Below are 144179 nucleotides of genomic sequence, written 5' to 3' on the forward strand. Positions count from 1 at the left end.
AGAGAAAATCTGGAGATTTTTTTACCCTCCACCATAAATATGAATATTTAGTTGTCTATCACAAATTACAAATTCTGCTTTATGGAAGGGGATCCAGTAACAGGGCATACTGAATTGGCTTAATTTTAAAACAGTTTTACCAGTAAAACATCAAAACCTAATAGGACTTTGAAAAGATACACGCACCCCAATGTTCACAGCAGCACTATTTACGATAGCCAAGACATGAAAACAACCTGAATGCCCACTGACAGATGAATGGATAAAGAAGATGTGGTACATATATACAATGGAATACTACTCAGTCATAAAAAAATGAAATAATGTCATTTGCAGCAACATGGATGACTTAGAAGAAATTATCATACTAAGTGAAGTAAGTCAGACAGTGAAAGACAAATATTATATGATATCGCTTATATGTGGAATGTACAAAAATGATGCAAATGAGCTTATTTACAAAACAGAAACAGACTCACATAGAAAACAAACTTATCATTAGCAAAGGGGAAGGGGAGAGGAATAAATTAGGAGTTTGGAATTAACAGATACACACTACTGTATATAAAATAGATAACTAATAAAGACCTATTGTATAGCACAGGGAACTATACTCAATATCTTGTAATAACCTATAATAGAAGAAAATGTAAAAAAATATATACATATATGTATAACTGTTATCACTTTGCTGTACACCTGAAACTAACAAACATTGTAAATTAACTATATTTCAATAAAAATTTCTGAAAAGGAAAAGAAACAAACAAACAAAAAATGAGAGGACTTTAAAGACTTAACTAAAAGCAAGGCCCTAATATTTTTTGGGAACTCTATAACCTTTGACTCATTAAGTCAAAATAAGTCATTTTGATCAATCTCCTATATGCGAATGTTAGCATTAGAATCTCCCACCATGAAACATGGCTATATTTCACTCTATTTCTATGTTATAAAAAAGTCACAGGGAAATATTAACCCTGTTGTACAGCTCCACTGGCCTCTCTTTGTGGCATGGAATGTTTTCTGGACCTTCAATCTGTTCTTAAATTTTATATCTGTATTCTAGCGCAGTGTTGGAAGTCTGCATTGAACATACACCAAACCACCCTATTACCATTCCCTGTGATATGCCACACTACCTGTGCATGCATATGTGCCGTTATCCAAGCCAAATTAGTTTGACATAAATAGACTCAGAAGAACTCTAGAGATCTACCTTCCATGCTAATACCTACTGCTGGCTTCACAGTATCTGCCAGAGATTATATATGGAGACATAGAAACTGTGACTTTGCTTTTTAATGCTTCAATGTTTATATAGATGTCTATTTTCTTACTTAAAAAAACAACAGGTAGTTCTACTACTGCCTCATAAAAATATTAAAACACTTATAGTCTTATTTTTATTATTGTGAACTCAGAACAAGATTTTTCTAATTCCAACACCTTAAATCCTTGGTTTATTCCCTTAAGAAATCTTCAGTTCTAATAGCTTCCTTTATGGGGCATTGGTAGTTAGGGTAGAGCTAATAATGGTCTTCTTTATTTTTTATTTTAGGTAAATAAAAGAAAACAAAACAAAAGGAAAATCCTCCTGTGTCTGAAGCTGGACATGAGCATGAGGAAAATAATCTCTTCCAGCTTCCCTTGCAGCTGTGTGGGTAGTGTCTGGATGGTAAGAGGGATGGGAGAGGGATGCCAGAAGCTCCAGGGATGCCACTGAATGGATGAGTGTACCATGTATGGGCCAACTCCTTCCTGGCAGGAAAAAAGGAAGCTGGGGAGCATGAAGGTCCAATCAAAGCTCAGGGGAAGGCAGAGCCACAATACAGAAGGAGCCTGGGTTCCAGCACCATGCATCTCCCGCATCAGTGTGGAAACCTTGTTAATGAATAAAAGTCCTCTTATCTTATTCAACTTATTGCGCTCCTGGTGGTTATTCAATCAGCAAAACCTGTTCCTAAATCAGTGCTTCTCAAAATTTCCCCTCCCCCTCATCTTGGCACATTATAGCCAAGAATGCTATTTCTCCAAATGTATGAGCTTGTTGATATCCAGAAGCTCATGAGCTGGAGGCAATGGCCATTCCATACCCTGACTTGTCATTACACAGGCGAAAACGATAAATAACCAATAACAAGGAGGACAAACAATCCCTAATATGCAACAAACAGTGCTTCGGAAGCTGTGTTCCATTAACAGGATAGCTATTAGAAATTCTACACCGAATAACTGTGTACACTTAACTAGCTAATCACAAGATAGGGAAAATAATCAGGATCCAACTAAGAATAAATTTTGTTGTGGAATAATAGTAAAACATTGAGTGATTTTGACCAAGAGACTGTGATGTGATAAAAGAAAATTTAGGGATATAAAAGTAACAATAGTGTGTGGAAATATTAGAGGTGAGAAGGAGGTCTGCTGTGGTAGAACAGATAAGATCTTACTGTCTAGATCTGAGTAAATATAAGAACAAAAAGACAGATTTGAAAGACATGATAAAAAATTCTGATTAGTAGATTGTAGAAAAATATTAACAAGTTTAAATTTTTCTAATTTTATTCATGAATTAGTAGGAACATGAAAATAAACAAGGGGAGTAGCTTTTTTTAGATGGTGACTTCATTTATGAGCACAATTTTGAGGTGATTTCAGAATTTTAGGTTAGCCTTACCTACAATGTAAATGGAAAAAAAGAAGTGCTCATAGAAAAGATGAATAGCAAGATGTGTATTTGCAGAGAACAGAGAGTGAAAAACACTGGGGTGCACTGAACATTAGGACCGTCACTTATTTTTTTTTTCCTTACACTCCACTGTTACAATTAACAGAAGCTTCAGAGAGAAAGCTGTACTTGAGCTAGTCCACTGAGAATTAGATAGATGATAGATGACAGATAGATAGATAATAGCTAGCTAGCTAGATATATAGATAGGTAGATGATAGATAATAGCTAGCTAGCTAGATATATAGATAGGTAGCTAGCTAGCTAGCTAGCTAGCTAGATAAACAGATAGCTAGATGGATGGATAGAAGGATGGATGGATGGATGAATAGATATATAATAGCTAGATAGCTATCTAGCTAGCTAGCTAGAAGGATGGATGGACAGATAATAGCTAGCTAGCTAGATAATAGACAGATAGATAGATAGTAGCTAGCTAGATACATAAATAGATGAGATACATGATAGATAGATTGATGACATAGAAAAGTGATAAGCAGATAAAATACAGGACACTCCATCTGCAGTGTTATTTGTCCATGTACATATTCACAGGAAAGTATGAAAGAAAATCCAATGCAACATTAGCGATGGCTAAACTCTATGTCCTGTGTTATTTGTGAACTTTTTGCTTATGTTATACGTTCCTACGTCTCTCAAGTTTTCTGCACTGAGCACTTATTATTTGGGGCTGACAAATCGATAAAATATTTTTAAAGGAACTTTTCTTCCAACCTTCTTTCCTCTTTCTAACAATGAAATTCAGCCTTATACAGCCTTGAGTTCTAAGTTGCTTCTGATGACAACAAGTGGATTATAATTCTTTGGTAAAAAGTGGCGACCGTCTATGCCAGCTACATTGATTTCCTATGTGGGAAACATCCAAGTGACAATGCTCATTGGTTTTCTAGTCAAGCATTTCCAAATATCATTAACCAACTAACGTTATTTAAAGATTTATCATATTAAGTATAACATTTCATTGGTGCCAGGTTAATATTATTTTTTCAAGGCAGAATCTCCAGGGGGTCTTTTTAAAGAATTATCCATCTTAGTGTATTGTTCATGAGATCACATTTTTTAAGAAGCTTCTTTTTTTCTAAATGTATAACTTCCTTTTACTACTTCCAATCAACCAAAAGTATACATTAAAAGATATATTTTTTTCTGGAGCAGGTCATATTTCTGATGCCCTTAACTGAAGCAACCTGCAATAGTCAAGAACACTCTCACCAGGGCAGCTTGGATTTGAAGGGATGTTTATGCTATTTTGCTGTTTATAGAAGAAAGAATTTTCTCTTAGCACAATTGGCAAACGAACATTTTCTTGTGTAAATTGTCTGACCTTTCCTTAACACCTGGGATTTAGTTCTATGAATCTGAAAAGCCTAGAAGAACAACTGAAGAAACATGAATAACTAATAAGAACCTGCTGTATAAAAAAATAAATAAAATAATATTCAAAAATTCAAAAAAAAGTGCTATAAGTGTTGAGTCCTAAAAATAATATGGTTGAAAAATAATATATTAATTACTATACCACTGCTAAATTACATATTTGCTTTGACTTTGTAATAAACCTGAAACCTAACACTCCAAAAAAAAAAAAATCAAATCAGAAAGTCCTACTTTGCGTTCTTTTCACATATTTTCCAATATATATTATTTTATAAATCTATGTAAAACATATATATAATTTATATATATTTACACAATTTGTACAAGTACATATACAAATGTATATATATACATTCAGTTGTAAAATGGTATAAAGACATATGTAATTTATATGTACATACAAATTATATACTATATACAGTATTTACACAAATTGTATACGTATCTCAATTTAAATATATTTAGTATACAATATAAATTGAGTATCAAGTGCATTGATTCATTATTAAGAGTTCAAAAATTCTTTTAAAATTTTTATTGGAGTATAGTTAATTTACAATATTGTCTTAGATTCAGGTGTACTCAGAATGTTTTTAATATGTATTTTTTACTGTACTCTAGGGGAGCAAAAATCGCCACCCCCAAATGTCTCCTTGGCATGCGGATTATTGTGAACTGAAAATAATCAAGGCCCCCCAAAAATCAGGAAGAACGTGTGACCTTCCCCTAACTGCCTGAGGAATGTAGACAGAGGAGCTGCCCCAGGAAGGGAGCCGTCACCCTAGATAACAATACTGTGAACTGGGTGTGTGGGTGGGGAGGAACCCAGCAAAGTCTGCCTGTTACAATCCCTCTCTGTGTCCCCGTCTCTGCAGGCCCAGCAAACACTTGTTTACAAACACTTGCTTCTCCGTCTCCATGGAAACTGCCTTCCTCCCCTTTGAGGTCCCAAATCACTATCCCAACAGGCTCTTTTGTCTTTAGCTCAGGATGGTATTTAAGGGGAGGGGTTCAGTCATTTTGGTGAGTTACTCAGTTTTCCCGGGTCTCTCCCATGTGTACGTGTGATTAAACGTTGTGTGGTTTTCTCCTGTTCATCTGTCTCATGTCCATTTCATTCTTAGACCAGCCAGAAGAGCCTGGAAAGGTAGAGGGAAATTTCTTCTACCCTGACAGTACCTAGTAATAACTTTAGGACATCCCTGCAACAAACTAAGCAACAGGGTTCTTAGAATGTTTTTAGATAAAGTGAGGATATATCACACAAAAATGAAGGAAGAAATGTGGAAATCCATTCATGCCAGAATAGAATATTGAAAAGTTTACTAACGTTAAAACGTAAAGCTATCAAAGCGAACGCAGCTTATTTTATGTCTAAAATGATAAAGTTTAAATGGTGACCTTGATCACATTCCGGTTTGCCAGGGGGACAGACAGGCATTAAGCTCAAAAGAGTTCAAAGCATAAGGTGATAATCCTCAGTCAAGGTGTCTTAGGCTAAGCATCACAACATTCCTAAGAATGAGATCTAATGGAGGGTGAAATTGTTTCCTGAGGGGAGTGGGCTAAGAAAGCCAAATAAGGCCATTTAAAACAATTGGAACAAGCCCTGGAGAGAATGAGGGGTTAATGACCACTTACAGAGACGGGGCAGTTCTGTTCTCTAAATGCCTTGATTAACAAACAAGTCCCAAGCTTTGGGCTATGAAACTCTGCAGGAAAGGCAGCACACATGCAGTGCAGAGGAGAGATGCCTGGTAACTTCCTTTAACTCATTACTGACCGGGGATTTTTGCAGAAACTAATGGTTTTTATTTTGGATGGCCAAAAAGTAATTCTGTTATTTCACTAACGCTTTGAGTGTTATTACATTCAATAGTTACACCTCACACACCTGTGAAGTCCTCTAATTTTCGTGAAATGTTGTCTTTAGTCCACTCTTCTGTAGAAGCAAAGGAGCATTCTCCAGAACCGCGAGCTGCATTTTCACTTTCCGTATCAGAATCAATCACTAAGGTTTTTTGTGGGGGTTTTTTTGTCTTTTTTTTTTTTGGTCTAATATTCACATCGTCTGAATCAGAACTATATTCTGAAGCACTATCATATTCTGAGACACTAGTATATAAGGCACTCGGACCATCAGAGAAAGTACCTATCTAAAATTCACCGAAAGATTCTTCTTCACTCAGAATTTCGCGAGGCGTCAGTTTTGAAAATTGTACGTTTATGATAGACACAAGGTTGGAACAACAACCTAACGGAGCAAAATGTGAATGATAACGACAATCATACGTTGTATAATGAACCCTTGATCAATGTGAAGCTCTAGCAACTTCGCACGGTGATGTTACTTGTATCCCTCTCTGAAAACGTATTGATACGTAACTTTCAGGTAACAAAGGACATGTTAATATGTCTCCGGTCAATAATGAGATGGAAACATTTGAGATGGAAAGACAAGATACAAAGATCCATTTTCTTCTTTTCCCCAGCTTTACTGAGGTATAAAGGACAAATAAAAATTGTGTATATTTTACAGGGCACAAGTGGATGTTTTCATAGACGTATACGCGTGAAATGACCACCACAGTCAAGCTAATTAAAGCATCCAACTCCTCATGTGGAAAGGAAATTCCACACGTCCACTTTCTCATCCACAATGGCTGGTGAGATTTACTGGCTGTAACTAGCACTCTTGAGTATTTTAATATCTGGATTTCTGCCATGCATGGGTTTTTATCATCTTAGCCACAAAATGGAATCTTCTCATGTTCCCATCCATCCAGCTGGGCTATGGGAACGACTACTTCTCTACTGTCAAGACTTTCATTACATCGTACATGATGTTTCTTAGACTTCTGTATCTTTTAGCTTTCTGAATATTCATTTTAATGAAAAATGGAGATCTCTCTGTATATAACCTAGTATACATCTACAGTATAAAGTTGTAAAGTCGTACTCATTACTATAATATTTATCAAATACTTGTTAGGTTTGCCATGCCTAAGTAATTTATCTATATTGTTATGTATCTCTCATTACACACCTTTGAGAACAGCAACTGGTTTCTCTACATCCTGACAGAAGAAAAGAGGTGATGGAGTAATCTATCCACATCACGCAAAATCATCAGAACTGGGGGTGCAACGTTCACAGGCAGAGAATAGCTGGAGATGATATTCTGAATTTAGTACCATCAGTTAGTTGGTAGAAATTCCTGTTGAGAATTGCACCATCTGTACTGTAGATACAGTCTGGAAACCAAGGCATAGTGACTGACAGTGATTCTTGGAAAGAGACCCTGATAACTTAAATATTTCAGGTGTGACAATCTGTACCATTCGATGAGAGGACTATCTTTCCAGCAGTTCAAGTGGGAAAAACCTTACTACAAGCTATTTTGCTAAAGAAGAAATTCTACTCCACTCTGTCAACGCGTAATTTGAAAAAAAAAAAAAATACCGGAGAGCAGTCTTGGTTTAAAATTTAGTCCTTGTCATTTTCTAACGAGTACATCTCTGGTTTTGGATCATTTAATTTGTGATGCCCTGGTTCATTTCAGTTATAACCTACAACACACTAATAATGATATTTGCCGTTTCCATTTCTTGACTTTATGATAATTATTTATTATTTATGATAACAAAGCATGCATTGAGTTGCTTGCTTTATTCCCACATCATTTTCTTCTAATAAGTATCTTATGATGGCGGTTCTAAAATGTCTTATTTTACAGGTAAAGTAAACAAAGGCTTGAGCCAAAAGATTTCATAGAAAGAGCCTGGATTTAAACCTATTTGAGATACACTATTTCCTCTGAATTCAGTTCTACATAATTTATACAGCCTCTTCTCAGATATAAAGCAAGGAGGTGACTGATGTTGAAACACAGAAGCAAATGCAACGCATGGGTGAGAGGAAACTGTAACTAATGGAATCTAAAGAACTACAGAGTTCAGTGAAAGAAGTAATAAGTTAACTAGGTTCAATGAAGAAAGTAATAAACATATAGAGATACACTATAATAATAAAATAGAGCTATACACACATAATTAGGAAGTAAAGACAGTGCTGGTCATTTATTAAAATAAATGTCATGGCCCAGTGTTTAGTTGGATGGTGTAAAATTCTAATGATTAATCCATCAGCGAGCCTAAGAAATTATTTCACTGAGCTAATTTCACTTATATTTGTAAAAAGTGACCATGGAAGAATGGCTACTTCTGAATTTTCAATCACTCCTACGAATTTTTATGTGCCTGTTTATTATTAATGCACTTACTGTGTATGTATATCACCATTGAAATAAAAATGCATACCCCGGGGGCTTCCCTGGTGGCGCAGTGGTTGAGAATCTGCCTGCCAGTGCAGGGGACACGGGTTCGAGCCCCGGTCTGGGAAGATCCCACATGCCGCGGAGCAACTGGGCCCATGAGCCACAACTACTGAGCCTGCGCATCTGGAGCCTGTGCTCCGCAACAAGAGAGGCCGCGATAGTGAGAGGCCCGCGCACCGCGATGAAGAGTGGCCCCCGCTCGCCGCAACTAGAGAAAGCCCTCGCACAGAAACGAAGACCCAACACAGCCAAAAATAAATAAATAAAAAGAAAGAAAGAGAGAAAGAAAGAATTACAGGGGTCTACATCTTTAAAAAAAAAAAAGCATACCCCACAAATTATCTAAAATTACATTAGATACCTTCACACTGACAACACCCCAAATTAATGCCTATTTCTTCCTCCCTGGGATAAGCTATCGTTGTCTAACTTTCCCAGAAATATCTTCTAGGAATCAGTTGTCTCTTTAGGAATTCTTCATTGATTAAAAAAAAAAAAAAATTGTTCCTTCTTTACTTTTCCCCTCTTAAACAAAAAAGGATACTTTATTATTATAAAGACAAATGGCTCAATTCTCAAAGCAATAAATGAATTCAGAAAATACACTTGAGTTAATTATTCTAAGTTAGAGCACTTTTTTCTTTTTTCTTTTCAAGATGAAGTAGAAAAAATTATTTCAACAGAAAAAGAGAGACATGTCACCATGTCAGCCTCTGGCTAAAGTTTTAAGAACTGAACATTTTTATATCTTTAATCCAGATAAGAAAGTAAAAAGAGAATAATCTAAATATCAAAGGATTTAGGCTGACAATCATGAGTTTGAATATTTCTAGTAATAATCAGCAGACATCAGAATGCATAATTGGCTCTTACCCTATTAAGTGTTATCAGCAGTATATATTTTGACAGCAGTTAGACCCTGTTCCCCTGCCCTACACTGTGGGACAAGCAAGTTAGATATTATACAAATTCACAATACAATTATCTATGTGTCCTTGGTTTTTATCTAAAAAATACTACTTTAAACTTTGTACTTCTTTACTGGAATATTGATAGCCCTGTAACTGGCACTTTCATTGTCGCTCTGTTTTTCTGCATTGTATATTATTAAGTTAATGTGATTCCTATTTATCTTTGTTTATTGTTCAGAAGGTATGTCAGATCACAAAATTCAAACAATTTGTCCTTTTAATTATCTAAAAAGAACTCAATTTAAATAGACATTTCCATTTATCATCCCCAACTTAAATGGGAAATGCATTATTTTCATGAATTTAAGTATCTTCACAGTATATACTGAAACAATCCTAGCCAAAGCAGTATCTGATTTCTGACTCCAAAAAGTAAACAGCATTATTTACTGGACCTGGATAATAACAGTATCACTAACATTTCATGATATGTTAAATTCGATCCATTTAATTTTGACGGGAAATTAACATAGGCTTTTCAACACAGTTTCAGTTATAAAGTTCTCATTTTTTTTCTGTTTCAATTTAATGATTGTTTTTAAGATACAGAACCTGTCATTAGAAATATGTGCAGTCGACAGCCTAAAATAATGTCGGAATTTCAATTAAGATAAAGCCATCGCACTCAAGAACAGGGAATTATCACACATTAGTTTACTGAAAGCTATGAGTCAAGTTAAAGGGATATGAACCGGACTGCAGTAGGTTAGAAAACATTTACGATGCAAGATAACACATCCTTTAAAAGGGAACATTTTTACTTAACGTACTTGTTGGCTTATTTTCTGACCTCTCCCGCTGAAATACAATCTCCAAGAATGAAGGGAACTCGTAGTATTTATTTCTGTGATCCCCGTTGCTAAGAGAGTGGGTGATATACTCTAGGCTCCATAAACAATTCTAAGGTGAATGACTAAATTGTTAAAATTACTATGCAATTTACAAAACAGAAATTCCAGTAAGGAATTAACCACCCGGAAAATGAGGGACCTTTTGTTAGGGCATGGTACAGAGAGCAGCATTTTCAAAAAGCCTACCCTAAGACAGAAGTGATTTAACAGATGCCCAAATTTAACTATGGCTGAAGCAGAATGAAGAGGGTCACAGGGGATATTTTGGTGGTGAGAAGAGAGAAAGTGTAGGAGGTTAAAGGAAGAGCCGGAACTCTTAAATATTTCAGGTTGCACGTTCCCTACTTGACAAGGGAAAATGTGAACATAAAGAGAAGAAGACGCCTAAGATTCAGGCTCTGAGAAGACATTCAGAGCCTCCCTCCTGGGCAGGCAGGATGGTAAGAATCCAGAGTAGATTCCACATTTTCAGAGGAAACCAAACCAATTAGGATGAGGAGTGAAAGAACCATGCACTGGACAGAAGAGAAGAGAAATTAGCTACCGTATCTGCCCAGGGTGTGCTGTGGGCATATCTTCTGGTGGACCCTACAAGCATTGTGTTGAATGTATACCTCGTGGAATTTCTGAGTCTGGAGATGTTTGTTGAGCATCAGTAAAGATGGCCCAACAGCTCCAAAATGGTAGCACTGCTTTCTTAGCCCTCCTTATTTTAAAATCTATTTGTCTGGTTTGTTTTGTACTGGCTTTTACTAATATTTGATAATTCTACTTTTCTTTCTTTTAACTTCTACTTTTTAATTTTTAAATTTTTTTCCAGTTTTACTGATATAATTGATATGTAATACTGCACAAATTTAAGGTGTACAACAGCATGATTTGATACATGTATATATTGCAAAAGGATCACCAAAAGTTTAGTTAAATCACCTCACATAGTTACAAATTATTTTTCTTGTGAGGAGACTATTTAAGATCCACGCTGTTAGCAACTTTCAAATAAGCAAGACAGTATTATTAACTATAGTCACCATGCTGTAACATTAGATCCCCAGGACTTATAACTGGAAGGTTGTGACTTTTGACCCCCTTCACTCATTCTGACTACCCCTCACCCACTACCTTTGCCAACTGCCAATCTGTTGTCTGTTTCTATAAGCTTATTTTTTTTTTAGATTCCACATATAAGAGAGATCATACAGTATTTGTCTTTCTCTTTCTTATTTCACTAAGCATAATACCTTCCAAGTCCATCCCCGTTGCTGCAAATGGCAAAATTTCATTCTTTTTTTATGGCTGCGTAATATTCCATTGTATACATGTACCACATCTTCTTTATCCATTCATCTGTCGTTGGACATTTAGGTGGCTTCCGTGACCTGGCTATTGTAAATAGTGCTGTAATGAACATTGGGGTACATGGGTCTTTTTGAATTACAGTTTTCTCAGGGTATAAGCCCAGGAGTGGGATTGCTGGGTCATACAGTAGTTCTAGTTTCAATTTTTTGAGAAACTTCCATATTGTTCTCCATAGTGGCTGCACCAATTTACATTCCCACCAACAGTGCAAGAGGGTTCCCCTTTCTCCACACCCTCTCCAGCATTTATTGTTTGTAGATTTTTTGATGATGGCCATTCTGACAGGTGTGAGGTGATATCCCATTGTGTTTTTGATTTGCATTTCTTACCATTTTTCTCTAATTCCTACGCTGCTGTTTGGTTTATCATCCACACTTGATATCTTCTGCCTTTCACAAAGTAAATTTCTAAACAAATAACCATTGGTGACTTTTTTTTTCGCCTCTGAAATTAACAGAATGAAAAGAAAACAGTAAAAGAGAGCTCCAACAGTGGTGTGAAATGGTAACTCTGATTGACATAAAGCCCACCCTCCTCGGCATTCAAGGCTCCAGGGCAAAGCTGTCCTGACTGTGAAATCTTGTGACTCTTTGTCTGGTGGTTTTGTTTTGATTTATTGTTCTTGTTTTTTTTTTTTTTTTCCCCCCCTGGCCAGGGGGGTATGGGTTAGCCACAAGGTGGGCAAGTAAGAAGTATCCAAGCCAGTCAATGCCTGGAAACAGCTGTCCATCACTGACAGACTGGAAGTTGGTAACACACACTTCACCTCCTGGCTCCCGGGCTGGGGTCATTCTGAGCCTCACCTACACTGGATACAAGATTTCCACAGAGAGAGGAATTCTCCATTTCCCCCAAGTGGTAAAGGAGGTGAAAAACTGGTCATTATTGGCTTCACTGGTCCCCCAAATGGTGTTTTCTGGGGTGATCAAAGTACCTGTAAAATTGATGCCTGGACTCAGAATAGTTTTCTGGGACAAGCAAAATAAGACCTTTTCAAAAGACGGTTGCTTTTTTTATATTTGTATTGGCAAAAACGAATACCTCGCTTTCATTTAAGCATGCTTTGTAGGAATAATATATCCCACAATATATAGGATTTTATTTTATGGAATATATAAAACTATATATATGACTTATTCATATAAGCAGCAAAAATACTGTTTTACATTCTTTATGATTCATCAACATTTTAGTTGCTAAAATGGGAAATATTGGTTTCTACCTTTGGGGAGACAGTCAGTAAAATAATCCTACTTTTGAAACAGAAATACATGAACAAGTAGATACTTGCAATGTCAGCACACAAATATTCATGAGGAAATAAGTTATCCGATCATGGGAGGGTGGCAGTGTTTTCTCAGGGCTACAAACAACTTCTTACAGGATCTTCCTTAAAATATTTTTAGTTTTGTCCCTAGCCTGGGTAGAGTGGCGCCTGGTTGGTGGTGCTTGTCTCATATCAGCCAGGGACAAAGTAACTCCTTGTTTATCCCAGCTTGGCTTTTGGTTTGTGCCCATGTCTGGTTCATGCCCTGGAAACATGGATAAAAAAAATATATATATATATTTTTAGTTTTGTATTAAGAGGGCAGAGTGCTGGGAAAAAAATAACATGCGTGGCCTGGTTGTTTGCATTTGTCAAGTCCTGATATAGGCAGATAGATAGATGTAGATCTTTTTTTACATTGGTAAATGCATACATATGATATTGTCACTAAAACATCAAAATAGAATAGTTTAGCAGCAAATGTTTGGGAAATGTTATTTACAGATGCCACGTCAGCCTCTTCGGAACGACCAAGGTTTCCCTAGACTACAGAACAAAAGCACAGGCACTTGGCTTTAATGAGGAAGGTGCAAATCAGAGACCAGCTTTTGATGTAAAGCAAAATTTGAATATTAAACAGAAGATGATATTTTCCAAAATGGTAAGGTCTAGTGTGGACATATTCTGCATTTCAGAAAACCATTTTAATTTCTCTGCATTAAAAAAATATATAATGCAAAAATCAGGTAAATGTTAAAGTCAGATGTGATAGAGGGATTAATTAGATCATGAAATAATCTTCTGGGAATGTATTTAGGAAAGCAAGCTTCCCCAGGACATTTAGAATAAGACTAAAATGTTCCAAAATACATCTTACGTGAGCACACTTACACTCATGTAGAAGTTCTGTGTCAATCGTGCCAGTTTTGCTGTCCATTTAAACTACTAGTTGTTTTGTTTTGTTTTGTTTTCACACCTAAAGCCGTTTCTTTTTAATCGAAGTATAGTTGCTACACAATATTATATAAGTTACAGGTGTACAATACAGTGATTCAATGTTTTTTACAAGTTATACTGCATTTATAGTTGTTATAAAATATTGGCTATATTCCCCGTGTTGTACAATATATCCTTGTAGCTTATTTTATACATAATAGTTTGTACCTCTAATCCCCTACCCCTGTCTTGCCCCTCCCCGCTTCCCACTGGTAACCACTAGTTTGTTTTCTGTATCTGTGAGTTGGCTTCTTTTTTGTTACATTCACTAGTTTTGTTGTATTTTTTAGATTCCACATATAAGTGATATACAGTATATAACTTTCTCTGTCTGCCTTATTTTATTTAGCATAATGCCCTCCAAATCCATCCATGTTGCTGTAAATGGCAAAATTTTGTTCTTTTTTACGGCTTAGTAGTATCCCATTGTGTATATACCAGATCCTCTTAAAGCAATCACCTGTTGATGGGCACTTAGGTTGCTTCCATGTCCTGGCTATTGTAAACAGTGCTGCTATGAACATAGGGGTGCATGTCTCTTTTCTAATTAGTGTTAAATACTAGTTTAATTGTTCTGTCACAAATGTATGGCCATTTATTTACTTAGCTAAGATGCTTCGATTGCTTTGATTTGTTTGGTTTCCAAAAACTTCCCTTTATAATGATGCTAAACAATGCTTTTTGTCACAATTTTTCATTAGTAGCTTACTGCTGCTTGACAGTATAAGAACAGATACATACAGTCATGGAGTGCATTTTTCAGCAGTTTCCTTTAAATAAGACACAACACAAATTAATATTTCAATTACATTTCAGAGTGCTTATTACTCCATTGATATTATTTAATGTATTGCTGTGTTTAGTAACCGTGTTTCCTGAGGCAAAGTGATTTCCATGCATGAGGATGGTGTTTTCATTTAGCGGTCACTAAGAAGTTACCCAGCTTAAGAAATAAGTAAGTAAAATAAATAAATAAAAAAAGAAATTAACCACCTTAGGCAGCAAGTTTTTATCTAATAATCCTTGGGATAAATTAATACATTCATGGGAGCCAATGTCATCCTTTTTACTTTAAAAATTATTCGAAATTTAGATTTCCCTTTACTCAACCCGCAGTTCTCAAAATATGGTCTCTGGGCCAACAATGTCAGCATCACCTGGATGCTCGTTTGAAATGCAAATTGTTGGGCACCGCCTCAGACCAACTGGCGTTGTTAACTGAGTAGACCATAGAACAGGTCCACCTACTTCAATGAAATTCAGAAAGACTGGGAAGGTTTTAGATCATACACTGTATCTCTGACGTTATCCTAGGGCTTTGCTGCTGCAGGTTAAGTTGCACTGATTTGAAGTTTGTCTTGTTAGACATGTAAACACAGGTAATAATCATCAGGATCCTGACACAGCAGAGCAGATCACCCTGCAGCTGTGCCCACGAGCAACCAGCAGTGCATATCACGGGCTTTTATCTTTTGGATAGATTTATATCCCAGGTGATACAAGCATCAGGAATGTTCTGGGAATCAACTCAATAGCAATGCAAAGGACGATGTGGGAAGAGAGGTAATTATTTCAGAATGGCAATGCTTTTCAGTTTTGAGAAGCAGTTGCTTTGCTGTTCTTCTCTCAGAAGCGCCCATGCATAACCCATAACCGTGGTGCTGCAGGGCTTCCCACGTGAAGAGTACCTCTTCCTTAAATCTGCATGGCCAAGTGGAGTATCTGCTGTTACTAGTGGGCTCTGTCCAGCTGGCAGCCTTCAGCAGGGCTGCTACGGGAAGGCAAGCAGGGTTCAAGGAAATCCGACGCACGCTGGTAACAGATATTAAATTCCCATGCCTATACCTAGTGGAATGGGGTATTTTAACTCTCAATACCCTTAGTTGATTGTGTTGTTCTTTTGTCAATATCTGGATTCCAGATATTGATGTCACTATGGTCTGAATGTTTGTGTCCCCTGAAAATTCATGTGTTGAAACCCAACCCCAAGGAGATAGTACTGGGAGATGGGGTTTTTGGGAGGTGATGAGGTCACAAGGGTGGAGCCCCCATGAATGGAGTTAGTGCCCTTAAAATAGAGATCCCAGAGAGCTCCCTCACCCCTTCCACATGTAAGGATACAGCAAGAACCAGAAAGCGAGCCCTCAACAGACGCTCAATCTGCTGGTGCCTTGACCTTGGATGTCCAGCCTCCAGGACAGTGAGAGATAAATGTCCATTGTTTAAGGTGCCCAGTCTGTGGGACCTTGTTATGGCAGCTCCGACAGACTAAGACAGTAAGATCCTCAGCAACTCTGAACTCTGAGGAATTTGTCCCAATGTCCCCCACCATGGGGGATGCCCTTTGCCCTCTGGCTCACCTTTCTGTATCAGGGTGAAACCACAGTGACATTCCAAACCCTGAACACGTCAACGGTTCCAGTGTCTACGCACACCAAGTTGGGGGTTGGAACAAAACAGAGCTCTGCTTCTCATTCCTCTTTTGCTTGTATTCTATGCATACGTGGTGATGGTCTTTCACTCAAAAGGCAAACACCACTGGGTGTGCCCTGTCCTTACAGGTTAGTATAAACAAGAATACCCACTTCAGGGATTCCTGTCGTGTATTTCCCATAATCGCTGAGCAGGGCTGCATCTCTCTGTGGTCCCTCACCCGTTTCTCACATCCGAATACATCTCCTTGGCCGTCGAGAGAGCTGGTTTTGCTGCTTTGGATTTCAGGCATATTTTACAAACCTTTTACTTTATTTGCACAGAAAACCAGTCTTCTCAAAAGGGTGTAGCTGAGGATTTGCGAGTGAATTTCTTACACAAGACATTGGTGTATTTTACATGTTATCATCCCAAATATTATTCTGGCCATTTTTATATGAGGTGAGAAAAGACACAGGAAAAGCTGCATATGTTTAAAAAAGTAACGTATACGTTTCTTCAATATATGTCTAATAAGTGAAATTGTATATGGCAGATATTTACATTAATAAATTAGCTGTCAATATTTAAATATCAAAAGTACATCAATAAATTTTGAAGTAAATCATCCCACCTGCTGACCAGAATTACCTTTTCACTGAAATCACACTGTGGTTTTTGTTAAAGCACTGATTCTCCACAGACCCCCTTAATGTCATATGTTTAATTTTTTTTACAGTGCATACTTACGTATACTTCATGTTTTTATTTGTATGCATGAAATGTCATACGAAACATATTCATTTTTACATACGGATTCACAGACACTTCCAGTGTTTCATGAAAATTCCAAATGATCCTTATGTTTATAATATTTCAGAAAACTATGTTAATGGAAAAACTCTTGCATAAATTATCTTGCTTTTCGTGAAATCTTTATGAAAATAATTCCAAATGAAACTGGAGCTCAAAGATATATTGCAGACCTGATGTTATCATCATGCATTCACCCTGATTTCCAAGCATCCTTTTGTAAATGGGTTCCAACCAAAATGTTATTATTTTAAGCATGTTCACTGTTCTCGCTGCATCTGAGTTTGAGACCCAGAAAATTACATGCCTTTTACTAGGGATTTGGAGATTTGAAAATGATTACATCGGAACCAAAAGTACACAGGGGGAATATTACCAAAATCACTACCAATCAAAATACAATAACTGAGACAAGACATCAGTGGGTTGAAAACTGCTGCCTTTTTCTTCTTCTTTCTTCTGATTCACTCTTTCCAACAGGAACACCTACCCAAATGCACATCTCCTCTTCTGATGCTTTCAAGCTGTCCAGAATCTAAGCTGAAACCTAGGGCTCCTGTGGGACCAGCCTGTGTCAGGAAACCCTATTCCTGGAAAATTGCCTTCCAGTTCTGAACACAGAGGAGGTCCAGTCACCATGCAAGCTTCTGGCTTCCCAAGGAGCAAGAGGGGCCAGATGTGAAGTGCAGAGGGGAACCCTGGGCAATGGCAGACGGGGACAGGACCCACCTGGGCAGGTGGGTATGCCCTCCTTTCTCCTTCCTGGAGACTTGATGGGACATGGATTTGGGGGTGGCTGGAAATAGCTGTCTAGAGATGGCCATGTCCTAATCCCTAGAACCACATGCATGTGTTCCCATACATGACAGATGGATTAAGGATTCTGAGGTGGGGAGATTATCTCAGATTCTACAGGAGGGTCCAATGGAACCCCAAGGGATTTATAAGGGAAAGAGGGGGGCAGAGACTGGAGGGACACATCTGCTGCCTGGAAGAGGGCACCAAGCCAAGGAATCTGGGCAGCCTGCCGAAGAAGGAATATCAAACTGAGACAGATGTCCCTCTAGGATCTTACGGAGGGATGCAGCCCTTCTGACACCTTCACTCTGGCCTGGTGACATTCATCGTGGAGTCTGACCTCCAGAACCTGCATTGTCTTAAGCAACTAAGTTTGGGGTGATCTGTTACAGCAGCCACGGGAAACTCACACGGGGCCCATCTACAGGTGTTGAATAAAGGAACCCGCATGAGTCAGTTTGTCAACTGAGGCCTTCAGACGAATGTCTGCTCTCCTGGAACCCGCAGTCTTATCCGGGAGGGTGGGCAGCCCCTGACCATGCGTCTCCACCACGTTGTGTAACCTGGGAGTCATCAGACAGCCTCCAGGTACAGCTGCTGGAGTGACCGTCAGTCTTGGTTTAAGAAGTCGTGCTGATTTTGTGCTCGTTGTTGTTTTGGTTGGAGGGTGATTTGCCTTCATCTTTATAGGCATTTTAGTGGGGAATTGGAGACACGTGTCAGCAAACGGTAAGAAGGCTTTCCTCTCAGGGAGGAAGAGATCTAAGGTAGGCAGACTCCCTACCAAGAGCGATGCTAAGTACCTGTATCTTGATGGTTAGAGGTCTTCTCTGGGGCTTCACGGCCCTCTGGGTGTGTGCTGTCCACGCGGTCACTGGTTACAGCTGAAAGAGGGCACGGATGCACGTTTTCTCCTCAGTTTTATAGGGTCAACACATCTGCAGAGCCATGTGCTATGTCGCCTCAAGGCTCTTTGTGAAGCACCGACCAAAAAGGCAACGTGCAGCTTTGCATTTCCTGGGTGCCCTTCTTCCCAGGCCTTGTGTGCTTCTTGCTGACCATCACCCCTAGGGCTTGCCCCTAAAATGTGTCAGCACTTTGATCCTTGTCTTGGGCTCTTCATGCTTGAAATCTTGAACTAAAACAAGGATGAGGAAAGACCCAGTACAGCCCTATGTACTGCAAACAGTTGAGCGATATAAAGATAGAAGAATACAGATAAGACTGTTTTGCTGATGTGCTCAGGAAAGTCCATTAGACCTGTTTTGGGACCATTGTGTCTGTGATGAAGTGACTGAAAGTGCCGTGGGACTCTGGGACAAATGTGGAAGAACTCCGGTGACAGGAGAATGCTTATGTGAACACAGAAGACGCGTAGAAGGTAAAGTTGGAGAGAAGATTGGGAAGCGGGTCATATAAAACCTTGGAGGCTGTGCTGAGGACTTAGATTATATTCGACCTGCAGTATTATATCCTGAGATATTCTACCTATATAACAGAACGCGCACGAATGACCTATTCTCATTTATATTTTTATAACGTACTCTGGCTTTTATGAGAGCAGTGGACAAGGAGAGACACTGTATTAGTTTGCTAGGGCTGTCGTAACAGAGGACCACAGAATGGGCGGCTTCAGCACAGAAGTGTATTTCCTCACGGTCCTGGAGCCTGGACGTCTAGGAGTCAGGAGCCAGCAGGGTTGGCTGCTGCTGAGATTTCTCTTCCTGGCTCGTAGACGGCTGTCTTCTTGCTGTGTCCTCCCGTGGAGGAAAGAGAGAGAGAGAGAGAGCTCTGGTATGCCCCCCTCCCCTTATAAGGACAGGAGTTCTACAGGATCAAGGCTCTGCCCTGATGACCTCATTTCACCATCATTACTTCCCTAAAAGCCCCATCTCCAAATACAGTCTCATTGGGGGTTAGGGCTTCAACGTATGCACTTGACGGGGACACAGTGGAGTCTGTAACACACAACTGGAAACAGGGAGACCCATCTAGGGGCATCACTGAGAGAGCATGGTGGAGGTGGAGACAGTGAGAATCAGACTTGAGGCATCTGATAACCACAGAGCCAATGGGATTTGCTGGCAGATCAAAAGTGAAGGGCAAGAGAAATAAAGATGAGGACTCCATGATTTGGGGTGTAGGTACTCAATTTCTAGAAAATGAGCATTAAATGTGTATGCTTCCTGCAAGTTTATCTTAGACGGATTTCACTGATTTAGCGTGATGGCTTCCTGATCTCAGGGGCAACAGACTCGATAACAGAATGTCTGTTATCTCTGTTCACCACTGCTCTGGGTTACTGGTTATTGCTTTTAAGGAGGCTCTTCCTGCTCATATTTCTTCCATTCCTATCCTAAAATTCCCATTCTTAATCTTTCCATTTCCCCTTGCTAATGTCAATCAGGAACTATGAGGTTATGAGTCCTGGTGAAACCAAGTCCCCCAGTACTGAGTTCCCCTGCCGAGTTTAAGATTAACCTCTCCATCCAAAACTTTATTGCCTTTCTTGTCCCGTCCATTTCCCCTAAGGTGTGAGGAATATCAAAGAAAAGAGGGGACTGAAAATGAGCAGGACTCTTTGGGGAATCTCCCGGGTGCAATATCTCCTCTGTGTCCTCAGTTTCTTGTTTGTAGAAAAAGGCTTTCATGTCCTAGACCTACCCCACGTTCCAAAGAGCAGACTCAAGCAGTTAACGCTTACAATTATAGAGTCACACCTCTCCTAGTTCCTCCTGAAAGGATAGAGATAACAATCTGACCCATATCTCTGAGTTGTTCTGCAGAAACCAAGACCACCGCCCGGGTGGAGGATGGTGACCACATGCTGACCACAAGCACTAGATCCCAGGCTGGTTGGAACCAGAAGGCTGATGATTGAGATTCCCCGAAACATCACCCTGTTGCCTCACCACCAACCAATCAGAAGAAGGTCCAGGAGCTGATCAGGCATCCTAGGACCCTCTCCCCAACACTGTCTTTAAAAACCCTTCCCTGAAAGCCATCTGGGAGCTCAGGTCCTTTGAGCATGAGCTGCCCGTTCTCCTTGCTTGGCAATTGCAATAAACGCTGTACTTTCTTTCGCCACTTCCCGGGGTCAGTAGATTGGCTTTACTGCACATCTGGACCCCAGTGGACCCAAGTATGGTTCGGTAACACTGGCACCCCAATGTTTTTCTATTTAAGATTCAGGGCTGTCGTTTGATGAAATAATCTATGTGTTCAGAATTTAGGAAGTAGTTAAAGTTGTTGCTATGCCCTAATTATTGTACAGCCCTTTGGACCTTGTTTAATCTGTCATGAGCTATTGAAAAACAGAATTATGTCATGGTTTGTCTCTATCCAATGAATACACCAAAAATGAAAAGGCAGACACAGGTAGAATTAGAACATAAGCAGAATAGGAATTTTTGTCGTGGATGCCCTAGAAGAGTCAGCATTTCCATTAATGCTGGGATAGTCTACCTATATAACAGAACATAAGGGTTTATGTCCATGTATAACTTTACTTGGAAGTGATCATAGTGGTGTATGATTTTAGAACCAAAAGGGGATTGTTGGAACATATCCCAACCTCAACAAGAGCCAAGAAAACTAAAGACTGAAGATGTGAACTGCTTGCTCATGGTCACGGGGGCAGCATGAGATCAAGGATGCATGTCTCGGGCTCTTTGCTTTTCCTATACTATGCTGTTCCTGTCTTTTACCTACCATGGGATAAACTTCTTAGTGAGCAAATAATGCTGCTTCCCCCAAATTACTCCTTTCTGTTTCTTCTCAGAACGAGCACTTTTTCCTCCATCCATAAATACGCTTCTCGTGTATGGAGACCTGAGTTTTCTCAATTCTAAAATAATAACACCATCGCCTACAATAGTATAATCTCCTTTTGGTTAATAAAGCATAATAAATCATGCAAGCATATTAAACTGCTGGAGTGAAGTATTACGATTTCCATTATTTCTAGGAATTGAGTCCATACTGATTGCATACGCGAGTACAGTTATGAAATGTGGACAGATGCAGTACAGCTGTTCTCTGCCGGAATCGTCCCATTCTGTTTATCCTTTAAAACCTAATTTACACAGCACCTTAGAGGCTAAATTACTCAGTGGAATATGTTAAATGGGATTAACTATAAATTAGGTAGTCCTCCAGAATTGGGGGACATTAGATGTGCACAGTGCAATGCTAATAAAATGGTATCTTAACCCTTTTCTCTGACTGTCAACTTATATTAAATTTGATATTGCACATAACCATTATTGGATTAGATGCTGTATTTTGAAATTAGTTCTGTTATTGTGGTAAATTTGTGTTACCTCTAATTGCAAATGAGTGATTCAAAGTTTCATATTGATTAGACAATTAAAAATAATTAACGATGGATATTTAGAGCATTATAGAGCTTATTTGTATTATGGAAAGCAAATGCTTCTTCTAGGCTAATATTTTACTTTATCAAACTGTTATTAAATTCGGTACTCGTGACCATTTTAATAACGGTTATGAAGTGATGGTAAGAATTTATGAAAGTTGTTAAAACGGAGGGTTTGTATTCCCAAGCGGAACACCCGCAGCTGGACACCTAGTGAGCTGCTTCCGTTCATACGCCGAAATGCACGCGTTTGTTATCTATACCGTGGACCATGATTGTTGGTCATTAACCAGTAATCATTGGTTGAATCATTTTTGCATCATTAACCACTGTTATGAGATGAAGTACCGTATGTTGTACCCGCCAGGTGTACTAGCAGGATACAAATACAACACCAAAAGGACATGCTGAGAACAACTTTTTCGTAATTACTTAGAAACAGACAGAATTACACCCTGAAAGACGACCTGGGTCTTATTCACGACTCTCATGAGACACTTACTGTATACATATGAGCCTCACATTCTTCATCCAAGAGGATGCAAGCTGGTTTGTGGATGTATAGGTTTCAAATATTTTCACATAGACCATGTCATTTGATTCCCACGCACACACATGCACACAGTAGATTACCAATATGACCTATTTTAAAAAACAGACTAACTCACTGAAAATATAAATATGCATACATAACCATTAAATTGAGATAAACTCTCTTTTCACAAGTAGTATTTAATTTTCACTTTAGAAAATATAGATATAGATAGATGTAGTAGAAGATGTGCGTGATTCACATAAAAGAAAGGTATAGGTATAAAGGCTATATACACTTATCTCTCAAGTAAAGCTTTTGCTTTTATATATAGAATGTATAAACGAGATCCTACTGTAGAGCACAGAGAACTATATTCAATACCCTGTGATAAAGCATAATGGAAAATAATAGTAAAAAAGAATATGTGTGTATGTCTATATATATAAATAAAACTGAGTCACTTTATGTACAGCAGAAATTAACACAACATTGTAAGTCAACTCTACTTCAATAAAAAAGTCTATGACAAAGTTTTCTCTGCATGAACTAATTTGTGCACAGAGAAAGTTAAGAGCAAAGTCGCTATCGAAATCTTGTTGTATATGATAAATTTTCTTTTTACCATGCCAATTTCTTTATCTAACTTTCAGACTGGAGGTTTCACTTGAATTTTCTCTGCACTGCCTGAGCCAGTTTTTTGTTCGTGCCTTTTACTCTACAAAAATTATGTCAGCCTCAGAGGTTTGGTGATTGTTCAAAACTTTGCACCCAGCTTTTAAAATATTCACTTTACTTAAACAGCTGGGCCTAAACCTTGAAAAGAAACCTGTGAAGAAATTAAGCTTTGACATAACACTTTTCTTTATCCATTCACCTCTCAATGGACCTTTGGGGTTGCTTCCAGCTCTTGGATATTGTAAATAACGGTGCAATGAACAGAGGTGTGCAAATACATCTTCAAGATCTTGCTTGAATTCTTTTGCATATATACCCGTAAGTGGGATTGCTGGGTCATATGATAACACAATTTTTAATTTTTCGAGGAAATTCCATACTGTTTTCCATAGCAACTGCACCATTTTACATTCGCACCAACAGTGCACAAGTATTCCAGTTTTGCATCCTTGCCAACACTTGCTATTTTCTGTTTGTTTTGTTTTTGTTTTTGTTGTGTTTATAGTAGGCATCCTGATTGGTGTCACATGATATCTCATTGTGTGATATCTCATTAGAGATTTACATTTCTCTAATCATTAGTGATAGTAAACATCTTTTCTCATGCTTATTGGTCACTGTCTCTTGGGGTGAAATGTCTATTTAAGCCCTTTTGCCTGTTTTTAATCAATTTATTTGTTTTATTGTTGAGCTGTAGAAGTTCCTTATATATTCTTTTTTAAATTTTTAAAAATTTTATTTTTTTTAAATTTAAAAAATATTCTTACAAAATACATTCTTAATAATAACCCCTTATCAGATATATGATTTGCAATGATTCTCCCATTTCACAGGTGGCTTTTTCATTCTTGATGGTTCCTTGTGATGTGCTAATGTTTTGTTGTAGTCCCACCTGTCTATTTTTCCTTTTGTTGCCTTTGGTTTTGGTATCCTATCCAAGAAATTATGTGGCCTTAAAAAGGAAGGAAACCCTGTCAGCTGCTAAAACAAGAATGAACTTCGAGGACATCATGCTAAACAAAATAAGCCAGGCACAAAAGGACACACACTGTAGGACTCCACTCACATGAAGTATCTAAATAGTTAAAATCATAGACACAGAAAATAGAAAAGTGTACACCAAGGGCTGGGAGGATGGAGCATGCATGGGAAGTTGGTATTTAATGGCTACAGAGGTTCAGTGTTGCAAGATGAGAAAGTCCCAGAGATCTGTTGAGTAACAATATGACTATACTTAACACAATGAACTGTACACTTAAAAATGGCTAGGATGGTATATTTATCGGTTATTTTTTAACCATAATACAAAAAGAAGAAATTAAGCTTTAGAAAAAAATTAAAAAGAAAGCACACAAAGAAAACTTTGGAAATAGAGTGTGCTCCCTTTTTGCATTCCTGCTGGATGCAGAGATCTTAAAATCACAGGGGTTTAATCATCACACACATAAAATACAAAGGATACAGATCATCGTAATGGGACCATTTTGAAGGGCATTCCTATGAAATATGATATCGAGGCACTTTTAAGGCAGTTACACTACCCTATTATGGTTTATTAAGATTGCCAAAGCAATAGTTAGACCATCAGAGAATAAAGTGTTCAATGAAATCACTTTATGAATAGCCTAGCTCCATCTATTAGAGAAAAACGTGAAGAACTGAGTGGCTTATACAGCAGTTAAAATAGTCCCATTGTTCTATTAAAGAGCAATCATTTGATATTAAGTTGGCTATTAACAGATATTAATTTGTGCTTTTACATTACCAGTGACTGAGATAATTCATTCTTCATTAAAATAATTCACTCTCATAAAGAACATTAATTGATGTACAGATTTTATTGTCCCACTTTTTTAAAAATTGAAGTATAGTTGATTAACAATGCTGTGTTAGTTTCAGGTCTACAGCAAAGTGATTCAGTGATCATATATATATATATATATATATATATATATATAGTATATATGCAAATATATAATATATATATAGTCTTTTTCAGATTCTTTTCCCTTGTAGGTTATTATAAAATATTGAGTAGAGTTCCCTGTGCTATACAGTAGGTCCTTGCTGTTCATCTATTTTGTATGTAATAGTGTATATCTCTTAATCTCAAACTCCTAATTTATCCCTCCCCCCCTTCCCCTTTGGTAACCGTTAAGTTTGTTTTCTATGTCTGTGGGTCTATTTCTGTTTTGTAAATAAGTTCGTTTGTATCATTTTTTTAGATTCCATATATAAGCTATATCATATGGTATTTGTCGTTCTCTTTCTGACTTACTTCACTTAGTATGATAATCTCTAGGTCCATCCATGTGCTGCAAATGGCATTATTTTATTCTTTTTTATGGCTAATATTCCACTGTATATATGTACCACATCTTCCTCACCCATTCATCTGTCGATGGACATTTAGGTTGCTTCCATGTATTGGCTATTGTGAATAGTGCGGCTACGAACATTAGGGTGCATGGATCTTTTCAAAGTCGAGTTTTCTCTCCATATGTGCCCAGGAGTGGAATATGACGTCCCACTTCTTTTAAAATCTTTTAAATGCCTTCAATGTTAAGGCTACTATTCTATGACAAACTTATTCTGTAATAGAGATAGAAATAAGCAAACATACATATGCACAAATGTGTGTTGGGTGAGTGTGTGTGCTAAAGGTGTGAGTTATATAATTAGACACCTTTCTGCAGTGACTTATTGTATTTTATACTCTTTAAATAATCACCATGGTGTATGTTATAAGAATTTACAAAACACAGAGACATATTTATTGAATCTTCAAACACCTGTGACACATTAACCCACACTATGCTCTTTATCAAATGCCAACATTCCACATTTGAGTAGTGGATATAGAATCAGGAGAAGTGAAGTCAGGAAGAACAGTGAAAAATAAAATAAAACACATATGTGTTTGCTCTTATTTGGTGCTAGGTTAAGACATATCTTTGAAGATTACAGGAGCTGGTGACCCCAAAATTAACAGTAGGTACATGAAGAGGCAGCTCAGTACTGACTAAATTTCGTAATTGTAGGCAATCATTTGATGTGATGCTAATCGCTCATATTTTTAAAGTACAGATTTTTGTGCAGTTCCTAAAACAAAGGTGATGTTTGAGATTTCTTTGTCCACTTTAAAATTTTAAAGCACAATTCTGCAGTTGGTTATATCCATTTAACCAAGAGGGAGTTTGATCCAGATAAATTAATTGACTTGGTTTACGAAAATCACCAATGAGTGGTATAGACAGAATTTCAGCCACGCCATTTTTGCTAAATGCTATCCAAAATCCAGAAATCAAGTAAGTTTGTTATAGCTCATAAAGTGTCCTTGATGGCTGAAGACAATCCCCCCTGAACTGCCCTAAGGAAAGAATGAAATGACTCAAGGTGGTAGAGTGTTGAACTTAATTTTTTACATAAGGAAAATAAGCATAACAGAAATTGAAGAGTTCTTGAATACTCTAGACTCTTCAAAAAACACTGGGATAGATTAGCAATGAATTTAATGAACCAAATCCTGTTTATTCTTTCTTTTTTTAAATATACTACTTGCTATGAATGGGATCCATCGACAGACCTTGAAATGTCAATATAAAAATTACAGGTGGAAAATAGGACTTAACAGTTTTCTTCAACACCTTCGAATTTCTGATGAATGATAAATTTTAAGGCTGCCTGAGAACATCTTTAAGTTCACATTTGTAATGCCTGTAGAAGACATGGCTAACTAGGGTTTCAGAAGATGATTTCTAAAAAGTGTCCCCAGTAAATGTCTGAGGTCCCAGCCACAGGGAGCATTCTGAAAGCCTAAGGTGGTCTTCAGTCAAGGATGAGGGCTGTGGGTTGCCAACAGCATCAGATTGGATATTTTCCCTTTTTCAGGACACACAGGTTCACTCCATTATTAGTTCCATAGAGACATCCAGTAAAATGAGAGCCATATGAAGGATTAAGGACATATACCTTTATTACTCAAATTCTCTGCAACTTCCTCCTGGGATATAAAGTAATCCTGATATTCAAATTAATTCATAACATTGCTGAATATAAAAACTGAATGTCGACATTCCACTTGGAATCTCCCTTTATTAAATGCATATTGTACATCAGGCTCTTGATTGAATATTTCTACACAATTGATCTAAATTGATTTCCACAGCCATTTCTGGAGCAAGTGCTATGATCTCTGATATGCTGACGGGAAGACTAAAAGACCAAAAGATCCCAGAACTTATCCCATTATACACGCCTAGAAGGTTTTAAGGCTGGTTTTCAATACAGGTTTAACGAATTCCATGGTAGAGTGTTCTCTTTTCATGATGCCGTATTCAAACCAAGTTTTAGCCGTAACATTTTGAACAGCATAAGTTCCTTAATCATTTCCAAATTCCCACCTACGCTTGTCATGTTCGTTCTCATTTCTGCTGTTGTTGGTTTGCTGCATTTGGATTCCTCTCTTCGGATAAAAACCCTACCAGGAACCATGATGCATTCCGTTTCAGACTTTGTCAATATTAACTGTCATCTTTACAGTCACACTGAAGATTGCATGGCGTTCTTCCCAGCAGTTGCCAAAGAAGGCATTCTTTCATACCCTGTAAATGGTCTCCAAGGTTGTTTCTCCAATAGAAATAGAGAATGTGCTCTTCTTCCACCAAAGACACTGAAGAGTGCATTAAAAATATTCACATATTTTGTAAAAATTCAGGCTCGAAGATTTGAATATTATGATAGTCTTGGAAATAATCAAATTGCCAAAGGCATTGGCACATTGAATGTTGCAAGGTGACTTGGCCCTCTTTGATAAAAACAACAACAAAAAAACCCACAAAAACTTTTTATCAGTCAGCCCTCTCAGAGGCAGATGTCTCTATGTAGAGTCATAAGGAAAGCAAAGCACTTGAAGTATTTGTGTCCACTGTCTGGTCTGATTCCTTACTCTGGAACTATGCATTATTTCTTTGATCTGTAGATAAATACCAGCAGCCTCTGTACTGTTGAAAGTAATTTTTATTTTAGCTTTATTCATTTATTTCTCAAGCAGTGATTATGTAGAATCTCTGGCATATTCACCGTCAGCAATAAATCTGGTATTCTGAGTTTGGTGGATACAAGGCATTCTTTGGTATTTCACACACAAGGGGAACCCTTTTTAGTGCATCTTGAAAACACCAAAACGGTAGTCTTAGGTCAGAAATTGCAGTCTTTCAATACAAATAACAATCACCAAAAAACCTGTGGAATCCACCTATCAAAAATGTAATCTGAACGTGGATTAATATCTCTGCTGAGAAGTGACGGCTTTCCTATTAGCTCTATGGATAGTGACATAATCGATTAGAATAAATTTGGTTTCTTTACAGATTGATTTAGGAGAAGACTATGCTCGTTTTCTATTTTGCATGTTTCAAGATATAATTATAAAGTTCTCTGTATGATTTTAGGAAGGAAAATTACAAACCTCAAATATTTCATTCTATCTTTAAGAACATGAATCTGTGGGTCTTTGAATTTATATTCAACTGCTTCCCCAAAGGATATGTGAGTTACACTGAAACTCAGAGTTCAGCATGTTTCCTGCACAGTTTATTCACAGCCTAACCAACGAATGATCAATGCTGGATGAACTTTACATATAAAATATGCATTTGCAGAAAATAAAGGTATAACCAAAACCCCTGTCTTTCTCCTAATTCACTCCCGAGGCTGCCCATGGATTCTGAGGCAAAATCTGAGCCACAAAGAAACCAAGAATTTAAACAAAGGATGTACTGAATCCAGTCTGCACCCCATGGTTTAATGAAGCAAAGGAAGATGAAGCTGTGTACCAGAAAGTTCTGGTTGGCAGAAGAGACCAACTGCTTTCCACTGAGACAGAGTAAAAAGAACACACAGATTGATGCAGTAAAAAGAACACAAAGATTGATGCTTTAAAGACATGATTCAAAATGTTTAGGGGGTTGTGTTTAGTGAATGTTATTTTTAAACACAATACTGTAAATAAAAAGTATCCCTAGAATAAGTGAATAGGAAAATGGACGTCACAGCAAACTAAAAAATTCTGGGGGATTGAATGCAAGGATTATCCTATACCACAAGAAAAAATATATATAATTAACAACAACAGCATTTAAGGAGTTTCAGCCCAAAAGTTATTTTCTGAGCTTTAAATTGTACTTGCAGAAGGGAGCAGTCTTATTATCATGGGACAGAACATAATGGGAGAACTTACAAATTGGCAAAGTGTGTGTGTGGGGGGGGGGGAGGTATGGAACAAATAGTAACTGAATCAGACCAACAAAATAGAAGAGGAGAATTTCTGGTTAAATATGGCAGATTATATTCACAACCAAAAGTCCAAAAAAGCTAAAAGTACAGTGAAGGAATCAGTAAAGGCATTAAACCACATGGGCAAAGGATATTGTCTATAACATCAGATAAAATATGACAAATAATTTCCAAACATGCTATGAGTTAAGATATCATGCCTTTCCCAGAAATGAAAGAGAGTCTGTCCAGAAAAAAAAGAAGTTTTAAATTCTCAGCATAGTAAATAAACTCATACCAATATATCATGATTCATTGTGAGGCCAAAGACAAGATTATTAAAGCTAGCAGGGGGAAAAAATGGTTGACATAAAAGGATTGTACAGCCCAACATCACTGTGCCTTGAACGAACATCACAGAAAGTCAGAAAGAAAAGAGTTCACATTTCTGAGGACTTTCATGCCAAACTTGAAATTTTTACCTGCCTTGAATGATACTAAATACAATAGCTGATTAGGGTGTGGTTAATTTAAGAATCTAGTAAATATACCTTCATGTTGAAACAGTAATTATAGTATTAGGAATCAATCTAAGATCAATACTCTTTTTTTTTTTTAATTTTTTATTTATTATTTATTTATTATGTTTATTTTTGGCTGTGTTGGGTCTTCATTTCTGTGCGAGGGCTTTCTCTAGTTGCGGCGAGCAGGTGTCACTCTTCATCGCGGTGCGCGGGCCTCTCACTATCGCGGCCTCTCTTGTTGCGGAGCACAGGCTCCAGACACGCAGGCTCAGTAGTTGTGGCTCACGGGCCCAGCCGCTCCGCGGCACGTGGGATCTTCCCAGACCAGGGCTCGAACCCATGTCCCCTGCATTGGCAGGCAGACTCTCAACCACTGCGCCACCAGGGAAGCCCGATCAATACTCTTTATCATCTCAAAAGAAAGGATCTTGGCACAAAGATTTAAAGTTGGTTACACTTCCTGAAAAGGGTTCCCATACTCAATAGAAAAAAAAAAAAAAGCTGAATTTAAAAGTACATCCAAATAACAGGTTCTCGAGTCATTGGTTCTTTTCCGTGGTCATTTCTTGCAAAAAGATTAGCTAAATTACTAATTACCATATCAGTAATTTATTATTAATATATTAAGAAGACATGATTCAAGTGCTTTTTAGATTTGATGCTATGCATTTATTACCCAGCACGTAATATGATTTGAATTAATTTAATTGTGGAAATTGTTTCCATAATATATCTCTAGTACAACAACCTCTAAAGAATGTCTGAGAGAGAAACAAATGGTTGTGGGAACTCATGGTAATAATATTTTTATATGCATGTACAAACAGCTGGAAGAATGAGTTTATGAGCCAATTCACAGTAGGGTTCCAGTTTATAAATTCACGTAATATCTATATATTTGGGTTGAACAAAGAAACACGAATCTTCCTTGCACCATCACGCTCAATTAAATGCAGATTACATCTTGTTTGTGGTTACGAAGAAGTCAAAAATACTTCCTCCAGTAAAATAAATGTGGCAAATGTCACGTAAAGCAAACTCATCAACATTCCTCACTTGGAGATTTCTTAAAAAGAACAACTACCATCTCAAAGTTCATTTAGAACACTGGTGTTCTAGGTAACTTACGCAAAGTCTTTTCTATTTTCTTGCCTCCACTGAAGTACAATGCTTTAGCTTTTTCTAAGATATGGTTCTGTTATTACATTATTTTTTCCCAATGTCGAATATTAAAATTTTCAAACACACAGGCAAGTTGGAAGAACAGTACAGTGAAGGCACATTTAACATCTGCAGAGATGGACATTTTTCTTTAGTAGATTTATGACATCGCTACTGATGAATTCACACTTCTTTCCGTTCTTATATATTTCTAAATATGTATTTAGAAACATATCAATGATTTTAAAAATAATTACATTATCAATATTTGTTTATGGGTACACAATTCTGAGTGTACCTGTCTATGGGTCAGGTACAAAGGTGTACACCTGTATAATTAAACGCAGGTGTATACCTATATAATTAAACTTCTGTCAAGATGCAGGATTCACCCTCACTCAGTTTCTTCACGGAATTCCCAATCAATTCACATCCCTACCCAGATGGACAATAGCATTCTGATTTTTTAAACCACAGGATTATTTTGCTTTTTCTCAAAGTTCATATAAATGGTAAAATAGAGTTTGGTTTTTGGTGTGTTGCTTCTTCCTTTCAGTATCTTTTTTTTTTTTTTTTTTTTAAGATTCATCCATGTGATTTTGTGTATCGGTAGTCCATATCTTTTTATTACTATTTAGTAGTCCATCGTATAAATATACCACCTTTTTTTTTTTTTTTCACTCATCTCCCTATCTGTGAACACCTGGAATATTGGGCTATTATGAATAAACCTGCTATGAGCATTCTTGGACAAATATTTGGTGGATATATTTTCATCTTTTCTTATGCAAATATTTAGGAGTAGGGGTGATTGGTCTTAGGGTATATATGTTTACAGAATTATAGGAAACCTCTAATTTCTATCATTAAAATGTGAAAATTACTTTGTAATTTAATGTGTTTGTTACTTTATTATTGTACATAGAATTCTTTCAAGTTATATGTTGCACAATTTCTTGTTACTTTTTAAATTTTTAATTATTTTTTATTTTTTAATAGAATTTTTATCTTGTTACTTTTTTAATATCCACAATCCTCTTTGTCTTTTACTAGGAAATTCATTGTGACAGCTTGCTGGTTACTTCACAACTTGGATATATTTTAATTAACTTTCTGTTTTGTTTACACGCTTTCATCCAGTTTTATTTCATGAGACATAATTTTATACACAAGCCAGTTAATGCTTTATACATCAGGGGACATATCACGTTCATTTTGTTATTGAAAAAGGATATTAAGCTTTCTAATTTACTACAGACAGCCCCACTTGCATTTTGTTCTGTGATATCCTTTATGGAATTACCTCAGTCTTGACAACGCTTTAATATAACGATATTTGAAAGTATTCATCCTAGAGCTCCTGCACCGATTCTCCCACATTGAAGGTTAAGCTTCTCCAAGACACAATTCTGGAATATTCTCAGCCCGCGGACCAGGACTTTTATAAAGTGTGTGTGTGTCTAAGACAGAAAGAGCCAGATTCCCATTTGAGGGAGTGGTGATGGCTTTCTGAAGTTAGAAAGTTTCTCTTACACATCCTTATGTTTCCAAGGCTTTGCACAGTGCCTGGCTGGTTTGATAATTATCTCTCAAAACCATATGCTAGTGTGACATACCTACGCCTTCAAATCAGTGTCTTCTTTTTTTTAAAATTTTTTAATTTATTATTTATTTATTATTTTTATTTTTGGCTGTGTTGGGTCTTCATTTCTGTGCGAGGGCTTTCCCCAGCTGCGGGGGGTGGGGGCCACTCCTCATCGCGGTGCGCGGGCCTCTCACCATCGCGGCCTCTCTCGTTGCGGAGCACAGGCTCCAGACGCCCAGGCTCAGCAGTTGTGGCTCACGGGCCCAGTCGCTCCGCGGCATGCGGGATCTTCCCAGACCAGGGCTCGAACCCGCGTCCCCTGCATCGGCAGGCAGACTCTCAACCACTGCGCCACCAGGGAAGCCCAAATCAGTGTCTTTTTGAAAGACCAGGTGAAGGTAGCATCACCGTCATTCTTCATCATCGTTCAAGAAGCGTGGAGAAGCTTACTCTCCCCTCGTCGCCCTCCCCTACCCCCTCTGTCCTCTTGTCCTCTTCCGGGTGGAGGACAGTATTTAGCACGCGATTCTGCAGCTCTTCCTGTCATTTCACGGAAGCCTGGAGATTTGACCCTTCGACAACATTCTCTGCATCCTTAAAGACAGGAGTTGTTGGGTTTCACGCAGGATGAATCCAGGATAAAGGAGCATCCGGCTGAGGACCATGGCGCAAGGACCTCTTGATGAGATCAAGTCCTGGGAGGCTGTCTGGATGGGCTGACCCTGCAACTGCAGGCGATCACTCGACACCGGAGAAGACGTCATGTCCGTGCTGACACAGAACAGCTGGTTCCTTCCCCGAACTGAGGCTGTCTTTCCCAGCTCAGCACGGCCCGTTATGTAGACACGTGTCCCGGACGTGGAATGAGGCGACACTGGGAGCTGTGCTCCCACACGCGCTGTGCTGATCCTCTGCATGGTACCGGCCGCTTGCCCTTTAACTCACCAGACACTTGGCGTGTCAGTGCTTGGCCGTCATAGGACCCAAGCAGACCGCTGTTCCGCTCAAGTGGGTCTGACACCACGGCAGCAAGCTCGAAAACAATTAATCAATACTACAGATTTTATAATGTGCGGGAGCTATGGATAAGAAAAACGTACAGAATACATGAAAGGCATTGAGGTCTTATCAGCGTGGGTCCCAGGTCATTAAGGTACCAAAAGATTATTTTTTTAAATGGAAGTATAAAATGGTTCATTTTTCCTGTGCTTACTTTTAGGTATATGGATTTTAAAAAGCAATGATAAATGGCAAAGCCCGCCACCTCCAGAAGGATGTGCAGCTACAGAAACGGTCTACGATTCAATGACCAAGCTGCGGACGTCTGCCCTCTGTGGCCCTCTGGTTCTGAGGCTGGCAGAGCCGTTGAATATCCTGCACATCCCTGGAACCAGGGACCCTTCCCCTAGAAGATGCACAAATGGACACAGTGTCCACAGATCAAGTTGCACGCGGACACCCGTCTCTCCTGCTCTCAACTGCCAAGACTCAGAACTTTTCGGCTTCCTTACAACAGAGCCAGATACAAGACACTTTGGCAAAAAAAGGAAACACTTGCTGAAAACTTCGTGGGGCGATGGAATTGAGACTGCAGATTGCACTTCCCCATGTGATTCTTTCTAAAGCACGCCTGATGTCCTCGTTTATATCCAAAGGAACTTTCTGTTTCCATATTTCCTCCTCTTTCTCCTCAACACTACCCTGGCTCAGCTCCCCTTACTGACTCTGAGTTTTTTTGCTAAAGCAGTCAGTTCCCACCTGTGCTGTAAGCAAGTTATAAACATATCTGTTTAAATCAGTATAGATGTCTTTTTTGGTGGATATTTTATTACACATACTCAAACTATCACCTACAAATACATCGCCTGTACATTTCGGGTTTTACAGACCTGAAAGGAAATGCTGGACCAGCTATTTAGGAACCTTTGGGGAAATTTACGATATCAGTTCTGGTTAAATGACTAAAGATGCAGTGATGCTGTTTCTATGCCATCTCATGCCGAGGTGTGCAAACAGCAGACGTACGCACTCCCTCGAGTTTCACTAAGAGTTTGGAGACTTCCCCATGTTTGCTTCTATATTCCAGGGAAAGAGAAAATTTGAATAAAAATACTTAATGGTGAGGAGCCAAAGGGTCCATGGCGATGTCTTTTATTCTCTCAAGGTTTCAAGTTAAAGATGAGAGTGATGGAGAATTTTAGAAACAGCATAGTTTCAGGAGGCCATGAGGTATGTAGTCAGAATACACATCATCGGCTTTTCTGTAGCAACTAAACAAAGAGTATGTGCATATTTATCAATATGGTAAATAGTATTAATATATGTATTCCTTACTTCTCATTGTATTTCATGGAAAATGATGTTAAATATCACGTGATACTGAGTTTAATTTTTCCATTGTGATAGTTAAAGGAACAAAAATATTTTTCCTCCAAGGTCTCCCTTTATAACCCATTACTTAGAAGGTAGTTCCCACCTCTTACCCTTCCCCCCCCAAAAAAAAAATTCCCATCTCTACAATCTGGCTTGATCTTGCTGAACTTGAGTTATACTTGGAAATCGAAATACTGCCAAATGTTTTCTCTTTAATAACATGGTTTTCAAGGGGTTTGTTGTAGAATTGAAGGTAAAACGGAAACTCTGGAAAGACATATGAGTCTAACTCATGCTACCTTTATGAAACCGTTTGACACTCAGCAATTGAAGTTCAGAATTGGGGCTCTTGGTGGATAATCGGAGAGGACTGAAAGGCTGGAGGATGGATTGGGCTTTTTATACTTGTTAGGAAGGTTTATGTTCAAATTCTGTTCTTTAGGTAATACACGCTGAAAGTGGGTATGATGTGTGGGAACATGTGGGAACACATGAGATGGAGGCGGAATTACTGCCAAAATCATAAAAATCAACAAAGACGGCTGTTAAACTGTATTTAGTGATTAAAATGGAGAACATTATGAGAGCACAATGCAGAATGTACATTTCAGCCAGTGGCGTATCTACTGCAAATGGTTTGACAGAAATGTCTGCCTTGTTTCATCTGGTCTGCATTAGATCACCTCCACGTACACAAACCAGGGTTATGGGCTTGAACTATATCCCCCCAAAAGTCATGCATTTAAGCCCTAAGCCCCAGGACCTCAAATGTGGCTAGATTTGGACATGGGGTCTTTAAAGAGGGGATGAAGGTCAAATGAGGTCATTAGGCTGGGTCTTGATCCCACAGGACGGGTGTCCTTGCAAGAAGACGAGGTAAGGACACAGACACACACAGAGGGATGACCCTGGGAGGACACAGGGAGAAGACGGCCGTCTACACACCCAGGAGAGAGGCCTCAGGAAGAACCAGCCCTGCCCACACCTGGATCTCAGATTCCAGCCTCCAGGACTGGGGGAGACAAGTGTTTGTTGTTTAAGTGCCCCCCAGTCTGGGGCACTTTGTTATAGCATCTGGGTAAACTCATGCAGCCGGTTTCTAACTTCCATTATTATTTTATTACCAAGCTTTGACAGACATTGGTCTACCGTTGATGGCTGCCTATGAAATCAGTTTAGTGAAATGTACTGAAGGAAAACACACAAAGACAACAGAGCCACGTTCACAAAAACTCTGAGGAACACACATTGCCCACCCTCCCATGTCTGCTTAGTTCTGTGGATTTATTTCAAGCATTCAGCTGACCCACACTTTCTTTCTTTGGATTTAATTAACTTAGCACAAGCAGTGATCAACAGATAAACCATGAGACGGTAGCTCAGGGACGGGTGCGTGTTTGTGTTATGTGTGCAAAAGTCACATGGACAATTTTTACTTCTTCAGGGCACACCTAGGAGATTTCCGTGGCTGTACACCAGATTTCTTCCTACAGTCAAACCACACAGAACGTGTGAACCTGGCCGAGTGCTGAGTCAGAGAGACGAGGCCGTTGTTGTTTATTGGGTTGGCCAAGATGTTCGTTTGGGTTTTCCATAACATCTTATGCCATAATAATAACTAGGAATAAAATTTTCAGTAGGGAATGCATGACCCAGCCCTCACCCCGTGGAACATTTTGGCCAACCCAAATTTAACGCTCACAACTCAGATTATAAGAACGTTAAATTCTTTTCCATGATTTAAATCCTGAAACTCCACATTTCAAAAACTGTTTCTATTCTTAGTGGAGAAAACTTAATATTAATAAAAGATTATCAGAAACTCTAGGTTATAAAAAACAGCCTTTGAACCCTTCCAAATGGGTGAATAACCGGACTTTTTTTTTTTTTTTTTAATGACACGCTCCACGTCTAAATACATGCCATTTCACAATTCTTAGCTTCAGGAAAAGGCTGAGAAAATGATTTTTCATAAAGAATGTCTAAGGACATGCAGACTGACCTCCTCTGCCCTACAGCATCACCACTGCAGTAGCAAACTCACAAGCTTCCCACCTTGTTGTGTTTTTAGTGATAACTTGAAAGTTGTACTGAAAAACGATGTGACGGAATACAGACATATTGTATTTTTTTGTCCTATTTACTCATTTAGTCTTTTTTTTTTTTTCCTTTTCTCTCTTCATCTTCCCAAATTTATTGTAAATGCTCCCCTTCTATCATGAGCGAAACGTGGAAATAACGGTGTGAGTGGAAGAAACCAATTGGCCGACTAGGAGAACGTTTCCTCTGTGTCCATATGTTGAACTAGTTGATGTATTCATGTAGCTGAGTAAGTTAATATGTGTTGCCTTTGCCATAACAATATCTAGGGGTAACATTTTCAGTAGGGAATGCATGACCAGCCCTCTCCCTGTAGCAGCTCTGTGTTAATCCAAGCGTGGTCTGCAGTTCAGCAGATGAATGAACCTGGGGAAGTTTAGAAGTTAAACTGCATGGACTCCACCCTGGACCTTTTGAATCCGAAGCTTTTGCAAGAATCTGTGTGTTAACAAGCTTTCCATAGCATTCTTATCTACGCTAAAGCCTGACACCCACTATTCTAGTGGGTTATATACAAAATGGAGAGGGTATATACAAAGCAAGAATGACCATCATCAAAAAGTCTACAAACAATAAATGCTGGAGAGGGTGTGGAGAAAGGGAACCCTCCTGCACTGTTGGTGGGAATGTAAGTTGGTGCAGCCACTGTGGAGAACAGTATGGAGGTTCCTCAAAAAACTAAAAATAGAGCTACCATATAATCCAGCAATCCCACTACTGGGCATATACTGGGTTGGCGAAAAGGTTCATTCGGGTTTTTCCGTAACATCTCATAGAAAAACCCGAATGAACCTTTTGGCCAACCCATTATCTGCAGAAAACTGTAATTCAAAAAGCTACATGCACCCCAAAGTTCATAGCAGCACTATTTACAGTAGCCAAGACATGGAAGCAATCTAAGTGTCCATCAACAGATGAATGGATAAAGAAGATATGGTACATATATATAATGGAATATTAGCCATAAAAAAGAATGAAATAATGCCATTTGCAGCACATGGATGGACCTAGAGATTATCATACTAAGTGAAGTAAGTCAGAAAGAGAAAGACAAATACCATATGATAACACTTATATGTGGAATCTAAAAAAAAAAATGAAAGAAACGAACTTATTTATAAAATAGAAACAGACTCACAGACATAGAAAACAAATTTATGGTTATCAAAGGGGAAGGGGGCGTGGATAAATTAGGAATTTGGGAGTAACATATACATACTACTATATATAAAATAACCAACAAGGACCCTGTATAGCACAGGGAACTCTACTCAATATTTTGTAATAACCTATATGGGGAAAGAATATGAAAAAACTAGATACATATGTATGTATAAAGGAGTTACTTTGCTGTACCCCTGAAACTAACACAACATTATAAATCAATAATACTTCAATTTAAAAAAAGTTTTAAAAAAACCCATAATGCCTGGCATGTGGCAGATGCTCAATAAATATTTTACTAATATCCAAAAAAATATATTGTAGATAAGAGAAGGAAAATCTTAAACAGACTTGGCAAGGCTCTCCCCAGAAAGGTCCATCAAATTTGAGACCAAACACATTGGTTAGATATTAACCAGGTGAGGGAGGGAAAGTATCTTAAGAAGATTGACAATTTGGAGTTAAAGTCTGCTGGTTTAGCCACACCATCCTACAAACACTATACATTTTCACTTAAGCTGTATTTGATAAGTTAGTTCAAATTGCTCACCCTCTACTGTAATAAAATATAGACAGTGCATATAGCATAGGACGTCACTATAGAGACGGTACGAAAGTGCTCAAGTGCGTACTCTTCCTAGTGAAAGTTGAAAGCTAAGATAGAAAAGTCACAGGGATATCGCCTGGCTTCCTGCCTCACTGTAGGTATAAACGTAACTAAACAGCTTCAACTGTTTGATAAAAATCATATGACGGAAACAGTGGGGAGATGAAACAGAACCGCTTACACGTTCAGAAAGAACACTCAGGGTTAAAACCCGTGAACACCAGGCGTACTCACAAGTCCCCGGGCAACCATGGAGCATTAATTTGTGCAGGAAGATGGCAGGACATCTTTGAATGTACTCACTAGTGTGTCTGAAAGGGTAGCAAGTTTGGAAAACAGAGGGAGAAACACTAACTGGAAAAATTCAAAACAGGAAAGAAATTAATGCCCCTATTGAATAACTGCAACGTTTGGATGTAGAAAGGATAGCTGAATTCAAATATTAAAACAGTTGTAACCAGGAGACCTTTACTGAAAATTTCTCATGTAGAAAACATGACTCCAAGCTTACTATCAATATTTGGAGGGATAATCTAGCTAAATGTATAAATGTATTTATCGGTGTGCATATTTAAGTCTTTGTCAATAAACTGTAACGTTTTAAGGACTGTGGCATGTCCTTGGAGTAATGCCATGCATTTTCTTTCCACGTACTTTAGTATATGAATGGGTGGCTATATGGATGTATCCTTAAAAGCCATGAGGCTGAGCTTCCACAATGGCTTATGTGATCATCAGCAATCATTAGGTAAACATCCACTCAGCTGGGGAGAACATGACCGTCTGACACACAGATAAATTAAGGGATCTTAAGAAATCCATGCGTACGTTCTAAATAGAGACTTTCCTATTTGAGATAAGAATTTAAGATTTATGTTTATAAAGATTTTTATTCAAAAGTCCATGGGTGATTTGACCCTTGGCCAAGTTCTGCCAAAAAAGAAGCCTGACATCTACTTTATGGTAACATTCCTTATTACTGGCTTGGCCGAAAAGTTCACTCTGGTTTTTCCGTAACATCTTATGGAAAAACCCGAACGAACTGTTCGGCCAACCCGATACCTAGGCATTCAACCAGTGGAGGCTCCTTGCCAATACAATGACACTATCGAGTGAGTTGCTAAAAATGAAAACAGAAAATAAAAATAAAATAAAAACAGCCACCTGTGTTGAAAGGATGATCTAGTAAACAACATCGGTGAACTATTTCTCACGTGAATATGTTAATGTCAGAATTAAGCTGAAGGACTGACTCAGCTCTGCACGAGGATTGTTTCATTCACTTGCAGATTTCTGTAACTGACAGGCACCGGAAGCAACCTGGTGTGTGCAGATAAAAAAATGTTAAGTCTGGGGGCTTCCCTGGTGGCGCAGTGGTTGAGAGTCTGCCTGCCAATGCAGGGGACACGGGTTCGAGCCCTGGTCTGGGAAGATCCCACATGCCGCGGAGCAACTGGGCCCGTGAGCCACAACTACTGAGCCTGCGCGTCTGGAGCCTGTGCTCCGCAACAAGAGAGGCCGCGACGGTGAGAGGCCCGCGCACCGCAATGAAGAGTGGCCCCCACTTGCCGCAAGTGGAGAAAGCCCTCGCACAGAAACGAAGACCCAACACAGCCAAAAATAAATAAATTAATTAATTAATTTTTAAAAAAATGTTAAGTCTGGGATATTACTTTCACGCTCAGCTGTTTTTAGTTCCTGAAATAAATACTATCTAATGGGATCTATTAGGTTTATTCCCCTTCTGGATGAAGCGTAGCTGCATTGTACTGAAAGCAACCATTGAGATCATTTTATTTTCTAGGAAAATGAGGCATTTAAAAGAAAAAGGACTTGCCCAAGGTCATCGAGTTAGCCTCGCTGGAGTCCAAATATTCTGTATGCTACTCTAAACATGAGGCTTCTTTAAATAAAAGACTTTAAGACTTTTTTCCCCTTTTCAGGCATGATTGTAAAAATCAAGGACAACTTATTTATCATTCTCAGAATTAGCTGGAAAACAATAAAAGAATGTTTACTTTCAAGGCTCCATTCTTGCTGGCCTATTTAGGGGAAAAAAACCTATTTCTTATATTTATGTGCTATAAACATTTTTTTTAAAATGATACACGTGCTGAAAAGAATTGGCAGATGGTTGTGTTTTGTTATGGGACACTGCTAAACTTCATTCAGTGAAACGATGATAGGAACCCGATGCATAATAAAGATTATTTAAGTGTACAACTTAAAAAAAAAAAGAACATTTTTAAAAAATGAAATCTACAGGGTAGAGTTTATGTTAGGATGAGGTAGCTTCAGCAAGTCCAAGAGAAGAGAATAATTATGTAAAATCCCAAATGATTGAGCATTACGAGAATCAATTCCTAACACACTGCTTAGTATTTGCAATGCACTGGATAGTGTAATAGGTGAGGCAAATGCATGTTTTAACCTTAAAATCCTACAGTCTTATTGATTAAAACAAGATTGTGCAGAGGTTGAGAAAATAGAAAAAAAAATCCCGTGCTTTGGGATTTTTAGAGTTCTTGCAATGACTAAGACGATATTATTGTTGTTAATTATAATGATACTCACTTACAAATATAGTTGGTTCTCAATAAATATTTGCTAAATACTTGAATGGATCAATGAATGAATGAACTCCTGGTGGATGTGTTCAATTCCCAACTGTGCATCTCATCCTTCTAAGGAAATCGGGTAAAAGGACATTTTTGCCGAGCCACACGTTGAAAACATTATAAGAATTAAACATCCTGAGAACATGTTATCATTAATTACATGAAGTGCTCATGTCTTTTTCAACACCAGAAACTAGAAAAAAGTATTACAGGAAAATGTATAATTCCAAGCAAGGCAGAGTAAGAACATAGTTAAGTGTAAAAGTAACCCAGTGGCTAAAGAAGTGGAAATTCAATTCCAATTTTGGCTTCCATTTGTAATTTCTTTATAATTGTCTTAAATTTGAATTTTACTATATTCATATATATCTCTAGAAATTTATATATATATAATAAAATAAAAATATAATACAAATTTATAACATATAAATACATAACATAAATAAAAATATTATATGTATGTATATGTGTGTATATATATATTCCTCTCTCCTCCCTTAGGAAATAGTTGCAGGTTTTGGGGGGTTTTTTTTGAGATATAGTTGACATACAAATATACAAATGTATGTACAAATGAGATAAATTTGATGTACACTGTGTAAGTCTAAGCTGTGTAACATATTGCTCTGATACACTTATATTGCAAGATGATCTCCATTATAGTGATAGCTAATACCTCTATCATGTTACATAATTACCATTTCTTCCAGTGTTGGGAACAATTATATTCTTTTGACTTTTAATGCAGTTCACCTTGGTTAGAAATGAAACATTGACTGAAGACCTATTTCTGAGAATAACTGATGTAGTCCAATCGTGTGATCCCTGAATAGCAGATAATGCAACAAAGTTGAACTCTGAGCATCTCGATACATTATATCTAATTCACTGCTGCACACTAAACTTTATATGTGATCTCATCAACTGAAAATCATCTTTCAAAGCAGAAGTCTTGATTCTTTTCCTCACCTTTCCACAAAGTGTCCTTTTCGCTAGGTTTTCCTGCTTTAGTGAAAACTGTATCGTCCAGTTGATTGATAACAAGTAACTGAGTCTGTCCTACATTACTCATATATCACCACATCTGGGATGTGTCAATCATTCTAATTTCCATAGAGCTGCCAGAAAGCATGTTTTAAAATATAAATCTTAGCAGATACCCCCCTATTTCAAACGCAGAATGTCTTCTCATTACACTTTAAAACTCCAATGCCCTTATCTGGCCTTATTAACCCAGAAATGGGGGTGATGGTGTACTTCTCGCTTCTCGGATCCTCTCCCTTATCACATGTGGTCTGCTCTCCTGGATTTTCATTCCTTGAAGTTACCGTGGGCCCTAGCTCAAAGCCTCCCCAACCCCATTTTTCACATCTGTTTTCTCTGCCTGTTATACTCCTTACTAGGACTTTGCATGGCTGGCCCCAAGTCTTCCTCTGGGCTCAGCTCAGGTGTCTCATTCTCAGACCCTGCAACCTCGCTGACCATCTTACGCATTCTGTGAGCCGTCTCCTCAATGACACTTATCACACATGCCTGCTTTATTTCTTCGCAGCACTGTCTGTAGTTTCTCTGGTCTGCTCATGGTTTGTTAGCCTTCCATCCCCCGCAACCGGAATGTAAAATTCATAAGGTGGTTTCTAGTCTTGGGTTTACCTTCACTTCCATATCACCACCCTCTAAACTGACTTAGCACACACCAACCAATATAGGTAGGTGCTTGTTTGGGGCTGAATGGTATCTCCTCCCAAATTCGTATGTTGAAATCTTAACCTCCAGGACCTCAGAGTGTGACTGTGCTTGCAGATGGGGTCTTTAAAGAGGGAATGAAGGTAAAATGAGGTCATTAGGGTAGGTCCCAATCCCATAGGACTGGTGTCCTTATAAGAAGAGAAGATTAGGACACAGACACACACAGAGGGATGAGCCTGGGAGGACACAGCTGTCTACAGGCCCAGGAGAGAGGCCTCAGGAAGAACTAGCCCTGCCCACACTTGATCTCAGACTTCCAAGCCTCCAGGACTGGGAGAAATAAATTTGTTTTTTCAGCCACCCAGTCTGTGGTATTTTGTTATGGTGGCCAGAGCAAACTCATACAGTACGCCCCAAATATTGAACCACGTTCATCAAATATTCTTTCTATGTAAAGAAAATAGAACTTTATTTCTGGGAATGACGGCACTGTTTTCAAAGTTGGCCCCTTGTTTTGTTTAATTTTGCCACACCATTATCCCATATGACATCATTTTAATCTGGAAATAATTTAAATGAACATTTGCAAGAAAACAGCTCTTGGGAAATTGTCTGTGACCCCAGAATGTCACAGTCGAGAATGCTGACTCAGTGTATGACAGGGCCACCTGCGCCGAAGAACCAGTTGCCTTAATAAACGCACGTACCATCTGACTTAGAGAAGAGGTCTACTTTGCTGATTTTAATAGATTCTAACATCAAAAAGCACTTCTGTGTTAAGCTCTAATAAGATGGAAGCTTGCACAGAAAAAACTGTGTCTGTGAGTCACACTAACTCCCAGCGTTTGATCACTGCTGATGGAACACTCGACTGTTCTGAGAGAGAAGTCGGTGACAAAAGAGCTCATTTTTTAATCAGCTTGTGCTGCAGAGAGGAGTGATCACTAACGTCGGGACTGACAACTCAGGGGCAGCTCCGTGGGAAGTGAAGCAGGTCAGTGAGGTTTCCCAAGCTGACGAACTCAACTTGCAGGAGAATTCTCTGAGTGGTGTATTTGAAAGATAAGTTTTTATACAATCTACATTTGAGGATTAGTCTATCGTATGTGACTGTAATTTAAATGTAACTCACGGAATATGGTTTGGTAGGCAAAGCAATGGAAATGCATCCAAAGATGTGGAATTAATTAATTAATGGAATTAATTAATTAATGGAATTAATTAATGGATGTGGAATAATTAATGGATGTGGAATTAATTAATGGAATTAATTACATTCGCCCCTTTATATCTGGATGATATAGGGTGAATCATTTCACTTCTCTATTAATTTAGTTTTCCATAAGTGTTGAATGGGACAAAATTGGACTAATTTTAAGGTTGCTTACTGTTCTGCAGTTTTATGACTTTAAGTTCCCTACTGGCCCATCTCAATAGACAGATGTACCTGTCTCACAGGTGAAAAAACTAGAACTGAAGGGACATTTCAAATTATCATGCCAATGGAAACAAATTAAATGTCCATTGACAGATGAATGGATAAAGATGTGGTACATATATACAATGGAATATTACTCAGTCATAAAAAAAGAATGAAATAATGTCATTTGCAGCACCATGCGTGCAACTAGAGATTATCATACTAAGTAAAATAAGTCAGACAGAGAAAAACAAATATCATATGATATCACTCATAAATAAAATACAACAGAAATGAACATGTCTATGAAATAGAAACAGCCTCACAGACACGGAGAACAGACCTGTGGTTGTGCAAAGGGAAAGGGTTGGGGGAGGGGTATATTGGGAGTTTGGAACTAGCAGATGCAAACTGTTATACAGAGAATGGATAAACAACAAGGTCCTACTATATAGCACAGGGAACTATATTCAATATCCTGTGAGAAACCATAATGGAAAAGAATATGAAAAAGAATGTGTGTGTGTGTGTGTGTGTGTGTGTGTGTGTGTGTGTATCTGAATCACTTTGCTGGATAGCAGAAATTAACACCACACTGTAAATCAACTATACTTCAATAAAATAAATAAATAAAAAATCACGTCAAGTTGCATAGCAGAATTGTGGAGTTCAGTAAGATTTGCCCCTCTTTTATAAGCGAACTCTTTCATTCAGTTCTCATTTGGCTGATGATGTGTAGTACATGATGATATGGTGATAAGAATGGTTATGATGATGATGATGGTAGTGTTGGTGGTGGTGAGGGTGGTTTAATGACTATATAGCTGTCAGTCATTTCGTTAGGTCCGTAGTTTTCCAACTTGAGAACATGCAAGAATTGCCCAAACTTTTAAAGAAGCAAATCATGGGCTTTCCTTCTACAGATTATGAATCTGCAGATCTGTGAAGCCCAGAAGTCTCTCAGTCATTATGGTGGATATAGTACACAGCACTTACATAGAGAAACACTCCAGAGACTGTACCCTAATATCTTTTAACGACTGATATTTAATGGAAAACACAAACTATAGCATCTCCAGGGATGTCCACAGACTTTTACACTGACTACTTTTTATTTGAAGGGACGCACTGGTTTTCGACTGAACTGAACATAATTCACATCTACTGTTTCTCACATAGAAGACATCCTTCCTCACTACTTGCTAAATATCAAATCTCAATACTTAGGAGTCTGTTCTCTCCAAATGTCCTCTCTTCATGCTGTCCACATTGAGCTCAGAGGGATACTTTTGAATTATGATGGTTTCACTGACTAGCGGATAAAACCCACCAGAATTATTGGACCTAGAACACGGTACGGAGGATGGATCTTTGGGAAATCCAGTCTCAAACATAAAGCGTTATTTCTTCAGATGCTTATGATCCAGCCTCCAGAATCCAGAACTTAATGATAATGGCTTCAACTCACAGGTCAGGAAAGAGAAAGACAGTGTAGGATGATGTCAGAGGTACTTATTGGTTAGTTTTGAGAGCAGCGTCCATCCTTGGGTCATTGGATAGAACTCAATCACGTGCCGTCCCGAACTGTAAGACAGGATGACAGACGTGATTGCTCCGTGTGTCTAGAAGATAGAAAGAATGGGTGTGGTGCTTCTCCACCAAAGCTGGAGAGACATTGATGTGAAATGTGCATTACAAGCTTTCTAAGTGGCCCAACATGACTGGAGCCTAACACACGTGTAGACACAGAGGATGAAAAGACTACGAAACACGTGATAGGGAAAAATCACAGAGCCCCTTGTATGTAACAGCAAGGAGTTTGACTTGTATTCTACAAGCAGAGTAGAATCAGGGAATTATACGAGTCTTGACATCATGTCTGATTTTCCAGAGATGATCCTCAAAACCTTTTCACTAAAGTGCTGGGAAACTCTTAAGTGTGCAGGAGTGGATTTCCTGAAGAGACTTGTAATATGGTACAGCCTGGACCCTGCATACATTTCTATAAGCCTTTTAGGAATTGGTAGCTCTCCTAACAAGTGAAAGAAAATCCCAAGGTATAACCTTGGATAACCAAAGCAATTGGATAACCATGTTCAATGCAGCCTTATTCACAACAGCCAAGATGTGGAAACAACCTAAGTGTCCACCGAGAGATGAAGAGAAAAGGAAAATTTGCTAGATCCATACAATGGAGTACCATTCAGCCTTTAAAAGCAAGGCAGTTCTGCAATATGGGACATGCATGAACCTCGAGGACATCATGCCAAGAGAAATAAAATGAGTCACAGAAACACAAACACTGCACGATCCCACTTATATGTGGCATCTAAGACAGTCAAATCCACGGGCTCAGACTGGACTGAGCTGCCTGGGGCTGGGAGGAGGTGGAAATGGGGGGTTTGGAATCAGTGGGCACAGAGTTTCAGGTAAGCAAGGTGAGTTCCAGCTCTGCTGTCCCACAGCATACCTTGAGTCAACAATACAGTCCACTTAAATTTTTGTTAAGAGGACAGAGCTCATGTGAAGTGTTCTTACCCCAATAGAATAGGAGTTTTTAAAAAAGAAAGAAAATCCCAAGAACCCCAAACAATGTGAAATCAGAACAACAACCAATGAAAAGCAAATCCGATGAGTTGAAACCGAAATGTAGGCTGTGGGCAAGGTCAGATTTTTTGGTTTGTTTGTTTGTTTGTTTGTTTGGTGTGTGTGTGTGTGTGTGTGTGTGTGTGTGTGTGTGTGTGAGATTAAATACGAACACTGTGGAAGGAACCTGGAGATTCAGGCCGGGGCCCATCAAACAAGAGCAGGACCCGGGAGCCCTATAGCAGGCAGCATTCTTGGCAGGAGCTAAACTGGTTCTAGGTCAATATTTATCTTGGCTTCCGGCAGAAGCCAAAGCAAATATCTCTGGAAGAAAGCAATTCCCACTGAGGGCACAGATGCTGCAATTATGTTGAATCAAAGATGAGATCATAAAATAAATAACCAAAATCCAAGAGGAGAAGCCTCTTTGAGTGACAAAAGCAGAGGATTTGGGAATGCAAAGCCATACTATAATTGGGATTATCATACAAAGAATATAAAAACCAGGTCTGGAATGTTTAAAAGCATTCAGAGGATAATGAAAAATCTGAGAGTGTATCACTTTTGAAAGCAATCAGTTAATGTGAAAAAGAACAATACTGACATTTTAGAAAATCTTTGAATTTAAAACTCCAAAAGATGGATAACAATCAATTTATCTATAGCTTAAGGGAACTACTATGAAAATCGGAAAGTACTGAAAAATGCAGTTCAGGGATATAAAATGAGAAAAATAAATAGGACGTAGGGAATGTCAAGATCTGACACACATCTAATCAGTCACAACAGAAGAGAATACGCAAATTAGGAAATAGGCAATACTCAAAGATTTAAAAGCTAAGGATTTTCCAGAACTGGAGAAAAACATGAACCCACAAAAATGGAAAGGAAACCCCAAAAGAGCAGTAGATAGACTCATCAAAGTGAGACAAAACAGCAAAAGGGAAGATCTAAAAAGACCAGGAACAAAGACATATTTAAGTTAGACTCACGGCACCTTACAAAAGCAACAATTCCTCCCGATTCTATCTTTGCCTTTGGGCCATTTAGAGCTATTGCCCTGCATCGCACAGAGGTTTCAGAGGATCCATAATCATGAATCCTAAAAAAATAACTTGTAAAGATTTTGTTTGGTTTTTGCTTGTTTTGTTTTACAGGGAGAGCGCCAGTTGTGAGACAGTCTTGATTTTGCAGGACTGATGATTTTCACTACTTGCTTTTTTCTTTGTTTTTGTTTCTTTTCTCTCAGCAACAAATCTCCAAGGTGTATCTCTCTCTCTCCCCTAATTCCTTCCCCCAAGGGCCCCCGCCTACTAAATCAAAGTCAGTATCTCTAATTACTTTTGTTTTGCTGTAAACATGCAATTGAACAAAAAATAGATAACTTTGGCATCAGAGAACCATAACAAAAGAAGTATAAAGTACCTTGACTATTTCTATGAGTATTGATACACTTTTTTAATGGAGAAAATTCTCACATGTAAAGTAGGACATTCATTTAATTGGTTAATGAAATGATTTGGGATGAGAGATAATTCTCTGGGTCTGTGATGTTTCATGCTATTTGGAGGGATTTTTATCTTATGATTTTTTTCTGGGGGTGCCACTAATTGTCAAGGAGAATTTACTCTTAGGGACCCTGACCACACCTTTGAGAAGCAGGGAATGTATCGGAGTTCCTGACAGCAGCCTCGGTGGAGTCAGAAGACACGATTCCGAGATGTAGGAGCCCATTTGTGTGCAAGAGGCATAGGTGTTAGATGAGGATACAGGTAATGAGAGATGGGAGGTTACGAAAGAGGAACTAGGAAGTGCAGTCGGCAATGCTGAGCTGGGTCCCCAGTGTTCCCCCAGGGTCCCCAGTGTTCCCCCAGGGTCCCCTGTGTCCCCCCAGGGTCCCCTCATCCCAATCCTTTGTTTCTAATTCCCAAGGGATGTCCAGCAAAACAGGTGTCATTGACAGCCATTCCCAGGTCCATTTCTAGCCCAGATTTGACAACAGTGAGGCTCTGTCCCAGCTGTGCTTTCAGTCTTAGAACTGGGCAGAAAAGTAAAATCTAAACAAATGAACAGTTCTATTCAAAGTATAAACATGTATTAGGAGGTTGGGATTGACATAGACACACGACTATATATAAAATAGACAACTAACAAGGACCTACTGTAGTGCACAGGGAACTCTACTCAATATACTGTGATAACCTATAAGGGAAAAGAATCCAAAAAAGTTATATATATATAACTGAATCACTGTGCTGTATACCTGAAATTAACATGACATTGAAAATTAACCATACTTCAATAAAATATATATATATTATTTAAATGACACACCACACAGTTTTAAAATATTTAGTGGTGAAGAATGAAATAAATGATGTTGAGGGATAAAGAAAAAAATCCTTGATACAGAATTAAAGCTATTTGATATTATGCTTACTTCTATTATTTTGTCTATTACATAATTTCCTGCAGATAAACAGAAATGATACATTCTGCATTGCCTTCTGTTTCTGTTTTTACTTACTTAATCACTAGCTTTCTAAAGAGAACACACCATATTTCAAGATATAAATATGGGTGGAAAATAAGAAATGCAAACTGTCACCCTGACATCAAATATTTTATTGCACTGGCACTTAAAAAAAAAAACTACAGTGAATTTCCACATTATATATGCTTTAAAGTGAAACAAAACATTTATCTTGGTGCCAGTAATGCTCTGGAACCCAGATCCCAGAGCCACGTCTAAACCAGGGTATCTGTGTTCCATGAAAGTTCAAATTATATTCAGTGGTTACATTTTAAATAAGAACAGTAATAAGAAAGACATTGTTAAATTGTTTCTGAAAATTTAGGAGAAACATGGGTAGCAGATAGTGCAAATATAATAAAATAATATAATATCAGGTATACTTTAAATATTTGCTACACAGTCCAAGCTTTCTGTTGGTTTTGCACTAGACGGTAATGCTTTTTCCTTTAGATAAGCTGTGGTGATTCTTTCAAATTAGTAACCTGCCTCTTCTGCTGCTCGGTATTAAAAATAGGTCAGTAATGACCCTCCTTTACAGATAATTCTTTATAATTGAAAATAGAAGCTCTCCTTATTCCAGGCTTTCCATGTTCATCTGAACATAGAAACATGCTCATTTCCATGTTCAGGTGCTTTAAAAAGTGGCTGTAAAGAGACACTGTTCTACATGCAGTCAGTTAGGCTTCATTAGAATCGCGCACGTCACAGAACGTCTGCGGATGCCTTTATTCATCTAATTATAATATTACGTGGAAGAAAGGTGTGTGTGTGTGCACGTGCAAATATGTAATGATATCCTTTATTTGAAGGATGCTGTTCTTTTTTTAATTGAAGTATAGTTGATTTACAATGTTGTGTTAATTTCTGCTCTACAGCAAAGTGATTCAGTTATATACATATATACATTGTTTTTTTGCATTCTTTTCCATATGGTTTATCACAGGATATTGAATATAATTCCTTGTGCTATACAGTAGGTCCTTGTTGATTATTTTACATATATTAGTGTGTATATTTTAATCCCAAACTCCCAGCCCATCCCTCCCCCACCCCCCTCCCCGATGGCAACCACAGGTCTGTTCTCTATGTCTGTCTCTTTCTGTTTTGTAGATAAGTTCATTTGTGTCATATTTTAGATTCCACATATAAATGATATCATATGATATTTGTCTTTCTCTGACTTCACTTAGTATGATAACCTCTAGGTCCATCCATGTTTCTGCAAATGGCATTATTTTATTCTTTTTCATGGTTGAGTAGTGAAAAATGCTATTCTTTAGTTTTTTTGGTTGCCTTGGGTCTTCGTTGCTGCGTGCAGGCTTTCTCTAGTTGCAGTGAGCGGGGGCTACTCTTTGTTGCGGTGCGCAGGCTTCTTATTGCGGTGGCTTCTCTTGTTGCAGAGCACAGGCTCTAGGCACATGGGCTTCAGTAGTTGTGGCTCGTGGGTTCTAGAGCACAGGTTCAGTCGTTGTGGCTCGGGGGTTCTAGAGCACAGGCTCAGTCGTTGTGGCTCGTGGGTTCTAGAGCGCAGGCTCAGTAGTTGTGGTGCATGGGCTCAGTAGTTGTGGCTCGCAGGCTCTAGAGCGCAGGCTCAGTAGTTGTGGCTCATGGGTTCTAGAGCGCAGGCTCAGTAGTTGTGGCGCATGGGCTCAGTAGTTGTGGTTTGCAGGCTCTAGAGCGCAGGCTCAGTAGTTGTGGCACATGGGCTTAGCTGCTCTGCGGCATGTGGGATCTTCCTGGACCAGGGTTCAAACCCATACCCCCTGCATTGGCAGGTGGATTCTTAAGCACTGTGCCACCAGGGAAGCCCAAGAATACTATTATTATACATGGATTGTACTGCCCTGCAGAGTGACCACAATAGGAACAGATATTGCTGGGGTGCAGGCAGGCCACCCCAAAATGTGCCTCCCTGGCATACTGATTATTTTGAATTAAAGTTACTTAAGAAACAGCCAATGCAGGAGGGACACTCTGACCCTCCTCTCTGTCTCCCTGAAGCAGGAAATACATCCCCCCTGTGAAAGATTCCCTCCCTGCATCTGGACATCGAAGGACATCCTTATGGCCAGAGATAGGGAATTTGGGCTGAGAAGCCTATTATTTCTTTAACTAACTACCTCAAGTCCGAACTCTGATTAGATTCTTCATTAACTAAACACTGGTGTTCCTTTGTCCTGTTAATTCCTCACAAATGTATTGTTTCTTTGTCTAAAAAATATAAAAGCTGCCTGCTTTGGCCACTTCTTAGGTCCCATTTCTAGGAGACCTCTGTGCACACAAATTAAAATGTGTTTCTTTTTCTCCTGTTCATCTGTCTTGTGTTAATTTTATTGTTAGTCCAGCCACAAGGACTCAAGAGGGGTACAAGGGGAAATCTCCCCCTCTCCTACAATATTATAAGAGATTAAAGATAATAGACAACCATTTTCCTCAAGTTGTCTGTAAACACGTCTCATCACATGATATTGACAGTCAGAGTCATTTATTCAGCACAACAAATATGTATAAAAGCGCTCTGTTCTGAAACAGCAAATATTTGCCTAAGAAATACTAATACTTAATGGTCATACACATAAACTATTTAATTTCATCTATGCTCCTGAACACATGGTTTAGGACTTTATTATACTTAATGGAATGTGACTTTTTTTTTTTTTTTTTTAAATATTTATTTATTTATTTATTTATGGCTGTGTTGGGTCTTCGTTTCTGTGCGAGGGCTTTCTCTAGTTGTGGCAAGCGGGGGCCACTCTTCATCGCGGTGCGCGGGCCTCTCACTATCGCGGGCTCTCTCGTTGCGGAGCACAGGCTCCAGACGCGCAGGCTCAGTAATTGTGGCTCACGGGCCCAGCTGCTCCGCGGCATGTGGGATCCTCCCAGACCAGGGCTCGAACCCGTGTCCCCTGCATTGGCAGGCGGACTCCCAACCACTGCGCCACCAGGGAAGCCCGGAATGTGACTTTTTTTTCTAACTGAAATTAAGTTCATAAAAAGAAAATCATTGTTTCATTTCATTTCAATTCTATTCTATTTGGCATTACTGTGCTGTAGTCAAGTATTGAGTTTTTAAAAGCGAAAGGATATAAAAATCGTCTTTAGGGCTTCCCTGGTGGCGCAGTGGTTGAGAATCTGCCTGCCAATGCAGGGGACACGGGTTCAAGCCCTGGTCTGGGAAGATCCCACATGCCACGGAGCAACTGGGCCCGTGAGCCACAACTACTGAGCCTGCGCGTCTGGAGCCTGTGCTCCGCAACAAGAGAGGCCGCGATAGTGAGAGGCCCACGCACCGCGATGAGGAGTGGCCCCCACTCGCCGCAACTAGAGAAAGCCCTCGCACAGAAACGAAGATCCAACACAGCCATAAATAAATAAATAAATAATTAAAATTAAAAAAAAAAAAAGTCGGGTTTCCCTGGTGGCACAGTGGTTGAGAATCTGCCTGCTAATGCAGGGGACACAGGTTCGTGTCCTGGTCTGGGAAGATCCCGCATGCCGCGAAGCAACTGGGCCCGTGAGCCACAATTGCTGAGCCTGCGCGTCTGGAGCCTGTGCTCCGCAACAAGAGAGGCCACGATAGTGAGAGGCCCGCGCACCGCGATGAAGAGTGGCCCCCGCTCGCTGCAACTGGAGAAAGCCCTCGCACAGAAACGAAGACCCAACACAGCCAAAAAATAAATAAAATAAATAAATAATAAAGGTGCTAATAATTAAAAAATTTAAAAAATTAAAAAAAAAAGGTCATACTGGTTTAAAAAAAATCGTCTTTAGGCAAAAGCAACTGAGAAAAATAAATAAAAGGTCTTCTCATAGATATTAGCAATTTTATCACATAAATGCATTAGGCGCTTTGTTTTATTGGTCACAGAAAAGCAAGTGTTCATGCTCTACACACACACACCCACACACACATACACACACAGTCATACATGAAGATATCGGTTTCACTTACAAATGTAAACATCTTGTTCTTTCTGTGTCTGAAGGCTCATGTCTCACAACGTAATCCACACCTCATTTCCTGTTCATGAACCGGGCTGTTACAGACCCCTGAGGACGGCTGCCATGGCAGAAGCCCTGGGTTGTATCTGTGTCCCGGGGTCTCCCAGACAGCCCTGAAGCCGCTCAGGTTCACCCTCTGGGCTTCAGCTGTGACCGCCCCTCTGTCATCGCCGACTGTGACAGCTCATGGCTTTGTGACATGTGACCTTTGGGCTGCTGGTCATTTTACCCTAATCAGGAGTTCCCACCTGGGCTGACACAAGCCTCACTTAACTGTGATCATGGATTCTGCTGGGGGAGGAATTTGGAAAAGATGCAGTCAGGTGGCTTGTCTCTGCAATGGCTACACAAACAGGTCAAGGATTGAACAGCAGAGGCTGGAGAGTCTACGTACAAGATGTGAGTCTATGTACTCAGATGCCCGGCCCCTGGACTGGGGTAGCTCAACCAGCACTTAGTCAAGGCGGTTGACCAGAACACCAAGATGTGCTTTACCATGTACCTCGGGCTTCTCACGGAATGGAGGCTGGCTACCAAAGATGCAGCATCCCATAAACGTGTGGTCCTCACAGCCAGGCGGAAGCTGCAGGGTCTTACATGGCTACACAGCATTACTTCTGCCCTACATGATGGACCCAGGAAGACACAGCCATCCCTGAGTCAAGGGGAGGGGACCTGGAATCCTCATATTTGATACGGTGGATGGCAAAGAATTTGTGGGCACTTTTTAAAGCTGCCACACACAACTACACCCACTGGATTGCCCCTCCATGGTTAGCTATCACAGTAAATCAAAGTACAGGTCAGCACTGCTGGAAAAAAAAAAAGATTTCCAAATTTCACAGCACTTCTCAAGGATCTTGAGGAAATCAAGAAAGAACTGTGAAAATCCATGGGAATTCTGGAGCACAGGTATTATCGATTACTCTAGGATGGCCAACCTCAGGTTTGCTGTTATTCAGTCCCTTGGAATCATAAGTGGTTCAGCAATTATACACAAGAAAGCAGATAACAGACCGCGAACTGTGGTAGGTTTTGTCTTTAAGAGGAAATAAAATGAGAATAACCATTGGTCATTCAACACAAGTGCTTATTGTTAACCTTGAAGATGCATACTTCTTAAAGGAACATTTAGGGACAATTCTAAAGATGGGACATTCTGAAATACCTATATTTCCAGGACTACACAGTGCTAAATGAGATTCTTAAGATTCTTCCCTTTCAGAACACGCTACATAGATTGTAGTACCTCTACGTAGGTTCTTTATTTAAAATTTATTTCATTTAAGTATAGTTTATTTACAATGTTGTGTTCATGTCTGCTGTACAGCAAAGTGATTCAGTTATACATACATAGATTCTTTTTCATATTCTTTTCCGCTATGGTTTATCATAGAATACTGAATATAATTCCCTGTGCTGTACAGTAGGACTTTGTTATCCATCCTATATATAATAGTTTGCATTTACTAATCCCAAACTCCCAATCCATCCCTCCCCCAACCCCCCTCCCCCTTGGCAACCACAAGTCTGTTTCTGTTTCATAGGTAAGGTTCATTAGATTCCACACATAAGTGATATCATACGGTATTTGTCTTTCTCTTTCTGACTTACTACACTTACTATGATAATCTCTAGGTCCATCCATGTTGCTGCAAATGGCATTATTTCATTCTTTTTTATGGCTGAGTAGTATTCCACTGTACATATGTACCACATCTTCTTTATCCATCCCTCTGTTGATGGACACTTAGGTTGTTTCTATGTCTTAGCTATTATGAGTAGTGCTGCTATGAACACTGGGGTGCATGTATCTTTTTGGATTAGAGTTTTGTCTTTATATATGCCCAGGAGTCCATCCCACATTTTAAATAGGTTGGGTTTTCAATACTTCTTGTACTTTATTCTATGACCCATGGACAAAGCAGAACTATTTTTCTTAAATTGCCAAACAGTCAAGGACTTCCAAGGTAATTGCTTTCATTGACTTTTAACTTAATTCTGTTTGATCAAAGAATATACTTGATAGAACTTCAGTCTTTGAAAATGTGTTATGATTTATTTTATGGCCTGGAGTATGGCCGATCCTTATGGGTGTTTCATGCACACTTGAGGAGAGGATGTGTTCTACACTTGGCGGGGGAATGCATGTTCTGCAGAGCTCAGTTATTTCAAAGTGTTTGAGGAGACAGCTCACAACACCTTTACTCTTACCGATATTCTACCTGTTACACCATTTACTGAGAGGGCAGGGTCGAACTCTGAATCCGTAATTGTGGATTTAACTATTTTCAACTTTAGATCTCTCAAGATGGTGCTCCCTCTATTTTGAATCTCTGTTATTTGTGTACACACATCTGTAATATGTTTATATTTTCCTGATGATTTAACCCCTTATTGTTAGGAAATGTCCTTTTTTTAAAATTTTATTTATTTTATTTGGTTGCATCAGGTCTTAGTTGCGGCCCCTGGGCTCCTTAGTTGCAGCATGGGAACTCTTAGTTGTGGCATGCATATGAGGGATCTAGTTTCGTGACCAGGGATCAAACCCAGACCCCCTGCATTGGCAGCGTGGAGTCTTATCCACTGCACCACAAGGGAAGTCCCAGACTCACTTATTTAAAGTTGAAGTAAGTGATCATGGTCGTGTAATATTGAGGATGGCTGTGGACACTTATTTCTCAGCATCTTCCTCATGATAGATCCAAAGTGACAAGAGTTACTTCTGAATGAGTTTCAGAAAAAAATGGGCAGGATGAAGGTTTAAAAGATAAGAATGGGTACACTGTGACACGACCCTTCTCGGTGACACACAACATCATTGCTAAGATTCCTGACAAACCTACAGGAGCAGGGTCCTTGTGGGAACCAGCCAAGGAGAAGTTTTCTGTATGGAGACGGCCCCGTGACACAGCAGTAGTCTTGTGTGTGGGCACCAGGAAGGTGGAGAGAAGCCTGGGGATAGAGCTGGGGACCTTTCAGAAACCACAGCTTGAGAGTGGACACATTACATGCCCTCCTTCTGCAGATGTCTACTGGGCATTTTTATAAACATTGGTATAAAGTACTGAGGAAGCTTAGAAGACCCTTCCTTCTCCTGGGGAGCTTCCCGTTCGTCTGGGAAAAGCAGGCGAACAAGTAAATAAATGTCTGTTAGGCCAGATGTCGATGAGTGTCGTGCGCAAAATAAAACAGAGAGAACGGCTGAGACAGACTACAGGTTTAAGGAGGACGCCTTAAAACACTCGAAGGAAGATTGCTCCACACAGCAAGAAGGGCAAGGGCAGACACCCTGGGACGACCACGCTTCTGCCACTGGGCGATGAAGTGTGTGTCCCGGGTGCAGGGCTACTGAGCCTGTGAGGTCATGGAGGGTCTGGGGACCGGGTCAGCTGTGACCTGACAAGATGTACATGGACTTTGGGGGAGACGATTTCCCTGGGAAGACTCTGGAATTTTCTAAGTGGTGGCTAACCTCACAATATTTGTACCTCTTCAGTGGTCACGATGCTTGCTTTGTCTGTAATAATTGTGCACAGCAAACGAGTTGAAACAGAAGTGCTTTGAAAACAATTCAACAGTCTAGAAAAGATCGGGGTTCGAGCCTTTGCATTTTAGCCTGTGCCAAAGCTGTTCATTAATACTTTATGGAGAAGGCAGGGGAGAAATAATTTAGTCTATTTTGCACAAATTACTGAAACCTCTGAAATATTTATTTTAAAAATAACAGGTGATTTTTTTTTCTTTCTCCCCTGAAGAAAAATAAACAACCCTGTTCAGCCAACCGCTCCCTCCTTGGAGACAACTGTCTTGGCCATTTACCATCTCTTACTGAAAGTATATTATAAATAGAAAGCCAACATGACATTTTTTTTTTTTAACATCTTTACTGGAGTATAATTGCTTTACAATGGTGTGTTAGTTTCTGCTGTATAGCAAATCGAATCAGCTATACATATACATATATCCCCATATATCCTCCCTCTTGTGTCTCCCTCCCACCCTCCCTATCCCACCCCTCTAGGTGGACACAGAGCACCGAGCTGATCTCCCTGTGCTATGCGGCTGCTTCCCACTAGCTATCTATTTTACATTTGGTAGTGTATATATGTCAGTGCCACTCTCTCACTTCGTCCCAGCTCACCCTTCCCCCTCCCTGTGTCCTCAAGTCCATTCTCTACGTCTGCATCTTTATTCCTGTCCTGTCCCTAGGTTCTTCAGAACCATTTTTTTTTTTAGATTCCATATATATGTGTTAAAGATATGGTATTTGTCTTATTCTTTCTGACTTACATCACTCTGTATGACAGACTCTAGGTCCATCCAGCTCACTACAAATAACTCAGTTTCGTTTCTTTTTACGGCTGAGTAATATTCCATTGTATATATGTACCACATCTTCTTTATCCATTCATCTGTCGATGGACTCTTAGGTTGCTTCCATGTCCTGGCTATTGTAAATAGTGCTGCAATGAACATTGTGGTACATGACTCTTTTTGAATTATGGTTTTCTCAGGGTATATGCCCAGTAGTGGGATTGCTGGGTCATATGGTAGTTCTATTTTTAGTTTTTTAAGGAACCTCCACACTGTTCTCCATAGTGGCTGTACCAATTTACATTCCCACCAACAGTGCAAGAGGATTCCCTTTTCTCCACACCCTCTCCAGCATTTATTGTTTGTAGATTTTTTGATGATGGCCATTTTAACTGGTGTGAGGTGATACCTCATTGTAGTTTTGATTTGCATTTCTCTAATGATTAGTGATGTTGAGCATCCTTTCATGTGTTTGTTGGCATATATCTTCTTTGGAAAAATGTCTGCTTAGGTCTTCTGCCCATTTTTGGATTGGGTTGTTTGTTTTTTTGATATTGAGCTGCATGAGCTGCTTGTAAATTTTGGAGGTTAATCCTTTGTCAGTTGCTTCATTTGCAAATATTTTCTCCCATTCTGAGGGTTGTCTTTTCCTCTTGTTTATGGTTTCCTTTGCTGTGCAAAAGCTTTTGAGTTTCATTAGGTCCCATTTGTTAATTTTTGTTTTTTCTTTCCATTTCTCTAGGAGGGGGGTCAAAAAGGGTCTTGCTGTGATTTATGTCATAGAGTGTTCTGCCTATGTTTTCCTCTAAGAGTTTGATAGTGTCTGGCCTTACATTTAGGTCTTTAATCCATTTTGACTCAACTTACCCCTGGAACTTATTTACCTTTTACATATAGATCCCTAGTCCATAAATGATAAGAACCGCTATTATACAAAGAAACAGAACATAGTTCCTGCTTCCTGGTATTCAGTATTTAAAATATTCATGATTTGGATAAGTCTACTGGAATTTCTATATAATACCCTTCTCTTTAACAGCAGTACATGGAAATGCATTTAAAGTTAGACCTTTTAATTCTGTTCCATTTTATAATCATAATCATAAACCCCTGGAAGTGAAGTAAAAATAACATCTTTTGTTGAACAACATTTTACAGGGAACGGTTTATAGGAAATTTTCATACATACGTGGAGTTTCATTTTTTAAAAAAGATGTATATAGAACAATCAAGGATATATTATTCAGTGAAGACAGTCATTAAAAATGCAACTCCACATACAAAGAAAGTGGAAAATAGTAGAAAATTGTGCAGTTTTGACTTCTCAAGGAAAGAGGATTTGAGAGGCTATTTGAATTACAATAAAAAGAGGGTTTTAATTTTTTATTTTTAAGGAATCAACAGTAAACCCAAACAAGCATTTGGTGTGTTTATAAAGAAGTCTTAAATGGTGGAGGGAGATGTACTGAATGAAGTTCAGAAAGCCAACTCCTTTGAATAGAACATCTTGTCTTGGGAGTATGACTTCAAACAGCTGCCTCTTACTGTGAATTCTCTGGTACTGGCATTTTAGGGAGGCTACTTCATTGAAGATGTTTCAATGAAGATGTTTCCTATAGATTATTGATATAATCTATAGGTTGCAGGGAAAACTTGAGAAATTATGAAGACTTCGCTTCGCTGCCTTCCCTCTACTGAGTGTGACCCCAAAGATGTGGACATGATTGCCCAGAAGAAGGGCTGTTATTTTCTTTTTCTTTTTTTTAATTTATTTATTTTTGGCTGTGTTGGGTCTTCGTTTCTGTTCAAGGGCTTTCTCTAGTTGCGGCGAGCGGGGGCCACTCTTCATCGCGGTGCGCGGGCCTCTCACTATCGCGGCCTCTCTTGTTGTGGAGCACAGGCTCCAGACGCGCAGGCTCAGTAGTTGTGGCTCACGGGCCTAGTCGCTCTGCGGCATGTGGGATCTTCCCAGACCAGGGCTCGAACCCATGTCCCCTGCATTGGCAGGCAGATTCTCAACCACTGCGCCACCAGGGAAGCCCAGGGCTGTTATTTTCATGTATAGACACAGGGATGGAAATGGTGGAAGAATTTCCTGATTGTGTGGAACTTTAATACTAAGACCTACTGAGCCACCGCAAAACACACGTGATCCTAATGCCCAAGACAAAACTAGCAGTTCTACAGGTTTTTTAATTTCTTTTTTCTCCTCATCAAATAGACTCAGCTCTAGTCTTCCCTTCAAAGATGGTTTCAATCCACGCTTTTACATCCTGCTGTTTATGGAAGTTACTGAGTCAGCAGGCATGTGCCCAAAGAAGAAAAAACGTTACTCTAATGGGAAGCAGGGCAAGGAAATAGACCTCAATAGGCATTTAATGGATAAATGGAACATTTCACATTGAAGTGGGAAATTATGCACTCGATAGGTTCACAGGAGAAAAATCCTCGTGTAGGTTTGAAGCCAACAATCTCATCTCAGCCAACGCATTAATAGAGTCATTTGTTACATGTACAACTGGTCAACCCTTAAACCACCCTTCCTTCCCTACAACGTGTTCTCCTGATGCCAGCTGCGTTTAGTTGATTTCCACTCAACCTCAGCTTAAATACCACCACCCATTATTCACTCATTACTCACCCTTGATGATCTTACAGTACCCCTTTATAGCACTCTGCACAGTTTTCACTGTGGCAATCTACACTGTGGATTGCTGTGAAGATGGCAAGTTCTCAGTCACCGTATTCTTCACTACATCCCTAAATGCTGCCCAAAGATGCAAGATCTGGATGAGAGTTGTTGACTATGGAAGTGACAGTCCAACAAACACCTCACCTAGCCTATCAGGCCTTTTTTCAAACTCACAGCAATACAGGAAAATCAGGGTCTTGCAATGTGATTTACTATCCTGGAACTCTTGCACAGAACTGGTGAAAATTAGATGTGTTTCCTTTAAACTTCCAAAAATCTGTCCTTCCTCACATTTACAGAGAGACGTGGGATGTGTAATTTCTCTGGTGTTTTTGTTTTGCTTTGCTCAATCATAAAATGTGAATAGGTGAGACCCTCAAAGGATGGATTAGTGTGAGCTTTCATACCAGTAAGGATACATTTAAAATTTTCACTAAGTTTCTCTATGCATGCAAAAATACTCTGCTTTGTTCAACTTAAATTTTATATATACTTACAATCAACATGTTTATGTTTAATATTAAAGTATATATTATATAAAAGTATATATAATATATAATATATATTAAATATTTTTATATATTTATATAGAGATGTTTATTATGTATAACATATATTCATTATATATATCTCATATTTGTTCTGTTTCTCTGGAGAACCCTAATACAAGCTTCATGAGCAATTATTAAATTTTAAGGATGCTTTTTAGATTTGCAAACAATATTATGGGGTTTGAGAAATATATATTTGCTACATTGGATTGTTTCACTCTCTTCTGAATCATTTATTTGTTATACTATTGATACTTATTTATTCTGATATTCCTCCTCCATTAAAAAAGTGACTTTAGCACCTATTCCTCTCCAAATATGCCACACTTCTCTCTTCTTCTCTTGCAAAATTCTTCAAGAGGGTTGTCTAGACAAGAGTACACCTATCTCTCCTTTTCACATCTCTCTGGAACGCACCTCGAAGCCGAGGGCAGGGTGGGGCTTACGGACGTCACACGGACATGAGCTGAAATGATGACTGACCCGGATGCACCCACATTTCAACCACCTCCACACCGGGAAGTACGACGGATCACGTCAACTTCTTACCTTATGACATGTTCTGCGGAGGCATGCCACATGCCACCTCTGAGAAGAAACTTGCAATGTCATTGTGGGGTTCAGTGCAAACTCCTGTTTTTCCCTTTGCCCCGAGAATGGGCATTTCCCACAGAAAGAGCCATTGCTCCTCTGGGGTCCTGGAATGAGGAAACATGGAGCAGGGCCTTCCACGAGCTGCCGCGTGCATGGCCGGGAGGCTGAAATAAACACTGACCCGTGTCGACAACCACCGACGCCGGGTGCTGGGGACACCAGCCAAGCGGGCTGACGAAGACGTCTGGTATGTTCTCACACATCAGATGTCCACACACAGACTCCACCACGTGCCCCGAAACGACCCAAGGTTCATCTTCTGAGTCTTAGAAGCCTGCACACGGACGTCTACATCTCTGGCTGTTCCTCCTCTCTCCCAATTATACTCAGTCTGCAAGCACGTGACGGAGGTTCTATTTCAAAGTGTTTGCAGAAACCAAACATGAGTCATTACTAATACCAGGACCACTAGGAACAAAGACCACCCTCTCATCCATTGCCCTGTTTTCCAACAAGATCCCTGAGTGGTGTCACCCGGCCGGGCCGCTGTTAAGAAGTGAAATATACAATCTGATTAAAGTTAACGTCAGAGCACCGTGTTTCTCCACTCAAAACTCACCGGGGCTTTCTGTTTTGCTAAGGGTTACAAACCACATTTCAAAACTGCTTCTGTGTCTCCACAATTCTCCCGTCTGCATGTGACTTGTGAGGTACAGAGGGAAGCCCTGAGAATTTATGACCAACTGTTATTTAAACAGCTTACAAATTACCTCAATATTTATGGTAATTTTATTTATGCCTTACCCCAAAGTAACACCTGTGTTTGGTCAAGTTCATCTGTAATGTAAGGATAATACGGGCCCTTATTTCAGAGGGTGGCTAGAAGAATCCCAAGAGATATGCCGAAAACATTTAGACCAAAGCTTAATATATATCCTCCCAATAAGTTCAAAATATTTTCAAATTTCCAATTACTTTTTCTTGGATCCACCATTTTTTTAAAAAAATTCTTTCTAAATTCCAAATATATACGCGCTTTCCAGTTCTCTTTTTACTTATGCTGTACTAAATTCAATGCTAAATGCATAATAATCTGTATGATTTTACTGTTGTGTCATTTGTGAGACTTCCTCGAAGTTTCAGCAAAGAGAAAATTTTGGTTTGCTTTTTTAAAGTTCAAGCATTCTTCCATTGTTCTGTGAAATGTTTTAGACAGAATAATTAGTTCAACTTGATGAATCTTGTTTTCCAAATGTTTTATATCTTTTGTGATAGTTTATTGAAATGTTCTCTCGGTCCTGAAAGAAGTGTGTTGAACTCTCCCACTCTAATTTTGCAATCGTAGTTCTGTCAATGTCTGCTCCGGTGATTTCAGGATTTAGTGTTCCTCATATGCTCTTTTAGGATTGTTATACCTTCCTGGTGTGTCTCATCTTTTACTCTTGTCCACTGTTCCTTTTTTCCCCCCTTTCTTGCATTTTTTGCTAATTCTGTCTGATATTACTATAGCCATAACAGCTTACTTAAACTTCGTGTTTGTTGGGGTTTTATTAATTTTATCCTGAATGTGCACACACGGTGTCTTGGTTCAGAGGTGGATTTCCTGTGAAGAATCTCACAGGAAATAATAAGTGCATTCCTGGGGTTTGCCCCATTCCTTACCCAGTGGGGATGCAATGAGAAACAAGTCAATTGCCCAAAGTAAGGAGCCTAACGGCCTAGGGGGCAGGAAAAATGAGTTTTCTTTGTGTGGACAGGTCAAGGGGAAAGCTGTCCTCTGAAGGAGTCTTCTCCTTCCTCCAGCCCTTTGGAATGTAAATGAAACCTCCCCAGGAGCCTGAGACACCTGTCTTTTCTATCCCCTACCAATGGCCATAAGGTCATGGGATCATTCCTCCTTGAAGTGTAAATACCCCAAGTGAACACCAGTCTTCTAGGGACCTTGGGGCTTAACCTAAAGATAAGTCTGAGTTCTAACCAGTTACCTTTGGGGGAGATAAGAGAAGTTTTATTATCCTGTTGGATCAGAACAATTATTTCCTTCATTAGAGAAACAAATGGCTACACACCTAACCCTTATGGCATATGAAAATGTTTCCAGGAGAAGTGAAAGGTAACATTTCCTAATTTTATATCATATATACTTCCGTGTCCCATTGACTAAAGCTTTTTTTGTTTTCTTTTGTTTTGTTTACAGAAACACTGAAAAAGCCAGAAAAGTTTTCTTTCTCCAAAATGTTTTTTTTTAGGATTTTCATGGTATATTCCTTTCCAGTGTGTTTGCATCTTTATATCTAAGAAGTATATCTGGTAAAGAACATACATTGTATATTTTTCACAGTCTGATTCTCTTTGTAAGTTATATGGAGATGATAGTAAATTTTAAATAAGTTTACTACTGTACATGTATGTGCAAACATAGATGACAGATAAATTTAGGTAAATTATATACTATAACATTTAATAGATCTATCTACCTAGCTAGCTATTTGTCTATCTACATACAATTTCATTCTATCAATTTCAAGTTCTGTGTATTTCACCAAAATTAACAATTAAAAGAAAAAAAAGGTATTAGACTTAGTAGTCACTCTTTGGGGAATCTTTTCACTCAAGCGACTGTATGACTTGCTGTCTTCCACTCATCAGATCTCTGCCCAGGTGCCCTGTGTTATGTTTCCATATGACCCTCATCAATCTCCTACACTGTGGGTTTATTTGTCTGTTTCCTGTCTCCCCTCCCGGAACAGAAGCTCTGTGGATCCGTACCTGTGTGGGCCGCTGTTTTCTCTGCTGCAAGCCTAGAACAATGGCCTTCCCCCAGCCTGGGCTCAACAGAGACCTGCTGAATACACACCCGACCCTCGGTATTGGCACCTGCGAAAATACCCACTTTCTGGACAGCATGCATGGGGGTAAGTGCCTACTCTGCTCTCTGCTGTACTTTTTGAAATCGGAGCGTAGTTAATTTACAATGTTGCGTGAGCTTCGGGTGTAGAGCAAAGTGATTCAGTTATATATATACATATACATATATACTCTTCACACATACATTTTTAAAAATTTTCATCGCAGTATAGTTGCTTTACAATGTTGTGTTAGTTTCTGCTGTACAGCAAAGTGAATCAGCTCTACGTATATATATCCCATCTTTTTTGGATTCCCTTCCCATTTAGATCGCCACAGAGCACTGAGTAGAGCTCCCTGTGCTATACAGCAGATTCTCATACATACATATTCTCTGTCAGATTCTTTTCCATTATAGGTTATTCCAAGACACTGAACATCTGCTATACTTTTTAGTAGTTATTTTTTAAAAATCTGAGACACCCATTCATTCCACAGATACTGAATTTGTCTCCTAACACAGTCACCAGATGGCTACAATTTAGGAAGGTTCATTAAGTGCTGTCCTTGAGTGCAGGTAACCTGCTAGGCAGGATTTGAGAGGAAGCTCTCATACGTTTCCAGCGCAACTTATTTGTGCTGAGAGTGGCTTTTTCCTCAAACGGGGGACTAGCTAATATGGAAATGTAACTCAGAGACGGGGAGGGGGGAAGAAATTCCACAGTTCACGGACAGTAAACATGGTGACAAACAACGGAGCTTGGTACCATGTCCCCACAAGAACGCCATGCCCGCCATCTGGCAAAATAAATACACACAGCGAGACGAAAATAAAGAACGAAGAGACACTATGCACGTAGAAAGCAGTGCACGGATAACGGGGGAGACAGTGGTGCTTGCCCTTCCAGCAGGAAGCTGTCCCTCTGCCATCTGTACAAACAACGGGACTGTCCCCTCTAGTTGGGTCAATGCCTATTTTCCTGATTGAAACGGGCCACACGCGTATCTTGAAGTTAGCACAGACACTGGAGGTGTGACTGAGGTTTGCAGTTTCTTTTTCCCCGTCTGCACGGATGGATCTGTGGGATTTCGGATGGCTCGAGGGGCGCGCAGGAGGCTTGGGGAGGAGAGATTTCTGGAGAGAAAACTGCGTGGCAAGATGAAGACCCTTGCTCCTGCAGTCCCCATTTGGAGACCTGAGCCCGGCCCTTTCTGAGCCTGAAAACTTCTCCCTAACAATACTAAAGTTGAGACTAAGACATAATAACAGCAATAATAATAAAAACTATTATTAGAATATGAAGCAACGAGTAGGGGCTGCTTTGGCTACACCAGCAAATGCCTGAGATCCCCTGGAATGATACAGGGCACTGTGGAATCCACGTAATCAATGATCGGGGGCATGTTTCTAGGACGTGCATTCTCAGTGGTGGCGACACTGCCCCCAAAAGGGGCCCAGAAGGGATTCCTTGTGGGTCAGAAAGAACCACGTTCTTGTATCTGCAAAGCCCAGACACAAATAGTGTATGTAACCAGACAGACAGGTATTTCTGCTATTAAGATTGCATGGAGGTGGGGCTGGCTGAAAAAGAAAGATCTCAAAAAGCTCCTTGGAAAGAGGGGGTGTGATGGGTGCTTTATGGATGTGGATGCGGATGTGCATGTGAGTGTGTCAGTGAGTGTGTGAGTGTGTGTGTGTGTGAGTGTGTGTGTGTGTGTGTGTGTGTGTGTCCCTTTTGGGGTTTTATATACGTGTATCCAAATCTATCTGACCCAAAGCCTAGCCATCTCCTCTGACTCAGAATTACTCCGTTACCTGGGTCCATATACACTTCTACTGAACCTGTCTTCCATGGCCTCTGTGTATTTATATTGTCTTTTAAAAGGGTCCTCATCCATTTCTACTCTGCTTGTAAAAGAGAAGGTGAACCAGCCAATTAACAGCTGGACTGGAGTTCTTGCATTGGATAACAGAGTGTAAGCTATTTCAGGAATATCTCCATTTCTTCCTTTACCACTGATTTGGGTAGTCACACAAGTTTATAAATCCTGCTTTGTTCAGTAAAGTTAGATAATTTGTGCTGATGTGCAAAAGAGAAGGGAAACTCCTGAGGGATGATGTCAAACAAAATTAAAAGAGATGCACTAAAATTTCTACAGAGAATTTTGCTTTTACCTTTCAGGAGAATGGAAAACCCTTTACGTCGCATCCAATAACCCAGAGAAGACCAGTGAGAATGGACCATTCAAGGTTTATATGCGTAATATTCATCTTGATGATGAAAATGACAGAATAGCCTTCAACTTTTTTGTCAAGTAGCAAAAATAACGTAGAAGGAAACCACATATAAATCCTGAAGCCTGAGGGAGGGTCTGGCTTCCATGTTTGCAGGGAACTATCGGGATTATACGTCGAACAGCATGACTCCCTGAGTTATAGGGCTGACAAGGGTCTCTGGAGCTGTGGGATCAGGTCTGCTCTAAGCCTTCAAGGAATGTCCTGGAGCCTTTGCTTTGAGGGAGGAGTCCCAGAAGCTCCACTGGCATCAACTCCTGAAAGGAAAGAGGGACACAACAGCAGGAAGAGGACCCTGCCCTCGACCCCGGCAGCCCCACCCGGGGGCTTGAACCCTTCACGTGGAATCGGCAAGCGATGGTTCCCACTGTGCCGCAGAAGCTGTGAGCAGGGGGAGGGCACACAGTGCGCTCTGCCCGGAAAGGGCTCACACACAGCGGTGTTCACTCGCGACTACATTCATTAAAGCTGTCACAGCCCCAAGCACTACCCGTGGAATGTTGACTATACTGCAGGTGGTTTACTAAGAACTCGAATAAGAGAAGATGAAGAAACATGTTTTTCACCTTCACTGGTGAAAAGAGAGTGAGGGATACAGGTTCATATGCTAATAACAATATTGTACGTGAAATTCTACAATAATGGTATGGATGAGGCGGCAAGAGGGCATCAAAAAACTGGAGAGGGTGGGGGCACAGGGAGTCTGAAAAAGTACATGAGGAATGTGGTGCGTATAGGATGCTTTGAAGGGGGATTGGGATTTCTAAACAAAGACCTAGGAAAAGGGAGAAATACTGCCATCCTCAGAGACACCCATTTATTTAAAAAACCAGGAAATAACAAATAGCATCAGGGAGCTGGGGTAGTATGTGTGGAGGTCACTGTACAAGTGGAGATTCAGAAAAGAAATATTAGACTTCATTCTGAAGACTCTTATATGCCCAACGACTATCAGTTTCAACTTTGCCACAACAGGGTATCTATTGAATTATGCAGAAGCAGACAAATTCCACTTGTGATTATACTTCTCCTATGAACTCATGAAATATAGAAGAAACAAGGTTTGGATTCTCAAATTTAATTCTGAAGTTTCAGCTTCACCATATAGATCAATGGCAATGCCTTAAACTAAAAAAGAATATTTTAGGAATTGTAGATCTTGGTGTCTGTCCATCTGTCTCTCTCTCTCTCACATTTAAATTTTACGTTTAATTAGTAATAAATGTAAACACATAATTTGATTACTTCACCCTCAAAAGAACAGTTATTCCCATGGTAACATTTAAGTTTAAGCAGAAGAATCTAAATATAAAGAAATGAAGCAGGAGGAATTATTACAATCAAAGAAATATAGGATATCCCAAAACATCAAAGAGTGCTATGAGATCTCTTGTCAATAGGATTAAAATATATATTTACGTTGTAGGTGTAAGTTACGTTAATCTTTACTTTTATGCTGTTTAAATCCAGATATGATGGCATTCAGAAATACAGCTTAATATCTCATAAAACGGCAGTAAAAAGAAAGAGGGAAAGTGCAAAGAAGAAGTCTAGGAGGAAACAGAAGATTTGAAGGAAATATTTCTATCAGTATAAACACCAGGGCAAATTTACTGTCAAAAATAATGTTGAGAATAAAGGGCTAGATCCACCAGAGGGCAGAGAGCAGAAGCAAGAAAAACAACAATCCTGCAGCCTGTGGGATGAAAACCACATTCACAGAAAGAAAGACAAAATGAAAAGGCAGAGCACCATGTACCAGATCAAGGAACAAGATAAAACCCCAGAAAAACAACTAAATGAAGTGGAGATAGGCAACCTTCCAAAAAAAGAATTCAGAATAATGATAGTGAAGATGACCTGGGACCCTGGAAAAAGAATGGAAGCAAAGATCGAGAAGATGCAAGAAATATTTAACAAAGACCTAGAAGAATTAAAGAACAAACAAACAGAGATGAACAATACAATAACTGAAATGAAAAATACACTAGAAGGAATCAATAGCAGACTAACTGAGGCAGAAGAACGGATAAGTGACCTGCAAGACAGAATGGTGGAAATCACTGCCACAGAACAGAATAAAGAACAAGAATGAAAAGAAATGAAGACAGCCTAAGAAACCTCTGTGACAAAAGTACACACACCAACATTCGCATTATAGGGGTCCCAGAAGGAGAAGCGAGAGAGAAAAGACCCGAGAAAATATTTGAAGAGATTATAGTCGAAAACTTCCCTAACATGGGAAATGAAATAGCCACCCAAGTCCAGGAAGCACAGAGAGTCCCAGGCAGGATAAATCCAAGGAGAAACATGCCAAGACACATAGTAATCAAATTGACAAAAATTAAAGCCAAAGAAAAATTATTAAAAGCAACAAGGGGGCTTCCCTGGTGGCGCAGTGGTTGAGAATCTGCCTGCTAATGCAGGGGACACGGGTTCGAGCCCTGGTCTGGGAAGATCCCACATGCCACGGAGCGGCTGGGCCCGTGAGCCACAGCTACTGAGCCTGCGCGTCTGGAGCCTGTGCCCCGCAACGGGAGGGGCCGCGATAGTGAAAGGCCCGCGCACCGCGATGAAGAGCGGTCCCCGCACCGCGATGAAGAGTGGCCCCCACTTGCCGTAACCAGAGAAAGCCCTCGCACGAACTGAAGACCCAACACAGCCAAAAATAAATAAATAAATAAATAAAGTAGCTATAAAAAAAAAATTAAAAAAAAAAAAAAAAAAGCAACAAGGGAATAATGACAAACAACATACAAGGGAACTCCCATAAGGTTAACAGCTGATTTCTCAGCAAAAACTCTACAAGCCAGAAGGGAGTGCAACGATGTATTTAAAGTGATGAAACGGAAGAACCTATAACCAAGATTACTCTACCTGGCAAGGATCTCATTTGGATTAGACAGAGAAGTCAAAAGCTTTACAGACAAGCAAAAGCTAAGAGAATTCAGCACCACCAGACCAGCTTTACAACAAATGCTAAAGGAACTTCTCTAAGTGGGAAACACAAGAGAAGAAAAGGACTGACAAAAACAAACCCAAAACAATTAAGAAAATGGTAATAGCAACACACATATTGATAATTACCTTAAATGTGAATGGATTAAATGCTCCAAACAAAAGACACAGGCTCACTGAATGGATACAAAACAAGACCCATATATGTACTGTCTATAAGAGACCCACTTCAGATCTAGGGACACATACGGACTGAAAGTGAGGGGATGGAAAAAAGATATTCCATGCAAATGGAAACCAAATGAGAGCTGGAGTAGCAATACTCATATCAGATAAAATAGACTTTAAAATAAAGAACGTTGCAAGAGACAAGGAAGAACACTACATAATGATCAAGGGATCAATCCAAGAAAAAGCTATAGCAATTTTAAATATATATGCACCCAACACAGGAGCACCGCAATACATAAGGCAAATGCTAACAGCTATAAAAGAGGAAATCGACAGTAACACAATAACAGTCGGGGACTTTAACACCTCACTTACACAAATGGACAGATCATCCAGACAGAAAATTAATAAGGAAACACAAGCTTTAAATGACACAATAGACCAGATAGATTTAATTGATATTTATAGGACATGCCATCCAAAAACAGCAGATTACACTTTCTTCTCAAGTGCACACGGAACATTCTCCAGGATAGATCACATCTTGGGTCACAAATCAAGACTCGGTAAACTTAAGAAAATTGAAATCATATCAAGTATCTTTTCTGACCACAACACTATGAAACTAGATATCAATTACAGGAAAAAAACTGTAAAAAATACAAACACATGGAAGCTAAACAATATGCTACTAAATAACCAAAAGGTCACTGAAAAAATCAAAGAGGAAATCAAAAAATACCTAGAGACAAATGACAATGAAAACACGAAGATCCAAAACCTAGGGGATGCAGCAAAAGCAGTTCTAAGTGGGAAGTTTATAGCAATACAATCCTACCTCAAGAAACAAGAAAAATCTCAAATAAATAATCTAACCTCACACCTAAAGGAACTACAGAAGGAAGAACAAATAAAACCCAAAGTTAGCAGAAGGAAAGAAATCATAAGGATCAGAGTAGAAGTAAATGAAATAGAAATAAAGAAAACAATAGCAAAGATCAATAAAACGAAAAGCTGGTTCTTTGAGAAGATAAACAAAATTGATAAACCTTTAGCCAGACTCATCAAGAAAAAGAGAGAGGACTCAAATCAATAAAATTAGAAATGAAAAAGGAGGTTACAGTGGACACCGGAGAAATACAAAGCATCGTAAGAGACTACTACAAGCAACTCTATGCCAATAAAATGGACCACCTGGAAGAAATGGACAAATTCTTGTGAGGTACAGAGGTCCCTGATTGAGAACCAATATCCTACAAGCAGTTTTAGAAAACCTTCCCAGATCTGGTCAAACCAAAGCTCCTGGGTAGGAACAGAGACATCTACATAAGAAACCAGTACCCTACAGGATACTTAACACAGGGCAAGCTTTGGGAAGTGTTTTAGGAAGACTTTGTCGCTGAAAAGTATGGTTTGAGATGAGAACGAATGACATCTCCTGGGGCGTTTGTTAGAAATGCAGGGTTCCAGGCTCAATACTAAACATGCTCCATCAGAACCAGCAGCATCAAGAAATTTCTTTGGGGGGAGGGGTCACTGAGCATGTTCCCGTTTGAAAGGCACTGTGTAGAGAATGTCACCAGGATCAGATCTCAGAAAGTGGGCTTGTGGTTAATTATATCAGGTTAGATTCTAAGTACGTTGGAACCTTGGTCAGGAATCCTTGAGGGAACCAGGTGTTTTTAGGGGCCAGGTTCAAAAGCTTCCTTGCATTATTTAGATAGGAGTTGTGAAACCTAAGACGTGAAAACAATGATAACAGAGAAAACAGGAAAACAAGACAGAAATTTATAAACTGGAAAAAAGAGGCTTCACAGTTACAGAAACCCAGACAAATTTGAGAAGGAAACCCAATGTTCATTGCAGTACTAGTTACAATAGCCACGACATGGAAGCAACCTAAATGCCCATTGACAGAGGAATGGATAAAGATGTGGTACAGGGGACTTCCCTGGTGGTACAGTGGTTAAGAAACTGCCTACCAATGCAGAGGACATGGGTTCGAGCCCTGGTCCGGGAAGATCCCACATGCCACGGAGCAACTAAGCCCGTGCACCACAACTACTGAGCCTGCGCTCTAGAGCCCGCGTGCCACAACTACTGAGCCCATGAGCCACAAATACTGAGCCCACGTGCCTCAACTACTGAAGCCCATGTGCCTAGAGCCCATGCTCCACAACAAGAGAAGCCACCTCAATGAGAAGCCTGTGCACCACAACAAAGAGTAGCCCCCGCTCGCCGCAACTAGAGAAAGCCCACGCGCAGCAACGAAGACCCAACACAGCCAAAAAAATAATAATAAATTAAATTAAAAAAAGAAGATGTGGTACATATATACAATGGAATACTACTCAGCTATAAAAAAGAATGAAATAATGTCATTTGCAACAACATGGATGGACCTAGAGATTATCATACTAAGTGAAGTAAGTCAGAGAAAAACAAGTATTATATGATACCACTTATATGTTGAATCTAAAAAATAATGCACATGAACTTATCTATGAAACAGAAACAGACTCACAGACATAGAGAACAGACCTGTGGTTCCCAAAGTGGGGGGGGGGGCGGGGGGGAGGGAAGGAAGGATGGGAGGTTGGGATTAGCATATGTAAGCTTTTATACATAGAATGGATAAACAACAAGGTCCTAGTATATAGCACAGGGAACTATATTTAATATCCTGTGATAAACCATCATGGAAAAGAATATATTAAAAAAATTTTTATATATATACAACCGAATCACTTTGCTGTACAGCAATAATTAACACAACATTGTAAATCAACTATACTTCAATTAAAAAAAGAAAAGAAAACCTCCTATTCTATAGCTTTCACAGTAGGAGATTAGATAGGAAAATACAAACAGGAATATGTGAAAGAAAGAGAAAAAAAATGATATTGGGACCAAAAGAAAAGAGAAGACAAAGTAAAGAAAGATAATATTATTTAAGAAAAAGTGATGTCCCTTCTGAGAATAAAGGCAAGTGGCCATTGAAGATGTAGGCTGAAGTCTCCTTTCAGCCAAGCTCTCCTCAAAGGTCAGACACCAAATGAAGAAGGATTCTGAGGCTCTGATGTGTCCCTGGAGCAGCAAATACTTGAGTCAGCCCTCCGGGTGTTTTCACTCAGCTGAACTGTAAATCATAAAAGTACCATTGTTTTTTCATTTCCATAGTAAGAACAAAATTAACAAAATATATCTCCATCTGATACGTTGCTAGGAAAGAAAATAACACACATGGAAATGTGAGAAAAAACAAAAAAACCAAAAGAACAAGCTCTTTGGCTGTTTCAATGTCCTTGAAAATAACCAGCTGTACAGAGATAGGAGGGCTGGACTCAATGAATAGACAGGTGCATTGAAGATTAGATTGTTAAAAAGCTGTTCAGAATGTGGAGCAATGAAAATAAAGTGTTCATTATTCTTTTCTTTGACAAGGTTGTTGAGCATTTACACGGAAAGTCCTTTAAGTAAAAAGGATGAAAGTGCCTGCTTTGGGGAGGAAGGAGGTGATAAATGCTTTGTGCTGATATGGTCATCACACCAGAGGATAGGTAACTTGCCCGGGATCTCTTAGGAAATCTAAAAACTGAAGAAGTTTGTCTACTGTCACCCAAAGGAAGATGGAATACGAGTTATTCTAGGAGATTGTTGTGATGGGTTGGTCTTTGGAACTGAAGTCTTACTTTACTCGTAAAAGAAGTCATATGAGCATCGTGTTCTGTCTTTAATTTAACACTGCCCAAAACACAAGTAAGGAATGTGGAAAAACAAACCAAACCAAAACAAAACCTGCTCCTGGGGAAGGGACAGGAATATACAGACAAATGGATTTCTGATAAAGATACAAAGGAAATTCAGTGGAAAAGAATAATCTTATGGACAAAAGTTGATGGAAAAATTGGATATCCATATGCAAAAAACAAAACAAAACTTCAACCCATTCATTCATTGCCCCATGTTTTAGAACTAACATAGAGTGATTCACAGACCTACGTGTAAGACCTAAATCAAGAAAAGCTCTAGAAGTAAACATGGGTGAAAACTCTTGTGACAAAACACTACACACATATTGATCAGAAAACACAGCATGGCATGATTATTCAGTGAAAACAATACTTTCATGACCTTGACCATAAAGATATTTGCATCTTTGAGGGATACCCTTGAGGGAAGTAGAAGAGAAACCACCGACTGGGGAAAAATATTTGCAAATCTTCTATGTGAAAAAGGACTCGTATCCAGAATATATTTATTTATTTAAATAAATAAATTTATTTATTTATTTATTTGTTTATTTATTTATTTTTGGCTGCGTTGGGTCTTCATTGCTGTGCGCGGGCTTTCTCTAGTTGTGGCAAGCAGGGGCTACTCTTCGTTGAGGTGCACAGGCTTCTCATTGCAGTGGCTTCTCTTGTTGCAGAGCACAGGCTCTAGGCACTCGGGCTTCAGTAGTTGCAGCACATGGACTCAGTACTTGCGGCACATGAGCTTCAGTAGCTGTGGCATGCAGGTTCAGTAGTTGTGGTGCATGGGTTTAGTTGCTCCATGGCATGTGGGATCTTCCCGGACCAGGGCTCAAACCCATGTCCCCTGCATTGGCAGGCAGATTCTTAACTACTAAGTCTCCATGGAAGTCCCCAGAATATATTTAAAACTTCCAAACTTCATTATAAAGACACAAACAACCTGGGGCTTCCCTGGTGGTCCAGTGGTAAAGAATCTGCCTTCCATTGCAGGGGACATGGGTTTGATCCCTGATCGGGGAACTAAGATCCCACATGCCATGGGGCAACAAAGTCTGCACACGCCACAACTACTGAGCCCACGTGCCCCGGAGCCCAAGGGCCACAACTAGTGAGAGAAAACCCACACGCCACAACTAGAGAGAAGCGCATGTGCCACAACAAAGAGCCACGCACCACAATGAAAAAGATCCCGCATGCCTAAACGAAGATCCCATGAGCCGCAACTAAGACCTGACACAGCCAAAAAAATAAAGAAAATAAATACTAAAATAAATAAAAATTAAGAAAACAGAAGCAAACAACCCAATCAGTAATGAACAAATGACGTGGAGAGACACTTAGCAAAGAAAACATACAAATGGCAAGTAAACACATAAAAAGCTGTTCCACCTCTTTATTCAGGAAATGTAAATTAAAACTGTAACTGGATACCATTACATACTACTTATAATGTCTGAAATGACCACACCAAGTAGTGGCAAGGATTTGGAGCAACTGAAATTCTCATCTACTGTTGACAGGAGTGTAAAATTAGAAAGGTACTTTGATCCAGCAATTCCGCTCCTCAGTGTCTACCCAGGAGATAAGACAGCTGAGTTCCTTACAAAGATTTGTCCGTAAATATGCATCCATCACCATTTCAGTGGATAAAACTGGGATATATCCAAATAACACTATGCAGGAGTAAATGGAAATGTAGTCTGCAAGAACAATATAGATAATTATTAAAATAAATATGCTAAGTGAAAGCAGCCAGAAATGCGCATGCGTGCTCACACACACACACAGGTTCAACTTTTGAAAAATTCTAGAGAATACCAACTAATCTATTGTGTCAGAAAACTGAGGAGTGGGTTCCCAGGACAGGGTGGGGGATGGCAGAGAAGGGGCAGGAGAAAGGATGACCAAGGAGCCCAAGGATCGTTTTGAACATGACAGATATGTTCATCATACTGACTGGGGAAAAGTTTGCACAGCTGTATTCATCCAAAGCTTATCAACTGTACACTTGAAATATGTGAACGTTTGTTCTATATCATTTATATCTCAGCAAAGATTTTAAAAACTCATCTTTCGGTTCAGTATAGAGTTCATTTCAGTTACAGAGGTCTCGTTCAATTTCAATATTTTTATATCTCTAATCACAATCCATCCACTTACTTGTTTATTATTAACATGATGATCAGAGGGCTGGTCTCATCCTGAGAGCAAACTGTCCAATGAGTGTTATTTAGAGAGTGGTTGCCCATGGTTTCTTTAATCTAGTTTGCCTGATGTGTGGACAGTTCAGGAGGATGGTTGAAAGAACATGGGTCTTAGTGTCAGGAACTATACACACATAAGGCAAAAATCTCATAAATTGTAGTGAGATTAGGTTATACACTCAAGACAAAATGAAATTGTAGAGATGAATTTGGGAGAGATCCTTGAGTGGGGTAGGAGGTGAGAATTTGTTCTTGTTAGAAATATTTTGTTAAATTTAAACATAATGATATAACTATAAAGAAGATGTAGTACACACACACACACACACACACACACACACAATGGAATACTATGCAACCATTAAAAAGTTGAAATTTTCCCATTTGCAGCAACATGGATGGACTTGGAGGGTATTATGCTAAGTGAAATAAGTCAGACAAAAACAAATACTATATGATATCACTTATATGTGGAATCTAAAAAATACAACTAGTGAATATAAGAAAAAAGAAGCAGGCTCACAGATATAGAGAGCAAACTAGTGGTTACCAGTGTGGAGAGGGAAGAGGGGAGGGGCAAAATAGTGGTAGGGGATTAAGAGGTACAAACCATTAGGTATAAAATAAATGAGGTACAAGGATATATTGCACAACATAGGGAATATAGCCAATATTAGTTATAACTGTAAGTGGAGTATAATCCATAAAAATTATGAATCACCATATGGTACACCTGTAACTTACATAATATTGTACAGCAACTATACTTCAAATAAAAAATAAAAAAAATAAACACAGACTCCTGTGAGGAATGCCTTGATAACCGATTCATGGTATAGATGCCACATGTTAAGCTTGTTAAACCAGTAAACAGTAACATCTTTAGTTTTAGAAAATAAGCTTAAACAGACCTCTTCAATGTTAAAGAAATAATATAGGAGTTGGGGATATGTGTCTTGGACTGCTTATCCCATTTTGGAAACTCAGCATATAAAAGAAAATAAACCTTACTGTCCTTGAAATAACTTCATATGTACTGTGATTTCTCACCTACTCTAAAGGCCAAATGTCCAGATCCACTTAAGCTTCTCTTAAAACTAATCTCTTTATAAAAACAACAGATCGCCAGAAAAGCTCAACTGCCAACCAGGATATTGTAAGATGATTTATATGTAACCAAGGTCTTATGATGAACAACTGTTGGTTCATCATGGGTTATACCAAGAGACGTATACTATAAAAAGTGGCACAAACTCACATTCTCTCCAACAACTGGGACACCCTCAGCTTCTCCAGAAGAAGGATTATGAGAGCCAACAAGATGAAGATTCTGCTGCTGAGTCTTGTCTTTGGCCTGGTTTGTGCTGACCAGGAACCTCCATCTGAGGAAGCTCTCTCAAAGGTACCCAAAATGAGCTGATCTGGGAGGAGGTCTTGGTTGTGCATGTGTGTGTCACGTTTATATGTGTGATCAGATTTTATATATATATATCCCTTGGTCCATGTATCTACATGAGGATAAAACAACCCTTTTGTCTTTCAGCTCTTCATATTTATTTCATCTTATTTGTCTGCAAATAGCAAGAAAAAATTATATGCTATCATTTAGGTAGCAATGAATTGTCATCATCTTTAATGGCATTGTTTTAGCTATTTCAAGAAACTCTGAATTCTATCCTTTATGCTTGAGTAGGAATCATTATTTCATTTCATATTATTCTGTACGGCAGGGGTTAGAACCCTACTTTGCTCAATAAGATTGAATTTCTTTGTCTTCTGAGGTAAAGCAGAAGCAAAGATGACGCTGGGTACTGGTGAGAAAACAGTAAAGAGATTGACTAACATTTCTTATGGAAACTTTCCTTTTTAGATTACGGGAGAATGGTGCACCATTTACACAGCATCCGATAACGTGGACGAGACACGTGAAAATGGCCCATTAAGGGGTCCTATCCATAGGACTGAATGCAGCAACAACTGCGAAACAACCTACATTACTTTTTATACCAAGTAAGTGGAACCTGCCTAAACGTAAAGCAACAAAACTGTTGACTTTTTTTTCTACCAAATATTTTTTATTTTTATTTATTTTTTGGATGGGAAAAAATACTTATTTTTTTAACATCTTTATTGGATTATAATTGCTTTACAATGTTGTGTTAGTTTCTGCTGTACAACAAAGTGAAATCAGATGTATGTGTATATATATCCCCATATCCCCTCCCTCTTGCGTCTCCCTCCCACTGTCCCTATCCCACCCCTCTAGGTCGTCACAAAGCACCGAGCTGATCATGGGGTCCAAGCTCAAATTTGCAGTGAAAGGTCTCTGGATGATGTTATCGAATTTGAGTCTGTCAATTCTATTCATCGAAGAGCATTTTTGGTTTGGTGTCATATCCTTCGAGCTCATCACAAACCCCCTACACATCTGCCTGTAGCCTCTTCTTAGAGGGCATACTGGTTGAGCAGCTCGGTTGGAATTATGTCATTAGTAATTCAGATGAAGGCAGTAAGGAAAGATTCTTGTCCTGAACGCCTGAAAGTCATGGCAATAGCATTCCTATCCCTAGGATCTGTGTGTTTGATTCTTCAGGTTTTGCATACATTGGAAAGAGATTATATACAGTTTCTTTCATGGTATACTTCAGTGTGAAGGGTTATACACAGAAGATTATTCACCTGGCATCTTAGCGACAAGTTTCCATCAATAAATTAATACTTTCACGAGTAAATGAACATTTATAGAATGTTTACTCTATTGGAGGCATTGTGTAAATGTGGGAATAAAAAATGACAAATTAAAAAAATATGTCTCACCTTACAGTTCAAAACTGAATCAAGGTCACAGACATGCATGTGCAAAAAATAACAAAAAGACTCACTGATAAAGGTCATACTGAAGTATCGATAAGTGAATGACTGTGCCAGTCATGGGAGTGGGAAATGGTTTACACGGGGTGGTGTGTGTGGCATTTATTCATTGAACACTAAATGAAAGTTTAAACCAAGAATCAGAGAAACAGAAGAAGCGTGCAGAGAGGCACCGCAAATTCAGGGGACGCTGGATTTTCAGTGCGGTCACGTCCTATGTGTATGAAGTGGATTCCAGAACACCAACCGGAAACAAAACTCAGACTTTGTTCTGGAGAGTTTCCTATATCAAAAATATTGATTTTATGTTTACTATGTGGGAAATCAGCACGGATGTAGGTTTTAAAATAACGGAATCATAAAATTCATTTTCTAAGTATTAGTCCTCCAGGAACTCACATGGTAGGGACTGTATTCAGTAAAATAATTTTGGAAAATTTTAGCAATGGAAGAAGTAGATATGGGGGTGACTGAAATCAACATTTTAAGAAAAATTTAGAGTATCAATAGTTTATTTTTCAAATTAAATGCTCAAGTTTGAACTTGTCCATCCGTAAAAATGGCGATGCCATTAAACCAAAGGAGAGACTAACAGATAAGGTGGAGAAAAACAAGTGTGAAAAAGAATTAATAATAATAAATGTGCCTGTGAGGTATAAGTTTGAGATGTGTTTAATGAATTTATACACAGCTGATCTGTGCATGGTGTGTAAATATATATTTCCATTTCTATGTCTGTGTGTGTCTGTGTCTATCCCTGTCTGTATGTCTATCATTCATTGATATTCTATTTGAAGCTTCTTACTAAATAAGTACTACCTGAATTCACAGAAGTTGAACAATTTGCTTCGGGAGAGAGAGGACTTCAGAGTGTGTAGGAGCACCAACATTTATGGCAGAGGGAAAGACATGGTCTTTGGAATGGAGAAAAACGACAGAGTGGGATTGTTTAAAGGAATGGAGCAGCAATCCTAAATGTGGGGCGTGGCTCTGTCCTCCCTCCCCAGATGGTACGCGGCCATGTCTGGAGATATTTCTGGTTTCACGTGGAGCTGCTGGAATCTCCTGGGTAGACACCAGGGGTGCTGCTCCACACCCCACAGTGATCAGGACAGTCTCCCTTCCCCCAGCAAAGAATTATCCTGCCAAAATGTCAATGGTGCTGCGGGTGAGGAACCCTGTAATAGAACAAATAAAGCACCAAGTAGTGCGGCTAAATTAAGTGAGCCTACGATTAAAACATCTACATAATTTTTAGCAATTAAAATGCATTGTAACTTTTGCAGTTCCTCAAGTGTTGAGGAATGGATGGGGGATCAGGAATGTCTTCTTTTTGTTTTTAAGGATTAATGGGATATGCCAAGAACACACAGCAATGGGAACAAGAAGAGAAAAAGATATTTACGGAATGGATTGGGAGTCCGTGACGTTTTCCGATGGGTGCATCTTCTCAAAACCACAGAACGTGTTCAAATGTACACTCTTAGCTCCATCTAAGACATCTAGATGTCTGGATCTGTAAACAATTTCTTCTACTAATTAGAAATGCAACCTTGAAAAAGACATTGAACTTTCCAAGCATTAATTGTGTTACACAACGTCAGGATAAGGTCCAAGTTTGGAATGCTGCTACTGACAGTACCTGAGAAAAAGTCCCAGAGCATTGATTTCATATGTTCCTCAGGCATGCGGAAGTTTTTAAAGCTATTTAAAATTATATCATCTCTTTCAAAATTCTTTGTATCTTTAATTTGACCAACACAATCAAATTTGCTTTAACTAAAAAAATTCTTAAATATTACAAGTTCTTTATTAACATGTTTAAGAAGTATAACCTGATTAATTTAAATCCCAAAGATAAGTATGAGAATAGTTAAAATAACAGCAAAAATTTCAAACTAATTTTTACATAATTTGAAAGCAATGGGGGCATTGGGACAGACTTCTATCTCTATAGTTTAAAATAACTGGAAATAGGGCTTCCCTGGTGGCGCAGTGGTTGAGAATCTGCCTGCCAATGCAGGGGACACGGGTTCGAGCCCTGGTCTGGGAAGATCCCACGTGCCGCGGGGCAACTAGGTCCGTGAGCCACAACTACTGAGCCTGCGCGTCTGGAGCTTGTGCTCCGCAACAAGAGAGGCCGTGACAGTGAGAGGCCCGCGCACCGCGATGAAGAGTGGCCCTCGCTCGCCGCAACTAGAGAAAGCCCTCGCACAGAAACAAAGACCCAACACAGCCAAAATAAATAAATAAATAAATAGCGCAAAAAAAAAGAACAAAAAAAAAACTTATGGAAATGATGTTACATTTAAAAAAATAAATAAATAAATAACTGGAAATACTTCTCAAATATCAATACTGTAATATTAAGTGATCAAATGTCTACATATTTGATTTTCATGGAAAAAAATGTACAATGTAGCCTTCTAATCTTGGTCTGATGCGTATTTTTTCATTTTAAATGTGGATATATGCAGCAACAGGATCTACTTAGGAATCATTACAGAGTATATATTTCCAACATTTTGCAATAGCTTCATTTATACCTCTTTTATTAGCTCTTGTACTAGGAAATAACTGTGGCTTATGCATTAACTTTTATTTTAATATGATTCATTTAAGTTTATAGAATTACTTTTTAATAATGGCTGTACTTGACAATTCGGTCACAAAATTCCTGAAAATGTAACACAGTCATGTGTTCTTGTATGAGAGGGTTGCAGCCCACCACCAATCATACACCTACAAATACTGCGATAAGCAACTTTGCTATTGTGCACAGACTGTTCAGTCTCAAAGACTGGAAATCTTTACCATCTTCAGAAGAGGGGGTTGTGGAAGAAGCTTGCCTACTTCAGTAGCTCTCATAACTCATTATTGACCAGGGGATTTTTGCAGAAACTAACGCCTGTGGCCGGGGATATGTTACGTAAATAAATACTGAAACGTCTCTGGTCAATCAAGTTCAGGGTAACAAAAGACGAATGAATACATCTCTGGTTAAAAGTGCGTTAATTGGTTCTAACAACACACTACGAGAAATGTCAGTGAGACAGAGATCATCGCTGAAGGAAAGATTGACAACAGTGTGTGAAAAATAAAGCATGTCAAATTGAAAATGAAAAAAGTTAACCATATTGAGGTTTGAATTTTTTTTTCTATCACAGTCTCGGGTAGAAATTATTTCCAACTGATTACTGTATCAAAGAACATGTTGGTAATCTATCCTGAAAGCATCGATGAAGACAAGACCACACACCTGACTGAAGTCGTCGGTACATACTGTAGCTTATTCTATGCAAACTAAATATGTTCATATTATCTGTATTTTTATATTATAGACAGAAGTGCGTATATACCTTATTTTTTATTAAGTACGCTGGAGCAGAAAGGTGTTCACACATGGGAATTCAGACTTCATGTTGGCTGAGTTAGGGATGCTGAAAGGTTGTCTACTAAAAAAATGAAAAAATGCATCCACTAGGGATTCTATCAGATGGCTTTTTAAAATATTATACACACTTTTTCTGGAGATCCAATAAAATATTCCAGGATGGTCCATGAGTTTATTGCCAAATATCACACTGGAGTAGCCAGGTCCTGACACCTAAGCAAGCCAAGATTTAAAATTTGCGTTCAGCAGAGTCACCAGTTTCCAGGCATCACTGCATTCATCTCAAGCACAAATGCTTTATTTTTGTCACAATCGTTAAAATAATGGTTGAGACTTGAACCCAATATTCTGCAAATAACCACTGAATCATATTGAATCCTTCAGATGCAATGTTCTCAGGCAACTCAATCATTCTGCCCTCTGGCCAACCCCACGGGTCCATTGTATATCCCGTTTAGCCTTTCTGATATTATATCCTCATTGGAGGTGCATGGGGGTTGAAGCTTGTCTTTGACAATGGCAAAGCGTGAGTTTTCCCCCCGATTAGCATGTGTGATGGGGTTAGTATGCTTGCTGAAAAGTCCAAATCATTTTTTTTTTCCCATTCACTTGATTAGGGTTCAGGAAAACCAGGGAACAAATTCTAGAAGGTAGACAAAACTCAAAAGGAACAGAGTTTGGAGGAATTCTGAGTTCTCAGGCCCTGCCATTATGTTCTCTGATGTACCTTTAGAGACTGTATCCAATTTGGGGATTCTTTAGCTCACAGGTGAATGGTCTTTAATTTTCTCAGTAGTTGTAAGAACAGGAAAGTGATAAAATGTTCAATATTTGGACTCTACCACATGGTACCATCTGAAGACCTGATGTACATACACATTTTGGAACCTCCCTCGACAATCACCTGGCAAGCGGCATGAAGGGGCTGGGGGACGCGGTGATGGTGACGGTGAGATTTATTAGACAGTATTAGACAGTTATGACCCAGGTCATACTTTATAAACTATGGAGGGTTCTAAGGGACATCTCTTCTGCCTTATTTGCTATGGAATCCCGCCAAAGGGCATAGTCTCAGTGAAGAAGAATTCAACAAGTTCGAGGAACTGACCAAGGACCAAGGACAAAGGTGTCCCAACGGAAAATATAGAAGATGTCATTGCAACAGGTAAAGTCCCAGAGGCCAACATGTATCTGAGATGAAAACACACCACTAGGACACTCGATTTAAATTTCCTATTCTCACAGTCGTCTTTTATAAAGGCTGTTATGAAATAATCCTTTGAAATAGAGGAACTTCAATGATCATTTCCCCCCCATTCATGCTCTTTCACAGACAACTGTCCTAACTAAAAACTGAGAACATCAGTTGGGTGGGTAGAAACATGATACATACACCTCCTGAGTTTTTTAGTAGGTTAAGGCTTTTTTTCTGGGGCTTACTGCTTTAAGAATGGGATACATACACAATGGAATATTACTCAGCCATAAAAAGAATGAAATAATGCCATTTGCAGCAACGTGGATGGATGCAGACATTACCATACTAAGTGAAGTAAGTCATACAGAGAAAGGCAAATATCATATGATATCACTTCTATGTGGAATCTAAAAAAAGAGCTCAAATGAACTTATCTACAAAACAAAAACAGACTCACAGACACCGAAAACAAACTTACGGTTACCAAAGGGAAAAGGTGGCAGGAGGGATAAATTAGGAGTTTGGGATTAACCGATACACACTACTATATATAAAATACGTGAACAACAAGGACCTACTGTAGAGCACAGAGAACTCTATTCCATATCTTGTAATAACCTATAATGGAGAAGAATCTAAAAATGTATACATTTATATTCATATATGTATCACTGAATCACTTTGCTGTACACCTGAAACTAACACAACATTGTAAATCAACTGTATTTCCATAAAAATTAATTTTAAAAAAAAGAATGGCGTAACAAAACAGTCCAACTGGCAAGGTGGCAAAGGCTAGGACTTCAATAAGTGTTTGGATTTCAATATCCAAAAGAATCACACTGATCTAGACTCTACAGTGGGATGCTTTGAGGACAAAGGGGGGAAATTTTGCGAAGCACTGAACTGTGAAATACGATTAACCCTAGTGAATCCCAGTGTGAACGAAACATCTTGCAGCCACAACATGTTTTATAATTATAAATAAGATTTATAGAAGCTGTAAGCATCTCAGACTTACACTGTAGGTAATTTTCTCTGTCTTGGAGCCGTGAACATGTAACTTAGAAGCTCTCAGCATAAGACCCGATACAGGATCACTCACAACTAATTGCATCTGGTGGAAGCGTTCTATCCAACCCCACACAGGCACATACACAGACGGAGCTCTGTGAAATGAGTCCTGTAGGAGAATTTTTCCACTGTTTCCCCCAGCAATCGCTTGTATTTTTTTCTTTCATGCTCTCGCCAATATCATATTAAACGTAATCAGCTCAACTACATTTTTAATTTTTTTCATGTTTGTAGAAGACAACGACCTAAGACTATAAGCAGCATTGGCATCACTAATGCATCAGAATCATCCATATGAAGATAAAAATAGCCTTTCCCTTCACATCATGATTTCTTCTTTCCCAGGAAGCCATGATCCTGGACTCATGGCTTTCCTTCCATGCATCACCTATGCCCTTGTTGATGTTACTGGATTCCTAAGCGGTTAAATAAATCGATGAACATACCTATGAAGAAAGGTAGTGTACTTGCAACGCACAGAAACACTTGCACACAGCTCGGCAGAAAACTGAGTAAGCCAAGAACCAGGAGATAATTCTGTTTAGGACGCGTAGCGTAAATCCTGGAAGTGTCTTGGTGAGAAGAGAAAATAAATCACAGATGGTGCTTTTATAATGTGATATAAATCTCCCACCAGATGTCACTTGAGAGATGGGACTGGTTAGTCAGACTACTTCAAAAAAGAGCCTGTGCTTTCCTCACTAGAACCAGAAAACACCTCAATTATTACGGGGCTGAGCAGCGATAATGTGCTATGGGGGTGTGTGTGCCCATAAGGATTCGGCAGAATGCAGTATAATATGACCAACGCTGTAATTTAGAGGAAGCACCAGCTGATACCCTCTCACCACATCTCACGTGCTTGTAGCTCTTTCCCGAAATAAGACACTTCATTTTTCCTTAGACTATGATGATTAGTCATCAAAGATGAGAAAGAAGCTAAAATCTGATGAGGTTAAGCCATAGGGAGAGAATCTAGTTAAGATGCAAAACAAAGCACTTGCACATGTGACACACGAAGCCCAATTATGATTAGATTATGATTAGCCCAATACTCTACAGAACCCATTATGATTAGGGGACCATAGCACCGGGATACCTACATAAAGTCAGGGTCTCTTTTTAGGTAGACAGAATTCCCAGTGACCTACTAGCAATGAACAAAATGCTTAGCATGTAGGAGATCATCATTTTCTTAACTGAAATCCACCAATGGATTTCCACCAATCCACCAATGGGCTACATGAGCAGCTTCAGGTGACAAAAACCCAAAGGCTGGTACAGGACTTCTGGAAAGACTGAATGAGAGCTCATAAAATTCTCTCCTCCAACAAAAAAACTGTGAAACTCACAAAACTATGAAATTATCAAAAACAACTATGTTAGAGTTCTGGAAATTAATTAAAGGTATACAACAAATATGAAAAATATTTACTCAAGTACTGAATGTTGGTTAAAAAAGTACAGGGTCTGTGGTGTCTGACTCAGACTGCTACTGTCCTGCCTTCTCCCCAAAGACCAGCAGCCTTGCTGCTGATGGAGTGGGCTGACTGATGTGCAGCTGTGCATAAAAATCCCATATCAGGGGTGTTTTCAAAATCAATAATAATTGATTGGTGGGAAATGATGGAAAAAAGAGCCTCATGGTTACCCCGAACGATCATACTGCTGCTGGACTGGGCAAGAGACTAGGTGAAAAATGTTAACGGAAATGGGAAAGATGAGACAGTCCTAGACAACTCTGGAAACCTCTGGCATATTCCCGGGGATTTGGAAGGCTGTATGCACATGCAGGGCTGCAGCAGTGCCAGGAAAGACAGAATAGGGCGTTGGTTACCTACTTGCCCAGCGCTCCCTGTAAACCGCATGCACTTTGAATGCATGTTGCAACCCACACGTGGGTCTCCTAGGGCAAGATGTTTGTGCCTTGTTGACTCAAGTTGTTTAAAGAAAACGGAACAATTAGTGGTTGACTACTAAGCTAGGCTGACCCCTAAGAAGCCAGTCTTAAAAATAAAAACAAGAATTTAAAAGAAAAGGGTGGGGGGGGGGGAAATTCCCTGGTGGTCCAGTGGTTAGGGCTCGGCGCTTTCACTGCTTTGGCCCGGGTTCAATCCCTGGTCAGGGAACTAAGATCCTGCAAGCCATTTGGCACAGCCAAAAAGAGAAAACAAAACAAAACAAAACAAACTGAGCAGAGACATTAGTGGCTTCACACTGCAGGGAACAGAGACTCTATAAGCAAGTCACTAAACAAAAAGCAAAGTTTTCTGAGCCCCTCATTCAAAAAAATAACAATAGTAAAACAAAAAATGGAAGCAACGGAAATCCCAGAGAAAATCAGAATTCAAATTTGTTACTCTATAATGATCTAAAATGTCCAATTTTTCAACCAAAAATCTGTTAGATATAAAAACAAAGAGGCAAGGATAGTCCATACATAGAAAAAAATATAATGGAAAGGCCCAGATATTGTCCCAGGAGAAAAATACTTAAAATCAGCTACTACTAATATTTTCAAATAAGAAAAAAAAAAGATTTTTAAATAATTAGAGTATAATGCCAGTAACACACCTCCAAAAAAGGCTTCTGATAAAGAGATAAAACTTCCTTTAAAAAAAGAAAGAAACTGAAAATCTGGAGTTGAAAGTTATAAAATAAATGAAAAATTTACTAGCATGACTAAGCGGTAGATTTGACCTGAAGCAAGAATGAATCAGTGAATCAGAAACTAGGTCAGTAGTTATGATCATGCTGAGGAAGAATAAGAATAAAAAATGAGGAAAAATGAACAGAGTCTCACAGACTTACGGAATTCCATTAAGAATATCAACATATATCTAATGGAGTCGTAGAAAGGAAAGAGAGAGAAAAAGCACAAATTTAATTTGAAAATGTATTAGGTGAACACTTCCCAAATTCAATGGGAAAACAAACAACAACAACAAAAAACTAATCTATATTCCAAAAAGCTCAAGAAACTCCAAGTAGAACAAATATAAGGACATTCACATCCAGATACATCATAGGAAATTTGCCAAAAGCCAAAGACAAAGGGAACATCTTGAAATTGGCAAGAGAAAAATGACCCACCAAGTAAAGGAACCTCAAAATGATTAACAGCTTAGTGTTTATCAGATGTGATGGGGTCTAGAAAACAGTGGGATGGCATATACAAAGTGTTAAAAGAGAGAAAAAGAGGCTACCCCACAAAAACCCTGTATCCAACAAAACTATTCTTCAAACAAGGAGGCCAAATAAATGTCTTCAGAGATAAAGGCGTAGAGAATCGATGACTAGCGTACTTGCCTCGGAAGATAGACTAAAAGAAGTCTACAGCTGAGCGTGGTAACTTGAATGCTCATTAAGAAATAAAGACACACAGACTAGTCATAAAGGTTTCTACGTCGGTAAGTATGAGAGTATAAGTATGTATTATACAGACCTGTATCCAGGCGGAAATTAGTGTTATGTGTTGAAATATGTCCCCTCCCAAATTTCCTATGTTGAAGCCCTAACGCCCGATACACCAGAATGTGACTGTATTTGGAGATGCAGCCTTTAAAGAGGTGATTAGGTACAATGAGGCCATTGGATGGGTCCTACTCCAATCTGAGTGATGTCCTTATGAGGAAATTTGGATACACAAAGAGACACCAGGGACTCATGAGGACAGAGGAAAGGCCCTGTAAGGACAGAGAGAGAAGGTCAAGCCAAGGAGAGGCGCCTCGGAAGAAACCAGCCTTGCCAACACCTGGATCTCAGACTTACAGCTTCCAGGACTGTGAGAAAATACTTGTCTGTCATTTAAGTTGCCCAGTCTGTGGTAGTTGTTATGGCAGCCCTAGCAAACTCACTCAATTTCCTGTAATCATCTCAATAGATAAAGAAAAAGTAACTGGCAAAATTTAATATATTAATCATAAAAATTATTGGGAAACTAGGAATGTAAAAAAATGTTGTGAACTTTATGTGTGCATAAAATTAAAACTTACATATAACATTTAAACGTAATGGTGAAAGATGATGCTTTAGTCTGTTGATCAAGAACAAAGGATATCTGTTACTACAACTTCTAGTCAACATTTTACTAGAGTTGCTAGCAGTACCAAAATGGAGTAAAAAGGGGGAAAAAAAGGAATGCAGGTTCAAAAGTAAGACATAAAACTTTCTATGTTCACATACAACATGATAATTATAAAGAATATATCAAATTATCTACAAAGTAAAAAACAGGAACAAGACAAGTGAGTTTAGTGAGGTTTCAGACAACAAGTTAAAGAAACAAAACTAATTTTATTTTTATATATGTTATAAAACAATTGGAATTCAAAATTAAAACAGGAGATTGTTTCAAGATGGCAGAGTAGAAGGACATGCGCTCATTCAGTCTTGCGAGAGCACCGGCATCACAACTAACTGCTGGACAGTCGCTGACAGGAAGACACTGGCACTCCCCGGAAAAGATACCCCACATCCAAAGACAAAGGAGAAGCCGCAGTGAGATGCTAGCAGGGGCGCAATCACAATAAAGTCAAATCCCATAACTGCTGGGTGCGTGACTTACACACTGGCGAACACTTATACCACAGAACCCCACCTACTGGAGTGAAGGTTCTGAGCCCCACGTCAGGCTTCCCAACCTGGGGGTCCGGCAACGGGAGGAGGAATTCCCAGAGAATCAGACTTTGAAGGTAGCGGGATTTGACTGCAGGACTTCAACAGGACTGGGGGAAACAGAGACCCCACTCTTGGAGGGCACACACAAAGTAGTGTGCACATCGGGACCCAGGGGAAGGAGCAGTGACCCCACAGGAGACTGGACCAGACCTACCTGCTAGTGTTGGAGGGTCTCCTGCAGAGGCGGAGGGTGGCTGTGGCTCACCATGGGGACAAGGACACTGGCAGCAGAAGTTCTGGGAAGTGCTCCTTGGCGAGAGCCCTCCCAGAGTCCACCATTAGCCCCACCAAAGAGCTGGGAATGCTCCAGTGCTGGGTCCCCTCAAGCCAAACAACCAACAGGGAGGGAACGCAGCCCCACCCATCAGCAGACAAGCAGATTAAAGTTTTACTGAGCTCTGCCCACCAGAGCAACACCCAGCTCAACCCACCATCACCAGTCCGTCCAATCAGGAAGCTTGCCCAAGCCTCTTAGATACCCTCATCCACCAAAGGGCAGACAGCAGAAGCAAGAAGAAGTACAATCCTGCAGCCTATGGAACAAAAACCACATTGACAGAAAGACAGACAAGATGAAAAGGCAGAGGACTTTGTACCAGATGAAGGAACAAAATAAAACCCCAGAAAAACAACTAAATGAAATGGAGATAGGCAACCTTCCAGGAAAAGAATTCAGAATAATGATAGTGAAGATAATCCAGGACCTTGGAAAAAGAATGGAGGAGAGGATCAAGAAGATGCAAGAAATGTTTAACAAAGACCTACAAGAATTAAAGAACAAACACCTAGAAGAATTAAAGAACAAACAAACAGTGATGAACAACACAAGAAATGAAATGAAAAACACACTAGAAGGAATCAATAGCAGAATAACTGAGGCAGAAGAACACGTAAGTGACCTGCAAGACAGAACGGTGGAAATCACTGCCACAGAACAGAATAAAGAAAAAGAATGAAAAGAAATGAAGACAGCCTAAGAGACCTCTGGGACAACACTACATGCACCAACATTCGTATTATAGGGGTCCCAGAAGGAGAAGAGAGAGAGAAAGGACCCAAGAAAATATTTGAAGAAATTATAGTCGAAAACTTCCCTAACATGGGAAAGGAAATAGCCATCCAAGTCCAGGAAGTGCAGAGAGTCCCAGGCAGGATAAACCCAAGGAGAAACACGCTGAGACACCTAGTAATCAAATTGACAAAAATTAAAGCCAAAGAAAAATTATTAAAAGCAACAAGGGAATAATGACAAATAACATACAAGGGAACTCCCATAAGGTTAAAAGCTGATTTCTCAGCAGAAACTCTACAAGCCAGAAGGGAGTGGCATGATGTACTTAAAGTGATGAAAGGGGAGAGCCTACTACCAAGATTACTCTACCCGGCAAGGATCTCATTCAGATTCAATGGAGAAATCAAAAGCTTTACAGACAAGCAAAAGCTAAGAGAATTCAGCACCACCAAACCAGCTCTACCACAGACACTAAAGGAACTTCTCTAAGTGGGAAACACAAGAGGAGAAAAGGACCAACAAAAATAAACACAAAACAATTAAGAAAATGGTAACAGAAACATACATATCGATAATTACCTTAAATGTGAATGGATTAAATGCTCCAAACAAGACACAGGCTTGCTGAATGGATACAAAACAAGACCCGTATATATGCTGTCTACAAGAGACCCACTTCAGACCTAGAGACACATACAGACTGAAAGTGAGGGGATGGAAAAAGATATTCCATGCAAAGGGATATCAAAAGAAAGCTGGAGTAGCAGTATTCATAACAGTGAAAACACTTTAAAATAAAGACTGTTATAAGAGACAAGGAAGAACACTACATAATGATCAAGGGATCAATCCAAGAAGAAGCTATAATAATTACAAATATATATGCACCCAATATAGGAGCACCTCAATACATATGGCAAATGCTAACAGCTATAAAAGAGGAAATCGACAGTAACACAATAATAGTGGGGGACTTCAACACCTCACTTACACAAATGGACAGATCATCCAGACAGAAAATTAATAAGGAAACGCAAGCTTTAAATGACACAATAGACCAGACAGATTTAATTGATATTTATAGGACATTCCATCCAAAAACAGCATATTTCACTTTCTTCTCAAGTGCACACGGAACATTCTCCAGTATAGATCAAATCTTGGGCCACAAATCAAGCCTCGGAATATTTAAGAAAACTGAAATCATATCCAGCATCTTTTCCAACCACAACACTGTGACATTAGAAATAAATTACAGGGAAAAAAATGTAAAAAACACAAAACACATGTAGGTTAAACAATACATTACTAAATAACCAAGAGATCACTGAAGAAATCAAAGAGGAAATCAAAAAATACCTAGAGACAAATGACAATGAAAACACGAAGATCCAAAACCTAGGGGATGCAGCAAAAGCAGTTCTAAGTGGGAAGTTTATAGCAATACAATCCTACCTCAAGAAACAAGAAAAATCTCAAATAAACAATCTAACCTCACACCTAAAGGAACTAGAGAAAGAAGAACAAACAAAACCCAAAGTTAGTAGAAGGAAAGAAATCATAAGGATCAGAGCAGAAATAAATGAAATAGAAATAAGGAAAACAATAGCAAAGATCAATAAAAAGAAAAGCTGGTTCTTTGAGAAGATAAACAAAATTGATAAACCTTTAGCCAGACTCATCAAGAAAAAGAGGGAGAGGACTCAAATCAATAAAATTAGAAATGAAAAAGGAGAAGTTACAACAGACACCACAGAAATACAAAGCATCCTAAGAGACTACTACAAGCAACTCTATGCCAATAAAACGGACAACCTGGAAGAAATGGACAAATTCTTAGAAAGGTATAAACTTCCAACACTGAACCAGGAAGAAATCACTGAACTAGTAATGAAATTGAAACTGTGATTAAAAATCTTCCAACAAACAAAAGTCCAGGACCAGATGGCTTCACAGGTGAATTCTATCAAACTTTTAGAGAAGAGCTAACACCCATCCTTCTCAAACTCTTCCACAAAATTGCAGAGGAAGAAACACTCCCAAACTCATTCTATGAGGCCACCATCACCCTGATACCAAAACCAGACAAAGATACTACAAAAAAAGAAAATTACAGACCAGTATCACTGATGACTATAGATGCAAAAATCCTCAACAAAATACTAGCAAACAGAATCCAACAACACATTAAAAGGACCATACACCATGATCAAGTGAATTTTTCCCAGGGATGCAAGGATTCTTCAATATATGCAAATCAATCAATGTGATACACCATATTAACAAATTGAAGAATTAAAAACCATATGATCATCTCAATAGATGCAGAAAAAGCTCCTGACAAAATTCAACACCCATTTATGATGAAAACTCTCCGGAAAGTGGGCACAGAGGGAACCTATTTCAACATAACAAAGGCCATATACAACAAACCCACAGCAAACATCATTCTTAATGGTGAAAAACTGAAAGCATTTCCTCTAAGATCAGGAACAAGACAAGGATGTCCACTCTCGTCACTATTATTCAACATAGTTTTGGAAGTCCTGGCCATGGCAATCAGAAAAGAAAAAAGAAATAAACAGAATATAAATTGGAAAAGAAAAAGTAAAGCCGTCACTATTTGCAGATGACATGATACTATACATAGAGAATCCTGAAGATGCAACCAGAAAACTAGCAGAGCTCATCAATGAATTTGGTAAAATTGCAGGATACAAAATTAATGCACAGAAATCTATTGCATTCTTATACACTAACAAGGAAAGATCAGAAAGAGAAATCAAGGAAACAATCCCATTCACCATTGCAACAAAAAGAATAAAATACCTAGGAATAAACCTACCTAAGGATGTAAAAGACCTGTGCTCAGAAAACTGTAAGACACTGAAGACAGAAATCAAAGATGACACAAACAGATGGAGGGATGTACCATGTTCTTGGATTGGCAGAATCATTATTGTGAAAATGACTATACTACCCAAAGCAACCTACAGATTCAATGCAATCCCTATCAAACTACCAAAGGTATTTTTTTACAGAACTAGAATAAAAAATCTTAAAATTTGTATGGAGACACAAAAGACCCCAAACAGCCAAAGCAATCTTGAGGGAAAAAAACGGAGCTGGAGGAATCAGACTCCCTGACTTAAGACTATACTACAAAGCTACAGTAACCAACACAGTATGGTACTGGCACAAAAACAGAAATATAGGTCAATGGAACAGGACAGAAAGCCCGGGATAAACCTACGCATATATGGTCACCTTATTTTTGATAAAGGAGGCAAGCATATACAGTGTAGAAAAGACAGTCTCTTCAATAAGGGGTGCTGGAAAAAATGGACAGCTACATGTAAAAGAATGAAATTAGAACACTCCCTAACACCATACACAAAAATAAACTCAAAATGCATTAAAGACCTAAATTTAAAACCAGGCACTATAAAACTCTCAGAGGAAAACATAGGCAGAACACTCTTTGACATAAATCACAGCAAGATCTTTTTTGACCCACCTCCTGGAGAAATGGAAATAAAAACAAAAATAAACAAATGGGACCTAATGAAACTTGAAAGCTTTTGCACATCAAAGGAAACTATAAACAAGACAAAAAGACAACACTCAGAATGGGAGAAAATATTTGCAAACGAATCAATGGACAAAAGATTAATCTCCAAAATATATGAACAGCCCATGCAGCTCAATACTAAAAAAACAAACAAGCCAATCAAAAAATGGGCAGAAGACCTAAATAGACATTTCTCTAAAGAAGACATGCAGATGGCCAAGAGGCACATGATAAGCTGCTCAACCTCACTAATTATTAGAGAAATGCAAATCAAAACTACAATGAAGTATCACCTCACACCAGTCAGAATGGCCATCATCAGAAAATCTACAAACAACAAATGGTGTGGAGAAAAGGGAACCCTCTTGCACTGTTGGTGGGAATGTAAATGGATACAGCCATTATGGAGAATAGTATGGAGGGTCCTTAAAAAACTAAAAACAGAATTACCATATGACCCAGCAATCCCACTACTGGGCAAATACCCAGAGAAAACTTTGATTCAAAAAGACACATGCACCCCAGTGTTCACTGCAGCACTGTTTACAATAGTCAGGTCATGGAAACAACCCAAATGCCCGTCAACAGACGAATGGATAAAGAAGATGTGGTACATGTGTACAATGGAATATTACTCAGCCAAAAAAAGGAACGAAATTGGGTCATTTGTAGCCACATGGATGGACCTAGAGACTGTCATACAGAGTGAAGTAAGTCAGAAAGAGAAAAGCAAGTATCGTGTATTAATGCATATATGTGGAATCTAGAAAAATGGTACAGATGAACCGGTTTGCAAGGCAGAAATAGAGACACAGACGTAGAGAACAAACATATGGACACCAAGGGGAGAAAGCAGCGGCCGGGGGGTGGTGGTGTGATGAACTGGGAGATTGGGATTGACATATATACACTAATATGTATAAAATGGATAACTAATAAGAACCTGTTGTATTTAAAAAAAGAAAATTCAAAAAAAAACCACACATGGAATACAAAATGAATAAATAAATAAATGCCTGATTTCTACTATAAAAGAAAAGAAAATTAAAACAAAATGAAATGCTTAAAAACAGTGGGAAACAAAATATTTAGGATAGAATTAGCAAAGTATGTAATATGTGTATGCCAAAAATAGAAATTATTTCTAAACTTAATGAAAAAACTAATGAAGTGAATTATCAAGATTCCGGAGAAAATCTAGATGATCTTGGATTTGGTGGTAAATTTTTAGATATTACACCAAAAGCCCAATTTATAAAAGAAAAAAAGTTATACTGAACTTCATTAAAAATTAAAAACTTCTGCTCTGCAAGAGGTACTATTAAGACAATGGATAAACAAGACACAGACTGAAAGTATTTTCAAAGCACATATCTAATAAAGGAATTGTACTTAAATATACATAAAACAATTGAAGCTCAAAAATATAAAAACAATACCCAATTGAAAAGTCAGCAAAAGATCTGAACAGATATATCCAAAGAAGATATATTCAGGTTAAATCAGCACATAAAAGGGTGTTCAACATCATAGGTCATTAGGGAAATGCAAATAAAACAAGGAGAGACCAGTACACACATATTAGAACTGCTAGAACACAAACACTGACAACAACAAACGCTGATACGGAAGTGCAGTAAAAGAAACACTCACTCACTGCTGATAGGAATGCAAAATGGCACAGGCACTTTGCAAGACAGATCGTTTCTTACAAAAAGGAACATACAATCCAACAATTAATCATCCTTGCTATTTATCTAAATAAATTGAAAAATTTTGCCCACACAATAACCTGCACATGAATGATTAAAGCAGCTTTATTCATAATTGCCAAAACTTGGAAGCCATCAAGATGTCCTTCAGTATTGCTTTAAGAAGATGTGATACATACATACAGTGGAATATTATTCAGCCATGAAAAAGAAATCTTGCCATTTGCAGCAACATGGATGGACCTAGAGATGTTCATACTAAGTGAAGTAAGTCAGACAGAGAAAGACAAATATTGTATGATATCACTTATATGTGGAATCTAAAATATAATACAAATGAACTTATCTACAAAACAGAAACAGACTCACAGACATAGAAAACAAACTTACGGTTAACAAAGGGGAGGAGGAGGAGGGATAAATTAGGAGTTTGGGATTAACAGATATAAACTACTACTACTAAGGATTTACTGTATAGCACATATGTATGTAACTGAATCACTTTGCTGTACACCTGAAACTAACACAATATTGTAAATCAACTATACCTCAATTTAAAAGAAAATGTCCATTAGTAGGTGAATGGATTAATAAACTGTGTGGTCCATCTGGACAATGGAATATTATTCAATGTTAAAAATAAATGAGCTATCAAGTTATAAAAAGATATGGAGATTATAAAAAAAAACAATAAAATTCAAAAAAAAGGTATGGAGGAATCTTAAATGCATATCACTCAGTGAAAGAAGCCCATCTGAAAAGACTACACCCTGTATGATTCCGACTCTATCACATTCTGGATAAAGCAGGCAGAGTAAAAAAAAAAGAAAAGAAAATCAGTGGTTGCTAGGGGTTCAGGGGAGGGAGCATTTTTCAACACCCCAAACACTGTACAACACAAAGTGTGAATCCTAATGTAAACTGAGGATTTTCAAGGGTGTATCTATATGGGTTCATCAATTGTATCAAACGCACACCACTAATGCGAGATGCTGATAAAATGTCAGGAGGAGAGGGTGTGTACAGGGACTCTATACACTTTCTGCTCAACTTTTCTGTAAACCTAAAACTCCTCTAATAATAGGACATCTCCCGAACCACAAAACTACATTCAAGAATCTCTAAAGCTTTATGCTGCACGAAGTGAGCCAGAAACAAACACGAACACGATGTATGACCCATTTATATGAAATCAGAGAAACATGAATCTGACCTGGAGTGATAAAATTAGATCAGGGTTTGTTTGCCTGCTGCTGGGTGGGTGGGAGTAGTGACTGAAAAGGGAAACAGGGAAATATTTGGAGAAATACATTCTGTAACTTCCCTCTGTGCTGCTTACATCAAAGTGTATTTATGTCAGATTTTTATTTAACCTAATATTAAGACTTAAGAAGAGGAAGTCAAGATGAACTTATAATCTATTAAATATTTCAAATGCTGAGAACTTAGATATCCAATATGGGGGCTATAGCCAGAGTCAAATTAGATAATATGTGATGTTTTCCAAATTAATTTAAAGGTTACATTTCAATGAGGATGATTAATTTTATACATTTTCAGATCTAGTTCGTCTTTCCTCCAAATTCAGTAGAACGACTTTTAAGTGTAAAATTCATAAAACTAGTTATATGGCAAGACATTCTGCTTATGGTGATGGCAGCATGGCTTGTATTGGACTCATCTCTCTGCCAGTAACAATTAACAATCAAAAATTTTTTTTAAATATGTATTTATGAAGGTGGGCAACCAAACAGAACAATGTGAGGTGTCAACGTCCTTATGTAACGCGAGGGAAAAGTAGATGAGATCAGCATATAAGTATGTTAGTGGGGAACTATAATTTAACATTGCTAAATCTGAGAAAAGTATATTTATTTTTGGAAGACACATATCAAACAAACTTCTAGGAGTTTTCGTATTAGCTACACACGTAAAGTTTATAAGTCATCACTCAGGTCTCTCGAAGAAGAAAAGGAACACACTGAAAAAGATCAGCTTTTCTTGGACACATTAGAGAACTGAGGTCTAAGGGCAAACAGACTGATCAAATTTTGGAGGGACAGATGTGTACAGAGTCACAGATGAGACTTGCCCACCTGAAGCACAAGTTCTGGAGTCATCACAGGGTAGCTCAGAGTAAATGCTAATTTTGTCCAATTCCTGGAGATGGAGTGTGGACTTGGAGAAGGAAACCATCCTGGTAACTACAGTCAGGTGACCGCACATCTTCATAGGTTGTGTCCCCAGGAACCCTACCAGGTTTTCACAGCGAGGACCAAGAAACAGCCCCTTGTCCGTCTATCAGGACTGAGGAAGAGAAACTATCATGAAATATGGCCACTGCATTTCCCATGACAAAAGCTTACTCTCCAGGAAAAAAAAATATTTTTCCAGGGTCTTAACCCAGCTGAAGGAAGGTCATTCTTCATACTCTGCACTTAATATTTCAAGAAACACTTGTGAAGGTCTCAGTCCAAAGATACAAGCCCACACGAACACTGATTTCGTCATACTGTTATAAACTGCATTCCCTTCCCCATACCTCAGTATCACACCAGTAAGAGTCTAATATAAAAACAGTGGATCCCGCAGAAAGAAGTGCAAGATGCAGATTGTCTCTGAGGATGAGGAATTAGGGAAGCCCAAAGTCCAGAGACCCAAGTGGAATCTGAAACTCGTAAATATTAATTATAGCACAACTACCAGCCAGGTTATCATAAACCCTCACATAACAGTCTTGGTGATTTTACTTCCTATTACTATGCATGCTGGAAAGCAAAACCAAGAGTAACGATAACAATAATATTGATAATAATACAACCTGTATTAAGAAACACTACAAACACTTCTATGCTCACAGATTTGGTTAACGTAGATGAACTGGACCAATTTCATGAAAGACACAAACTACCAAAACTTTTACAAGATGAAGTATAAAATCTGAATGGGCCTATCAGTATTAAGTCAAATTAACAATTAATAAACTTTCCAAAAAAAGAAAGCTATAGGCCCCAATAGGTTCATGGTGAATCCTACTAAACATTTAATGAATAAAAGATACTGATGATCCACAAGGCTTTCCATAAAATGAAGCAGAGGAATCACTTCCTAACTTATTGTATGTGTCAAGCTTCACCCCAAAACAAAAAGTACATAAAGAAATTATAACAAAGGAAAACTACAGATTAATATTTCTCATAACTATAGATGCAAATACCCTCAGCATAATAATTCCAAAAATTATATATCTGTGTGTATGTATGTATACATGTGTACTGATAGATAGATTTATACATCATGACCAAAGGGGATGTATTACAGGTATGCGAGGGTGATTAACATCCAAAATTCAATCAAAATAACCCATCACATCAGCAAGCAGAAGAAAATCATATAATCATATCACTGATGCAGAAAAAAAGGACTTAAAAAAAGTAAAAATTCATGGGGAAAAAACCCAGTAAACTATTAACAGAGGGGGAGTTTTCAACTTGATAGTAAACATCTCTAAAATGTCTACATCTAACATCATATTTAATATTGAGAAAGTGCATGATTTTAGCCTAAGATCAGGAACAGGGCAAGGGTGTCCTATTCAACCTCGTGCCAGAAACCTACCTAGAACAATATAATAAATCAAGGAAATAATGTGTTTACAATTTGAAAAGAAAGAAAGCAAGCTGTCTCTGTGTGCATATGACATCACCGTTTAACTAGAAAATCCCAAAGACTTGACAAAATATTTGTAGAACTAATAAAGGACTGCAGTCAGGTTGCAGGATATAAAATCAACATATACATCTCACACATGTGGATAAGGTCAGCTAACTGAAGACTGGAGAGGGAAATTGGAACCCAGCAGAACAAGCTACCATTCACGAATGCATCCAGCTCATTACAAACGCTGTCGTTTTACAGCAAGCATTAAGACAGTGTCTGCAACTGGGAACATGTGGTTCTGCCCATGAACCAGAACCAGACGATGTGCTGTCTGGTGAGGCCCCCCTTTCTGGATCACAGACCTCTCCTCCTGTGTCCTCACATGGGGGAGGGGCTGGGGGCTCTCTGGGGGGGGCTCATTTTAAGGGCACTAATCCCATTCATGGGGGGGCACCCTCATGACCTCATCACCTCCCAAAGACCCCCCACAGCATCACACTGGACTTGAGGATCCGACATGAGTTTTGGAGGGACTCAGACATTCAGACCATAGCAGAATGACCGCAGTAATCCAGCTACAGGTTTCGTGCTGACCACAGGCCCGGGGCTCAGACCTCACTCAAGGGAGGAAGGGGGGTGAAGACTCTGATCAGTTATCGAGGGTGGTCTGAGGTTGAGCCTGGGGAGCTGTCGCTCAACTGACTCAGCAGCAATCTTGCTAAAATCGGACAATGAAAAGACAGACGCTGAAGCCCAGAGTCAGCGCCTAGTTGGGAAGTGCTCAGAGGAGCCCGACCTGAGTTTGGTCCGGGAGAGACTGTGACGCTCCTCCGCTCCAGCCCACTTGTCACTTGTCACACTGGCCCAGGCTATCCCTTCTCCACAGTGCAGGGGGGGCCCGCAGTGATCCTGGACACCCAGTCCTGCCCCCAGAACTGCACAGAATCCCCTCGGGGGCGTGTGACAGGCAGACGTCGCAGAGATCTCGGGTTCACGTCTGTCACAATCACCCCATCACAATAATGCGAGTCACACGAATTGTTTGCCGTCCTAGTGCATACAGAGGTTGCTGACACTATGCTTCAGTCTGTTATGGGTATAGACGGATGTCCAAACAATGTACACACCTTAATTCTTTATTGCTAAAAAATGCGAACCAGTACCTGAACTTGCTGCAAGTCAGCGTAGTGAGACCACTCATCACAGATCAAATAATGAAAGTTTGAAATATTCCAAGAATGACTACCAGGTGAGAAACTAAGGCAATGCCGTGGGAAAATGGGCACCAGAATTGCTCGACGCAGGGTTGGCACTAAGCGTCGATCTGTGAAAAATGCAGTATCTGCAAAGCACAATGCCGAGGTCACCCTCAACAAGCGCTGACCAGGGGGTGCGTGCCCACCTGCCCAGCAGTGAGCACCAGGTCAGGTCAGGTCCAGCCCTCCTGACCCTAGAGCCTGGGGGCACCTTCCTCCTCAGCTGCCCCGGGACACTGCACAGAACCCTGTGCTCTGGGAGGATGGGGTCTATTTCTCTTCCTGGAAAAAAAAATTGTTTCCCCAAAGGAGGCTTTCCTGGGGTGAGACCCACCCCCCCCCCCCCCGCCCCTGCCTTTCCACCTCTGGCTCGGGGATCAGGTAACAAGGCACCGGGATCAGCCAGGAGGTGACAACACAGGGCCCTGGACAGAGTCTGAGTGTCAGATGTGTCACCTGTATTTTCATTAGGACTAAGAAAAACAGGCTCCCTTGCATTCCCTGCTGGATCCTAACTTTACACCTCACTGGCACTGGTTTATTCTGATGTGATAACATCAGCGGCTGCACATCAAGTATTTCAGCCCACTTTTCTTCCCGTTTACAAAATAAATCTAGTTGCAAAGTTGTACTATAACTTAAGGATCTATTTTCAGGCCTTTTTGCTCTGGAGTCTAAAGGGTAGTGTGGCCATGCAGTGTTAAGAAAAAGGAAGGAAAGAAAGAACGAAGGAACGAAGTAAGGGAGGGAGGAAGGAAGGAAGGAAGGAAGGAATGGGGGAGGGAGGGAAAGAAGGAAGGAAGGAAGGGAGGGAGGGAGGAAGGAAGGAAGGAAGGAATGGGGGAGGGAGGGAGGGGGAGGGAGGGAAAGAAGGAAGGGAGGGAGGGAGGAAGGAAGGAATCGCGGGGAGGGAGGGAAAAAAGGAAGGAAGGGAGGGAGGGAGGAAGGAAGGAAGGAAGGAATGGGGGAGGGAGGGAGGGAAAGAAAGAAGGAAGGAAGGGAGGGAGGGAGGAAGGAAGGAAGGAAGGAATGGGGGAGGGAGGGAGGGAAAGAAAGAAGGAAGGAAGGGAGGGAGGGAGGAAGGAAGGAAGGAATGGGGGGAGGGAGGGAGGGGAGGGAGGGAAAGAAGGAAGGGAGGGAAGGAGGGAGGGAGGAAGGAAGGAATGGCGGGGAGGGAAGGAGGGAAAGAAGGAAGGAAGGGAGGGAGGGAGGAAGGAAGGAAGGAAGGAGTGGGGGAGGGAGGGAGGGAAACAAAGAAAGAAGGAAGGAAGGAAGGGAGGGAGGGAGGGAGGAAGGAAGAAAGGAAGGAGGGAGAAAAAACAATCCTTCCCTTTCCTATAGATTCATGACTCAGAGTCACCCAGTTTTGGAAGATGCAGCCTAAAGGGAATCACGAGAGGAAGGTGATTTACCATCTCCCATTCTGAAGGGGCTTTGCTTCCAAGTGGTCACAGCAACGAAATCTAAGGTTCCTCGCTGCGGTCACCAAAAAGCTCAGTCCCCAGTAGCCTGTTCTTAACAACACAATCAGATATAAGGACAAATGAGAGCAAAACAAGACCAAAAAGCAGAGCCTGGCCTCTCCCCCAGGAACGAGGACCTCAGCAGCTGAAACCTCTTCTCTCGTCTCCAAAACCCCGCCCGCTGGGCCGCCAGCCACGGCCTGCACAGAACCGCGGAACAATCTAGAGCCGGGGGCGCGGGTGTCACAAGATGACTCACCCGAAGGCGTCTTCCTACAGAAAGCCGCTCCTTCCCTGGGAGACCACAGCAAGCTCCGGCGGTCGGTGGCACCTGCAGGGATCCGGGGCCGGTGCAGGAACCCAGGGACCCGAGGCCAGTGCTGCTCACGCAGCAGCTCTCAGTGCCCCCCGGGAGCCACGGCCCTCGGGCAAAGGTCCCTCGGGATTCCGTCCCGCTGGCTTCGCAATGGGTCACCAAACCAAGTTTGCTGGGCCCGACGCACAGCAAGCAGCGATGCTGAGCGTGGAAGCGAGGAGAGGGTCCCTTCGGGAGGCACCGGGCGAGGCGCCGGGAGGACCGGCGTCCAATCCGCGTCCGGGAAGGCCGGCCGGGAGGCTGACGGGCCAGGACGAAGCCGCGGGGCGGCGTGAGGGCGCAGGGGACGCGGCGCAGGCGCGGGAAGGGTCCTCCTGCGCAGGCGGGACGAGGCTCGGGCCCGGCACAGTCACGCGGCTCCAGCGGACATGCGCGCAGGCCCAGGGGCGGGGCCCTCGGTCCCGTCCAGTCTCGCCCCACTAGACGCAGCTGAGACTCAAAGTTCCGGGGAAGGAGGTTCTGCAGACTGCGCCCTGTTTAGGTTCCGTGACTTTCATTAAAGAAGGAAGTTTTTAAAGCCGAAATAAATAAATACATCAAATAAAGACTTGGGGCTTCCCTGGTGGCGCAGTGGTTGAGAGTCTGCCTGCCAGTGCAGGGGACACGGGTTCGGGCCCTGGTCTGGGAAGATCCCACATGCCGCGGAGCAACTAGGCCCGTGAGCCACAACTACTGAGCCTGCGCGTCTGGAGCCTGTGCTCCGCAACAAGAGAAGCCGCGACAGTGAGAGGCCCGCGCACCGCGATGAAGAGTGGCCCCCGCTTGCCGCAACTGGGGAAAGCCCTCGCACAGAAACGAAGACCCAACACAGCCATAAATAAATTAAAAAAAAAAAAAAAGACTTATTAGTCCGCAGTGTGGATGGACCATATTTTGTTTATCCATTCATCCTTTGATGGGCTTTGGGGTTGTTTTAACCTTTTGGATACTGGAACCAGTGCTGCTGTGAAGGGTCGTGTACAAGTACCTGTCTCAACACCTGTTTCAATTCCCTTGGATGCGTACACAGGAGTGGGATTGGCTGTCATGGGTCTGGAAGGGGGAAGTTTCGAGAATGCTTATTCAATGTGACTTTTTGAGGGGAGAATGACGAAATGTTTTGGAACTTGAGGGAGGTGATAGGTGTAGAACATTGTGAATGTACAAAAAGGCACTGAATTTTACACATTAAAGTGATTAAAATTATGAAAAATAAATCCTTAAACAAGGTGTTATATCTGGATGCTGCTCCTAAATTAGACAAAACTCTTCGTTTCAATAGGGGTTTAAGATCTAGTATAATATCTAGGCCAAAGATGATCAACAAATCCTGCGGGAAATGTTGGGTGTGTTTTCTACGCTCCAAACCATGGCATGGTTTATGCTATGTATAGATGCTGTGTAACACTGTAGGTATTTTATTTCGTGTAGCAAGTTCCCTGAGACTGGCTCTGAGAAGACTTTGCCAATAGAGGCACTTGGAAAGATAGCAATGTTTCCCTACCTCAATGTTTCTCCTTATAGAGACTACGGGGTTCTTAAAAGGGAGCCTGTTTAGCTGTCAGGCCCTGCGGGTGAGGATGTAAACCAGTTCAGCCACTTTGGCAAATCCCTGCCTTCTTCTGTTAAATATCTGAGTGCATCTCTTAACTCAGCAGTTTCCCTCCTAGGTATTTACCCAAGATGATTCAAGACATGTCCACAAAAATACTTGTTCATGAATGCCAACTGCAGCCTCATCCACAACAGCCCCAAATTGGGAATATCCCCAGATGCCCATCATACAGAGAATGGATCAAAAAATGATGGTATATTTGCATAATGGCATTCTAATAAGCAATGAAATAGAGCAACCTACCAACAACTTCCTAAGACCCCCTCGGAAAGAGATTCTGTGCAGCAAAAGATGCCATGCGTCGCTATTAGAATACATGTAGCTATCTCCCTTTTTAAATCCAAAATGCCTTCTAATTTATCAGAGTGTTGAGTTCATTTATTTTTAATGACGTTAATTGCATGGGTGGGTTTGAGTCTGGCATTTTTCAGGTTTCTATTTGCCTGTTGATTCTGTTCTTCTGTCCCTTGGACTTCATTACCCTGTAGACACCAACCTCTCATGTATCGGGTTAGTCAAGTAATGTTTAAGGTTTTATTTTAATTTGTCTACTGTTGTTTATCTGTAGCTTTTAAAATGATGTTTGTGGTTGCAAATAGATGTGTAATTTACCCAGTGTGTTCCCTTATTTCCAGAGACAATACCTGGCCAGACTTGGTGTGCTTTTGTTCATTCCTCAGTCGCTTCAAAGAGTTGACTGTATTTTGTTTACGGTTCTTATAGGTTGAATGAAACGTCTGATACAAGCTAAACTATCATCGCCATTTGAAAGATTGATTTCCCTTTAAAAAGCATTCAACGAGAGTCACTAAGAGGGAAAATGAAGACATGGTCATTTCTATGAATTGAGAAATTAATGATAAAATTCAACAGCCATTTATGATTTTTTTTAAAAACATGACTTTTAGCCAAGTACTGATGGAGGAAACTTTCATTAATCTAATAAAGACTGTTGGCAAAAAATGTATTTTTTTAAAATCACTAAAAAAGGATGGAGACATATGCTATACATACGTATTGGAAAGGAAGATAAACACCCACATTTCTGCCTGAGGACAGACTATCCATCCTTTCATGTTTAATCCAAATACTTTCTTCTTCTTTACTTTTTTGCTCTTCGTAATGTGTTCATCCTTTGTATTCTTTATTTATCTCCCTTATAATATAATTTTCTAGTTTCTTTCGTAAATACACTACACATCCCTTGAGGTGAGTACGGTACTGCAGAATTCTTTGCTTAATAAAGTATTTCTCAGATAGAACAGATATTTCAAAACACATTATTGTGTGCAAGAAAAACAAGAACATTTGAAGTCATTACTTGGGACAGAACAGAATTTGTCTTCTGTGTCACCACTCATCACCATTGCTGTTGGCATCTCATTAATCGTATGGGGCCCCACCCCTGAATGCCCTTTTCTGAACCTATGCCTATTGTCTGAACATCGTTCTTTCAATTGCTCTGCTCTTAAAGTGGAAATCCGTAAAAACATTTTGAAATTTGGCATTATGAACTATTTCATTGTTGGCTCCACATCAAATCCAAACTACTTAAAAAAAAAAAAAAAATCCGGAATTTCATTTAGGTGTCTACGTGCCGTCTTATTCCCCAAATATATTTTGCCGGTAAAGTCTATGCGAACATGTGTCTCTTGTACTCTCTGTAACTCTGAGCTCTCAGTGAATTTGTTTGCACCCAATGAAAATGACATCAAGAGCTGATTAAGGATGGGAGGCAATAAGTCACAGGAGAAATGCAGCCAAAAACAACAACACTTACTAAAGACAATGAAGCTCTGCTGATTTAAGTAGATAACATTGTGTGGACAGACGCTGATTCATGTGTTAATTACACAACCCCTTTTCCCTTGGGGTATAAGGGTGATTGGAAGAGACATTAATCAAAGTATTTGCAATATAAATGGACTTCTTATTGAATGAAAGCAAGGTTTCTACAGTTGTTATTAAATATAATGATGACAGGGACTTCCCTGGTGGCACAGTGGTTAAGAATCCGCCTGCCAAGGCAGGGGACACGGGTTCGAGCCCTGGTCCAGGAAGATCCCACATGCTGCGGAGCAACTAAGCCCGTGAGCCACAACTACTGAGCCTGCGCTCTAGAACCTGCGAGCCACAACTACTGAAGCCCATGTGCCACAGCTACTGAAGCCCGCGCGCCTAGAGCCCGTGCTGTGCAAGAAGAGAAGCCACTGCAGTGAGAAGCCCGTGCACCGCAGTGAAGAGTAGCCCCCGCTCACTGCAGCTAGAGAAAGCCTGTGGGCAGCAACCAAGACCCAACCCAGCCAAAAAGAAACAAATTAATTAATTAATTTAAAATATATATATATATATAGAATGATAGATACAATGGTTATAAGAAGTTTGACCAGTGAGACAGACCATTAAAATAGTTTTAAGAATTTTAAGTGAAACGGTTGCAGTTTGAATAATGGAAGCAACCTTAGGCACCAGGCAGGAAATATGAACCATTAAAAAAAAAATTAGCTTTAAAAGTTATTTTCAAGGATCTTTCTCGAGTTGACAATATATCAAATCCTGGAGAACAGGTATCTATTGCAACTGGATTGAGCTCATATCAATGTGCATCAATGAACTCTCCCAGGTTACAGGGAGTTAAGAAGCAGTCAGGAAGGATTAGTCAAAGACTAAATGGCACTTGCTATTTTAATAAGAAACAAGTGAATTAACATCTCCTCACATAGTTACCGTGTATGCATATGTGTGTGTGAGTGTGTGAGATAAGAACACTTAACATCTACGCTCTAAGCAAATGACAAGTATATGTGCAATACTATTAATGATAGTCACCATGCTGTTCATTGCGTCTTTCTTTAAATCATAGAAGCTCTTCGGGTAATTATAACTGTAAACAAAACTAGGAGTCATTTTAATTTAAGTCAATTAAAGCTTTGAAACTGAACATTTGCTTATGGTGAGGAGTCAGCAAGTCCCAGGCATTTCCTCCACGATTGTTTGTCAGAACCTGTCATGTTGTTCGTGCACTGTGTCTTGACAACATGGTAGCCTACAGAATGAGTGTTCATGCAAAGATGATTACAGTTCATACAACAGTCTTAAAAGGGCTCCACAGAAGGGTCTTTGTGATCTGGGGGTGGGGTGGGAGGGTCTCTCAGTCTTGGAAAAAGAGGGTTTGTAAGAGAATGACCTTGGATCGGGGTCCAAAACATAACAAAAATAATGTCTTACTGTTTCAGATAGCCAGTTGGGAAGATCAGTAGAAATATATGATACTGTAATTCTCTATAAATGGATGAGCAATTCTATTTTCACACGTTTATGAACTGTGAACTGTTTATGCTTTTGACACCCATTTGTTGAAGGATAGTCTTCGCATGTCTCAGGAAATTCATATTATCTCCTTAAACATTTGTGCTGAGGAAATATTTTCTGGTATGAGGCGAAGTGATCCATTTTGAAGTCAAACTTCCGGAGGCATTAGCCCTCTACAACAAATGAAAGACATTTAATTACAGACTATCCCCTTTAAACGTGTTCTGCTGGCTATTAGCAAATGTTTCCTTTTAGCTTCACTTTTTTTTTTTTTTTTTTTTAAACCCCAGCCATTAACTGCTTGTCCCGTTGGAGAGCAAATGAGAGTCTGTCCAAATTCATTTGGCTGTCTCCTACAATTCAGGACCTTCTGTTACGTGTTCTGTAGGTGGCCTACAGGGAAAGCACTTCGACAGTGAAATTAATAAAAGCTCCCAACTCTATCATCCTTAGAGCAGCCACGCTGAATCAGGCCCCTTCAATGACCAGAATAAAAGAAATGGACAGGCTCTTTTTTTGATAATTTATTAGCTCCAGGGTGAACAATTTCTTTCCAGGGCCCTAATAAAGAGAAAACCAACCAACCAACCAACCAACCAACCAAGAACTAAAAAGAGAATACCTAATATTTCAAATGTTAGCATTCTTGCTTTTTTTTTCGTGGAATCTAATTTTTAGTAATCTCTTAGTGTAGAATCCATTCAAACATTATCTTTAAAGATTATCAAAAAAAGAAAGAAACAAACATGTGCTAAAAAAATTCACTGAAACATACAAAATTGGCTTTTATGAGTTCCCTTTGCCTCTTATTCTCTTTGAAAGTGAATGCCGTTTCTCATGCCAGTTTCAACTGTGAAAGATCAAAATTGTCTTCTTAATTAAGTATAAAATTTCCATTTTCCTTCACCTTCTTTCTAAAATAAATCGAGACAATAGGTGAGAAAAATGAAATCCATACTGAGTGAGTCAACTGCCAACTACAGATGCCTAATAAGTCTTTGTGCTAACTTTCAGCTGACTGGTACCTATCTGCAAATGTCATAATTTCCAGGAAAACATCATGGTCTACAAACCACCCCCCTTCCTGGAATGAAAAAGAAAGTGGTATGAGGAAAGTTACTTTTGGATGATTGTTGGAACATTTTCTGCTTAAACGATTGAGTTAATAGTCTCCTATTTAAATACTTATTTTTCTGACAATCTAAGTGAAATGTTGAGAACATACGAGAATGGCTCTCTCCATCATTTGTGTGAGTGGTGACTACACAGAGGAAAATTTAAAGGAAAAAATTAAGTATGTCTGCAGATATGCAAAATACACAATGTGTACATTCCTGTGTGGACATACATAGGTTATACACATAAGAATGTACATAATACAACAACATACACAATGATATATATGATTACATACATATAAATGGGTGTCTATACATATATACACATATATGTGTATATACACAAAGAAATATACATACAACATATATGCACATATATATATATTCCTGTCCAAAAGGATAAGAATTATACAGTATATATAGTTTTTCATGAGTTTCACGTACACATGTAAAACAGATTTAACATTTAAGGGTTTTTCTGATAATGATTATTTAAACATGCACCAAGACCTTCTTTATTTACTACTTCTCTATTCAGTCATTCAAAAAACATGTATTTATCAAATACTCTAAAAAAAAATATGCTGTTTTCAAGGACAGCACCACAAAAGTGTGGTTTCTATATAAATGTATAACAGTTCTCGCATGGAGTCATCTAATTTTAAAATAAATGTTAAAATCCTGGAGTTAAAGAAAAATTAATATGTTAAATATGTCCGTAGTGAATTAAGACATACACTGCAATTCCAAATCCACAGAAAATTACTAAACTGAGCTTATAGTGGGAAAGGTCAAATTTTGGATTCACTTAAGAGTAGAGTGGCTTCAAATGTAGCCATAAAGAGACATATTGGCTCCTGGTTAGTGCAGGTGAGAGAAACCATGTTTGGTAATTCTCCTGCATCCTAGTGTGTTTTCAAAGACGCTAGCAGCTGGTTAAACAGCATAACCAGAATATATAAGAATTTGTTATCCTGTGATAAACCGTAATGGAAAAGAATAGGGAAAAGAATGTATATATATGTACAACTGAATCACATTGCTGTACAACAGAAACTAACACAACATTGTAAATTAACTCTCTTTGAGTAAAATGAATTTTTAAAAAAGAATCTGTTATAAGTTAGAAGAATCTGGTAACATAGCTTAAGCTAGAACGTAGCCCACACATGAGATTTCCTGTCCAAGCAGACTTCCAAAGTTTTCACCAATTCGAAATCATAGAGCATAACGGCCGTTTTAATTTTTTCTTCTGTGAATTAAATGTGTCAAGTAATAGACTCTCGTGTATGAAATGAGAGAAAGCAGAGGGAAGAATGTTAGCAGGACCAGACGTGAGGAGATGTTGTCACTAGGTCAAGGGACAAGAGATGCAGTTTCCATTATGTTACTTATTTACATGCCATAAACGCTGCTAAAAGGTGACTAGAAGAACAGATACTATTAAAATTGTGTAGAGGGAGAGGGAAGGAAGGGTCACATATGCAAACAACATGTTCGTCAACCACAGCAGGAGGGCATTACGTTGTCCTTTTTGTTTTTAATGGTGATAAAACCGTATTAGTATTACTGAGACAAAGAGCTGAAAAGCCGTGTGATTATGGAAACAATTCAATTGAGTTAGCCAGGAGGTTGGTGCAGAATGGACCTTTTTAAATAAATCTTTTACTTTACTGCTTTTAGCCGTGCCCAAGGTTTTTTTTTTTTTTTCTTTTTTTTAATCACCTTTACCAAAACCGAACTAATTGAGTTTTAAGAATTTTAGCAAAGAGAAGGAAAGGGAGAGAGAGAGGAACTCAAGACTGTCAAATGAATTGCTGTATTGCTTTATAAATAGTACCTTGTAAGGGACGGTGCAAAGGAAGTGACCGGAAAGGAACAATTGGAACATAAAAATTGCAGTAAATTCTGATCCCAAAGACAAAGCACGGCCCCTACAGCCTACCCTTGGCCAACCACGAATAATTAGATCATGTATCAAAAATTCTTAAAATCACATACAATAATGCAATAATCATGAATATAATTATGATTCATTTCCTATAGTTAGGGAATGAAAGTGACCCAAGGATATGTGCATATTGTATAAAAGAGTAAAACTGTGTATGGTTGGGTTTAAAATTTTAAATTGTTTGGATTTATCCATCAAGATCAATATATAAATAAACACTACTCTAGATGTTTTTCAGTTCCTAAAAAAAGAAATCATGCTTTTGAATGCAAATATATTTTTCTCATTTCCTGGAAATAAAGCCACAACATTGGGTTGTAAACTTCTACCAATATTGCTTGTGCATATGAAATCATCATTTCTTACTCCCAATTCTTGGTTTAAAGTTAAGAGAGCCTATTTACAAAATGGCTAGAGACCATGCCTTATTTCCAGAGCACTAAAACAGAAGTTATTTTATACATCTTATGGAGAGTCACTACTATAGCATTAATATCACATTCTAAATGGAATTTTTTCCCTTTCCTCTCTTACACATTCCAAAATAATATATACCTTTTTGACATAAACATAAAACTCAGGCAATTACAAAGAAAAAAAAAGAAAAGTCTTTCCCAACTGTAACATTTACAACCACCTATAAAGAGTTTGGTTATTTATCATCTCACTGCAGATACAGATTAGATAGATATGGATAGACATAGATGCAGACATAGATGGCAATAGTGATAGATACCTCAATTAAGGTTTCTACAGATACAGATTTGATGATTACAGTTTTACTCATGGAAACACACGCAATGTAGACACACACAAAGATAAGTTATGGTAAGAAATTTATCTAATGATGACTTTGTAAGAAAGCGGTGTGGTAAAGACCTTATTGAAAAAACACGTGAATGGCAGTCGCTATGACCTTGAGAACTATAATGGGTTTGAAAGTGGAAAAAACTGAAATTTGAGAGTCTGTCAAGACCATCAGTGAAGCAGAGGATAAATGAAATATTAATCAATATTGGTCTTGAATATATAACGAACCTATAAGCCATGAAATACATAAAGTTATGAAGTAACATTTTTTCAGTAATCTTAACAGAAATAGATCAACTTAATATTAAACTACAAAAATGGTAGTATTCTAATCCAGCTTGAAGTTGCCCTTGAGGAAACCTTAGCTGTCCCTACAATAGACTCTACCACTTACAAAGAGGCAAGTTTCTGCTTATGCATATATATGCACACATTAAATATGGGTTGAATAATTTCAGAACATATCTTAACATCATGCTGTTTAAAAATCTTGGGAGGTAGTTTCTCGAAAAGAACTTGTCCTACAAAGCTCTGAGCACCTAGATTGATTGACTGTGGCTTAAAAGATTCTTGAAAACCAAGTTATCGCAACAAACCAAAATTAGATACTCAGCACCATTCTAATATTATTTGCTTCTCAGTGACCAAGAAGTGGAAATGATTTCGTGTTTGAGAATTAATGTAACACAGATGAAAACAAAACTTAACTCAAGGAGGTGAGTCCTTTCAAAATTTAATGGTATTCTTTAAATACCACTTTTAAAAAAGATACGCCTAAATTCATTAGAAGATTTTTATTACACTTTTCTAAATGTGAAAATGACAAATTTTCTCCAGCCCAACTACTCTAAACTTGAGACGTGATACACAAGACAAAAGACAAAATTATAGCTTGGTTTCCTGACTTGGGTATGCAAAGAAGCTATTTATAGATTTAAAGCTAAAGTACATTTAGAAATGTGACTGCAAAATGTGGTTACATGTTATGTTTATGTTCTTTCATTTTTAACTCTCTACTGTCCTGCCTATTCTTTACGAAGAATTATCTTTTTCGTTGACTATACAAAATTTGTCACCTATGGCAGATGTAAAAATGAAAGATACTCATAATGAACAGGAAAATAACTGTCCATTGACAGTTCTACATGGGGAAGTAGATAGCCATGAAATTTATTTCTGAAAAATAAAGCATCAGGTATACACTGTTAATATTTATAGGGACATAAACTGTTACAGATGTCTCACTTTGATTAACTTCTTATCGGTATGCAAGCAGGGAGATGATTATGTTTGAAATTAGAAGATAAGGCATTTATATTTGCTATACCAAGATGATTTTTTCTTTGATGAGGCCAATTTCAGGCATAGAAGTTCAGGTTAATCAGAGGAAGTAGGCATGTTTAGTAGTCTTCAATAAAAATCTAAATTTATCCTCACAAAGCAAGTATAATGTGAGTGGTTTCCAGTGCATCAATTATGTACACTTATTCCAATTCTGGTTCTGATAAGTACAAATGAGATAAATTTATGTTACACGTATTTGAATTTTTCCTTCGCGTTATGCTGCAAAATTGGTATGTATTATTGGCTGTCCTGTTGGCTAATTGCGGAATGTGGTCTGGATTCCGCATCCCCAAATAAGCTTTAACTCCTGATCTGAAGGCGGGATGGATTTCATTTCCTGTTTGATGCCCTGTATTTCAGGGAACAGGGTAAACAGCGACCTTTCTGCTCCTTGATCAGCGTTCCATTCTGCCTGGATCAAGACGACAGGAAACATGGCCGCAGTGCCCATCTCTAGGGCAAGCAGGTGTGCACACAGTTGGGGAAGAGGCTCGCTGGGAAAAGGTGAAGCACAGTCTCACAAGGAGGGAGGACGTGTGTCCTGCAGCCACGTACAGAAGTTTTGCTGAGGATGTGAGTGTGTTGGTCCTGTCACCTCTCTTGGGTTCTTACACACAAGGTGCTTTCATCTTCCACGTGTGCACCCCTGTGTGATCCAACAAGGCAAGTCAGCCATTGATGAACCGGTACGTTGCGAGGCGTAAAGAAAAGCCACTGTGCAAGGCTTTCCAAACGGGGCTCCACGGAACCTGGTCTCAGAAGGTACATTGTGGGGAAAAGATGCTGGGGTAACGACATTCCCTATCCCATCCATGAAGAGTCACGCGGGGCAACGGATCTGGACGTTTGAGAGGAAATAACCGTGTCTCATAGTCACAGCTTGAACCGGTGGTTCCCAGACCTAGTTAATTGCAAAACACTGATTTGTTTTTCTAGTTACACCTAGGAGCACCTGAAAACATTTTGAGAAACATGGCTTTAATATATTAAATTTTCAAAACTTGGAGTTTAAGTCAAATTAGATTTAGTTTGGTGGGTTTTCCAATGAGATTAAGTTTGGTGGGCTTTTGTTCTTCCCGATCTGATTTAAACAACCTAGTGTGTGTGGAGTATTTCTACTGAATGGCATGAAACTTGAACTTATTTGACAACTTCTCAACAGGGAGGAAGGGAGGGAGTATGTGAGCCCTGGAAAGGGTATAATGTTTTTATATGGATGAATACCAATTCCAAAAACCTGGATGCCACTGACATGACAAAAGGCACACATTCTAATTTAGTTTATTATTTACATTGATTTTATGCATATATGGGAAAGTATATATACATTACACATACATATACACAAACACACAGTAAATAATTGTTAGCAAATTCATAAGCTATATTTTCTCTTTACAGTCCTGCTTTGAAATCTCATTTCACTTCTTTAGGTCTTATGCTTTAATGACAAGGGACATGAGTTAAAATACGAACTGGAGCCCTTTCTCTGCTAGACTACGACAGCTGGAATTTCAATAAGATTTTTCAGTCACTGGTAGGTAGTGTGGGCTGACTTGTGTCCCCCTGCAATTCCTACGGTGAGGTCCTAACCCCTAAGACCTCAGAATATAATTGTATTTGGAGACAGGGTCTTAAAGAGATAATTAAGATAAAATAAGGTCATGAGGATGGGTCTTAATCTAATAGGAGTGGGGTCCTTATAAGAAGAGGAGATTAGGACACAGACACACAGAGAGGGATGACCCTGTGAGGACACAGGGAGAAGGCAGCCGTCTACACACCAAGGAGAGAGGCCTCAGGAGGAACCAGCCATGCCCACAACTTCATCTCAGACTTCCAGCCTCCAGAACTATGAAAGTATAAGTTTCTGTTGTTTAAGACCCACATCTGTAGTGCTCTATAAAAGAAGTCCAAGCAAACGCATACAGTGGGTAAAAAGAAACAAAGGGAAATGAGACAAAGTTTTAGATCAAGAAATTATTAGAATAGGCTTGTCTTCGGGCTCCATGGGAAAGGGGCTCTGAGCAGGACCCTTCCATGCAGAAGGTTTAGTGGGAGAACATTCTTGAACAACCCATGTGAGCAACTGAGGAATGCAGTCGTGGGGATAGCCAGAAGATGAACCCCAATGCAGGTTCAACCCTGGCCGCAACCCATATTATAAAAGCATCCACTGTAAGTCTTTACATCTGCAACAAATCCTCAAATTCCTAATATGGTTCACCTTCCCCAATCTTGAGTGGTCCATTCAATACACCTAAGATGAGTGTCTTGTGTCATTATTCCAAGATATGCTTTACGGATCTAATTTTATTTTATTTATTTATTTATTTATGGCTGTATTGGGTCTTCGTTTCTGTGCGAGGGCTTTCTCTAGTTGTGGCAAGCGGGGGCCACTCCTCATCGCGGTGCGCAGGCCTCTTACCATCGCGGCCTCTCCCGTTGCGGAGCACAAGCTCCAGACGCGCAGGCTCAGCAATTGTGGCTCACGGGCCCAGCCGCTCCGTGGCATGTGGGATCTTCCCAGACCAGGGCTCGAACCCATGTCCCCTGCATTGGCAGGCAGATTCTCAACCACTGCACCACCAGGGAAGCCCCGGATCTAATTTTAATTTAAAAATCTGTGGTCATGCTTGTGTCTAGATAACAGCATGCAGCCTCTAAAATCTCACTTTATTATTGCAAAGTGGCTAATTCACTTTGCCAACCTTGAGAGTAGACCCAACTCCTGTCTACCTGGCATCTTTATTTCAAAAGAAAGTCATATATCCCTCCTCTTCCATGCAGAACTTTGTCAAACAGGCATGCATCCAATTTAAAAAATGCATACCTGACTCCAAAATAGATATGTCCCACAGAGCTCTTAATAAGACACACGTGTTTGTGTATTTCTCTCTCATCGACTTTCATACATAAATAAGGCTTACCCACATTTTGTGGCTATTTGGATTTTTATCCTTCTGTGTCTTGAACAGGCATTTTGATCAGAAATTGGGGAAAGACTTAGGAAGCACAGATATGTAGGAAGTAATAATAGCATTATATCTCCCATCTCAGTATGAAAACAGAAATATACGGTGATTACTATGTTCAGAGAGTGTCCTACATACTTTACATATTGTAATTCAGATAATTTTATGCTTTGTAATTATCCTAGGTAGTTGATTAAATCACCCTCATTGAAAACAGTGAGACAATTATGTAAATAACTTGACATATGTATACAACATTGTTTTGTATAAAAATAGATGTATATACAATTATTAAATCTGTGTTAACCTATTCATAGCACAGGGAACTCTACTCAATACTCTTTCGTGACCTATATGGGAAAAGAATCTAAAAAAGAGTGGGTATATGTATGTATAACTGATTCACTTTGCTGTGAAACGGCAGAAACTAACACAACATTGTACATCAACTATGTGCTAACAACAATTAATTTTAAAAAGTCCGTTTATTTTGAATAGCAATACGTTCCTATGCAAAATAAATGCAGAATATCCATAATGGCGGACAGAGTTTATGTGTCTGAGATAGCAGATGTTATAAAATATGGATATTTTATCAGCCGCTTTCTAACTAAGTGGTGGATAAATGGAGTAAAGTAGTAACACTGAACAAGATGTGTGCTGCTTTAGAAATGCCTTCTCTTGATAATTGGAATGAAAATCTTTGAAGGGTAGAGGGAGAGAGCAAAGATGAAATTGTTCGACTACGTTGTTAAAAGTGAATCAGAGGGACTTCCCTGCTGGTCCAGTGGTTAAGACTCTGCGCTTCCATTGCCGGGGGCGCAGGTTTGATCCCTGGTCGGGGAATTGAGATCCCACATGCCCCATAGTGTGGCCAAAAAAAAAAAGAAGTGAAATGTCAGTCAAATGCGGTGCTCCTGTGCCTAAGACAGTAAGCTGCTATTTTACCACTCAAGACAGCACCCTCAGAACAACGTTTATTCTGTGTAGCCGTCCCAGGAGCTCTGCACCCTTTCCTGAGCACCCTCCGCATGCGTCCATGCAGAGGTTTTCTCACCATTGTAACCTGAGGAAGACCCCGAGAGAACCTTCGGCGTATTACAGGTAAACCGTTCTGTCACAACAGCTCCTTGGCATTTCCAAATGATTACAAATTACACTGAACAAGCTAACCACCAATTTTTATATTCCAGCAATCTGTCTCTGAGTGTTTATATTATGTCAGAAATAATTTTTAGGAGATGGTTGAGTGGTCCGCGTGTTAAGTCCGCATGGGTCACTGACTCATTCCTGGGTCCTTTACGCTGGCAAGCGATCACAGCTACGAGAAGTTGATGCCAGGGTGAGAGAACCCATATTAATTATCCTTCCTTAAGATCAATAGTTTTTAGTTTATTAAGAAATGTAATCAGATTACGGTAACCACACTGACAAGCAATTAGTTCCAAACACTGAGTTTTCAGCATGTAGGATGAACGTAAGCCAGGGACATTTTTAATATTTAATGCAGCATATTTTCATGGTTCTTCAGTTCATAATGTTTATGTAGACACTTGCACATGTAAATCGAGTATTTGCATGTTTTTAAAAATGTATGCCCATTAGTGAAAGCGATTGGCTTGGTCACCTATGTTTTCCTGTGGCTGTTTGAAACATTCATCAAAATTTGTGAATTTAATCAATTGATATAGTTTGTTTAGTGTCTACTCTATGCTTTGCATTAAGTAAAGGGGAGCAAGCTATGGCCATTTGGACTTAGTACACGGAAATATTAGCAAAAGGAGTTTTCCCAGTTTTACTGTAGGAATTTGTATTCCCAAACTTCAAATCTGTAGCTGGTGGATTCCAAAGGAAATGACCCTTTTCTCTCTCCCTCTCTCTCTTCCTCTCCCTCTGTCTCTCTCTCCTTTTTGTTTTTGTTTTGTTCTGTTTTGCATCTATTAGCCATTCATGTTACACAAACGTAAAGAGAAATGATCATTTGATGTGCATCATCTTCAGTTCTTTCTGTTCTCCTTCACTTTTTTTGTTCCAACCTAGCTCGAATGAAACACTTGAAGTGGTATCAGGAGAATATAAAAGAAAATTGAAGGAGCAGAGAGACATGGTGAAAAAATGGAGAATAGAAGCGAAGATAGATACGTATTCCCTCTTTGCTATGGATTTTAGAGTTTGTGGATTTTAGAACTATGTACTAAAGAGCCGTCTGAAATAGTAAACAGCATGCATTTCACTCCTTTATGACTTGCTCCTATCAGCACCTTCATCCCTCAAGGTTGCCTTGTCATCAGAGTTTGACAAACACACGGGGAGACCATGTTGCCATCACAGAGGCTGGCATGTGATGGAGCAGAAATCTCTCCGAACTAAAGAACACTCTGATGTCAAGAGTGTCGGAGATGTCGGTCATTCTCTTGACGGGAGAATGTGGGAGCTCTGATTTGGATGTGAATATTTTGTGAAAAGTAAACATTTTATAAATGTAAGAAACAAGGGATCTGGAGAGATGATAGTGCAGGTTTATGTTCCTGGACCCCTACTTTTTGCAGAGGAGCTCGATGACTAAAGAGAGAGAGAGAGACAGAGAGAGACACACACACACGAGACAGAGAGTGAGTCAGTCGGTCTGTGGACCACAGCTTGATCCGTGCCCATGAGCTGCAGCCTGTGAGGTGAGTTTCTGTTTGTGACAAGCTGTCTATGGTTTTTAGACTGAGGAAGTCACCACATTCACCTGAGACAACTGCTTGTATACTACATTATAGTATATCTAAGATATATTTTATATATAGATAATATAAATGTATTGCAATTATTGTAACTGTATTACAGTTACAATACATAATGTATTATGTATTACCTATTTATATATCTTTATTGTTTCTGCTCATCTGATTGAACCCTGACGGGTATATCCACCAATATTTCTCTCTATATCTATGCTGCATTTATTTATCAATACATATATGATTGATATATTTATGTCCATTATATATACATCTCCCTATATATGCAGCATACACATAGAAAATACTAATACTAAAATGTTAATCAATTGTGTGCAATAATGGAATAAGTTAAATAATAAAATAATAAATGTATAGCAATAAAATGTACCTGTTCTGTAAATAAGCTTATTCCAGTCTAAAATCTTATGAATGCATTATTATACAAGAAACTCTCTCCATTCATTTATTCTGACACTTTTTCATCAAGAACTAATGCCTGCCTAGTGTCTACAGCACTTTCAGAGACGTGACTGCAGCTATAACGAAGAAAATATTGACAATGTCCTACAACATCATAAATTTATTTATAAAGAGGACCACGACCAGACAATTATGAAAGACGCTATAAGAACATCAGAAAGACAAATTTAAGGAAGCACAATAGTTAGATAACTTGATTCCAACTGAGATCATTGAAAAGCGGGACCATTTTCGCTGGCAATCAAAATCTAAATGTTTAGGGAGAAAAGTCATAAAGGATACTTAAAAGATAATGCTATTAACTAACACTTGTTCTTTAAATGCCAAGTACCATGGTCTATTTTTCATGAATACTTCACTCTTATAAAAGTCACTATGATTCTCAATTTGCAGATAACGTCATAAAAGCCTAAGAAATACACATAGTAGATGGCAGAGCCGAAGGTCATCTATGATTGGTGTGATTTATCGCCCAAGCTCCTACGTTCACTCACCCAGTAAAAATTTCTGGTTGTCCACTTTGCATGATGCCATATTTTCCTGCTCCAAGGGTGTGTGTGGGAAGCATCTGAGTGCAGCCCCAAATGGTAAAGACTGCTTTTTTTTTTTTTTAACTTGCTTATTTATTTTCCCAAATGTGTTGAGATTTTGCAGCTTAGGTAGATTCGGGACAAATCATAGAGATCCCTGCATTTTACCGCCCAAATGATTTGACTGCACTTGCTTCTCTAAGGGCCGTCAAGCTGCCCGGACTTCATGTTTTTGTCAAGTGGAGTAATTAAAAGCTCCCTGTTAAGTGAGCCTCTTCTAAGGTTAGAAGAGGACCATTCTGAAGGAACAACCATACCATTATTCTAATGGATGGCTTTCTGGAGAATTAGCGATTATCAAGTCTGATTTGAGAAGAATTAGAATACTTAGTACAATCACTGACATGGATAAAATACAACAATATAATCTTAGGACAGCAGGTGAAAATGGATTTGATGGTGAATTCCACAAAACCATCCAGGAAGAAATGATCACCATATTATATGCAATACATGCAGCAGACAGAGGGGTGTGTTTGCAATTTGCCAATGCGTTCATGAGCCTTCTGTAGGCTAGAAAAGGACAGAGTGTGACCAACCACCTCTTTTGAGGGAGGGGATGAGGAGGGGCAAGTTTTTTCTTAAAAAGAGTTTGTTTTCTCTAAGAAGATGCAGAAAAATAGGGTGGCTGTGAGCATTAGAAATGGGCCTCTAAAACACGTTTCTTGTGTTCTGATATGGGATATAAGAGAGCATAATTATTTGCTGATGAGAAAAATATATATATAGATGGGCTCATGATGAAAACAAGATAAGAGGTCATCTTCATGGTGGAGAACAGAGAAGGCTATCAGGGAAGAAGTCCACTACCAAGTGGATGTGGGAAGCTTTGATAGAAGTGGTACACGTGGTCCATTATAACAGGAAGGGGTAAAGTCTGAGTGAAGATTGATGGAATTGGGACCACGAGAGGTCCCTTCCGAAGAGTTTCATTTTCTGAGTGAAGCACAAGGCGGTATCTTTAGGGACAGCACAGAGGGTAGAAAGGGTTTGAATGGAGAGAAAGAGTATTCATCTCAGAATGAATTTGTTCACTCAAAAAGCATCCATGGACATTTCCAAAGCAAGCATTTGATATCTGTGTTCCTGCCTTGGAGGTTAGATTCCTCTTCAATTGTGTGTGTTTTCTCTAGCGATGTTGACACATTGTGGTCAGGTCAAGGATTGGCTGAACAGCTGGCTGAACCAGAGATATGGTTTATTCAGGCCAGTCCTGTAGAATAGGAAAATCCTGCTCATGAGGGAGTGACTTTAATGGAGCACCTTCGATTTTAGGCTGAGTAAGAAGGCAAACATAAATGAGATGAAAAGAGAGAACCATTTGTAACAGCAAAGGGTAAAGGTATTGGTGATACATGGAAATGGTAATACATGGAAACGCTGCACCAAGTGCAGGGGGGTCGAACATCAAAATTCAACTTAAGACCTGAATGTTGGGCTTCTCTGGTGGCACAGTGGTTAAGAATCCACCTGCCAATGCAGGGGACAAGGGTTCGAGCCCTGGTCTGGGAAGATCCCACATGCCGCGGAGCAACTAAGCCCGTGCACCACAACTACTGAGCCTGTGCTCTAGAGCCCATGAGCCACAACTACTGAGCCCGTGAGCCACAACTACTGAAGCCCACGTGCCTAGAGCCGGTGCTCTGCAACAAGAGAAGCCACCACAATGAGAAGCCCGTGCACCGCAACGAAGAGTAGCCCCCGCTCGCCACAACTAGAGAAAGCCCGCATGCAGCAACGAAGACCCAACGCAGCCAAAAATTAAAAATTAATTAATTATTTAAAAAAAAGAGCTGAATGTTGACCATACTTGGGAGTTGCAGAGTGTTTCTTTTTCCCTTGCTTCACACACAGTAACTGTTATCCTCATTTTGGGGTTTACCATTGCCTTTATTTATTCTTTAAAAAATATTTATTTATTTTGCTTATTTATTTTCCCTATTTTTTTTGGCTGTGTCGGGTGTTAGTTGTGGCGCACGGTATTTTCACTGAGGATCTTTCGTTACAGCGTGCGGGCTGTTCGTTGCGGCGCGCAGGCTTCTCTCCAGTTGTGGCGTGCAGGTTTTCCCTCTCTAGTTGTGACGAGCAGGCTTCAGGGCACGTGGGCTCTGTAGCTTGCAGCACGCGGGCTCTCTCCTTGAGGCGCGAGAGTTCAGTAGTTGTGGTACGCGGGCTTAGTTGCCCTGCGGTGGCACGTGAGATCTTAGTTCCCCAACCAGGGATCGAACCCACGTCCCCTGCATTGGGATGCAGATTCTTTACCACTGGACCACCAGGGAAGTCCCTTACCATGGCCTTTAAATGTAATTTTGCACCTCTAGTTATTTACAGCTATTTTGTGGGAAGTGTAGAAGAGCAGGAGACAGTAAATATACATTTCGAATATGTTAATTTTAACTGTAAATCTTAATGTTCTTTCTACACAGAGGTGAAGGCAAGATGCTTTCTATTTGGTGTAATGTTTGAAATGGTATTTTTCAGTATGAAGTTGGCCCTTGAAGAGCAGGAGTTTGAACTGCACGGGTCTACTTGTATGTGGGCTTTTTTTGGTTAGTTTTTCATTAAATGAGGACTACATGACCCACAGCTGGTTGAATACAGGGATGCAGAACCGAAGATACAGAAGGCTGACTGAGAAGTTAAATGCGGATTTTCCACTGTGTGGAGGGTCCGAGTTTGTAACCCCCGTGTTGTTCAAGGGTCAACTTGAACTTGTTTGATTAGATATTTAAAAGCAATTTAAGCAATATTATGATCCCTGATAGAATATATAAATAGTACTGTCTACAGTTTAGAACTTTTTTCATGTTACAACATTCTATTTCTATTTCTATATACCCTACAGTATGCTCACCAACAAAACTTTAATTTTCATCCATCAGCATACAGGAGAACTTTTCAATAACCTTTAAATCAGGATGCACCTGGATTATAAAGAGTGGTGTTGACAAATTTCAAGAGTTTGGAAGGATAGATGTGGGGCAGAGGGGAGGGAATGTGCACAGCCTTGTTAAAGAAATACAAATTTCGAATTCAGTTTATTTTCTAGAAGCCAGAGGGATTAGAGGGTGAGACATTGCTCCCATGGGAGAATGACATGAAGTTAAAAAAAGGGCATCAAGACATCAGCCAGGTGGATTTGATAGAAGCGATGAAATGATGAGGCTGAGAGTTATGGAGCAAGGCAAGGAGACCTACGGGGTGACAGTCAGGGGACCCATCATTAAATGTTTCCATAGAGATACAGAAGAAAGGGGAGATGGGTCCTGGAGCACGGTATGGTCCCCACCTTGACCCACGATGATGGAGAGAAGGCAAAAGCAAGGGGACCTGTGCACCTGGGATGACCACGTGTTACTCCAGGAGCCTGAGTCCTCTGCATCCGTGATGATGGGGAGGTCGCATTTTAAGTGCCACATTCTATTTATTACTTTTTCTAATGAATCAGCAACTTTCCTCACTGGATGATATGACAGAAAACCTGCACATGTACTCATTTTTATAAGAAACCAACAAGGATGAGAACAATTTCTTATTCTTTTAAGCATTTCTGTTTTTCTTCTTCCAGTTTTATTGAGATGTAATTGACATCCAGCACTGTGTAAGTGTAAGGTGTACAGCACAATGATTTGATTTACATACAACATGAAATGATGACCACAATATGTTTAGTGAACATGTATCATCTCGTACAGACACAAAATTAAAGAAATAGAGAAAAAGCTTTTTCCTCGTGATGAGAACTCTTAGGATATACTTGCTTAACTTTCATACACAACACACAGCAGTGTTAATTATATTCACCAAGCTGTATATTCCATCCCTAGTCCTTATGTATCATATAATTGGGAGTTTGTACCTCTTGACCCACCTTCCTCCATTTCTGTCTCCTCCCACCCTTCCCTGTAATCACAAATCTGACCTCTTTTTCTATGAGTTTGTTTGCTTTCCAAGTATAATTGACCTACAACACTGCATTAGTTCCTGTTACACAACACAATGATTTGATACTGCTATACATTTCAAAATGATCACCACAGTAAGTCTAGTTACCATCTGTCACCATACAAAGATGTTACATAATTATGCACTATGTTCCCCACGCTGTACATTTCATGCCCGAGACGCCTCTTTAATGAGTTTTTGTAGGGGACAAAGGGCTTCCAATTTATTTCACATAAGGGATTGTTTCCATAGTCTTGATATTTAAAAAAACAACTATTAGCATCTTTTTTTCCCTTAAGCTCTTGTTTTTGCTTCAAGGTTATAATATTCATTTGAATCCTGAAAATGGTCTTCTACCCAAAATTAACATGATTTTTACCATAACATTAAATGAACATGTTATTGTGTATTTAAGATATTTCCAACGAGGCCAAATACAGTTGAAGCCACTATTTACAGTTGGCATTTGCTCTAAATTTTAAATGCTAATTCATTCATAAAAAGGTAGATCATTGAAATTCTCACAGTGTTTCTGTGTATATTATCTGCTGAGCTATGTGTTAGTTTGGGAACACACAGGGGCATGTACACTCTACTTGTTTTTAAAGAGCCTTTTTGTGTAGTAATCGTGAGCCGTCTGAGGGACTCTTGGCAGTGTCCTAACCCTTCTCTTGAGATTTATGTGTTTAAGTAGCGCAAACCCTTATCTAGACGTCTCTGATACGACTAAAGGATGAGTGTACACATTTTAACTTCCTTTACAGGATAATGGGGAGTCGTTCATAATCTCCGTGACAGTGGTATTTTGTCCACTGTGAGTCCCGATGTCTACACTGAGAATAATTCATCCGTGAAAGGACTTGATACAATGGGAAGTACGAACACACACTTGCTCTGACAGAAGCTTACGTTCAATCTCCCTGCTTCCACACGCCACCGCCCCTCACCCCCATTTCCTAGGGTGCTGATCTACTACCCTGGGGGAGTCTAATTGTTATATGGGTTTCCAGGGGACAAAGACTCTATTAACAATTTTCTGTATCTTTCCCTCTCTCTATTTCTCTCTCTCTGTCTTTCGCTCTCTCTATCTCGCTATGCATTTAATCTCACAAATAGAGACAAGAAATCATCTTTATGCTTTCTGATTCATTTCAAAATATTACAAACGTACGTTAACTTGCTTTTATCACTCTTGCAGCATGGAGGCTGATATAATCATATATAAGATCCTCTATTGAATCTGACATAGGAGCACAAGACCTAAAATTTTTTCCTTCTCCAAACCTACATCAGTTCATCCACAACCAACTTTCTTGTTTTTTTGGCACTTTCTGAGAAAACAGGAAAATGGCCCAGTTCTAGGTTAAACATTTTTTTTTGAAACAAAACACAAACTTTCTCAAAGAAAGTTCTCTAAATTGTAAAAGACTGATGTATCGTCTCTGAGCCTACTTATTAAATGAACCAACACGTCTGATAGCCCACACCTGCCCCAGAAAGACAAGACTTAGTTCTGTGGCGTTTCCAGATAAGTTACTGTGCAATTTAAAAAGCTATCAGGCCAAACCCTTTTATCATAATTAATTGCAAATTAGAGAAGCACATCCATTTTTAAACCTTAGCTCATTTCCATACAGATCATATGTATATGAATGCAGAATATGTATTCTTTCTTTCCACTTCAAATTCTGTTCACTTACAGCAGAATATTTCTTCTCTAAGCTAGAATTTTTTCCTCAAAGTTGAGAATGATTCAATTAAAAATATGCTCTAGTCTTTACTAGAATAAGCTTTTGGAAAGCATCCTAGAATCATTCCTCCTTCCACTAGGAAGCTAATAAAATATGAAGCCAAAACACACACACACACCCCCCAAATCTAACAAGAAAAATGCTTTGGAAGCAATAAGTATTTTTATTACTTTTTATATTAGATTCAATTTCTCTCCTTATAAGTCATAAAAATTTTTTTTCTTTTCAAATTGATTTTGCTTTAGAAAAGTATGGACTTCTGCATTTTCATGCCAAAAGAAAAAATCCTTGGTGAGTTCAGAATGGCATACGATACAAAATAATTATCTTGGACTTGGATTTGGAGAGAAAATGATATTTCTATAAATACAATAATCCCCAACCCTGTAAACTGACCACATTGAAGGTACCACCCCACTAGCTTCAGACATCCAATTTTGATTTGAGGAACTAAACTGCTAAAATAACTGTCACTTATTTCAATGATAAATATTTGGTAGTTTTACAATTTTATTATTTTAATTTTCTTCTTACTTTTTCATGTTTGAACTTCCAACTTAGACATTATTCTTCTATTCTTGAGGACAATAATGCTTTAAAAAGTGCATTTTTCCCCCAAATTCAAGTTGTTTTTAGCAGAAAGCTGGGTCTAAATAAACTATTAGACCATATCATGGAATAAAAACTCACTATATGGGGATCTTAGTTCTACCTATTCAATATGAAAGATTATTATTTTCCAGACACCATGAAAAGTAACTAATTCTCCAATACGCTTTAGCTTTAAAATTGTATATTCCATTAATGACTTGATGTGTTAACATAATTTGCTTCATAATAGCATCTTGGCCAAAAAAACTGATTTCAGAGCCATTTTTCTTTAAACATATGGAGAGATGTGTGCTGACTGCTTTCTCCAGGAAGCTTAAAATGAACTACTTTTCTTAAATGTGAGCATCAGAGTGGGACACTCAATTTCAGCCAATAGTCATCTATCTTTATCACGGATATTACACTTACAGACGGAGATTAAATGAAAATAGTATATGTTCCTGGTACACATTTTAAATAAATATTTATTATGGCAAAGGCAAAGAGAAATATAAATTTGTGTCATATGTTTAACAAAAAAAAATGTTAACCCAAATTACCATAGGTGAAAAAGAATTATTAGTTTTTATTTCATGAAATTAAATAGTGAATAATATATTGGGAAGGAAATAAATATGCAAAGGTATGCATATACATTCGTATTACATACACTGCAATATAATATATGACATAAATTGTACATATTTTAAAATATATATAATTTATAAATAATTGTAACTTATAATTTATTATATTTTATTTATATTATTAATTATATTAGATAATAACAGATATAATTATATATGCATTATTAGATTATATGTTATATATGTTGCAAATCAAATATGTGTTATATATATTCTTATGTTATACATGCAATATATATATCTGAATATTATAACATATATAACATATATTTGCTAGAGATAATATTTTTCTAGTCTTGCTGTTCATCCTTTTTATACAAAATTGATTGGTAACTAATAAAATAATAAAGCTGCAATTCAAAGAGCACAGTGAATTTACAGGATAGTAATTACTGAGTAGGATAAGTAACTGCTTTCTTTATTCATTTGTTACTAACATTAAAAATGATAAGTGTAACCTTTGCATGGTCTACCTGCTCTTTCTGCCTGGAACACTGGCCCCATGGTTTTCTGCTTGGTCTCTTTATTCACTGATAATTCCCAGGTTCCTAGAATACTGTTCAGTATAGTAGCTGCTCAATAAATAGCTGTTGAGTGGATATATGTGAAAATGCCATTTTCCAAAATTGTGCTTGTGAATAAAGTAGGATATACAGAGCTTTTAAATCCACTCCACTGATGTTAAATTCAGTGAACTGAAAAAAAAGTCAAGTGGAAGACACCTGACTCTAGGTATTTCTCATTTTATTTCATCTGTGATGCATAAGGAGAGTGCCAACTTCTTCCTACTTTCCATGTCATTATCCATGTTACTTCGGTTACCCATTTAATAATAATATGTGTAGGATTTGCCTTTGTGTTGATTTATTAAACTTCACTTAATTCTGTGAGCACACTGATGGCCTCTGGTGTAGATAAAATTGTGTAGTGATTCCATGTACAGGAAGCACCCACCCTGCTTCTGGATATGTAGACTGGTGTCTCACATTTTGAGGTTGCTGTCTTGCCTTTACTAATTAATCAGTTATTTCTGTGTGAGCACAAACTACCTCTATGAAGAGTAAAATTAATTAAAGTGTATGCAATATACTAATATATAGCATAATATAATGTAATCTATATAACAACCCTTATTTCTAAGGCTTACTATTTGGTTCATTTTCAAAAGTTTTTATCAATTCCCCCCAAATAAAATTCATACCTAGATTAAAAACAATAAGATCTAATAAAATGCTGTTTTCTGAGGAAGATTTATTTCCCAAGTTTAGAACTTTATAGAAAAAGTATTTATCTAATGAGGGAAGGAGGTCACATATTACAAACTTTCAGTTACAAGATAAATGCTGGGGATGTAATGTACAGCATGGTGACTGTAGTTAATAATACTGTATTGTATATGTGAAATTACTAAGAGAGTAGATTTTATTGATAAAAGTTCTCATCACAACAAAATAGTTTGAAACTATGTGTGGTGGCCCATGTTAACTAGACTTATTCTGGTGATCAAATCACAATGTATACAAATATTGAAATCATTATATTATACCCCTGAAACTAATATATTGTTATATGTCAATTATACCTCCATTAAAAATATATTTTAAAGAGTACTTATCTGAGAAAACTCCGAAGTACTAAGTGATATAACATGAACTATAAAATCACCTCCCTACCTCTTGGCTCAGAAACTCCTGACCCATTTTTGCTATGGAGATTCACTCTTTAAAGTTATTTTTTGAAACGGTTCTGAGGAACCTAGGGGCAGGACGGGAATAAAGATGCAGACTTAGAGCATGGACTTGAGGACATGAGGAGGGGGAAGGGTAAGCTGGGACAAAGTGAGAGAGTGTCATGGACATATATACACTACCAAATATAAAATAGATAGCTAGTGGGAAGCAGCCGCATAGCACAGGGAGACCAGTTCGGTGCTTTGTGACCACCTAGAGGGGTGGGATAGGGAGGGAGACACAAGAGGGAGGGGATATGGGGATATATGTATAAGTATACCAGATTCACTTTGTTATACAGCAGAAACTAACACACCATTGTAAAGCAATTAGACTCCAGTAAAGATGTTAAAAAAAAAACATAATGTAAAAAAATAATAATAATAAAGTTATTTTTTGGTGTTGTCATCCTTTGTATCATCAAAGGTATTTACTATCTAAATGTGAATATATATGATAATATACCATTTTTAAACTTAATCATATAACAATTATATTCATACACACACGAAACACCAACTTTCTATATCATATTTAAAATACTAAAAATTGCTACATTTTAAGTCAGGTAGCTTAGTGTACCCTTGATTGAATGTATGATGGTTCATTCAACATGTTCTTTGTTAAGAGACATGGATCTTGCTCTCGGGTATTCTGTTGTGGCTGGTAGTTATTTTCAGCAATAAGTTCTTTCTCTTAACTGAAATCAGACCTTTTCTTTCTTTAAATAGTTGAACATGGCTAATCTATATTTATTGTTACCTGTATATTCTGGTTTTCATTAAGTCATAGCATTGCCTATTTTGATGTGTTTTTTTCCTATCTAATCCTACAGGACTTTTGTTTTACTAATTTGTTTGGTAACTTTCCAATATACAACCATACACCTGGAACCCAAACCCAAACACACACACACACACACACACACACACACACACACACACACACACATGCCAGTTTAGCATAATAATGACACCAAAAGTAAGACATTTGGTGTTCAAATCACCTATTCACCACTTACTATGTTGGTAACTTTTAAACAAGTATTAAATCTGTCTGCAAGGTTCTTTATCAGTGTAATGGGAATAAATGTAGTGACTATTTCACAAGGTTGTTGAAAGAAGTTAAATAATCTTTGTAAGAACAAAGTGGATTGCATAGCACATAATAATATGTCAAAAAAGTTAGCTATCACATTATTACTATTATGCTAATCTTTAAATCTTGTACTTATATCTCTATTTCTTGATTTGTTTACCCCATACTTTTTAACTTGTTGCTAAAAAGATGTGGCCATTAAGACATTTACTGTTTCCTCAACTCCCTTTAATCTTCTCTTTCCATTAACATTTTTGTATTTTGGGAAAGCTATCATTTACACTCAGTGCCTATCTATTATTATTTTAGTCATATTCCTAATTGAATGACAGTCTCTTGGTTTCTTTCACACAATATCTCCGTCATGACTTAAACCCTCTCTCCCTGTACTGTTCCAGTAGCTGCAGATTTTATTTTATAGCGAATCCAAGATACTTTGGAACACCCTGTTCTTTTTGATAACTGACGCTGTAGGTCAGGTATCTCTTTAGAAGCTGCCTAAGCTGAAAAGTCCATGCCTGGAAACTCTTCACCTAAGACATACATTTACTAGTTACACAAGAAGACCTGCACAAAAGTCTAAAGGAAGATATGAAAAAAGGTTCAGAAGATTCTGTCCCATAGATTTTTCTAGAAATCATTTCACCAAAACCCTTCCATGCACTAAACTGTGAAGTACCTAAGAACAGAACCCAAATGAAATCTCCGTGCCCATCGTGGGTCCCCCCAAAAAGGACTTTGACGTTTGGGCCAGTTCTGCAGCTTTGCAAGGATGGCGGTTAGCAACTTACTCAGGATGGTACCTCCATATGACAGCTGAGCTGAGCTGTGATGAATCTTCTCTACCTGCGGGTTTTTATTTGGCTGCCATTCAATAGGTGGAAATTCACTTATATGCGTCTGTCTCTCCTATGGATGCTTCCTTCTTAGGGAATTATGATTCAACCCAGGATCACATCACCATTTTCTCTTCAAAACATCTTATCTTCCAAACCTGTTCTGTTACCTTCCATCCCTGTTCTCCTGGGTAGCTTTGCTTCTTCTGGAACAGGGGTCCCCAACCCCCCCGGCCGGTACCGGTCCATGACCTGTTAGGAACCAGGCCACACAGCAGGAGGTGAGCGGCGGGCAAGCGAGCAAAGCTTCATCTGCCTCTCCCCATCGCGTCCCATCGCTCACATTACCCCCGAACCATCATCCCTGCCCCCCCGCCCCCATCCATGGAAAAATTGACTTCCACAAAACCGGTCCCTGGTGCCAAAAATGTTGGGGACCAATGTTCTAGAAGACATTCACTTCTGTGAAAGCAGTTCCTGGGCAACAGGCTTTAGAAGGGAGATGTTTCCTTCTACTTTTGGATACTCTCTTTTCGTACAAAGATATTTGCTCATTGGAATAGAGGCAGGGAAATGGGGGTATTCACATTTATAATTTTGCTTAATTGCTGACTTTCCAAATATATATCTGTTTTATCAAGTGTAGAATGTTTCTATGTGCCTTGGAGGGCCTTTATAGCAATGGTGTGGTCAGCCCATGCATCTCTGTCTGTCTGTCTGTCTGTCTCTTTCTGTCTCTAGATGTAGCTCTACCTTTCTGCCTCTGTCTCTTTCTCTGATATTCTCCAGATAAAATTTCCACTATGGATTTTTTCATTTCTTCTTTATTTCACTTTACTTTTTTCCTCAAGGTTTCCTATTCTTTTAAATATTAGCTAGCGTAATAAGCATCATATCCAACAGACAAGTAGGGTTATGCTCCTGAAGTTGACCTGGTAAATATCACTGACTCATGCATTTTCCAAATGGAATTTTTTTCTGATGAAGCTGAATCACTGTCTAGATATGCAACATCTTTCGACCAGTATAGAAAACGTTTTTAAGCTACTTTTTTGTACAGTTTTTTACCTGTCCTGATCCTCCCCTAACGCCTTCCATTTCAGATGGTTTTCTGAATTGCTTTGTTAGCACTGGGCCACTCGGGAGCTGAAAGGCACGTGTTTCTTGCTTCATTTCATTGGCCTTTTTGAGTGTCAGTGTTAATAACGCTGAAATAGAGCCACAGCCAGAGGGAGAGGGGAAAACGAACGCTGAACAATTTATGGTCCCTTAGCTCCTAGGATGTTCTCATTGTGTCCTTCCTGTAAGCGCCAGCTCACTGCAGTGTTTCAGAGGTGACGTGACACCCCATCCTTCTTCCATTAAAGCCAATCTATTATCCTCCTGTAACCTCACTTGCGGGTAGCAGGCTGAACAAATTGATACAGCCACCATGGAGAACAGGATGGAGGTTCCTTAAAAAACTAAAAATAGAGGTACCATATGACCCAGCAATCCCACTACTGGGCATGTACCCTGAGAAAACCATAATTCAAAAGGAGTCATGTACCACAATGTTCATTGCAGCTCTATTTACAATAGCCAGGACATGGAAGCAACCTAAGTGTCCATCGACAGATGAATGGATAAAGAAGATGTGGCACATATATACAATGGAATATTAGCCATAAAAAGGAACAAAATTGGGTCATTTGCAGAGATGGGGATGGACCTAGAGTCTGTCATACAGAGTGAAGTAAGTCAGAAAGAGAAAAACAAATATCGTATATTAACGTATATATGTGGAATCTAGAAAAATGATACAGATAAACCTATTTGCAAAGCAGAAATAGAGACACAGACGTAGAGAACAATCGTACGGACACCAATGGGGAAAGGGGTGGTGGGATGAATTGGGAGATTGGGATTGACATATATACACTACTGATACTATGTATAAAACAGATAACTAACGAGTACATACTGTATAGCTCAGGCAACTCTACTCAGTGCTCTGTGGTGACCTAAATGGGAAGGAAATCCAAAAAAGAGGGGATATATGTACACGTATAGCTGATTCACTTTGCTGTACAGTAGAAAGTAACACAAAATTGTAAAGCACCTATACCCAATAAGAGAAATAAAATAAAATAAATAAATAAGAAGTTTGGCAAAACTAATAACAATAAAAAAAAAGTCATGTCACAGAGTCCGCCCCACACATCAGTCAGGGTGCGTTCCAAAGGCAGGTCCACGTGCCCCGAGGCCACGACTTTTCATTTGGAAACGTCCCATGGACTCCCAGGTCAGCTGCTGGAATGACTTTGTTTCCCACCAACATGGCTAACCTGTTTGACCGAGGCGCCTCCAGGGTCTTCCCTCAGATCTCCTCCCATCCAGCACTGTCTCCGTAGGGCCCTGGGCGCCTTCTCATCTCCCACACACCAACCCACTAATCCTGGCTGGGGAGCCCAAGCATGATTTCCCGAAGTCATTCACCATTCAGAAAAAGCATTCACTACCGACGCGATCCTTCAGGCAGGGCTACCGGGACAGACCATCATAAACTAGACTCAAATACATTGTTTTCTAAATTTCTTCATAAAAAGGATCCACTTATCTTCTCACAGGCTTCCTTCTGACCATGACTGTCTGTTACGTCTAAATGGCCATTACTCCTAATAGCCCCAAACTAGGAGAAAGTCCAGTGCCCCTCTACAAGAAAGTACAAATAAACGCTTCATACATTCATGCAAGTGAATATAAGCAGTAAGAATGATTGAGCATTAGAATGAATGAACAAAAACGACCTGTGACGATATGGATGGGTCTCAAGTCAGGCAAAACGTCCATAAGGTTGTAGAGATGAAAAGTACGGTTGCTACAAGACAGTTACAGGACAGATGAAAGGGAGTTTCTCAATGGTGACACTGTCCTGTTTCTTGATTTGGGATCATTTTGTTTCTTAGTTTGGGTGCTTTCACTTTGTGAAAAATCCACTGCACAGAGCACTTAGTACACTAGTCTGTACTCGTGCTGGACCTCAACTGTAAAGTTTTAAACATGGAGTATGAAAAAGACACGTGTGAAATGCAGCAACTTGGAATCTGCCCCTTGCTCACCTAGACTCACCGTCATAGGCAGGTGCTTCTTGCGAGGTATTATGTGAGGTCTGTTCTCTGAGAGGACCAGCTCGCGTGCGCCCTGCAATTCCACAGCCCGGCAGCAGTCGGCAGCACATCCTGACGGGGCAGCAGGGCTTCTGTGGTGGAGGGCTTTGTGGGTATGCCAGTCCCATTCTCTGCGCCCCTGCGGGCTGGCTGAGCTGTGGATTTTGCATCTGGGACCTTGACCGTGGCCGTATCCTAACGGCTCTGCAGCTCCTTACAAGCCTAGCCCTAGACACTAGTAGGCACCTCGCTCCCCCTCCGAGTCTGGCCTCTCTCAGGGAGCCCTGCACCTCAAGTCCCATCCTTCTGTGGAATATGGATAATCCCTGTTTCTTCAAAGGACCCAGCTTTGATGTTCTCTGTCTGCTTCCCGACCAAATCTCGCCATGGTGGCTTCCTCCCTAGCACCAGGCTTGCACTGCTGGGTCTTCCTGCTCAGTGGGGACCATCCCCTTGTCTGGTTAGTGTCTCCATGGCGACTCTGCCTGTCCTCTTTCAATGCTGCTTCCTTATCTTATCTCCATAAGCAAGAGAAGAGGCTCCAAGAGTGAAATCCCTATGCCCTCCCGATGGAGTTCACAGCTTAAGTACTGTTCCAGGCTTTGTTCAAGCAAGTTCGATTCCTTTTCACCTTATGCTGTCCTCATTAACTGCACACCTAGTTACTTTATAAAGGCCACTGGGCCTCACAGTCAAGGGGTCTGATTTATTTGTTCCTGATAGAAAGTGACAATGACGTGTCACACCACTGCCAAGCGGCAGTTCGTTGGTGGAACAGTCATATTTATTATCAATTAAATGTAAAGAGGACTGTCCAATTAGCCCATTAAAAATGGTAAGAGGAGGGGGAGGAAACCTTTTATAGATGTATTCAGAGGATCATTTTTCCCATTCAAATACTTTACAATGTTTATATTCCTTTTTTTAAATAAAGAGGCGTTTTCTTTATTATTCAACAAATTGCGATACTTGAGATTTACTGGTTTGGGCAATTAGCTAATTTGTTATTCATTGGTCGATCCTTTGGAACTATTTTTATGTATTTATAGATTTTATAAACGCCTGGCTTTTAGTGATGTACTTGCTCCTAACCGTTCCGGTGACCACGGTCTGAAGGATCTTAGTCATTCAGTACCAGCATGTCTGAATCTATGTCTGGAAAGAAAGATCACTAGCCTCCATGAGAGACAGAAAAGAAAAAAAAAATTCCTAAAAGAATACATTGAAATTCTCCACCACATCTTGTGTAGGAATTATTCAGCTAGCTGCAATATCATTGACTTCGTTTCAATCACAAATACATCAGAACAGTATAGGTGTACTGAAGAAGTTAAGGACCAAATATCTGGATCCTATTATTAAGAAAAGCTTTTTCTTTCTTGTCCTCCAAAAAAAAAATTTTTTTTTATAAAGCAGTTGCTTTTGTGACATGAATAGATTGGATGACTTGCAATGAATTGCTTAAATGTTGAGGGGCAGTAAGAAGACAATACAAGGGTTTAAGGGAATAATCAAGCTTAATATACAGGTTCACATAATGAAAATGCTTATCCCTCTTTTGAAAGAGCATATTGTTTCCTTGGAAACATTAATGTTCGTATTCAACTACACTGAGGAGGCAAAACTTATTTTAATCATTTTAATTCTTAGTGTTTTTAAAATGTCTCCTAATTCACTCCAGTGTTGCCAGAATGTAAGACGTCGATGCCCAATTTATCTCAGTTTGCTAACCTGAGGAAACAAGTTTTACCTGCACTTTTCCTGTCTCAAGATTTTAGAAACTGCAGTTCAGCATGAAAAGCAGTGTGAATGTAACTCTTAAGAATGAAGCCTTTCTGGATTTAAACACATACAAAATGTAATTTTGGGAAAATACAGAAATAGATTATCTAGAAGTTGATTTAATGGAAGCTTATTTCTTACCCTTCAGATATCTGAAGTTTAGCAGGAGTTTAAATTGTTCTTTCTCTCATTTACTTGTTTATTGCCCATCCCATTCAGACTCTTTCTTTTTTAGATCCTATTAACATTTCCACGTACACTTTGAACAAAGGGGTAGGAGCCGGTGAAATGGAAGGATCTAGTATGGATTTACATAACAGTGACTATCTTGAGGTTTGGGTGTAAATACCACTCCTCAGGGTTCTGTCATGTTCCATTGGATTCATTTTTCTTTCACTAAGTGAACAAATACTAAATCTGACCTCTATTCCCAACCTTGTTCTAGGTGTTTGGGTCACATCAGTAAACCAAACTGTCACAGACATCTAATCCTTGGGGGTTACATTCAAGGGGATATGGACAGAGGAAAGAAAACGAATAAAATAAACCATGCACAATGGTGAAAATATTAGCATTGTTATGGAAAAAAATAATCTGGTCTACCCTTGGATTCCATAACAATGGATTATCATACTTTTTTTGTAATTTCACTTTTAACATAAGGAAAATCTGTGAATTCTGACATATAATGATCAAAGATTATTAATACTTCTTATTTTAAAAATCTAAAATGTTTCCAGCTAGATTGGATATTTAATTTTAGAACTATTAGAACCAATTTCATTAAACATTTTATTAAAAAGGATTCTATTGAATGTTCATAATAAACTAATTAATGATAAATTAGATTGGCACTTTTATCATTCAATAATCAGAAATAATATAGAGCTAGAAAAAAAACAGTGCTATAGACTAAATGTGCCTCACCAAAATACATATGTTAAATCCTAATGCCCAAAGTGATGGTATTTGGAGGTGGAGCCTTTGGGAGGTGATGAGGTCATGAGGGTGGAGCCCTCATAATGGGATTAGTGACCTTATACAAGAGACCCCAGAGAGCTCCCTCGCCCCTTCTGCCAGGTGAGGACACAGCAAGAAGACAGCCATCTGCGAACCAGATAGAGGTATCTCACCAGACAATGAAATCGTTGGTGCCTTGATATTGGACTTTCACCAGCCAGAACTGTGGAAAATAAATGTCTGCTGTTTATAAGTCAGCCAATCTATGTATTCTGTTACAGCAGCCTGGACGAACAAAAACAAATGGTATGTTAAAACTGTATCTCACGCTTGAATTATTATAGAAAGCCAGAATGTAAGGAGCTGGCTAAGGAAATGCCGAGAGCCTTGGAGAGTGTGCTTTCAAACTTCAGTGTAAGAGAATCCCCCCAGGAATGCATTAAAGAGGCAGAGTCACAGGCTGTGTTCCAGATGTTCTATAGGGCCAGGATATATCCTTCCAGATGTTCTATAGGGCCATGATATATCCTTCCAGATGTTCTATAGGGCCAGGATATATCCTTCCAGATGTTCTATAGAGCCAGGATATATCCTTCCAGATGTTCTGTAGGGCCAGGATATATCCTTCCAGATGTTCTGTAGGGCCAGGATATATCCTTCCAGATGTTCTATAGGGCCAGGATATATCCTTCCAGATGTTCTATAGGGCCGGGATATACCCTATATCATCCAGAAGGGAAGAGAAAGTCAACAGTGGATCCCTTCAAACCTCACACTCTGTATTTGCTCTGCGGAGCTCAGCTGGCCTTGCTGCCTGCCAGACATCCGGGCCCACATCTGCTTTCAAACAGAGGTTTGAGTTGTGACTGGATCCTGCCCACACTTAGACCCAGTGGTTCTCACAGGGGGCTCCCCACCCTCCAGCTCCCACTGTGTGCATTTGAGCAAAGGCTCTCCACGTGCACAACCTCTCTCTCTGATGCTCGATTCAGACTGGGTATATGGCTGCAGCTGGGTCGTGCCCGTAAGTTCCAGGAGATCTGAGGGAACGTTAGAACGTAAAGGTCTCTTTGCACTGGAGTTGCAGAATTGAAAGTGTGGTCATGATGCCACGTGCACAGAAGAAGGACCTGCCTAAAATAAAGGCTACGTGGGCGGGGAGCGCCAGGCGATGGAGAGTTAAGTACATGGTATGGGAGCTATTGGATAGAGCCACGCCTGAATCCAGGGAATTTGTTATACATTTCAGATTGGGGAAGATTCGTTCTCTCTCTTTCTTTTTCTCTCTCTCTCTCTCTCTGACTCTCTCTGTCTCTGTCTTTCTCTCTCTCAAAGCTGAATTTACTTGCCTCCAAAACAATCCTGACCAATCCTGATTCTGCCACTGCTATCGAGTTATTGGGAATAATTCAGTGAACGTTTAAATACTTGATAGCAGACAGTCCCTGAGCGCATAGTATTCACAAAAAAAGGATGATATCATCTCTGCCTGTCATCCACCTGAGGATGGAGCTAGCATGCAAATCAATCTCACACCGGGGGATGAAACGGTGCTAATATGAAGAAAAGCCTGTGGTGTGAGCGAGGAGATGGCGGTGAGCCCCTCTGCTTCAAGGAAATGTAATTAAGTACATTTCACTATTTCCATGCCAACACTGGGAAATTATTTAGCTCAACACAACGCCGAGTACTTGAAATAGTATTCTTTCCCTGGTAATGTTATTTTGGAAAAGCAAGTGAGATTTTTAGTTATTTTTAAAGGTGAAGATTACAGGAAAATATTACAGGTTCATTTATATATATATATATATATATTTATATATGTGTATATGTATATTACACTCTGTAATACTTATTTTGAGGCCATTTATTTTAACGGACATACATGAACTTCATGAAACACAAGATGGACAGTCCCTACATAACTAAACATAACATGAAATTTCTGCAGGGATTCAACTTCTTGCATTGCAGAATAAATATTTCATCCTTGATGCACAGTATACGTAGGCAGTTTTACTTAAATAGTACCCATTGCCAGGATGATAGAACAACAGGTCCTTACAGATTTCCTGGTAGGTGTGTGTCACTGTGTAACAGAGTGATTACCGCCTGCTTGCAGAAAAAATAGCTACTGCTATTGTGTGACAAAACCCTTTGGTCAACTAAACCGTGTCTTTCTTCCCCTTGTACAGATCACGGTGAATGCCTTGGGGTACAAACACATTCAACAATAGTATGTCTTTTGGGTGTCTGTACGTGGTAAAGAAGCAAAAATTGCTACTACGTCTAAGAAGGAAACATCCCTTCAGAGGATGGGACGTGTAAAAGCCTTTTCTCACCTGAACCTTGTGAATGGGCACTGGTGAGAACGCTGCCGGTGCCGAAAGGTTCTCCCCTGGAGTTCCTTCTCAGCTTAGGTGCCCCTCTACTGTCAGTGAGCAAGCATGACCACTCGGTGGCTAAGCTACGAGCCTGCCCGCAAATAGCAGACAGTATAGACATATTGGTTCTGTCCACAGCTGGTTAAAAAAAGCAGGTATGCCAGTGACAGAGTCAGGTCAGCCATCCAGAGAGAGTTAGGAAGCAAAGTCCCAACTTTCAACTCTGAAGTCTACCCTGTAACATTTACTGGACACTATTGAGAACATCTGTTTCCATGTCGTCTACTCGTCAAGGACCAGCACATCCCACCATCTTCGATGAGCCAGGAGCAGGCAGTGTGGAGTGTTTTATTCCTCTCCTCTCTTCCCTCCCTCCCTCCCCTCCTATCTCTTCCTCCTTCCTGCCTTCCTTCCTCCTTCCTTCCCTCCCTCCTTACCTTCTTTATTTCTGACAGTGAGCTCACTGAATTGAACTGTCCAGCAGCTGATAGCAGAAGATCTAAAATCACTGTTAGATTACATCCAAATAGGGGTTGGAGAAACGGAAATGGCTCATCTGGGGAGCTGCAGAGAATGAAACAAACAGAGAATTTTTTGGTGTTAACATGATGCCAAAATATTACAGCAAGAACGAAAACCACTCCTGTAATGGATCTTGCTATGTCTTTTTGGTCTGCTACGTTTTAATTTCATGTGCTAGTGGATTTTATTTTCTTTATTAAAACAGATCTAGGATTTGCTTTACAGCATTTCATGAAAATTAATCTAAGAGCGAACATTTGCATGCATTAATCTGGTTGCTTTAAATATGTTAAATCATTTAATTTTAATCAGAAGTTAAAACTGAAAAATTTATACTTCTTAACTCATTTACACATAACTATAAAAACTCATGACATTTTTTCATTTATGACATATTGTTATGGAAATAATGACATTTTCTAAATTAAGAAAAAGTAGTAATAATATTGATATTGTAGTTCATTTTGCAAATCTCTGTAATGTCTGTCTTAATAGAAGGCAGTTAGATTCTCACATCTGCTTCTGTGTTCAATCTATTGTAATGTCACATGGAACACAGCTTCTGGAAAACTCCAGTGATGGAATGAGGTTGCAAAAGAAAAATAACATCTTTGTATAATTAAGCAAATAGAACTGAACACACAGCTGTCCTAGAAGTATCTGCGGGTGACCCAGGGCTCCCCAGAGCAAACAGCTCACTTTGAGAATTACTGATCTACCTACCTATGTATCTATGTATCTATCTGTGTATCTATGTACCTATCTATCCATCTATCTATCTATCTATCTATCTATCTATCTATCTATCTATCTATCATCTACAAAATCTAGCTATCCAGGTATCCATCTATCCTTCTATTTACCCATCTATCTGTTCATTCATCCATCTACCTACATATTGATCTACCTACCTAGATCTATGTAGTTATTCAACTATCTATGCAAATCTAACGACCTATCAGTCTGTCCATCTATCTATCTACAAATCCAGCAATCTAGCCATCCATCCATCCATCCATCTACCTGCATACTGATCTACCTATGTAGATCTATGTAGTTATCTAAGCATCTATCATTACTTTTATATTTACATTTATGTTTATATTTAAATGTGTATTGACCCTAAAACTGAAAGGAACTTTTAGAAAATGAAATTCCAAAGGAATAATATAGAAAACCAATATTAAACACATGGGCATGATGAGGCCTTTTATCACCAGAGTATGTTCTCAGAATTCTCTCTTCACCCTTATACATTTCTCTTGTAATCAGGAAGTTTCTGCAAAAGGTGGTGAGGAGATTTTCCTCAATTATCTCGACACTATTTTGGACTTTTCTCTGAACATTCTCCTTACTTATAATGGGACAGCCTGTCTCTTCAGTGTAGACATGTCAAGTAAACAGTTCCATGTGCACATTAACCAGTCTAATTCTGAGCCCAGGAAAAAATGAGCATTGTGAATATATTCCAGATTTGTCTCCCTCAAAGTATGCATTTTAGATTTCTTCTGTTATTTGCTCCTTCATTCTTTTGCCCCTAATTGTTCAGGCCACTGTATTTTCCTTATAAATTTGGAGGAATTTCTTATATATCTAGGTATTATTTCCTTGGCTGTGAGATTAAACAGAGTGAAAATGTTACACCCATTGATCAACACTTTTAAAAATATTTACCCATATTAATCCTATATTTTGATGGTAAAAATACTCACCAATTTTCTTATCCAATACTTTGCATTAAAAAAAAAATGCTCTACAACCCTAAACCAGTTAGATATTTTCCTGTATTTTCTTCTATTAATGTATAACTTTTACGTTTCACATGTAGGTTTATCCATCTACAATCCGACTTTGAATATGGATCCAGAGAAAGGTGCACTGTTATTTCTTACATAGAGCTAGTTTTCAGTGCCATATACGGAATGCTCTGTCTTTTTTCATTGATCCATGACACCAACTGAACTGTATATTAAGTTTCCAAACGGTCATAGTTCTGCCAATTTCTAGACTACTCTGTTAGTCTATTTCCAATCCTTGGACCATCAACAAATTGTTTTTAATACTATACACGGCTTTGCAAATATTTACCTGGTAAGACAGCTCTGTTCATCCTTACTTTTCAACTTTGACTTAGCTATGTTGTTTTTTCTATTCTCCATATAAACTTTCGGGTATGTTAATGGAGCTTCTAAAGAACCAATGGGAATTTTGACTGGTATTTCTCTGATAGCATGATTAAATCTGGAGGAGAATTTATATTATTATATTTGTCATGCTTTCCGAGATCTGGATGATCATTTGTATTAGTTTGTTTTCCTTTGTTGAACTGTGTGTGTTTAGATAAGTTAATTCTCAGATTTTTAATACTTTTAAATTGATATTGCAATAAATATAATCTGCATTATACTTCGCACTTCATTATTGAGGAGCAGAAAAACACTATAAAATTTTTAAAATTGATTTTGTAAATTAATCTTTTGTGTAGTATTCTTGCTGGGTTCTCATTAAATTTGAGTCGTATAGATACAGTATAATTTTTTGTCTTGTAGGAGATCACATCTTCTCTAATGGCAATTTTAACTCTTCCCTGACAATCTTTACTCAGCTAGTTTATTTTTCTTTCTTTCTACTATTTACTAGGATTGGTAATATTATAATATATAGTAATAATTTTATATATGTGTGTATGGTAAAATAAGAATAGATGTGAAATATGTATGATGAATTACATATAGATAAAACCCTCATAGAGTGAATGCTCGTAACCATAAAAGCTATACTCATGCATATTTATGCCTCCATATGAACAAACCAGATCAGAATATAATTAATAATAATATGTAGGTAATCATATTTTGATAGGTCTTGACACTCAAAAGTGAAATATCAGGAGTCAAATATTATCTTTATTATCATAAAGATATATTTTTGTTATTATAAAGAAAATAACTGATTCATATAACTACATAAAAACCAATTTAAACATGTCTCAATGTCAAAAGACCCCAAATTAAACACAACACCAAATATGACACCCTGATAAGCGTTGGGAATTTTTTCTGTTAAGGGCCAGGTGACACATATTTTAGAATTTGGGGGCCACGTGTTTTCTTTAGCAACCAAACTCTGTGGTTATAGCTTATAAACAATGGGAAGAGCGGTGTTCCAATGAAACTGTTTTTACAAAAAAATGGGCCATAGTTACCCGCCCTTCACATAGAATAAAATGCTTGTAATAAATACAATGAATATTCTGGGAAAATTTACAAGTGGGTCTAGTATAAAAATTGCTAGAGGATATGATTGAAGTATATATGCATGTTCTTTGTACATGAATATTCTGTTCTTTGATAGACTAAATTCTATTTATTTTGTTCACAGGAATAACGAATTCACAGAACAATATTCATTTTCGTTTCCCAATATTTGGGGTGACTGTTAGGAAACATGCACCTAGAACTCTTACGACACACACTCATTTATTTTCCCCCTTTTCCTGCCCTTTGCTTTTGGTTAGCGTTTAATTACCCTGATATGATCTGCCTAGGTTACCAAAAGCTAACCTGTTTAGTTTAGAGGGGTCATTTCAGCGTTGACATCAGAAAATCAGCATCTCTATCTCTAGCTGAAGCAGATTCAGCTTTTAATTGGTGTGCAGGCCCCAATGTGTAGGGTGAATGGAACTTCTTCTTTTATGGAGACCAAGCTGAGGGGACTTCCATCCAAGATTTGCTACAAATTACAGGTGAGATGAAGGACCTGGGATTCAGACGAGCTCCTCGGAAGCCGACTCTGGCCTGGATAGCCACAGTCATGGAGTTTTGTAGGTTGGGTCTTTGCTACAACATTTCTTTTCCTCCACTTCCCTTTCTTTGACCTAAATTTTTGTTAACATGGTGAATCTGGCATTTGGTTACTACAAAACGAACATGTGAAGGGATAGTTTTACATGATCGTGAAGGAAGTGTTTTGTGATATCCCCTATATAAACCTGAATTCTGAACCATTCAGCCGCTGGCTGATGCCACATAATTGGCCTGTGCTGTTTCTCTGTATATAGGGAGGGTCCCCCTGTAATGTAAGCAGAGAGATTCCCATTACAAGAAATCATGAGAGGGGCTTCCCTCCTGGTGGCGCAGTGGTTGAGAGTCCGCCTGCCCATGCAGGGGACACGGGTTCGAGCCCTGGTCTGGGAAGATCCCACATGCCGCGGAGCAACTGGGCCCGTGGGCCACAACTACTGAGCCTGCGCGTCTGGAGCCTGTGCTCCGCAACAAGAGAGGCCGCGATAGTGAGAGGCCCGCGCATCGCGTTGAAGAGTGGCCCCCGCTTGCCACAACTGGAGAAAGCCCTCGCACAGAAACGAAGACCCAACACAGCCAAAAATAAATAAATAAATTAATTAATTAAAAAAAAGAAATCATGAGAGAAGAGAAACCAGCACTTAGCTGACAGATACTGTCAAACTCCTTTTCCCTCCAGACTCTAATCTGGTCTTTTAATATATATTTCACCAGACTGGTGGGAGGTTAATCATATTTTCTTTGTTCTCTTTTAGAATAAAGTTAGGAAAACAAAGGAAGAGAAAAAGAAAAAAAAAAAAAGAATCAGAAGGTCTATCATTATTATCAGGAGGTCAGATACTGAGAAATGCAGGCAGCTGTACAGTTCCTTTTTTAAAGCTACAAGTATAGTAATTACTTCTAATCATTAATCAAATGGCATGATAGTAATTAGCATGATGTGAAAACTCAATCCTTCCATTTAACATTTATTTACTTTGCTTTTGGTGGTGTATGATTTAATTCTAACACGCTGCACTCTGCTTATTACAGAATCCAATGTTTACCCCAAACTGTTATTTTCACAGAGACGGAAATGTCGCTCCACTCTGCAAACTGATTTTTAATGAGGAAAATCTAAAGAGACCAGAGGGAAGGAAGAGAGGAAGGAAGGAAGGAAGGAAGGAAGGAAGGAAGGAAGAGAGGAAGGGAGGAAGGGAGGAAGGAGGGAGGGAGGGAAAAATAGATAAGGTTTCAATTTGTTTTTAGAAGAAAACAAATAGAAA

The 144179-nt window shown here is 39.1% G+C and overlaps 1 non-coding gene across 1 annotated transcript; it reads left to right on the forward strand.

The window, feature by feature from the left end:
- Positions 1-13055: 13055 nt before the first annotated feature.
- On the forward strand, positions 13056-13190 carry LOC114236701 (small nucleolar RNA SNORA48). The gene has a single exon (XR_003622566.1). It is a non-coding gene; the product is annotated as a small nucleolar RNA SNORA48 (small nucleolar RNA).
- The last annotated feature ends 130989 nt before the right edge of the window (positions 13191-144179 follow it).

The sequence above is a fragment of the Balaenoptera acutorostrata genome, chromosome X, assembly GCF_949987535.1.
Source record: "Balaenoptera acutorostrata chromosome X, mBalAcu1.1, whole genome shotgun sequence".
In the NCBI taxonomy this organism is placed as follows: domain Eukaryota; kingdom Metazoa; phylum Chordata; class Mammalia; order Artiodactyla; family Balaenopteridae; genus Balaenoptera; species Balaenoptera acutorostrata.